The sequence below is a fragment of the Oncorhynchus mykiss genome, chromosome 31 (assembly GCF_013265735.2).
Source record: "Oncorhynchus mykiss isolate Arlee chromosome 31, USDA_OmykA_1.1, whole genome shotgun sequence".
Classification (NCBI taxonomy): domain Eukaryota; kingdom Metazoa; phylum Chordata; class Actinopteri; order Salmoniformes; family Salmonidae; genus Oncorhynchus; species Oncorhynchus mykiss.
The window spans coordinates 11,416,249-11,538,144 of record NC_050571.1 but is presented as its reverse complement, the minus strand read 5'-3'; the positions used below and the strand labels follow the sequence as shown (position 1 = coordinate 11,538,144).

At 45.0% G+C, this 121,896-nt stretch overlaps 3 protein-coding genes across 8 annotated transcripts; all 3 read left to right on the top strand.

Annotated features, from left to right (window-relative positions):
- Window positions 1-991: 991 nt before the first annotated feature.
- Window positions 992-26,313, top strand: LOC110504562 (SLAIN motif-containing protein-like). Of its 6 annotated transcripts, XM_036969685.1 has the most exons (10): window positions 992-1,237; window positions 1,844-2,245; window positions 2,282-2,562; window positions 10,938-11,077; window positions 18,534-18,659; window positions 19,775-19,915; window positions 23,049-23,378; window positions 23,764-23,901; window positions 24,420-24,687; window positions 24,883-26,313. In XM_036969685.1, exons 2-10 carry the CDS (start codon window positions 1,859-1,861, stop codon window positions 24,947-24,949), a joined length of 1,878 nt encoding a protein of 625 aa, XP_036825580.1. In that variant the 5' UTR covers window positions 992-1,237; window positions 1,844-1,858; the 3' UTR covers window positions 24,950-26,313. The 6 variants fall into 6 exon arrangements, with proteins under 6 accessions (XP_036825580.1, XP_036825577.1, XP_036825581.1 ...); XM_036969682.1 differs by having other exon boundaries at window positions 992-1,228; window positions 1,844-2,562; XM_036969686.1 differs by having other exon boundaries at window positions 1,844-2,562; window positions 23,767-23,868.
- A 361-nt stretch (window positions 26,314-26,674) lies between these two features.
- On the top strand, window positions 26,675-45,310 carry LOC110504561 (zinc finger protein 711). The gene is made up of 9 exons (XM_036969680.1): window positions 26,675-26,835; window positions 28,481-28,560; window positions 28,766-28,853; window positions 29,089-30,024; window positions 32,276-32,425; window positions 35,085-35,222; window positions 39,433-39,570; window positions 40,707-40,873; window positions 43,640-45,310. The coding sequence occupies exons 3-9, from the start codon at window positions 28,775-28,777 to the stop codon at window positions 44,780-44,782; spliced, it is 2,751 nt and encodes a 916-aa protein (XP_036825575.1). The 5' UTR covers window positions 26,675-26,835; window positions 28,481-28,560; window positions 28,766-28,774; the 3' UTR covers window positions 44,783-45,310.
- Window positions 45,311-55,121: 9,811 nt separating this feature from the next.
- LOC110504563 (BTB/POZ domain-containing protein KCTD12) lies at window positions 55,122-56,817 on the top strand. The gene has a single exon (XM_021583329.2). The coding sequence runs from the start codon at window positions 55,941-55,943 to the stop codon at window positions 56,790-56,792; it is 852 nt and encodes a 283-aa protein (XP_021439004.1). The 5' UTR covers window positions 55,122-55,940; the 3' UTR covers window positions 56,793-56,817.
- Window positions 56,818-121,896: the final 65,079 nt, after the last annotated feature.

The following is a 121,896-nucleotide window of genomic DNA, read 5'->3' as shown; positions in this document are numbered from 1 at the left end:
ATACCTATATTTTACTTAACAATTGCACTGTTGGTTAGGGCTTTTAAGCAAGCATCTCACTGTAAGGTCTACACCTGTTGTATTCGGCGCACATGACAAATAAACTTTGATTTGATTTGATATAGTGAAGAATATGGTGGTGTACACACACAGTAACATGTGCATACTTGTTAGTACACGTTCCCGAACCAGCAGAGTTACTATCAAACTGACACTCCTCACAGGTTCCACCCTCTCTCTCTGCCTTCACTTTGGGAACCCAACCCAGTATTCTTCCACTAGGTCAACATCAGATCTAGTCTCTGCCCTGAGCTTGTTTCTGGTCGTAGGCTACTACTTACTCATAGCTCTATTATCTACGGGTACAATTCAATAAGTGAAGCATGTTTATTGCCGTGAGAATCACCTTTGCAACAGAAGTAAGAGCTCTGCAGAACTTGAGCAATGATGGTACGTTTTGGTGTGTTATCTTGGCACAGATAAAGAGAGGTGTGGCGTCACAATACTACAGAGGAGTTATTTTCCTCCGTTTGTTTTCTTCCCCTTTCACAGCTCATGTAGTTCTGTTATGTTGAAGACAGGTTATTTTGATAATTATAGGTATTGTGGTAGATTACATAACTAGTACAACCAAACATTCCCAATGCATCTAATTTACTCTCATGTCGACTGACATTTTTGTGGCTATACCTCAAATGCTGTTGAAGAACAATGCTCAGCGTTTTGGGGAAATGTGTCGTTAAGTACAAATAGTCACGCAAACGTAGCAAACGTTGAAGCGAACTGAATGCACCCCAGGTGTGCCATTGTGGGTTACATGTTTTTTTTTGCTTTCTCCTTGTATTCGGCGACCTCTAGCGCATGAGAAGAGAACGGCAGGCAACACCTGGAGTATCCTGCAGGTGGCACCAAATATCGTGGTCATGTCAAGTACGGGGCGGGAGCAATGCCCTGATTGGGTCAACTCGAGTCCCTCAAAAGCTGGCAAAACATAGCTGCTAGTTAGCTAGCCAATTACAGGCGAACGGGGAAAATGGCTTAGCGTGGTCCCCCCACATCACATCGACAATCATATAGCTGTACTTTTTTTGTTTGTTGATACATACGATTTACGTTTTTAGTATACCTTGCAAACCTACTTGATTCATGCAAACTCTCGTTTTGTTGGATTTAGCAGGCTCATTCGAACATCTTTTGACACCAACACGGCTCAGCTCAACCGGTGCAGGTACAGCAGGTTTGTTATGTTCAGCTAACTAACCCAACGACTCTTTTGAAAATGCATCGATATAACATCAAATTATCTATTGGCTTGCATGATAAATTATATAAATGCATGTGTGTGTTTTAGAGTTATATAGTATTATAAGTGCATGTGTATTAAAGTTGTACTTTTGATAATTAGCGAATAACAAATAGCAAGAAGAAGCTGGACTTAATCTTTAAACTGTAAATGTTGGCGGCATTCAATGAAACTGAACGAGTGTGGGGGCTGTTTGTGTCTCTAGCCTGTAATTTGTCAGCCTTTGAGGCTTCGGCCGTTATTTTAGGACATTTCTTTATTCATCATGGCGGTATTATTGGTGCTAATCATGGGAGCTGGCTAGTTAATTGATCTAGGCAGAAAATACATTTAACCCCGGTCTATATGGCCTTGGCTTTATTGGCAAGCAAACGTTGCTATGATCAAATTGATTAGCTACCCCCCATTTTACGCAACGCGGTGACAAACCCCCCCACTGTTTTCAACCATGATCTGTACCTCGCTGAGCGTCTGTACCCAAGATCGTATGGTTTGTTGTTCCTTGAGCAAGCTGCTGATCGAAACATTCTCTTCCTCTAGCGGACCGGGAGAAACATGGTAGTTCCGCACAGCTCCAGTGCGGTGCAACCAGCAGACAATGACTGTGCCGAGGGTCTTGTGAAGCCCTCCCAGCCGAGCTACGAGGAGGAGCAGGAGCTAGCAGGGGTGGAGTTGGAGGAGGTACGTAAGCTCCAGGAACTCATTCGAAGACTTGAGGTCCAGAATCAAACACTCCGCAACAGGGGAGGCAGTAAGAATCTACATCTCAGAGGGACCACCACAAACAACAGTAACTTCAAAACCAGTACCAACATCAATGAGATAATCTCCTCCTGTGAAGGAGTGATCAACACCAACTCCTCTCTCAGGTTGGGGAGCAGTGGAAGCTGTGGAACGGAACTAGGCAGCAGCAGTAGTGACTTGGAGCTGTCCCCTCCTCAGGACAGCAGTAGTGACTTGGAGCTGTCCCCTCCTCAGGACAGTAGTAGCAGTGAGGATATGTCCCAGCTCCCTGTAGTTAACCGGGAAGAGGAGGATGGTGGACTGTGTGCAGGCTTTCTGACCCTGCCGTGCGGGAACGGACCAGGACCGGCGCAGACACAGGGGCTAAGCACAACCCCAGAGAGTCCCTCTTTGGACAGTTATGAGTCTGAGACCCTGGCGGAGAGCGACTCGGGGGTGGACCAGTTGGCTCTGGATGAAGTGGATGTTCTGGACCTATGGGAGGACCTTGCAGAGGTGGATGACGAGGACAGCTGGTAGGTACCATGGTGATAGGAGAGAGAATGGCTGCATGTGAAATTGCACCCAGTTTCCTGTTTAGCTAATGATTTACTTTTGACCGGGGCCTCATAGGTCTCTCATCCAGTAGTGCACTGTGTAGCAAACAGAGTGCCTTTCAGATGCAGCCTGAGTTCTCTGCACACTGTCTGGAAGGTCGCGTATGTTTTTATTCGCTATGCTTGGATCATAAAAGGTCTTGGTCCGCCTTCGGCGTGTCAGTGTTTTAGTCTCCTGTCCCTTCCTTTCTGCTATACCTGCAGATACTGCACCCTGTGCTCTGTCGTGAAACAACTGTTCAGATTAAACTTATTCCTAGTAGACATTCTGATCACTGCAGACGACCGAGGAACTCATGTAGACTAACATTCACTAGTCTGTACCCCACATGTTGGAGTGGTGACATCTGTTTTCCACGGTCTCCAGCTTGATGTCATACTGTGTTCACACTCAGGATGATGGAAGGCCCTATAGCCAGATGAGTCATTATGGTTCTGTTGAACCTTTCACTCCCAGAAGTAGAGAGACTATGACTGCAACTTTTTTTTATGTTTTTTTTTTATACAAAAATGTATATTTGACCTGGCATATGTCCCAAATGGCAGCCTGTTCCCTGTAGTGCACTACTTTTGACCAGAGCCCTATGGGGCCTAGTGCACTAGGTAGGGAATAGGACACTGTTTGGGACGTAGACCTAGGTTGGAGGTGGATCTCTGCAGTGGCAGTTGGCCTGGTTTCAGTGATATGTAACAACCAGAGGAAACCGTGCAGAAAATAGGCAGATTTTATGCAGCAGAGCTAGTTGGCCACAGCAGCCTTTCGATGGAAATATCTGAGTGCTGCTTCTGCTTTGGAAATGCTCGGCTTTGTGGGCTGTATAAAATGGGCTGTGACAGGCAGTCCCTCTGATCACTGAATCTGTGATTTGGAGAGGGAGAAAAGAGGGGGTAGTGTGGAGAGAGAGGATGGATAGTGACTGAGAGGGAGACAAATGGAAAGAGAGAGGGAGCACCTTGCTCTAGAGGGAGAGGGGCACAGAGGGAGAGAGGCCACTGTTACCACTGGGTTAGGGGCAGCCAGCCAACGTGATTTACTCAGTGCAGTGCTGATGTGAATACCCAGAGACGGAAGGAAGCTAGAGGCTTGAGCTCAGAGCCAGAACTAGCACAGCACAGCTTGGCCTCTCAATGGTCAAGGACACATGGGTCCTATTCAATAGGCACCAAATAAAATTGACTGAAACAGGGACTACCTGAACGTGTCCAATAAGAAAGGCTCGTGTTTTCTGTTTTTAAAGCATTTTGCTACTGTGGACCCTAATGCATACAGCCATAGGCACTAATGGATACAGCCATAGGCCCTAATAGATACAGCCATAGGCCCTAATACATGCAGCCATAGGCCCCAATGCATACAGCCATAGGCACTAATACATGCAGCCAGCCATAGGCCCTAATAGATACAGCCATAGGCCCTAATAGATACAGCCATAGGCCCTAATAGATACAGCCATAGGCCCTAATAGATACAGCCATAGGCACTCCAATGGCATGACTTATTGCTTCTTGGCAAAGTTCAAAAGGACACAGGCAGTTACTTATGTGCCTCTGTTAAACTGTGATGATCCAAGGCTGCAGTCAATACAGCATTTTCCACAGCCAGAGAAGTGGAAACTAGGGATGCGAGATATATCGGTGAACATATTGGAATCGGACGATATTAGCAAAAAATGGCAACATCGGTATTGGCCGATGTCTAGTTTAACGCCCCAGTGTGCAAAACTGATGTCAAAGCTGACATGCATAGCTATATAACATGATGTAATGACTCCATGTAAAATTTTGCGCTAAACGTGCAACACAGCATTCCTGACCTAGCCCACAAAGTCTGCTGTGTGGATCGAGAAGTCAACAAGTCGAGTAGTCATTTGAAAAAGTAAGAACATTTAAGCGAGACAACTCAAACGCGAAATCCATTAAAGCCAAGATAATGGAATTTATAGCCCTTGACAATCAACCGTTCTCTGTCGTGGGTGATGTTTGCTTTCGCCGACTGGTCAAGCACCGGTACAAATTACCAGGTGCGCTATTTTTCAGATGTTGCCCTACCGGAGTTACACAGTAATAGACCCTGCTATTAGCTTCACGACATACATACTATGGAATGTTGTTTGGATCTTTGCGTGTTAAAGAAAATACAGTAGCACTGTCAAAGCTGTACAAAAAAGTCTGCAAACACCAGCCTCAAACTCTGTTTACAATACCGCATCGGTAATAAAGTATAATTTGTTTGACTGCAACTTCTGAGGTAGCTAGCTTTAGCTTAGTACCTAGCTAGCACCAATACAACCAGCCTGAAAACAATGACCAGTAGAACCTGAAGTCATTTTCATTATTCTTTCAATGATTTAGGAATCCTTGTGGGTAAGTATTAGCTAGGTTGCCTATTGAAATTGAACTTCAGTTCATGAAAATAAATAGCTAGCCAACTACTTAACCCTGTTGACCAAAGCTAACGTTATAAGCAGCCAGCTAGCTTCATCTGGCTAGTGAGGCTCGACTGCACGGGGTTATGTGTTGTGATGCTAGCCACAATAAGGATCAGGCACAATAGTGGAATTTGCGGTTTGCCTTCAAAATAAAAGTATGTAATTGTAATGCAAATGAATACAAATAGTAGTATTATGCCATTATTTTATTTTGAAGGCTAACAGCAAAGGCCACTTGTGGCTAATCCTTATTGTGGCTACCTTCACATTGATCAGTCCGACCACAATTAACCAAATAATAACTCTCTTATAAATTAGGGTTATTTTTATATGACACCTAGCTATATAGTTAGCTAACGAACTATAGCTACTGAAACAGATGTTGTTATTTGTATCTTTTTTGACACACAAAGACCCAAACGGGGTTCCAAAGCAATCCTGGTTGAGAATGAAACGACTGAACGAAACGGCACAGCAAGTAAGTGGAAAAAAATAGGTTTTGATGATGTTTTACTGGTAATGGGGACATGCGTAAATGCCAACAAAATAAATAAAAGGTTACACACACAAAAGTTAAGTCAGTTAAGATCAAATTATTATTTACAATGACAGCCCTGACGACACTGGGCCAATTGTGCGCCGTACTATAGGACTCCCAATCACAACCGGATGTGGTACAGCCTGGATTCAAACCAGAGACTGTAGTGACGCCTCTTGCACTGAGATGCAGTACCTTAGACCGCTGCGTCCATGTGTGTGTGTGTGCGTGTGTGTTAACTATTTAACTGTACTAGGATGCTTAAAAAGCCACTAAAATTGTAAATATTGGATATTGGTATCGGCCAAAAATGTCATATCGGTGCATCACTAGTGGAAACAAGGCGTTAGTTGTCCTCTGTTTTATCCCACATGCAGAGCTCCTAGTTCAGTCGCTAGTCCGGGCTTCTACTGCTGGCAAAGTCCTGGAAGTCAGTACCATATTTTGCATCATTCAAATGAATGTCAGCCCTGTACTGTTGTTACTGTGTGTCTGTGTCTAGTCTGGGTTCTTCTGTTGTGGAGAAGCTTGGCTTGTTTATCAGAATTTAATTAACACGATTGGATTACCTCAATGTTTGTAATGGCAGACTGCTAATTCCCAAATAATCCATTTTAATTTAATTTTCCCTCTGTACACCACAAGGTTCATCTAGGCCTGTGGGTTGTGTGTGTTTGCCAAGTCCAGGGTGTTTTTTTAAACCCCATTATACGTTTGTTTATCCGTCCCATTTTGTACAGTATTGTCCGACGCAAACAACCGGGCACCATGGTGCATTCCTGGTAGCTACTTTAGCAGCTGATCTGTGGATTAACAATCCAAAGCAGCAAGGCCTTGTTCTCTCTACCACATCATTAGCCAGTCTGTATGAGGCCTTGTTCTCTCTACCACATCATTAACCAGTCTGTCTGCGTGAGGCCTTGTTCTCTCTACCACATCATTAACCAGTCTGTCTGCGTGAGGCCTTGTTCTCTCTACCACATCATTAACCAGTCTGTCTGCGTGAGGCCTTGTTCTCTCTACCACATCATTAACCAGTCTGTCTGCGTGAGGCCTTGTTCTCTCTACCACATCATTAACCAGTCTGTCTGCGTGAGGCCTTGTTCTCTCTACCACATCATTAACCAGTCTGCCTGTATGAGGCCTTGTTCTCTCTACCACATCATTAACCAGTCTGTCTGCGTGAGGCCTTGTTCTCTCTACCACATCATTAACCAGTCTGCATGAGGCCTTGTTCTCTCTACCACATCATTAACCAGTCTGCCTGTATGAGGCCCAGGAGGTTCTCACTACCACAACATTCAATAAATAATCCGCCCAGGCATGGACCCCCAAGCTGCTTTGGGCTGGAGTCTAGGGCTCAGGTTACATCCCAAATGTACTATATAGGGTGCCATTTGGGCGCTGCTGGGGTCCGGGTGGATGCTGCTGGGGTCCGGGTGGATGCTGCTGGGGTCCGGGTGGATGCTGCTGGGAGCCGGGTGGATGCTGCTGGGGGCTAAACTGCTTTGGGGAGGACTTAGGCAGCATGTGATCCATCATAGACCTTCTGCTACTTAAAACATTTACTGGGAGGTTTGGATAAATCTGAGTAATCTGAGGCTTGAAGTAACCCCGTTGTGCAAGGAACCTGCCAAGAAACGGCACACCAGCTAAGGAGCAAAAAAGTGTGTGCAGGTGATGGCACGAGAGCTGTGTTTTGCGTGCAGGTGATGGCGCGAGAGCTGTGTTTTGCGTGCAGGTGATGGCGCGAGAGCTGTGTTTTGCGTGCAGGTGATGGCGCGAGAGCTGTGCTTTGCGTGCAGGTGATGGCGCGCCTAACGGTATGTCTATGTAAAATCCCAAATGGTCCATTTACCAAATGATCTGCCCTTAGTGCCTCTACACTTCAACTGTAGCTCTGAGTATCAAATTATTTGACTGTTAAACAACTGGCCTAGCTAACTAGGCTACTCGTTAGCATCAGCCACTGCCGGTCAGCTATCCAATTGCTGGTAAATTGTTCCAGGATCAAGTTGTCTGACTACTCTAACAGCTGTCCTGTATGTGAGAGTGACATGGATAATTTCTTTCTGTGTTAGTGGTCCCAGTGGAATAGAGGGGTTGTGTTTGTCAAATGGGAAGATGAGCCGTGACACATACACCTGGCTGTGCTAACTGGTTTTTGAGTAATCAACTTGGGCTCAACGCATTCCGCATGTGACCCGGATCAAACGACCTAACGGACTTGGCAGTCCCTCAACTCAAACACTCACCGCTACTTAGCTAGACTTCACATGTACTCTAGAAACGGTCAAAGCAATGCAAGACTATCAGGCTGATCACTGATGTTAAATATAGACATCAGTTGAGATCATCACGTGAGGTGGTGGTTGTGTAGTAGACTAGGCATATTGTCTACAGTAGGCAAGACGTGGTGTCAGCAGACAACTCGGGCAGTAGAAGGTAATGCATAGTGATGGCTGGGAGAGGACAGTACAGTAGAAGGTAATGCATAGTGATTGCTAGGAGAGGACAGTACAGTAGAAGGTAATGCATAGTGATGGCTAGGAGAGGACAGTACAGTAGAAGGTAATGCATAGTGATTGCTAGGAGAGGACAGTACAGTATAAGGTAATGCATAGTGATGGCTGGGAGAGGACAGTACAGTAGAAGGTAATGCATAGTGATGGCTAGGAGAGGACAATACAGTAGAAGGTAATGCATAGTGATGGTCGGGAGAGGACAGTACAGTAGAAGGTAATGCATAGTGAGGACCGCACAGTAGAAGGTAATGCATAGTGATGGCTGGGAGAGGACAGTACAGTAGAGCCCTCATTAGGAGATGGGGCCATGCACAGGCTACTGTGGAGGGAAGGCATCAGGGATGGACTGAACACACAGCACTGCAACTACTGTGGACTATGGTTATTGCCTGGGAATATGGGATAGGCTAGAATGGGCAGAACTAAATGGGTCGGGATGGGCTGTGTGTGTGTGTGTGTGGTTACTGTCTAGGATTGAATAATTGGATGGGTTTTGGTCAAAAGACTGGCCTGACTGTACTTCAAGTGTACTGTGTCCATATCCCTCTGCTACACTGTGTCCATATCCTCCCGCTACACTGTGTCCATATCCTCCCGCTACACTGTGTCCTAATCCTCCCGCTACACTGTGTCCTAATCCTCCCGCTACACTGTGTCCTAATCCTCCCGCTACACTGTGTCCTAATCCTCCCGCTACACTGTGTCCTAATCCTCCCGCTACACTGTGTCCTAATCCTCCCGCTACACTGTGTCCTTATCCTCCCGCTACACTGTGTCCTAATCCTCCTGCTACACTGTGTCCTAATCCTCCCGCTACACTGTGTCCTAATCCTCCCGCTACACTGTGTCCTAATCCTCCCGCTACACTGTGTCCTAATCCTCCCGCTACACTGTGTCCTAATCCTCCCGCTACACTGTGTCCTAATCCTCCCGCTACACTGTGTCCTTATCCTCCCGCTACACTGTGTCCATAGAGGTTGACCGATTATGATTTTTCAACGCCGATACCGATTTATTGGAGGACCAAAAAAGCCGATAACGATTTTAATCGTCCGATTTAAAAATAAATGTAAAATGTATTTGTAACAATGACAATTACAACAATACTGAATTAACACTCATTTTAACTTAATATAATACATCAATAAAATCAATTTAGCCTCAAATAAATAATGAAACGTTAAATTTGGTTTAAATGATGCAAAAACAAAGTGTTGGAGAAAGTAAAAGTGCAATATGTGCCATGTAAGAAAGCTAACGTTTCAGTTCCTTGCTCAGAACATGAGAACATATGAAAGCTGGTGGTTCCTTTTAACATGAGTCTTCAATATTCCCAGGTAAGAAGTTTTAGGTTGTAGTTATTATAGGACTATTTCTCTCTATACCATTTGTATTTCATTAACATTTGACTATTGGATGTTCTTATAGACACTTTAGTATTGCCAGTGTAACAGTATAGCTTCAGTCCCTCTCCTCGCTCCTCCCTGGGCTCGAACCAGCAACACAACAACAGCCACCACATCGAAGCAGCGTTACCCATGCAGAGCAAGGGAAACAACCACCCCAAGGCTCAGAGCGAGTGAAGTTTGAAATGCTATTAGCGCGCGCTAACTAGCTAGCCATTTCACTTCGGTCACACCAGCCTCGTCTCGGGAGTTGATATGTTTGAAGTCATAAACAGCGCAATGCTTGACGCACAACGAAGAGCTGCTAGTAATATCATCAACCATGTGTAGTTAACTAGTGGTTATGATTGATTGTTTTAATGCTAGCTAGCAACTTACCTTGGCTTACTGCACTTGTGTAACAGGCAGTCTCCTTGTGGAGTGCAACGAGAGAGAGGCAGGTCGTTATTGCGTTGGACTAGTTAACTGTAAGGTTGCAAGATTGGATCCCCCGAGCTGACAAGGTGAAAATCTGTCTTTCTGCCCCTGAACGAGGCAGTTAACCCACCGTTCCTAGGCCGTCATTGAAAATAAGAATGTGTTCTTAACCGACTTGCCTCGTTAAATAAAGATTAAATAAAGATGTTAAAAAAAATACAATCGGCGCCTAAAAATACCGATTTCCGATTGTTATGAAACCTTGAAATCGGCCATTCCGATTAATCGGTCGACCTCTAGTCCTTATCCTCCCGCTACACTGTGTCCTTATCCGCCCGCTACACTGTGTCCTTATCCGCCCGCTACACTGTGTCCTGTGGCTTATGTTTGCAACCAAGACATGCTGCTGTATGTTGGAACAAGTTGAGTATTTTCTAGGAATAAACTCCCTGTAAACGGTAATGTTCCCTGCCTCTCTCATCCTTACCCGCACCTACAATCCCATACCTCTTTCACTCCACGGGGAGTTGAGTATAGCAAGGTGTTGTTCCCTCCTCCAAGAGACATGTAACAGCTAGCCTATTTCTAGTAGTAGATGATTAGTGTTATGAAGGATACGGAGTTTGTTCCTGTGTGTGTGGTTGTGTTCCACCATGGTTAAATGACAAAGGCATGCGTCTTGTAGACATTCCCACATACTAAAGGTTATTAAATGCTTACCTCACAGGCCAGCGAACCATTTAATACTGTGTTCTTATTTCACTGTTCTGCTGCTTGCTTGGCTGCAGGCAGGCTGGATAAACAGGCTTTGCAAAATGTAAATTGCCTCTCCCTCTCTCCATCCACCACCACCTCACTTTCTCATCCTCTTCCTTTCATCACTCCCTGCCTCTTTATCTAACACATTGCTCTCCTTCTCTCTGTTTTCCATCCCCATCTGCCTGCCTCATCTCTTCTCTCTCTGTCTCTGTCTCTGCAGGTTGTATGTCTCCCCTATGAAGCAGGTAGTTGCCGAGCCCAGACCTGAGTCTCCTCTGAAGTGGTGCCGGAAGGTTCTGGACCACCCCAGCCCAGAGACGGAGGTGGCCTGTCGCACCCTGCTCAACCGTCTCGACCAGAGTACGCACCTACCTCGTAACCTTTATAATTACCTTACGATGACTATATAACAACCCTAAAGTAACTATACTATAGTAACCTTACACTAACCATGTACAATAACCTTATAGTAATCCTATAATAACTATAATAATCCTATAATAATCATACATTTTGGTAGCCATAAACATAACTGTATAACCTTACAATAACATAACTATAGGAATCCTTCCGTACAGTAACCTTATAATAACCAACAGCCCGTCCTACACCCAATAACCTCACAACAAGCAATAAACTAATACAGAAAATTGAGTTTGTCACTGACCACCAGTGAATGCAGTCATAGCGCAGTATCTGGCAATAACCAGTATGACCTCCTATCCAATAACTGTTATGACTAGAACTACTGTTCCCTGAAGGAGGGAAACTAAGTACACCATACTATGGGGAGTCGCACTCTCACCACTTCAGTCGAAGGATTTACAATCACTCCTGACATGGTCAATGAAGTCTGCGCCTCGCTGGAAGCCCCGCGTTTCACAAGTGAGAAGCGTGAGGCTCGGATTCATTCCTTCAATTTCATACCGCTCTTCACCGAGACCAGGAACAGGCGGTGTAGGGCCAATGTTTCCTGTCCTTCAGGGAACAGTAGTTCGTCATAATGTTACGTTGCCTTTGTCAGTCAACCACATACTATGGGGAAGTTTAATCATGCCCCAAGTCGACCCCAATGGATACTAAGTTAAATGGCCCATCGATGCGGCAGCCTGGGTATTGCGTGCTACCGGTTGACTTTCCCCTGTCCCAGCAGTCAGCACCCTGTGGGCCTCACTGGGAGCTGTAACAAGCTAGAAAACCCCACAAAAAGTGTGTGGTGATGCCCAACTCGCCGTGGCAGAAATCTCCTATAGTCAACCTGTGAAAAGACGCCACCAGACCCCTGGTGGAGTGGGCACTAGGTAACCCTTGCTGGTATATGCCAGGGAGATGCAATCCAGTGGGAGAGACACTGCCGCGAGCTGGATTAGCCAAAACAGACAAAGCTGGGCACATGACCGGATATCCCGGGGCCATTCTATGTATGTCGGTAAAGCTTGCACCGAACACACGGCATGCAACCTCTGTTGCTCTTCAGAAGCAAAAGGAGGTGAAAAGGGTAATGGTTCAAAGTCTTGGCACCAGCGCTCAAACTCTTGCCACTTACACTCATAGAATGAATGGTAGCAATGACATTCAGAGGTAAACCCCTAGCCATCAGATTGGCCCACTCGGGCCATAGGAACCAAATCTCCGGCCTCTTGTACCAAACCGGTCCATGCGCCTGGGACGACTGGTCCCTGCGCAACTGGAGTTGCCACGGGTCCCCGCCTAAAAGGTGAATGATCTCTGCGAACCAAAGCTGCTTGGGCCAACTGGGATACACACAAATGTATGATTAGCCCTCCCAGCGCTTCCTCTCTAACGTGGGTGGAATCAGAACCACTGGTGGCAATGCGTAAAGGAGGATCCAAGGCCACTGGTGTGCCAGGGATAGTTAAGTGTGCCTGTAACTCAAGCCCCAGGAATGGAATGTGCTGCTATGGGGTTAGACGGCTCCTTTTCTGATTTACAATAACACGTAGACCTGAACATGGGACATCAGCCTGGATGTATGTAACCGCTTGTTACCCTGACTCCTCTGCTATCAGCCAATCATCCAGAGAGGCCCATACCCTCAGCCCCTGGCCCCTCATGGGTGCCAGAGCTGCCTCCACCACCTTTTGCAAAGACGAGGTGAGAGGGACAAGCCGAATGGGAGTGCCAACAACTCATAGGCTATTGCCTCGTAATGGATTCTCAGGAACTTTCTGTGACTAGGGTACATGGGCACATTAAAGTATGCATCCTTTAGGTTGATGGTGGCGAACCAGTTGCTGAGAAGCACGAATCGTAACAGCCGTTGCTTTGTGAGCATATTGAATTTGCAAACTCAGATGTTTGCTCAGGTCACGCATGTCTAGAATGGGGCGTAACCCCCTGTCCCTTTTCGGAACCAGGAAATACCAGCGAATGTGCATCTGTAAAAATTTGTGAGGTTTTTTGGTGACAAGCTAAGTTTCTTTAGCCTCCAGAGGTTGAAGAGGCGCTGTTGTGCCTTCACCACGCTGTCTGTGTGGGTGGACCATTTCAGTTTGTCTGATGTGTATGCCGAGGAACTTTCCACCTTCTCCATTACTGTCTCGTCGATGTGGATAGGGGGGTGCTCCATCTGCTGTTTCCTGAAGTCCACGATCATCTCCTTTGTTTGGTTAACGTTGAGTGAGGTTATTTTCCTGACACCACACTCCGAGGGCCCTCACCTCCTCCCTGTCGGCCATCTCGTCGTTGTTGGTATTCAAGCCTACCACTGTAGTGCCGTCTGCAAACTAATGATTGAGTTGGAGGCGTGCATGGCCATGCAGTCATGGGAGTACAGGAGAAGGCAGAGGACACACCCTTGTGGGGCCCCAGTGTTGGGGATCAGTGGGGTGGAGATGTTGTTTCCTACCCTCACCACTTGGGGGCGGCCCGTCAAAAGTCCAGGACCCATTTGCACAGGGTGGGGTCGAGACCCAGGGTCTCGAGCTTAATGACGAGTTTGGAGGGTACTATGGTGTTAAATGCTGAGCTGTAATCAATGAACATCATTCTTACGTTAGTGTTGCTCTTGTCCAGATGAGTTAGGGCAGTGTGCAGTGATTGCGTCGTCTGTGGACCTATTGGGGCGGTAAGCAAATTAGTGGGACTAGGGTGGAGGTGAACTGGTCCTTGACTAGTCTCTCAAAGCACTTCCGAAGTGAGTGCTACTGGGCGATAGTCGTTTAGCTCAGTTACCTTGGCTTTCTTGTGAACAGGAACAATGGTGGCCCACTTGAAGTGTGTGGGAACAGCAGATTGATCTTTTTTGTTCACCTTTATTTAACCATGTAGGCCAGTTGAACAACCTCTCAGTTACAACTGCGACCTGGCCAAGATGAAGCGAGGTAGTGCGACAAAAAACAACAGTGTTACACATGGGATAAACAAAAGTACAGTCAATAACATTATAGAAAATCTGTATACAGTGTGTGCAAATGGAGTAAGGAGGTAAGGAAATAAATAGGCCAATAGTAGCAAATCAAATCAAATTTATTTATATAGCCCTTCGTACATCAGCTGATATCTCAAAGTGCTGTACAGAAACCCAGCCTAAAACCCCAAACAGCAAGCAATGCAGGTGTAGAAGCACCTAGCATAGTAATACAGTGCCTTGCGAAAGTATTCGGCCCCCTTGAACTTTGCAACCTTTTGCCACATTTCAGGCTTCAAACATAGATATAAAACTATTTTTTTGTGAAGAATCAACAACAAGTGGGACACAATCATGAAGTGGAACGACATTTATTGGATATTTCAAACTTTTTTAACAAATCAAAAACTGAAAAATTGGGCGTGCAAAATTATTCAGCCCCTTTACTTTCAGTGCAGCAAACTCTCTCCAGAAGTTCAGTGAGGATCTCTGAATGATCCAATGTTGACCTAAATGACTAATGATGATAAATACAATCCACCTGTGTGTAATCAAGTCTCCGTATAAATGCACCTGCACTGTGATAGTCTCAGAGGTCCGTTAAAAGCGCAGAGAGCATCATGAAGAACAAGGAACACACCAGGCAGGTCCGATATACTGTTGTGAAGAAGTTTAAAGCCGGATTTGGATACAAAAAGATTTCCCAAGCTTTAAACATCCCAAGGAGCACTGTGCAAGCGATAATATTGAAATGGAAGGAGTATCACACCACTGCAAATCTACCAAGACCTGGCCGTCCCTCTAAACTTTCAGCTCATACAAGGAGAAGACTGATCAGAGATGCAGCCAAGAGGCCCATGATCACTCTGGATGAACTGCAGAGATCTACAGCTGAGGTGGGAGACTCTGTCCATAGGACAACAATCAGTCCTATATTGCACAAATCTGGCCTTTATGGAAGAGTGGCAAGAAGAAAGCCATTTCTTAAAGATATCCATAAAAAGTGTTGTTTAAAGTTTGTCACAAGACACCTGGGAGACACACCAAACATGTGGAAGAAGGAGCTCTGGTCAGATGAAACCAAAATTGAACTTTTTGGCAACAATGCAAAACGTTATGTTTGGCGTAAAAGCAACACAGCTCATCACCCTGACCACACCATCCCCACTGTCAAACATGGTGGTTGCAGCATCATGGTTTGGGCCTGGTTTTCTTCAGCAGGGACAGGGAAGATGGTTAAAATTGATGGGAAGATGGATGGAGCCAAATACAGGACCATTCTGGAAGAGAACCTGATGGAGTCTGCAAAAGACCTGAGACTGGGACGGAGATTTGTCTTCCAACAAGACAATGATCCAAAACATAAAGCAAAATCTACAATGGAATGGTTCAAAAATAAACATATCCAGGTGTTAGAATGGCCAAGTCAAAGTCCAGACCTGAATCCAATCGAGAATCTGTGGAAAGAACTGAAAACTGCTGTTCACAAATGCTCTCCATCCAACCTCACTGAGCTCGAGCTGTTTTGCAAGGAGGAATGGGAAAAAATTTCAGTCTCTCGATGTGCAAAACTGATAGAGACATACCCCAAGCGACTTACAGCTGTAATCGCAGCAAAAGGTGGCGCTACAAAGTATTAACTTAAGGGGGCTGAATAATTTTGCACGCCCAATTTTTTTCAGTTTTTGATTTGTTAAAAAAGTTTGAAATATCCAATAAATGTCGTTCCACTTCATGATTGTGTCCCACTTGTTGTTGATTCTTCACAAAAAAATACAGTTTTATATCTTTATGTTTGAAGCCTGAAATGTGGCAAAAGGTCGCAAAGTTCAAGGGGGCCGAATACTTTCGCAAGGCACTGTATGTCCGTAAACACACCAGTCAGCTGGTCTTTGCCGTCTGGGCCTGCAGCCTTGCGAGGGTTAACACCTTTAAATGTTTTACTCACGTTGGCCGTGGTGAAGGAGAGCCCACAGGCTTTGGTAACGGGCCATGTCATTGGCACTGTATTGTCCTCAAAGCGAGCAAAGAAGTTGTTTAATTTGTCTGGGCGCAAGACATCGGTGTCCGACGAGGCTGGTTTTATTTTTGTAATCCGTGATTGCCTGTAGACGCTGCCACATACGTCTTGTGTCTGAGCCGTTGAATTGCAACTCAACTTTGTCTCTATACTGCCGCTTAGCTAGCTAGTTCATCTTGCAGAGTGAATAGCTACACTGTTTGTATTCGGGCATGTTTCCGGTCGCCTTGCCATGATTAAAATCAGTGGTTCGCGCTTTCAGTTTTGCGCGAAGGCTGCCATCAATCCACGGTTTCTGGTTGGGGAAGGTTTTAATAGTCACCGTGGGTACAACATCACCGATGCACTTGCTAATAAACTTGCTTACCAGATCAGCATCCGACAAGCGACAGTGCTTGTTAAGGATCGTAGGATTTGCATTAGCCACCCCCTTTTAGCCAACGGTGCTAGGTAGTCAGCTAGCTTGCCATTCACTGGAGGCGTGTGCAGCAGTCCTGCCCCCTCCATCCCTTCAAGATCCTGAAGGGGCCACACCCATGCAGCATCATCATAGCTGAATGCGGGTTGGACCAGGTTGTGGCACAGTTTTATGAACGATATGTTGGATACTAGGTTTTCTTCCGTTACTCCCATAACTGTCCCGGAACTAAGTCCTTTTCGTTACCTGAGAAACTGCCAGCCGAACGTGGGCCTTGTATCTAACCAGCCACCTCACGATCTCCCCGTTGGAATGCTAGTTACAGTTGTTCCGACCACAGCCCCAAGTCTCTCTCCGCTTCCTACACCTCGGTCCCAGCCGAGGTACCGGTATCCAGGAAAGAGAAGTTGCCATCGGTAACTCCAAGTTTCCTCAAGAGTGCTACATATCTTTCCAGTGAGTGTGGATGCATTACTTGGCAATATGCACACAGAATGGTTTGAGCCTATGGCCCTGGTCAAAAGTAGTGCACTTAACAGGGTGCTATATGGGACAATGGCAAAGGTGTTGACCGAGCAATTGTCATGGTCAGTTTCAGTGGAACTTTGCTACAGTTTATCTATCCTCCCAAGCCTCTGTAGTCTTGTTTACTGCTTGTTTTGTGTGTAGGGCTCTAAAATGCGCTGAAGTATTTTGCTACGCGACTAGGAGTTTTATTTTGTACGGAAGGAAGTCTAGAGAGGACATTATTAATATGTCCTCAAATACATCCACTCCTAATGTAGACCGTGTCCTCAAATACATCCACCCCTAATGTAGACCGTGTCCTCAAATACATCCACTACTAATGTAGACCGTGTCCTCAAATACATCCACCCCTAATGTAGACAGTCTCTCGTAATCTTGACAAAACAATTTTATGATGCATTACCTTGCCCTGGGTCAGATAGTCTTATAGCACCAGAACACAGCTGTCTGTTAGGCCATGAAACTACCCACTTTAGAAGGGAAATGTTAACATGCACACCACCATGCTACTTTCATGTGTGACACAGGAGACTACGGCTCCAGAGTTTACTCCTACACTCACTGTATTACACCACCTACCCACTGGCAGCGGGAGAATCTAGAAAGTCATTCACTAGGCTATTATAACCTACCCCGTAGTTAGGAGTCATGTTATAGAAGTGTGATATTGGACAGTTTCACCCTGCTAAACTTGTTGTTGTGGCCCATTGGCTCAATGACTGACCGAGCCAATGGCAGACAGTGAATAGCAAACAATACTGCTTCCTGGATTAAATAAAACATAAGAACCAGTGCCTTAGGAATAATGACCTGCCATAGCCTCATTGCTACCTCTCATAGCCTATAAGGGTGATCCAAGATCAGTTACACCCCTCCCAGACTTGTGTTGTGGCCCATTTGGCACCTGCAATGAGTCTGAATGGAGGTAGTAGCCGACAGTGTTTCTGTGTGAAGTCAGTAAAAATATAGACACCAATGGGGCCGACTAGAATGACGGTAGTGTCAAACAGTGCATATCAGCAAACAATGACACTTGATGAAGTAAGAGAACATTATATAGAACCCATTGCCCTAGGAATGAATGTCCTGTCACAGCCTCCATTGTTAGCTCTTATGTAAGTATTGATTTAGGACAGTAAGTTCTAAAAGCTGTTGGGAAACTAATGCCTCTAGTCTCACAGCTCAAATTGAACCAGCCACGGCCATTTAGAAACTCAGAAAGTTGTACTTTCTCTCTGATCAGGAATGACTTGTTCACTTCAGACTCTGTATCTAAAGAACCGGTAAAGGAATCCTGAACACATACTCGCTCCCACCCCAAGGTTGTTTTTTTTTGCCTACAAGGCACGGATGTTGGCCAAAAAAAGTCTTAACACGCTCTAGTGAAGTAAACACTCTTTTGGCACGATACAGGCTGCCTTAAACTGTGCCTTGACTCTGTTTTATGTAACTGTGAGTCTCTTCCTGTGTGCCGTTTTAGCATCTCGCTGGAGGAACATCTACAGCAGCTCTGGTCAGATGGGGGAGGCTGGCTCCTCTGGCCTCCTCTCTCCTGGGTACCACAACAAATCCACTAACAAAACCCTACTGGCCAGTGGTGGCTCAGGTATGCCTGATTTTAACACACCACATGCTTTACATTCAGCTCCTCTCTGGGTTTTTTTGTGTTGGTGGAACTCAAGATAAAGTAGTATCAGATTTTTTTTTTGAAACTTTAATTCTCAAACTTTTCCTGTTGGGATAAACAATAGCCCATGTATAAATGCAGTAATCTGGACACCTGGACCACCTAGTGGGGTGGGCGTTTTTAAATACAACAGGTGATTCATGAGCTGAAAGGGAGACTGGAGTAAGATGTTTGTAAGGAGTTTTTAATATTTTAAATGTTTGTTTAATGTTACCTGCAACGTTTCTTCAAAGGATTGTTCTCCTTAACTCAACGACGCAAAGGGTCAAAGGTTGGATCTATTGTGTATATTGGCCTACTACTGCCAAGATGCTGAATGGTATCTTGTATTATGCATTGATCATTATTTTACCAATACAAATGGAATTTACAGGCTTTCTTTGCAGAGTGGCGTGGATATCAAATACGTTGGCCCTTAGCGATACTGGGAAAACTTCTCAATGTGTGGGTGGTGCTATATAAACCAACACAATGCTTATGTTGTTATTATGAACACAGACTGTATATAACACTCCTTTGAATGAAGTATGTGAATGCTTTGCTTGCTGGTGATCCCTCCTAATCCCACATCTGTTACATAACCAAACACCCTGGATGCGGTTGTTGCCTCTCTGTCAGTTTGAATGAAGGGTGTGTGTGTTCCAGTTAGGGGGGGGGGGGGGTCAGACGATGGCCCTGCTGATGCCTAGTAGACACCTCATGCTTCCAGCTATCCTCAGCACTGTGTCTAGACTAATCCAGTAGGACAGACCGGGAAGTCAGGACTTCTAAAATATCTCCTCTCATAATGCAGACCTGGTCCTCAGCCCTCAGTCTATGATTGGAGAGTAATACAGATAGACTACTGTATAGCTTGGTATGGATAATGTATAGTTGCATGTCCTTTCCTTGCATGGTTTTCAGGTTGTATTATAGTCCTTATTTTTTTTATCTCTCAAGGGGAAGTTGTGTGTGTCAAAACTGTGGTGGATTCTGAAGTGGTGTGTGTGTGTGTGTGTGTGATCTAAATCACGGTTGTGTTATTGTAATTTCAGGCTACGTGAGTGTGCACTCTGCTCTGAGTTCCCAGTCTTCTGTAGACAGTGAGCTGAGTACCTCAGACGACTCCATCACCATGGGTTACAAGCTACAGGACCTCACTGACGTCCAGATCATGGCCCGCCTACAGGAAGAGAGTGAGTGATGTTGTCTAGAATAATGACTGCCGTGATCATGCGTTTCAGGAAGAGGGAGTGGTGTTGTCTTGAATACTGTGTTACCAAAGTCTAAAGGGTTACATCATTACTATATTCTCAGCATACTGACAATAAGACTGAGAATATGCTGACTCTTTGTGGTAGTGCGTGCTTAGGGCAGGACTGTGTTTGTAATGTGTGGGTGGGTGTGTCCATGTCTTTCAGGGTTATTGTCCATGTAGACACTAGATATACACTTAAGTGATAGTGCCTGAGAAGCCAGTGTTACCCATGCCAATATATCCTCCAAACACTGGCTTTGAGGGCATTATCGCCTTTATACAACAAGTTACCAACACATTCAAATAATGATTGACATTTTCATTCAACTTTAAAAGTGATGAATTTATTCATACAATTTCATCCTCCTACAAGATATAGTCCTGACGCACAGCTAGGGTTGCTAGCTAGCTATCTAAGGCTAATTTACAGTCACATCAAACAGTGCAGCCAAAATAACAACAAAGTAGCTGCATTTGTTTGTTCTCCAGTGCCATTTATGTGGATACATCCATAACATGTTAGCTAATGATGCGCAAATTCACTTGGTATAGAAAAATGTGCTCTCTCGTCAGGACACTGTTGTACGAGAGCTAGTCAACAACACAGCTAACACAGTAACTTCAAACTGAAGCTGGACACTGTTGTTCAGAGGAGCTAGTCAACAACACAGCTAACACAGTAACTTCAAACTGAAGCTGGAAAGACGGCAAACTAGCTGCACTTCCTTTCGTTTGACCTGTTTTCTGTTGATAGTTCTTTGTATATAGTGTTCAGACCCACTGACTTTTTCCACATTTTGTTATGTTACAGCCTTATTCTAAATCCTAAACAATCTACACAATACCTCATAATGACAAATTTATTTACATACATTTTCAGACCCTTTGCTATGCCCTGCCTTTTCTAAAGTCTTCGAAAGCCAAGTTAACAAACAGATCACCGACCATTTCGAAACCCACCGTACCTTCTCCGCTGTGCAATCTGGTTTCTGAGCTGGTCACGGGTGCACCTCAGTCACGCTCAACGTCCTAAACGATATAACCACCATCGATAAAAGACAGTACTGTGCAGCCGTCTTCATCGACCTGGCCAAGGCTTTCGACTCTGTCAATCACCGTATTCTTATCGACAGACAACAGCCTTGGTTTCTCAAATGACTGCCTCGCCTGGTTCACCAACTACTTCTCAGAGTTCAGTGTGTCAAATTGGAGGGCCTGTTGTCCGGACATCTGGCAATCTCTATGGGGTTGCCACAGGGCTCAATTATCGGGCCGACTCTTCTCTGTATATATCAAGGATGTCGCTCTTGCTGCGGGTGATTCCCTGGTTGGCAACCAACTTTACGGTGCATTACCACAACCAACTGGAGTGTGGACCTCAGTTCATCTTTCAATCACCCACGTGGGTATATGCTCCTAAAAACCGCTCTTGCTGCGGGTCATTCTTTGATCCATTTCTACACAGATGACACCATTCTGTATACATCTGGCCCTTCTTTGGACACTTAACAAACCTCAATGAGCTTCAACACCATGCAACACTCCTTCCGTGGCCTCAAACTGCTTTTAAATACTAGTAAAACTAAGTGCATGCTCTTCAACCGATTGCTGCCCGCATCCTCCTGCCCGACTAGCATCACTACTCTGGACGGTTCTGACTTAGAATGTGTGGACAACTACAAATAATTCAGTGTCTGGTTAGACTGTAAACTTTCCTTCTAGACTCACATTAAGCATCTCCGATCCAAAATTAAATCTAGAATCGGCTTCATATTTCGCAACAAAGCTTCCTTCACTCATGCCGCCAAACATACCCTCGTAAAACTGACTATCCTTCGGCGATGTCATTTACAAAATAGCCCCCAACACTCTACTCAGCAAACTGGATGTAGTCTATCACAGTGCCATCCGTTTTGTCACCAAAGCCCCATATACATATCCAGAACACTTGAACATCTTGGCCATGTTCTGTTATAATCTCCACCCGGCAGAGCCAGAATAGGACTGGCCGCCCCACATAGCCTGGTTCCTCTCTAGGTTTCTTCCTAGGTTTTGGCCTTTCTAGGGAGTTTTTCCTAGCCACCATGCTTCTTTACCTGCATTGCTTGCTGTTTGGGGTTTTAGGCTGGGTTTCTGTACAGCACTTTGAGATATCAGCTGATGTACGAAGGGCTATATAAATACATTTGATTTGATATACTACCCACCACTGCGACCTGTATGCTCTCGTTGGCTGGCCCTCGCTACATATCCATTGCCAAACCCACTGGCTCCAGGTCATCTATATGCCTTTGCTAGGTAAAGCCTGCCTTATCTCAGCTCACTGGTCACCATAGCAACACCCACCCATAGCACGCGCTCCAGCAGGTATATTGCACTGGTCATCCCCAAAGCCTTTGGCCGCCTTTCCTTCCAGTTCTCTGCTGCCAATGACTGGAACGAATTGCAAAAATCACTGAAGCTGGAAACTCATATCTCCCTCTAACTTCAAGCATCAGCTGTCTGAGCAGCTTAGTAATCACTGTACCTGTACACAGCCAATCTGTAAATAACACACCTGACTACCTCATCCCCATATTATTATTTACCCTCTTGCTCTTTTGCACCCCGGTATCTCTACTTGCACATCATCTGCACATCCATCACACCAGTATTAATGTTAAATTGTAATTATTTTCGCCTCTATGGCCTATTTCTTGCCTACCTCCCTACTCTTCTACATTTGCACATAGAACTTTCTATTTTTCTGTTGTGTTTTGACTGTACGTTTGTTTGTAACTCTGTTTGTGTCGAACTGCTTTGCTTTATCTTGGCCAGGTCGCAGTTGTAAATGAGAACTTGTTCTCAACTGGCCTACCTAGTTAAATAAAGATTAAATAAAAAATACAATTCTTAAATGGAAGACGTTTGGAACCACAAACTCTTCCTAGAGCTGGCCACCCAACCGAACTGAGCAATCGGGGGAGAAGGGCCTTGGTCAGGGAGGTGATAAAATACAGTAGACCCTTGTTCTTTCATGTGTATGTCCTCACCTGTGGCAGCGTCCAGGGTCTAACTCTCTCCCCTCTCAGGTCTGAGACAGGACTATGCCTCCAGCTCTGCCTCAGTGTCTCGTCGTAGTTCCTCTGCCTCCCTCCAGTCTCTACGTCGGGGTGGGACCTACAGCGACCAGGAGTTTGATACCTACAGCCTGGAGGATGAGGAGGATGAGTGCTGCTCTCTGCCCCAGCGACGCCTCCGCTACTCCCCCTCTCCCCTGGGCTCGCCCCGCTGCCTCTCCCCCTCACCAGGCTCCCAGGGCCAGGCAGAGTACAGCAGGCTGGGGGCCCCCCGACAACGTGTTCCACGGCGATCGCTACAGGGGCCCGGGCCCGAGCTGCTAAAGTTCGCCAAGACCGAGGGTAGGAGATTGGAGAGGAGTGTTCCTGTATCGCACACAAACCCGAACACATAGCAGTACACAGTCAGAACTACAGGGAATTCAGTTAATGTACTCTCTATTGTTTGAAGACGTGACTTATAAATGGATTAGTGCTATAGAACAGTGTTTCCCAAACTCCGTCCTTGGTCCCCCCTAGGTTTTTGTCCTAGTCCTACACAGCTATTTCAAGTAACCAACTCATCATAAAGCTTTTTTTTTTAACTTGAATTAGCTGTGTAGTGCTAGGGCAAAACCCAAAATACGCACCATGGGAGGGCCCCAGGACCAACTTTGACAGATCCTGCTATAGAATGCAGTTTCAGTTTGGTCTTTCTCCAACTTTAGCCATTTGTGTGTGGTTCCAGAAGAGGTGAGGCACAGCATGCCTAACCTGGCCCCCCGCACCAGCCTGCGTTCCCTGGAGGCGGTCAGGAACAGTCGCAGCATGGAGGCTAACCTCCAGAGCTCTGGTAACCGTATATCCCACCTGCCCCCCTCCTCAGGTAACCCTTACCTACACCTGCCCCACTTCCCCCCCCCCCCCCTCCTCAGGTAACCCTTACCTATACCTGCCCCCCCCCCCCCCCCCCTCAGGTAACCCTTACCTACACCTACCCCACTCCCCCCTCCTCAGGTAACCATTGTCCGTCTACCCCACAGCAGATAAATCAGACCTGCTCACAACTTCACCTCAGTTCCACTAATATTATTCTGGGTACAGGCATCTAGTCTACAACTCCTCCCTCAGTACTGTCCCTCCCTCCCTCCCTGGTTATGCACCTCACTTCCACTAATAGTCCTCTGGGTCAAAGCATGTAGTCTACAACTTTTTGCTGCCACAATTCCTGATGTCATGTATACAGAGAATGTGCTCTTCTCTCATGTATTGTACTGTCATCAGAGCATTGGCATATGAACATGAAATAAGTGAAAGACCACATGTAAACTTTTTGAGTGTACTACTTTACAGTGTGTGGATAGTGCTCTCCTAAACCCATCTCGTCATGCCCATCACCCCCAGGTATGTCATCCAGTCAGATGCGAGGCAGTGGCCAGTCCCATCTGTCCATGCGGGTCCCTGTCAAAGCCATGGGCTCCATGCCGGGGGCCCGCCAGCCCTACAGGGGCCTGCCTGTAGTCCAGAGTGGACCCAATGGAGGGGTACGGAGGGTCCAGTCCACAGGGCCTGCCAATGGGGGAGCCTACCCAGCCGGGAGAGCCTCTACTGGGGGTGGAAGGCAAGCAGCAACCCCATCCTCAAGGAGTAGACTGGCCCATCCACATAGAAGGTGATTATTTAGAAATACACATTCAGTATTATGACTTGGGATGATTACTCAAAGTGAGTTGATACGAGTGTGAATTTCAATACAGTCATTCCGTTGGTTAAACGTGATTACTCCTTACCAGTGGAGGGCACAAACCGTTTGAATGGCTCTCTTACAAGTATCAAGACTTATGTCATTGTTGTCTTTGTTCGTTAGGTCTATGGGGATGACTAGAACGAATGGCCCAATCTCAAATGAGTCGTGGCGAGACGGCTGCTACTGAGGCAACAAGGAAACTTCCTCCACCTCACGTTTTTATATAAACACCAACTTAATTGCCTCTGAACGTACCCCTGTAGGCAACACCAACTTACTTGTCTCTGACCATACCGCTGGCCTATGAACATACCTCTGTAGGCGGGACCACTGTAGATGAACAGAGCTTCCCTGGCATGCAGAACACTCTCACCCCACAGATACACTGGAGACGGTACCTGGACAGAGCTTCCCTGGCATGGAGAACCCTATCACCCCACAGATACACTGGAGACAGGACCTAGACAGAGCTTCCCTGGCATGGAGAACCCTATCACCCCACAGATACACTGGAGACGGTACCTGGACAGAGCTTCCCTGGCATGGAGAACCCTATCACCCCACAGATACACTGGAGACGGTACCTAGACAGAGCTTCCCTGGCATGGAGAACCCTATCACCCCACAGATACACTGGAGACAGGACCTAGACAGAGCTTCCAGAGTACAGAAGATGTTGTTTTATAACATTCCAATTCCAGTCTATATTTTATGATAGTTGAGAGAAGACAAAGGGTTGTTAATTTGTTTACGTTCTGTAGATTTACAAATTATTGAAGACTTTGGATGGACTGTTTTTTTCTATTGTGTGTGTGTGAAGTTGAACTCTGATATTTAAGGTGATCACATCTGTTACTTGGGTGTTGCATGATGTTTTTGTTTAGTTTTCTTTTCTCGGAGGACAAAGAAATTAGTTTGTTATATAATAGCCTTATAAATAATACGTCTGTTCTTCTAAGGAACACCCTCATGTTGATGCGTGTGGGAAGTTTTTTTTAATGTTTGTGGGATTGGTTGTGATTCCTGTATAATTGTGTTTTGCCGATTTAATGCAACAGCTCTGGACCACACTGCCCTTCCATCAAGACCCCCCCCTTAAGAACATAAAATAAAAGTTATGGTTGGGATAAGTTTGTTGTGCCAAGGTGCATATCTGTTGCTGCAGCATCGTTTCTACAAATCCAACAAACTACTACTTGTAGATGAGATGCTGTAATACATTGATTTACCACAGTTGTTTTTACTGCATATCGGTTGGTGAATCTGAGTGTTGGGTTTTTTAATGCCGCTGTACTAATAAAACAAACTGTTGATGCACGAAGTAAAGGCCTTTATGCTCTTTCTAAGAGACAACCAGCTATGCACCCTCATGCGGAGTGCCTCTGAAAATCAGGAACTGTAATGAAAATGAAGAATAAAACCTACCCAGAACTTGAATATTTACTCTGCTGCTTGTGTAGATGCTCTTCCTCTGCACGCACTAGATATTGATGTGCTGTAGGCTGGAACATTCTGGTAAATAAAAAATTCTGTTCTGATTTTGAAACTCAATCTAAGAATAACCCTGCTGTTATGTTTTATTGAACCAGTCAATGTCTATTCCAAAACGTGTAGTGTCATTGTAGTAGGGGAGAACGTTTTAATAGGAACTGTGAGTGTGTATGCATGCACATGATTGATTGTAACTTCAATGCACTGCTGTCCTCTATCCAATGTTGAACCTTGCTTGATAATCACACAAGTATATTTTTATTTAATCAACTGCTGTAACAATCCTGATCAATAGGTAAATGGTACGTTGTCTATCAACTTGATAACATCGATTTGGACTCGAAGCTCTCCCTTGCGTGACGCAAATAGACAGGGATCAGCGCTAAACGAGGCCACGCATAGTCTGCCCTCCCTTGGTTGCAAGCGAGCAACGTGATTGGCCCAGGCCTCGGAAAGAGTGCCCGGGGATCCAAATGTACAGGCCGCGTTTAGCTTAGTGTCGAAAAAATATACCCAAACAATAACAGACAAAACCGAGAAAGAAGAAATAACGACGATATATTTGAAGGAGTCCATAATCAGGTAAAAGCATTCGAGACGATTGAAATTGCATATCGTATATGAGACTAGGGCCCATTCGGCTGTTGTGGGCCTTCAGCCCCTCGGAAAACAACATGGTTGATTATGCCGCATGCGATAGCTAAAATGCTAGGCTAGCCAGCTAATGTCCCTTCGCAATTCAAAATGCATCGACAAATGTTGTGAATGCACACGTCGCTTGTGTTTACATTGTGGTATCGCTTGCGTATCAAGTTGTTCATTTAGCACCAATCATTTTGTGGAGGTTTCTGGAGTTTTAAAACACGCTAACAAGCTATCTAACCAAAATGGCGGAACCGAAATTGGCTAACGTTGTTGTGGGCGCAACGTTTCAAGAATATACCGTAAAGAACAGCCATTAAGCACCACACACACAGTTCAACGATATATGACTGTTCTATATACATTTAATTTATTTGCAGTATTGCACAACGTTGCGTTTGTGAAATTTCCCCCCAGATGTCGGCATCCGCAGCAAAACGTCTGCACAGCGCCAAACAAGCTTGCTTAGCTAGCTAGGTAGCTTATCTAGTTATTAACTAGCTGACTAGCCCGTTACATATATCCCACCCAATGAATGTGGATTGACTAACATGTTTGCAAGTTTTACCACGGACATTTGGCAATCAGGTGGATGTGGTAACACTAGCTAGTTGGTTATCTTGATTTCTTTTAAATAGCGAGTTGCTCGCTAGTTTGTCCTGCTTCAGATGCATAATCCAGGTAACCATTAAATTGGGCAATGAACGGTGGGCGTGTGTGGGACGCGCAAATCATTACAGTTAAGCAGGAAAAACAAGATATCCGTTCTAGGTCCTTTTCGACATTTTAAAGCTGGAACGGTCTCGTAATAGAAATATATGGCTCTATATCTCATAATTCATTCATATTCATAAGCTAGGACTGACTCAAATGGCATCAACAAGTGTTAACTAATCAACACTTTCCACTGCAGCACCAGTTGAGAATGTGGTCATGTTTTTTCCAGACATGAATTATGGCAAGACAGACACCAGCAGCTAGAATACTGCAGTTTCAACATCGTTATCATCATAAAATAGCTTACACGGAGAATATCTTGTTAAAGACTGTTCTCTCTGCAACCGCACCGCAAGCGATACTGGAGCACCAAGTCTAGGTCCAAAAGGCTTCTTAAACAGCTCTTAACCCCCAAGCCATAAGCGAATCAAATGGCTACCCAGACTATTTGCATTGCCTCTATTATCTATGCATAGTCACCTTAACTCTACATATGTGTACATATTACCTGGACTAACCGGTGTATATAGCCTCCCTGCTGTTATTGTACTGCTGTTACATGTTACTTTTATTTTTTTACTGATCTATTTTTATTTTTTTACTTAACACTTATTTTTCTTAACTGCATTGTTGGTTAAGGGCTTGTATTCAGCATTTCACTGTAAGGTCTACACTTGTTGTATTCAGCATTTCACTGTAAGGTCTACACTTGTTGTATTCGGCACACGTGACAAATAACATTTGATTTGATCTACCGGGTAGGTGATGTCATCAGCCTTTCCCACATTTCCTCTCATGGTGCATGGATGAAAGATCAATGTTTTCAGTGGCATCTATCTCACAGCTTATGTTGTCCCTTCCTTTGCAGGGTTCTCTCCCCCGATGGAAGGAAGAAACACCAGCAACACACTGTTCTTATTTTAGAGAGCATTGGCATCAAATGTGAAGGTAATACACACTGACACTAATCAATATCCAGGGCCTGTGTCCACAAAGTGTCTCCCGAGTAGGAGTGCTGATCTAGGATCTGTCCATGTAATATTATTCATTATGATCTAAAGGCCAAACTGATCCTAGTTCCGCACTCTGAATATAGAACCTCTGAAATGACGTGTAGGCCTAACATGAATCATTTTATTTACACCGTTTTCAGATCAAAGAGATGGACCACGGTGGAGGGATCCTGGAGCTACACACACAGGAGTTAAAGATGCCCCACACCATGATCATGCAAGACTTTGGTAGGTCAATATGGCCTTTTGATAATGTATATGTTGTGTTCATTAGTCTTCACTTGAGAGCCCAATGCCTCGTGCAAAGTTAGATGCTGACCACACTACAGCAACGTCTTGTGTAGCTGTATCTTAGTCCTTTTTTGGGTGTTTTTCCACTAAGAGGAAAGCCTCAGTCCAAACCAGGGCTGCAGTGGAAACTTTCCTGTAATAATCTTCCCCCTCTTACGGTTTCCCTGTACAGTGGCAGGAATGAGGGGCCTGGCCCACATCGAAGGGGATCACATTGTGGTGTCCATGCCAGAGGGCATGCTCCTGTCTGACGTCATGACGGACGAAGGCATTCTGCTGGAGCACGGCCTGGAGGTGGAGGGCCTTGAGACGGAGGTGGAGGGCCTTGAGACGGAGGTGGAGGGCCTTGAGACGGAGGTGGAGGGCCTTGAGACGGAGGTGGAGGGCCTTGAGACGGAGGTGGAGGGCGTGGAGACGGAGGTGGAGGGCCTGGAGACGGAGGTGGAGGGCCTTGAGACGGAGGGGACGGAGGTGGAGGGCCTGGAGACGGAGGGGACGGAGGTGGAGGGCCTGGAGACGGAGGGGACGGAGGTGGAGGGCCTGGAGACGGAGGTGGAGGGCCTGGAGACGGAGGGGACGGAGGTGGAGGGCCTGGAGACGGAGGTGGAGGGCCTGGAGACGGAGGTGGAGGGCCTGGAGACGGAGGTGGAGGGCCTGGAGACGGAGGTGGAGGGCCTGGAGACAACGGAGGTGGAGGGCCTGGAGACGGAGTTGGTGGAGCTGGAGACACAGATGGTCGAGGGTCTCGAAGAAGACCTAGAGACGGAGGTGATTGAAGGCCCTGACATCGGCCACGAGCACTTGCTGGGTGCCGAAGTGGCTATGGACTCTCACCACCACCACCACCTTCACCATGTTCTAACCTCAGACCTCATTCAGGGCTCAGTCCACCATCACCACCACATGCCAGACCAGCTCTTTGTGGAGCACCAGGAGGAGGATGGGGTGGAGGGCTTGGACCAGGAGGTGCTGGTTGGGGAGGAGGTGGGGCAGGAGGAGACAGTGATCCAGGCCCATGAGGAGCTGGAGGTGGAGGCTGTCTCTCTGCAGACTGACGAGGATGAGGAGGATGTGAAGAGCACCTCGGAGGACTACCTCATGATCTCCTGTGAGTCAACTAACCAACTAGCCCTACAACCTACACTGAACAAAAATGTAAAAGCAACATGTAAAGAGTTGGTCCCATGTTTCATAAGCTGAAATTAAAGATCCCAGAAATGTTCCATAAGCACAAAAAGCTTATTTCTCTCAAGTGTTGTGCACATGTGTTTACGTCCCTATTAGTGAGCATTTCTGCTTTGCAAACATCCATCTACCTGACAGGTGTGGCATATCAAGAAGCTGGTTAAACAGCATAATCATTAGACCGGTGCACCTTGCGCTGGGGACAATAAAAGGCCACTCTAAAATGTGCAATTTTGTCACAAGGTTTGAGGGAGTGGGCAATTGGATTGCTGACTGCAGGAATGTCCACCAGAGCTGTTGCCAGGGAAATTACTGTTAATTTCTCTACCATAAGCCACCTCTAATGTCGTTTTAGAGAATTTGGCAGTATGTCCAACCGGCCTCACAATCGCAGATCATGTGTATGGTGTCGTGTAGACGAGTTGTTTGCTGCTGTTTACGGAGTGCCTTGTGGTTATCGTGTGGGCAGGCATAAGCTACAGACAACGAACACAATTGCATTTTATCGATGGCAATTTGAATGCACAGAGATACTACGACAAGCTCCTGACGCCCGTTGTTGTGCCAGTCATCCACCCGCAATCACCTCATGTTTCAGCATGATAATGCGTGGCCCCATGTCACAAGGATCTGTACTTAATTTTGGCAAGCTGATAATAAGCCAGCAGCATGCTACCCTGATAATAAGCCAGCAGCATGCCACCCTGATAATAAGCCAGCAGCATGCTACCCTGATAATAAGCCAGCAGCATGCCACCCTGATAATAAACCAGCAGCATGCCACCCTGATAATAAGCCAGCAGCATGCCACCCTGATAATAAGCCAGCAGCATGCCACCCTGATAATAAGCCAGCAGCATGCTACCCTGATAATAAGCCAGCAGCATGCCACCCTGCATACCACTACTGGCTTGCTTCTGAAACTAAGCAGGGTTGGTCCTGGTCAGTGCCTGGATGGGAGACCAGATGCTCCTGGATGATGCCCCAGGGCAGTGATTTGGGACACTGCCCTGTGTAGGGTGCCGTCTTTCGGATGGGACGTTAAACGGGTGTCCTGACTCTCTGAGGTCATTAAAAATCCCATGGCACTTATCGTAAGAGTAGGGGTGTTAACCCCGGTGTCCTGGCTAAATTCCCAATCTGGCCCTCAAACCATCATGGTCACCTAATAATCCCCAGTTAACAATTGGCTCATTCATCCCCCTCCTCTCCCCTGTAACTATTCCCCAGGTTGTTGCTGTAAATGAGAACGTGTTCTCAGTCAACTTACCTGGTAAAATAACGAATAAATAAAAAATAAAATCAATAATGTCCCAGTTCTTCCATGACCTTCATACTCACCAGACCTGTCACCCATTGGGCTCCAGAATGGCGCAGCGGTCTAAGGCACTGCATCTCAGTGCTAGAGACATCACTACAGATGCCTTGGTTCGAATCCAGGCTGTATCACAACCGGCTGTGTTTAAAGCCCCATAGGGCAGCGCACAATTGGTCTGGGTTTGGCCAGTGTAGGCCATCATTGTAAATAAGAATTGGTTCTTAAATGACTTGCCTAGTTATAAAAAATTTAAAAAACGTGTTTGGGATTCTCTGGATCGGCGTGTTCCAGTTCCCGCCAATATCCAGCAACTTCCCCCAGCCAATGGGACAACATTCCACAGGTTACAATCAACAGCCTGATCACTTCTATGTGAAGGAGATGTCGCGCTGCATGAAGCAAATGGTCACACTAGATAATGACTGGTTTTGTGATCCACGCCTCTACCTTCTTTTGATAAGTTGTCTGTGACAACGCAGTCATGTGAAATCCATAGATTAGGGCCTAATGAATTTATTTCAATTGACTGATTTCTGTATTACTGAGTTACAGGTTTTGTACAGTATGCATTTTTGAAATTGTTGCATATTGCGTTTTTATTTTTGTTCAGTGTATAAAAAGACTTGATTTCATTGAATGATTTGCTGTGATTAGTGCTCTACAGTGTGGGGTTGTTGTGTATTTTTAATCATTGTTGACAACTACTGCAAATTAATAGGCTAGAATACATCTGAAGGATTGTTTGGAGAGCATTTCGTGAGCTCTTCTGGACATTTTTGCCTCCCAAGTCCTTGTTGTTGTCCTACCCTGCTGTGCGGTAAAAGCTAACTGCGATGTGTTATTTGTGTCCATCCAGTGGATGACGTTGGTGAGAAACTGGACATAGGAGACACTCCTCTAGAGATCACTACTGAGATGATGCAGGACGATGGCTCCAACAAGGAGGGGTCAGAGGTCATCAAGGTCTACATTTTCAAAGCAGAGGCCGATGACGATGTGGAGATAGGTGAGTGGTACTGGTACTGTCACATTCAAAACAACTGGGAACTCGGAAATCTCAGACTACAGTGCGTTCAAGACAACTGGGAACTCGGAAATCTCAGACTACAGTGCGTTCAAGACAACTGGGAATGCTTTTTAAAAAAAACTCGGACTGGGAAAAATCGTTTTGAACGGTCGTCCCTACTCGGAACCTCTGGCATCTTTCTTGAGCTACGAATTTCCGACCTGAAGATCAACGACGCTATGATTTGACCTCGGTTATTTCAGAGTTCCCAGTTGTCTTGAAAGCACCATTCTTTCATCAAAGAGTCCCAACATTTCAAGAGGCTCATGTCAATTGAAACGCGAAGCAGCATTTGCATACTGTGAATGGCATCAAACTATTATCTTCTAACTTGTAGTATCAGCTACATACATGGATATGATACTTTAGACGGTAAGGCTTCCTCAGAGGAGTAGAGAGATGGTGTAAACTGTGTTTTACTAGCTAGGTTTCCATCCAATTGGCAACCAGATTTTCATGTGAAAATTCCAAAATCAGCATAAAGATAATATGTGCATTTTGCCACCAGCAACGGACTTGTTGCTGATTTGATATAAATCAGTGTGTGATGACGTAGTGCACACAATGTACTTTTCCGCTTACGTTTTCATGTGGTGAATAAAAATCTCAAGGTCGATGTGTTTCCATTTGTAACTCTATAGTTTTGTCACAAACTGTTACGTTAACTGTCAGGTGTGCCTACACTGGTCTTGGCACAACATCTCATGTATACGGTGAGGATAGACTAGTCTACATGTTGAGATTATTATGGATAAAAGCCTGAGTATGTTTATTTGTCAAACGGCAGTCGAGCATCATGTCACCAGAATTAGACCATCGATATTTATTGGAAAGGAACAACAAGATCACCGTGCTCTTTCACCACCCTGTGAAGTTTATTTCACTTTTCATCTGCAGTCTAATAAACCGTTTTCCTGAGTCATAGTGAGAGGACCACACACACCATGTCACGTGACTCATAAGTCTGGGGGAGGAGACAGACATGGCCGGGGAGGGGGGGGGGGGGGTGTCTGGGGGAGGAGACAGACATGGGAGGGGGTCTGGGGGAGGAGACAGACAAGGGCGGGGGGGGGGGGGGTGTCTGGGGGAGGAGACAGACATGGCCGGGGGGGGGGGGGGGGGGTCTGGGGGAGGAGACAGACATAGCCGGGGGGGGGTGTCTGGGGGAGGAGACAGACGAGGCCGGGGGGGGGGGGGGGGGGTCTGGGGGAGGAGACAGACATGGCCGGGGGGGGGGTGTCTGGGGGAGGAGACAGACATGGCTGGGGGGGGGGGGTCTGGGGGAGGAGACAGACAAGGTCGGGGGGGGGTCTGGGGGAGGAGACAGACAAGGGGGGGGGGTGGGGAGGAGACAGACATGGGAGGGGGTCTGGGGGAGGAGACAGACAAGGGCGGGGGGGGGGTCTGGGGGAGGAGACAGACATGGCCGGGGGGGGGGGTGTCTGGGGGAGGAGACAGACAAGGGCGGGGGGGGGGGGTCTGGGGGAGGAGACAGACATAGCCGGGGAGGGGGGGGGTCTGGGGGAGGAGACAGACAAGGCCGGGGGGGGGGTCTGGGGGAGGAGACAGACATGGGAGGGGGTCTGGGGGAGGAGACAGACAAGGGCGGGGGGGGGGGTGTCTGGGGGAGGAGACAGACAAGGGCGGGGGGGGGGCGGTCTGGGGGAGGAGACAGACATAGCCGGGGAGGGGGGGGGTCTGGGGGAGGAGACAGACAAGGCCGGGGGGGGGGGTCTGGGGGAGGAGACAGACATGGCCGGGGGGGGGGGGGGGGGGGGGGGTCTGGGGGAGGAGACAGACATGGCCGGGGGGGGGGGGTCTGGGGGAGGAGACAGACATGGCCGGGGGGGGGGGGGGGGGTCTGGGGGAGGAGACAGACATGGCCGGGGAGGGGGTCTGGGGGAGGAGACAGACATGGCCGGGGAGGGGGTCTGGGGGAGGAGACAGACATGGCCGGGGAGGGGGTCTGGGGGAGGAGACAGACGAGGCCGGGGGGGGGGGGGGGGTCTGGGGGAGGAGACAGACGAGGCCGGGGGGGGGGGGGGGTCTGGGGGAGGAGACAGACATGGCCGGGGAGGGGGTCTGGGGGAGGAGACAGACATGGCCGGGGGGGGGGGGGGGGTCTGGGGGAGGAGACAGACATAGCCGGGGAGGGGGGGGGGGGTCTGGGGGAGGAGACAGACATGGCCGGGGAGGGGGTCTGGGGGAGGAGACAGACATGGCCGGGGAGGGGGTCTGGGGGAGGAGACGGACATGGCTGTGAAGGACCAATCCCAGTCAGAGGAAGATATCAGTGAGTAAACACTCTTCTTTAAAGAAATAACTCACATGACTGCAGCTGTGAATGTTTTTCATTTCACCTGTCCAATCATGTGATGAAACGTGACTGGACGGGTCAACAACAACAAAAAGGTTCCAACAAATAGTTTTCACAGGTGCACTTCAAAAGGATTTGAACAGGGCTTCGGGAAAATGAAGAAAGTGTTTGTACATCTCATGTGTCTCTGTTTTCCAGACCGGGCTGACATGGCTGAGCAGGTGTAGATGAGGAGGAGGGTGAGGGTTGTTCCTGAATCTGTCTGTCTCTGTGTGTTTACAGATGTGTCAGACATGGCAGAGCAGGTGTACATGGAGGTGATTGTTGGAGAGGAAGAGACTTCAGCAGTCCAGGAGAACCAGCTAGATGACTCTCCAAACAGCAAGATGTTTGTCCCGGTCTCCTGGGCTGCTGCCTATGGTAAGGAATAAGGATTCACTACTGTCTTGTGATCAACTGATTTTATGTTCAGTAATAACAGCATTCCTTCAGCTGGATATAACACACACACACACAACTATGGGCTCTATTAAAACAAACCTATTGAAATGGTAAATCCAAGCGTTGGCAGTACCACTATCTGTTCGGGGGCGTGTCAGAAATATTTTTGCTATTTTCACAACCCCAAATGATCATCTCAGTGCTGACGGTGGCGCAAAGGACTGGGTTTTGATGAATAAACAAATTGTGGGTGTGTTAAGGCTTGGCCTCTCTCTGGCCAATCACAACGTGCTCCATGACTAAATATGTGGTTGCTTCAAGTTGTGTATTTACAGTTTTTTATGTATTGCCTTGAAATCAACTCCAATTCCAATGGCAGTCCATTTTTGTTAGTTAAACATCTGACAGTAACAAGATGCAGACATATCCATCTTTTCTAAGTATGTTTACTACACTGAACAAAAATATAAACACAACATGTAAAGTATTGGTCCCATGTTTCATATTCACATTTTCCATACACACAAAGTTTAGCTCTCAAATGTTTCTCCTTTGCCAAGATAATTCATCCACCTGACAGGTGTGGCAAATCATGACCGAATACAAACAGTGTAGCTATTTCCTCTGCAAGGCAATCAAACAAGCTAAGCGTCAGTATAGAGACAAAGTAGAATCGCAATTCAACGGCTCAGACACAAGAGGCATGTGGCAGGGTCTACAGTCAATCACGGATTGCAAAAAGAAAACCAGCCCCGTCACGGACCAGGATGTCCTGCTCCCAGGCAGACTAAATAACTTTTTTGCCCGCTTTGAGGACAATACAGTGCCACTGACACGGCCAGCAACCAAAACCTGCGGACTCTCCTTCACTGCAGCCGAGGTGAGTAAAACATTTAAACGTGTTAACCCTCGCAAGGCTGCAGGCCCAGACGGCATCCCCAGCCGCGTCCTCAGAGCATCCGCAGACCAGCTGGCCGGTGTGTTTACGGACATATTCAATCAATCCCTATCGCAGTCTGCTGTCCCCACATGCTTCAAGAGGTCCACCGTTGTTCCTGTTCCCAAGAAAGCTAAGGTAACTGAGCTAAACGACTACCACTCACTCACTACCACTCACTAAACGACTACCACTCACTTCTGTCATCATGAAGTGCTTTGAGAGACTAGTCAAGGACCATATCACCTCCACCCTACCTGACACCCTAGACTCACTCCAATTTGCTTACCGCCCAAATAGGTCCACAGACGATGCAATCTCAACCACACTGCACACTGCCCTAACCCATCTGGACATGAGGAATACCTATGTGAGAATGCTGTTCATCGACTACAGCTCAGCATTTAACACCATAGTACCCTCCAAACTCGTCATCAAGCTCGAGACCCTGGGTCTCGACCCCGCCCTGTGCAACTGGGTACTGGACTTCCTGACGGGCCGCCCCCAGGTGGTGAGGGTAGGTAACAACATCTCCACCCCGCTGATCCTCAACACTGGGGCCCCACAAGGGTGCGTTCTGAGCCCTCTCCTGTACTCCCTGTTCACCCACGACTGCGTGGCCACGCACGCCTCCAACTCAATCATCAAGTTTGCGGACGACAATACAGTGGTAGGCTTGATTACCAACAACGACGAGACGGCCTACAGGGAGGAGGTGAGGGCCCTCGGAGTGTGGTGTCAGGAAAATAACCTCACACTCAACGTCAACAAAACTAAGGAGATGATTGTGGACTTCAGGAAACAGCAGAGGGAACACCCCCCTATCCACATCGATGGGACAGTAGTGGAGAGGGTAGTAAGTTTTAAGTTCCTCGGCGTACACATCACAGACAAACTGAATTGGTCCACCCACACAGACAGCATCGTGAAGAAGGCGCAGCAGCGCCTCTTCAACCTTAGGAGGCTGAAGAAATTCGGCTTGTCACCAAAAGCACTCACAAACTTCTACAGATGCACAATCGAGAGCATCCTGGCGGGCTGTATCACCGCCTGGTACGGCAACTGCTCCGCCCACAACCGTAAGGCTCTCCAGAGGGTAGTGAGGTCTGCACAACGCATCACCGGGGGCAAACTACCTGCCCTCCAGGACACCTACACCACCCGATGTCACAGGAAGGCAATAAAGATCATCAAGGACAACAACCACCCGAGCCACTGCCTGTTCACCCCGCTATCATCCAGAAGGCGAGGTCAGTACAGGTGCATCAAAGCTGGGACCAAGAGACTGAAAAACAGCTTCTATCTCAAGGCCATCAGACTGTTAAACAGCCACCACTAACATTGAGTGGCTGCTGCCAACATACTGACTCAACTCTAGCCACTTTAATAATGGGAATTGACGTAAAATATATCACTAGCCACTAAACAATGCTACTTAATATAATGTTTACATACCCTACATTATTAATCTCATATGTATACGTATATACTGTACTCTATATCATCTACTGCATCTTTATGTAATACATGTATCACTAGCCACTTTAACTATGCCACTTTGTTTACATACTCATCTCATATGTATATACTGTACTCTATATCATCTACTGCATCTTTATGTAATATATGTATCACTAGCCACTTTAAACTATGCCACTTTATTTACATACCCTACATTACTCATCTCATATGTATATACTGTACTCGATACCATCTACTGCATCTTGCCTATGCCGCTCTGTACCATCACTCATTCATATATCTTTATGTACATATTCTTTATCCCTTTACACTTGTGTGTATAAGGTAGTAGTTTTGGAATTGTTAGTTAGATTACTCGTTGGTTATTACTGCATTGTCGGAACTAGAAGCACAAGCATTTCGCTACACTCGCATTAACATCTGCTAACCATGTGTATGTGACAAATACATTTGATTTGATTTTGATTTGAAATCAAGAAGCTGATTAAACAGCATGGTCATTACACAGGTGCACCTTGTGCTGGGAACAATAAAAAGCCACTCTAAAATGTGCAGTTTTGTTGTCACACAACACAATGCCAGAGGTGATTTGGAAAGGCACACACCTGTCTATATAAGGTCCCACAGTTGATAGTGCATGTCAGAGCAAAAACCAAGCCATGAGGTTGAATCAATCGTCCATAGAGCTCAGAGACAGGATTGTATTGGGGCACAGATCTGGGGAAGGGTATCAAAACATTTCTGCAGCATTGAAGGTCCCCAAGAACACAGTACACAGTGGCTTCCATTATTTTTAAATGGAAGAAGTTTGGAACCACCAAGACTCTTCCTAGAGCTGGCCACCTGGCCAAACTGAGCAATCGGGGGTGAAGGGCCTTGGTCAGAGAGGTGACCAATAACCTGATTGTTCCTCTGTAGAGATGGGAGAACCTTCCAAAAGGACAGTCATCTCTGCAGCACACCACCAATTGGGCCTTTATGGTAGAGTGGCCAGACAGAAGCCACTCCTCAGTAAAAGACTCATGACAGCACACTTGGAGTTTGCCAAAAAGGCACCTAAAGGACTCTCAAAACATGAGAAACAAGATTCACTGGTCTGATGATATCAAGATTGAACTCTTTGGCCTGAATGCCAAGCATCACTTCTGGAGGAAACCAGGCACCATCCCTACGGTGAAGCATAGTGGTGGCAGCATCATGGGAGACTAGTCAGGATCTAGGGAAAAAATAACAAAGCAAAGTACTGAGAGATCCTTTATGAAATCTGCTCCAGAGTGCTCAGCACCGCACACTGGAGGGAAGTTCACCAACAGGACAACGACCCTAAGCACACAGCCAAACGCAGGAGTGGCTTCAGGGCAAGTCTCTATGTCCTTGAGTGGCCCAGCCTGAGCCCAGACTTGAACCCCATCGAACATCTCTGGAGAGACCTGAAAATAGCTGTGCAGCGACGCTCCCCATCCAACCTGACAGAGCTTGAGAGGATCTGCAGAGAAGAATGGGAGAAACTCCCCAAATACAGGTGTGCCAAGCTTGTAGCGTCATACCCAAGAAGACTAATCACTGCCAAAGGTGCTTCAACAATGTACTGAGTAAATGGTCTGAATACTTATGTAAATGATATATTTTTTTATACATTTTCAAAAAAAAAAAAATTAAAATTGCTTTGTCATTATGGGGTATTGTGTGTAGATTTGGGGGGGGGGGGGGGAATCAAAGTCCCTGAATACTTTCTGAAGTAGGTTTCTCCCCCCTGCTGTTTATATATAGATAACAGTGTGGACACAGTGAAGAATGGAGGGACCAGGCCCTACATTCAGATCAGAGACGGTCAGGGTACCAACAGAGCCCTCAAACAGAAGATCAGGAAGAAGAAGAGGAAGGGAGAGACACGGCAGTGCCAGACCGGTACAGACAGACATTACATTATCATGGCAGTGCCAGACTGGTACAGACAGACATTACATTATCGTGGCAGTGCCAGACCGGTACAGACAGACATTACATTATCGTGGTAGTGCCAGACCGGTACAGACAGACATTATCATGGCAGTGCCAGACCGGTACAGACAGACATTACATTATCATGGCAGTGCCAGGCCAGTACAGACAGACTTTACATTATCATGGCAGTGCCAGACCGGTACAGACAGACATTACATTATCGTGGCAGTGCCAGACCGGCACAGACAGACATTACATTATCGTGGCAGTGCCAGACCGGTACAGACAGACATTACATTATCGTGGCAGTGCCAGACCGGTACAGACAGACATTACATTATCATGGCAGTGCCAGACCGGTACAGACAGACATTACATTATCATGGCAGTGCCAGACCGGTACAGACAGACTTTACATTATCGTGGCAGTGCCAGACCGGTACAGACAGACATTACATTATCATGGCAGTGCCAGACCGGTACAGACAGACATTACATTATCATGGCAGTGCCAGGCCGGTACAGATAGACATTACATTATCGTGGCAGTGCCAGACCGGTACAGACAGACATTACATTATCATGGCAGTGCCAGACCGGTACAGACAGACATTACATTATCATGGCAGTGCCAGACCGGTACAGACAGACATTACATTATCATGGCAGTGCCAGACCGGTACAGACAGACATTACATTATCATGGCAGTGCCAGACCGGTACAGACAGACATTACATTATCATGGCAGTGCCAGACCGGTACAGACAGACATTACATTATCATGGCAGTGCCAGACCGGTACAGACAGACATTACATTATCATGGCAGTGCCAGACCGGTACAGACAGACATTACATTATCATGGCAGTGCCAGGCCGGTACAGACAGACATTACATTATCATGGCAGTGCCAGACCGGTACAGACAGACATTACATTATCGTGGCAGTGCCAGACCGGTACAGACAGACATTACATTATCATGGCAGTGCCAGGCCGGTACAGATAGACATTACATTATCGTGTAGTGATCTTGTAGTGAGTTTTTTTTTTTAAATCTAGTCCTCAGTAATATACAGTATCTCCCTGTCTCATCCCAGCTGTGATCATCGGTCCAGACGGCATGCCCCTGACCGTCTACCCCTGTCACATCTGCGGTAAGAAGTTCAGGTCACAAGACTTCCTCAAGTGCCACATGAAGAACCATCCTGACCACCACCTTAAGAAGTACCAGTGTACCGACTGTGACTTCACCACCAACAAGAAGGTCTCTGTCGTCTCTCATATCTCTGATGTTCCCGTCGTTGGACCTTATCTGTTATTACTCCTCTTTTCTTCTCCCCTTCATTCTCTATTCTTTTATTTTATTTAAGCAGTAATGCCTGAGACCCCGGGAATTATCATATGACAACTTCTGACAAGGTCTGTTCTGAGGCCCAAGGTGAAGCCACTATAATTCCCGGGTATAATTCCCAGGTTCGAGGGCATTATTGCTTTTTTGAAACGGTTGCCAACATATTTATAAAAAATATGAATTATATTTTATAATTATAAAACTTTATTTTTTATGAGTACATTTGTTTTTGCGTTCTGAAGTTGCTACCAAGCAGGCTGGTCGTTTATTCTAATTATTCTATTCATTCGACTTTGCTATGCTAAACAAATCATTCGCATGTACAGTTGAAGTCGGAAGTTTACATACACCTTAGCCAAATACATTTAAACTCAGTTTTTCACAATTCCTGACATTTAATCCTCGTAAGAATCCCTGTTTTAGGTCAGTTAGGATCACCACTTTATTATAAGAATGTGAAATGTCAGAATAGTAGTAGACAGAATTATATTTTCAGCTTTTATCACATTTCCAGTGGGTCAGAAGTTTACATACACTCAATTAGTATTTGGTAGCATTGCCTTTAAATTGTTTAACTTGGGTCAAATGTTTTGGGTAGCCTTCCACAAGCTTCCCACAATAAGTTGGGTGAATTTTGGCCCATTCCTCCTGACAGAGCTGTTGTAACTGAGTCAGGTTTGTAGGCCTCCTTGCTCACACACGCTTTTTCAGTTTTGCCCACAAATTTTCTATGGGATTGAGGTTAGGGCTTTGTGATGGCCACTCCAATACCTTGACTCTGTTTTCCTTAAGCCATTTTGCCACAACTTTGGAAGTATGCTTGGGGTCATTGTCCATTTGGAAGACCCATTTGCGACCAAGCTTTAACTTCCTGTCTGATGTTGCTTCAATATATCCACATCATTTTCCTCCTCATGATGCCATCTATTTTGTGAAGTGCACCAGTCCCTCCTGCAGCCACAACATGATGCTGCCACCCCCGTGCTTCACTGTTGGGATGGTGTTCTTCAGCTTGCAAGCCTCCCTCTTTTTCTTCCAAACATAACAATGGTCATTATGGCCAAACAGTTCTATTTTTTGTTTCATCAGACCAGAGGACAAAAAGTACGATCTTTGTCCCCATGTGCAATTGCAAACCGTAGTCTGGCTTTTTATGGTGGTTTTGGAGCAGTGGTTTCTTCCTTGCTGAGTGGCCTTTCAGGTTATGTCGATATAGGACTTGTTTTACTGTGGATATATATACTTTTGTACCTGTTTCCTCCAGCATCTTCACAAGGTCCTTTGCTGCTGTTCTGGGATTGATTTGCACTTTTCGCACCAAAGTACGTTCATCTCTAGGAGACCGAACACGTCTCATTCCTGAGCGGTATGACAGCTGCGCGGTCCCATGGTGTTTATACTTGCGTACTACTGTTTGTACAGATGAACATGGTACCTTCAGGCGTTTGGTAATTGCTCCCAAGGATGAACCAGACTTCTGGAGGTCTACAATTTATTTTCTGAGGTCTTGGCTGATTTCTTTTGATTTTCCGATGATGTCAAGCAAATAGGCACTGAGTTTGAAGGTAAGCCTTGAAATACATCCACAGGTACACCTCCAATTGACTCAAATTATGTCAATTCGCTAATCAGAAGCCTCTAAAGCCATGACATCATTTTCTGGAATTTTCCAAGCTGTTTAAAGGCACAGTCAACTTAGTGTATGTAAACTTCTGACCCACTGGAATTATGATACAGTGGATTATAAATGAAATAATCTGTCTGTAAACAATTGTTGGAAAAATTACTTGTGTCATGCACAAAGTAGATGTCCTAACCGACTTGCCAAAAGTATAGTTTGCTAACAAGAAATTTGTGGAGTGGTTGAAAAACAAGTTTTAATGACCCCCAACCTAAGTGTATGTAAACTTCCGACTTCATCTGTAGCTAGCTAGCGGAGATTAAATGATGACGAGAGAAAATATTTTTTATAAATAATTATTTGAATAAATATCCAATAGGCCACACTGCAGGGGCGGCAGGGTTAGAGCGTTGGACTAGTAAGGTAAAGGTAAAAAGGTAAAAATCTGTCGTTCTGCCCCTGAACAGGCAGTTAACCCACTGTTGCTAGGCCGTCATTGAAAAGAAGAATTTGTTCTTAACTAGTTAAGAACAAATTAAATAAAGTTAAATAAAGGTAAACAAACAAACTGCACTGCTGAATGAATGGAATTCTGAGTGTTTACTGTTTCCATGGTGAATAATTAGTTTCACGTTCATTCTTGGGCTAGCTAGCCTATTGGCACAGGAGAGATCGCATTTGTAAAACGATAAATTTTTGCACAGGTCGTAGAGGCTTACAGGTAGGTTTATTCAACCTCCAGCTGTTGCAAACCAAATGGTAGCATTGAAAGAATTATGTGTAGATGCTTTTTTTCCCCTCGGGAGATAAAGTTTATGAATTGCCTGCCTGGGCTGAGGGACAGTGGAATAATGAGATGGATATTTCATGGTATGTTGCAGGAGTTGTTGTCCCACAACTCCCATATATCAACCAATCAGCCTCCAGGATGGAAACAACCTGTTTTATATTATTACGTTGTTGTGTTGTTTCCCTTCCTACTTTTCCCTGTTAATTGTGTTGCTCTTGTGACATGTCTGTGAAACGAGCTATAAATAAATTCTGTTTTGTTTTTCAAGGTCAACTTCCACAACCACCTGGAGTCCCACAAGCTACTGGTTCATCGCAGTGACAGAGACCGAACCTCTTCCCCAGAGTACCCGGACTACAACAGGACCACCCCAGAGTACCCAGAATACAACAGGACCACCCCAGAGTACCCAGAATACAATAGGACCTACACAGAATACACCCGGCGTTACCACGAAGACAGCCAGCTAGGATCTAACAAGCTGATCCTGAGGGACAAGGAGTCCAAACTGCACCACTGTAAGTACTGTGACTATGAGACTGCAGAGCAGGGGCTCCTCAACCGCCACCTATTGGCCGTTCACAGCAGGAACTTCGCCCACGTGTGCGTGGAGTGCACTAAAGGCTTCCGGCACCCGTCAGAGCTCAAGAAGCACATGCGGACCCACACAGGGGAGAAGCCGTACTGCTGCCCGCACTGTGACTTTCGCTGTGCAGACCAGTCCAACCTAAAGACTCACATCAAGAGCAAGCACGGTGCCGACCTGCCTTTTAAGTGTGGCCACTGCCCCCAGGCCTACGCTGACGAAGGGGAGCTGCAGCGGCACACAGAGATGGTGCAGGGCCACAAGACCCACCAGTGTCCCCACTGCGAACACAAGAGCACCAACTCCTCTGATCTAAAGCGACACGTCATATCTGTTCACACTAAAGACTTCCCTCACCAGTGTGACGTGTGTGAGAAGGGCTTCCACCGGCCCTCTGAGCTGAAGAAACACTCAGAGATGCACAAGGGCAACAAGGTGCACCAGTGCAGGCACTGTAACTTCACGACCTCTGAACCTTTCACCCTCAGCAGACACATCCTGTCCGTTCACACCAAGGACCTCCCCTTTAAGTGTAAACGCTGCCGGCGAGGGTTCCGCCAGTCCACGGAGCTGAAGAAACACATGAAGACCCACAGCGGGAGGAAGGTGTACCAGTGTCAGTACTGCGAGTACAACAGCCCGGACGCTTCAGGATTCAAACGCCACGTGATCTCGATCCACACCAAGGAATACCCCCACTGCTGTGACTACTGCTGTAAAGGCTTCCGAAGGCCCTCGGAGAAGAGCCAGCACATAGCCAGGCATCACAAAGATATGTTGATGGAGCGTTGTGAATACAGTGACGACACAACGTTACCCGGATAGAAACAGACTGCACACACTCGGTCTACGTAGACCTGATTCACACGACAAAGGGGGAACACGTTTAGGAAGTTGATAAGGATGGAATGGTACATTTAGATGGCTAGCGACGATAACATTCTGACTGACTGCTTCTCTTTTTCTACTGGTTGTATAGAGTAGGAATAGGTCTCACCAGACCCCCCCCATTCCCTCTCCCCCAGGTGTAATCAAACTAAGCATATTGTGGAAGTTGGGAGAAGATTAAAACCAGGGTACATGTAGTCTTTATGTATGTATTTATCTGCAGAGAGAGGATTCACCATATGATGAACATTTATTATTCAGGGTCTCAAATTAAGTCTATTTTTTATACATGTTGAAACTCTGAGGTGGGGAAGACGGACGGTTATTTGAGAACATTCAGGCCTCTCTCTCTCTCTGTGTTTCTCTCTCTCTGTGTTTCTCTCTCTCTCTCTGTGTTTCTCTCTCTCTCTCTGTGTTTCTCTCTGTGTTTCTCTCTCTCTGTGTTTCTCTCTCTCTCTCTCTGTGTTTCTCTCTCTCTCTCTGTGTTTCTCTCTCTCTCTCTGTGTTTCTCTCTCTCTGTGTTTCTCTCTCGCTCTCTCTCTCTGTGTTTCTCTCTCTGTGTTTCTCTCTCTGTGTCTCTCTCTCTGTGTTTCTCTCTCTGTGTTTCTCTCTCTGTGTCTCTCTCTCTCTGTGTTTCTCTCTCTCTCTGTGTTTCTCTCTCTGTTTCTCGCTCTCTGTGTTTCTCTCTCGCTCTCTCTCTCTGTGTTTCTCTCTCTCTCTCTCTGTGTTTCTCTCTCGCTCTCTCTCTCTGTGTTTCTCTCTCTCTGTGTTTCTCTCTCTCTCTCTGTCTCTCTCTCTCTCTGTGTTTCTCTCTCTGTGTTTCTCTCTCTCTCTGTGTTTCTCTCTCTCTGTGTTTCTCTCTCTCTCTCTCTCTCTCTCTGTTTCTCTCTCTCTCTCTCTCTCTGTGTTTCTCTCCCTCTCTGTGTTTCTCTCTCTGTTTCTCTCTCTCTGTTTCTGTTTCTCTCTCTGTTTCTCTCTCACCAGACTGTATCAAACTAGTACATACAGAAGAGCTGCATCGCTCTTCTCTCCACTCTACCGACTAGTATCTCCAAACCTGGGTTCAAATCGTTTATCAATTATTTCTTATACGTTTTAGCGTTTGCTTTATCCTGCCTACAAGGGGTTTGGACTTTTGCAAATCTGTTGGTTCCATTGTGCCAGGCAAGCCCAACTAAAGTACGTATTTGAAATAGTTTTTGAACCCAGGTCTAAGTCTCCTCCCAATAACCTGCTTTTTACCATAATCCTGTTGGTTTTAAAGGCAATCTGAATCACAATCATGTAGTTTATTATGAATCTGAATAACATGAGTGGCCCGTTTGGCTGGTCCACCTGTGACGTCAGAGTGGAATAATGTTTACACAAGCACCTTAACCTATGAGCTACGAAACCAACTCATTTTTTTTTTTAAAACAAACAACTTTTGTTCTGTTTCTTAACAGTGCCGACTATTATTAATTAAACTTGAATGTTTTAATGTCATGTTAGGTGGACAGATGGTTCCGTTCTGTGCGTTTGGTAAAAACTCCAGCAGTTGTCACTGCAGGTTTTTATTTTTTTGACCTTGTTGTGAATGCCACTGTAAGATTTGTATAGGATGTGTACGTGTCGTCACACAGAACACAGATGTGGTCAAACAAGCCGACCATCCGATGGTCATGTACGTATGTCATATGTTCATATGTTCTGTTTCTCCTCGTGCACTGAGCTCTGCTAAAAACAGAGATCTGAAAAGTAAAGTGATTTTAAGTCTCAGACGTACTCCGCTGTGTAAAGTACCATTCTCTAAGAGATTGTGTGTCTGTTTGAGTCGGTAGAAAGCACTTTATCATTTTGTTAATTTTTACATGTATGCAAAGGGTGTATAATTTATATTCCCTGAATAGAACAGACGATATGAGTGGTGGAGAGAGAGGTTGGGGTATATCAGGACCTTGTATAGTTGGGACGGTAGCGATCGGTATTCATATGAAATGTATTGTCAATAGAGAGACAGCTGAACTGTTTTGTATTGATAGCTCATAGGTAAATGGTTGGTCTTTCTGGTAAGAGTTCTGCTCACTGGTATCCAGCAACCCCACAGTGACTGGGCTACACTCACCTTGAATACAATGGTTGAGAGATTGGCATTGACTTCTTACAGTATGCACATAATACGCTGTCCCATGGAGTTTAATTGTGTTTCAAAATCTGTGCATTTTCTTGTACTTTCGTTGTCAAATTTTCTTGTTTGATTGTTCAGAAACTACTGTTGAGGAGGAACCGAAATAAACAGTTATCTTTTTAGTTTCTGCTGCCTTTTTTTGGGGGGGGGGGGGGGGGATAACTGAATCCCAAATGGAACCCTATTCCCTAAAGGCCTTTAATTCTCTGGTGAAATGACTAGGGAATAGGATTGATCTCAGCTCAGTAATCACCACAAGATGGTGGTCTTAACTCCATGGAAATTTAGAAACATGAATGACTAGTATGACAACACATTACCAGATGAGATAAAAATACCTAGTCATTAACCTGTCTAGAGTGGGTTATCATTTTGGAAATGGGGAAGGCCTTCTTTGCTGTGTGTCCAAAATGGCACCCTATTCCCTATAGAGGGTAGACACTACGGGTGATTAGTCCTGTAGTTGAACCCAGAGGGAGAGGCTGGACACTACGGGTGATTAGTCCTGTAGTTGAACCCAGAGGGAGAGGCTGGACACTACGGTTGATTAGTCCTGTAGTTGAACCCAGAGGGAGAGGCTGGACACTACGGGTGATTAGTCCTGTAGTTGAACCCAGAGGGAGAGGCTGGACACTACGGGTGATTAGTCCTGTAGTTGAACCCAGAGGGAGAGGCTGGACACTACGGGTGATTAGTCCTGTAGTTGAACCCAGAGGGAGAGGCTGGACACTATGGGTGATTAGTCCTGTAGTTGAACCCAGAGGGAGAGGCTGGACACTACGGGTGATTAGTCCTGTAGTTATACCCAGAGGGAGAGGCTGGACACTACGGGTGATTAGTCCTGTAGTTGAACCCAGAGAGAGAGGCTGGACACTACGGGTGATTAGTCCTGTAGTTGAACCCAGAGGGAGAGGCTGGACACTACGGGTGATTAGTCCTGTAGTTGAACCCAGAGGGAGAGGCTGGACACTACGGGTGATTAGTCCTGTAGTTGAACCCAGAGGGAGAAGCTGGACACTACGGGTGATTAGTCCTGTAGTTGAACCCAGAGGGAGAGGCTGGACACTACGGGTGATTAGTCCTGTAGGTGAACCCAGAGAGAGAGGCTGGACACTACGGGTGATTAGTCCTGTAGTTGAACCTAGAGGGAGAGGGTGGACACTACGGTTGATTAGTCCTGTAGTTGAACCCAGAGGGAGAGGCTGGACACTACGGGTGATTAGTCCTGTAGTTGAACCCAGAGAGAGAGGCTGGACACTATGGGTGATTAGTCCTGTAGTTGAACCCAGAGAGAGAGGCTGGACACTATGGGTGATTAGTCCTGTAGTTGAACCCAGAGAGAGAGGCTGGACACTATGGGTGATTAGTCCTGTAGTTGAACCCAGAGAGAGAGGCTGGACACTATGGGTGATTAGTCCTGTAGTTGAACCCAGAGAGAGAGGCTGGACACTATGGGTCATTAGTCCTGTAGTTGAACCCAGAGGGAGAGGCTGGACACTACGGGTGAACAAAAAAAATCTACATAAATCAACATCAACATAATGTAGACTCAGCAGTAGACTGAATCCACATACTGTAGACTCAGCAGTAGACTGAATCAACATACTGAATCAAAAATAGAGCTCTTCCCCTGCTTTTTGTAACCTCTCTCTGGAGACACTGCTGATGGACGATGCATCTCACAGGAGGGACATGGAATGAAACAGGTGGGTTCACATGGTTGCTATGGACACGGGGAGTGGAAGAGGAATGCATCATATTCCTATGGATGATGCACTGAATATGTCATCACTTACTAAATATCTGGAAAAACAGAACAGTGAGATCAATAAGAAAAGGCCTTAAATGACTCTTACTGCAGTAGTCAATAGAAATGACTCCTCTCTTACTGCAGTAGTCAATAGACATGACTCCCCTCTTACTGCAGTAGTCAATAGACAGGACTCCTCTCTTACTGCAGTAGTCAATAGACAGGACTCTCTTACTGCAGTAGTCAATAGACATGACTCCTCTCTTACTGCAGTAGTCAATAGACAGGACTCCTCTCTTACTGCAGTAGTCAATAGACAGGACTCCTATCTTACTGCAGTAGTCAATAGACATGACTCCTCTCTTACTGCAGTAGTCAATAGAAATGACTCCTCTCTTACTGCAGTAGTCAATAGACATGACTCCCCTCTTACTGCAGTAGTCAATATAAATGACTCCTCTCTTACTGCATTAGTCAATAGACATGACTCCTGTCTTACTGCAGTAGTCAATAGTCATGACTCCTCTCTTACTGCAGTAGTCAATAGACATGACTCCTCTTACTGCAGTAGTCAATAGACATGACTTCTCTCTCTCTTACTGCAGTACTCAATAGGCATGACTCCTCTCTCTCTTACTGCAGTAGTCAATAGACATGACTCCTCACTCTTACTGCATTAGTCAATAGACATGACTCCCCTCTTACTGCAGTAGTCAATAGACATGACTCCCCTCGTACTGCATTAGTCAATAGACATGACTCCTCTCTCTTACTGCAGTAGTCAATAGACATGACTCCTCTCTTACTGCAGTAGTCAATAGACATGACTCCCCTCTTACTGCATTAGTCAATAGACATGACTCCACTCTCTCTCTTACTGCAGTAGTCAATAGACATGACTCCTCGTTCTTACTGCATTAGTCAATAGACGTGACTCCTTTCTCTTTCTGCAGTAGTCAACCGTCACTTCTGGAGGAAACTTGGCACCATCCCTACGGTGAAGTATGTTGGTGGCATCATCATGCTGTGGAGATGTTTTTCAGCGGCAGGGACAGGGAGACTAGTCGGGATCGAGGAAAAGATGAACGGATCGAGAGATCCTTGATGAAAACCTGCTCCAGAGCGCTCAGGATTTCAGAATGTGGCGAAGGTTCACCTTCCAACAAGACAAGGACCCTAAGCACACAGCCAAGACAACACAGGAGTGGCTTGGGGACAAGTTTCTGAATGTCCTTGAGTGAACCCAATCAAACATCTCTGGAGAGACCTGAAAACTCCCCAAATACAGGTGTGCCAAGCTTTTCGAGTCAAACCCAAGAAAACTCAAGGCTGGAATTGTTGTTAAAGGTGCTTCAACAAAGTACTGAGTAAAGGGTCTGAATACTTCTGTAAATGTGATATTTAAGTTTAAGTTTTAATACATTTACCAAAATTTCAACAACAAAAAATGTGTGTGTAGATTGTTGAGGGGGAAGAAAACTATTTAATCATTTTTATAATAAGGCTGTAACATCACAAAATATGGATAAAGTCAAGGGGTCTGAATACTATAGGAGGGACTCCTATAGGAGCTGGAACACTGGTGTGTCAGGAGGAACTCCTATAGGAGCTGGAACACTGGTGTGGCAGGAGGGACTCCTATAGGAGCTGGAACACTGGTGTGGCAGGAGGGACTCCTATAGGAGCTGGAACACTGGTGTGTCAGGAGGGACTCCTATAGGAGCTGGAACACTGGTGTGTCAGGAGGGACTCCTATAGGAGCTGGAACACTGGTGTGTCAGGAGGGACTCCTGTAGGAGCTGGAACACTGGTGTGTCAGGAGGGACTCCTATAGGAGCTGGAACACTGGTGTGTCAGGAGGGACTCCTGTAGGAGCTGGAACACTGGTGTGTCAGGAGGGACTCCTATAGGAGCTGGAACACTGGTGTGGCAGGAGGGACTCCTATAGGAGCTGGAACACTGGTGTGTCAGGAGGGACTCCTGTAGGAGCTGGAACACTGGTGTGTCAGGAGGGACTCCTATAGGAGCAGGAACACTGGTGTGTCAGGAGGGACTCCTATAGGAGCTGGAACACTGGTGTGTCAGGAGGGACTCCTGTAGGAGCTGGAACACTGGTGTGTCAGGAGGGACTCCTATAGGAGCTGGAACACTGGTGTGGCAGGAGGGACTCCTATAGGAGCTGGAACACTGGTGTGTCAGGAGGGACTCCTGTAGGAGCTGGAACACTGGTGTGTCAGGAGGGACTCCTATAGGAGCTGGAACACTGGTGTGTCAGGAGGGACTCCTGTAGGAGCTGGAACACTGGTGTGTCAGGAGGGACTCCTATAGGAGCAGGAACACTGGTGTGTCAGGAGGGACTCCTATAGGAGCTGGAACACTGGTGTGTCAGGAGGGACTCCTGTAGGAGCTGGAACACTGGTGTGTCAGGAGGGACTCCTATAGGAGCTGGAACACTGGTGTGGCAGGAGGGACTCCTATAGGAGCTGGAACACTGGTGTGTCAGGAGGGACTCCTGTAGGAGCTGGAACACTGGTGTGTCAGGAGGGACTCCTATAGGAGCTGGAACACTGGTGTGTCAGGAGGGACTCCTATAGGAGCTGGAACACTGGTGTGTCAGGAGGGACTCCTGTAGGAGTGATTGGAATACTCCCTGTTCTACTAAGGTGCCGTAATCATCAACCAGACAACATTTTATTGACCAGCAGTTTATTCTAAAGTACAATTGCAAATCAAATATCTTATAAACAACAAGACACGTGGATATGGCTCAAATCTTGTTCTAACCGCTAGGCTAGCTGCCAGGTAGGCAGGTAACCTAGTGGTTGGAGAGGCGAGCGGCAGGTAGCCTAGTGGTTGGAGAGGTGAGGGCATGTAACCTAGTGGTTGGAGAGGTGAGGGCATGTAGCCTAGTGGTAGGAGAGGTGAGGGCATGTAGCCTAGTGGTAAGAGAGGTGAGGGCATGTAACCTAGTGGTTGGAGAGGTGAGGGCATGTAGCCTAGTGGTAAGAGAGGTGAGGGCATGTAGCCTAGTGGTAAGAGAGGTGAGGGCATGTAGCCTAGTGGTAAGAGAGGTGAGGGCATGTAACCTAGTGGTTGGAGAGGTGAGGGCATGTAGCCTAGTGGTAAGAGAGGAGAGGGCATGTAGCCTAGTGGTAAGAGAGGTGAGGGCATGTAGCCTAGTGGTAAGAGAGGTGAGGGCATGTAACCTAGTGGTTGGAGAGGTGAGGGCATGTAGCCTAGTGGTAAGAAAGGAGAGGGCATGTAGCCTAGTGGTAAGAGAGGAGAGGGCATGTAGCCTAGTGGTAAGAGAGGTGAGGGCATGTAGCCTAGTGGTAAGAGAGGTGAGGGCATGTAGCCTAGTGGTAAGAGAGAGGAGGGCATGTAGCCTAGTGGTAGGAGAGGTGAGGGCATGTAACCTAGTGGTTGGAGAGGTGAGGGCATGTAGCCTAGTGGTAAGAGAGGAGAGGGCATGTAGCCTAGTGGTAAGAGAGGTGAGGGCATGTAGCCTAGTGGTAAGAGAGGTGAGGGCACGTAACCTAGTGGTTGGAGAGGTGAGGTCATGTAGCCTAGTGGTAAGAAAGGAGAGGGCATGTAGCCTAGTGGTAAGAGAGGAGAGGGCATGTAGCCTAGTGGTAAGAGAGGTGAGGGCATGTAGCCTAGTGGTAAGAGAGGTGAGGGCATGTAGCCTAGTGGTAAGAGAGAGGAGGGCATGTAGCCTAGTGGTAGGAGAGGTGAGGGCATGTAGCCTAGTGGTAGGAGAGGTGAGGGCATGTAGCCTAGTGGTAAGAGAGGTGAGGGCATGTAGCCTAGTGGTAAGAGAGGTGAGGGCATGTAGCCTAGTGGTAAGAGGTGAGGGCATGTAACCTAGTGGTTGGAGAGGTGAGGGCATGTAGCCTAGTGGTAAGAGAGGTGAGGGCATGTAGCCTAGTGGTAAGAGAGGAGAGGGCATGTAGCCTAGTGGTAAGAGAGGTGAGGGCATGTAGCCTAGTGGTAGGAGAGGTGAGGGCATGTAACCTAGTGGTTGGAGAGGTGAGGTCATGTAGCCTAGTGGTAAGAAAGGAGAGGGCATGTAGCCTAGTGGTAAGAGAGGAGAGGGCATGTAGCCTAGTGGTAAGAGAGGTGAGGGCATGTAGCCTAGTGGTAGGAGAGGTGAGGGCATGTAACCTAGTGGTTGGAGAGGTGAGGTCATGTAGCCTAGTGGTAAGAAAGGAGAGGGCATGTAGCCTAGTGGTAAGAGAGGAGAGGGCATGTAGCCTAGTGGTAAGAGAGGTGAGGGCATGTAGCCTAGTGGTAAGAGAGGTGAGGGCATGTAGCCTAGTGGTAAGAGAGGTGAGGGCATGTAGCCTAGTGGTAGGAGAGGTGAGGGCATGTAGCCTAGTGGTAGGAGAGGTGAGGGCATGTAGCCTAGTGGTAAGAGAGGTGAGGGCATGTAGCCTAGTGGTAAGAGAGGTGAGGGCATGTAGCCTAGTGGTAGGAGAGGCGAGGGCATGTAGCCTAGTGGTAGGAAAGGCGAGGGCATGTAGCCTAATGGTTGGAGAGGCGAGCGCATGTAGCCTAGTGGTAGGAGAGGTGAGGGCATGCAGCCTAGTGGTAAGAGAGGTGAGGGCATGCAGCCTAGTGGTAGGAGAGGTGAGGGCATGTAGCCTAGTGGTAAGAGAGGTGAGGGCATGTAGCCTAGTAGTTGGAGAGGTGAGGGCATGTAGCCTATTTGTAAGAGAGGTGAGGGCATGTAGCCTAGTGGTAAGAGAGGTGAGGGCATGTAACCTAGTGGTTGGAGAGGTGAGGTCATGTAGCCTACTGGTAAGAAAGGAGAGGGCATGTAGCCTAGTGGTAAGAGAGGAGAGGGCATGTAGCCTAGTGGTAAGAGAGGTGAGGGCATGTAGCCTAGTGGTAAGAGAGGTGAGGGCATGTAGCCTAGTGGTAAGAGAGGTGAGGGCATGTAGCCTAGTGGTAGGAGAGGTGAGGGCATGTAGCCTAGTGGTAAGAGAGGTGAGGGCATGTAGCCTAGTGGTAAGAGAGGTGAGGGCATGTAGCCTAGTGGTAGGAGAGGCGAGGGCATGTAGCCTAGTGGTAGGAAAGGCGAGGGCATGTAGCCTAATGGTTGGAGAGGCGAGCGCATGTAGCCTAGTGGTAGGAGAGGTGAGGGCATGCAGCCTAGTGGTAAGAGAGGTGAGGGCATGTAGCCTAGTGGTAGGAGAGGTGAGGGCATGTAGCCTAGTGGTAGGAGAGGTGAGGGCATGTAGCCTAGTGGTAAGAGAGGTGAGGGCATGTAGCCTAGTGGTAGGAGAGGTGAGGGCATGTAGCCTAGTGGTAGGAGAGGTGAGGGCATGTAGCCTAGTGGTAGGAGAGGTGAGGGCATGTAGCCTAGTTGTAAGAGAGGTGAGGGCATGTAGCCTAGTGGTAGGAGAGGTGAGGGCATGTAGCCTAGTGGTAAGAGAGGTGAGGGCATGTAGCCTAGTAGTTGGAGAGGTGATGGCATGTAGCCTATTGGTAAGAGAGGTGAGGGCATGTAGCCTAGTGGTAAGAGAGGCGAGCCAGCAGCAGGAATGTTACCTGTTCTAATCCCGGGTCAGACAGGAAAATTCTGTCAGGAAGTGAGCAGGCTACCAAAGGGTTGCTGGTATCAAATCCTAGATACCATTGCTTGCTTTTGTGCCCTTGGACAAGGCAACCCCCCACTACAACAGCTCCCTGGGCACCCAGTCTGGCAGCCCCCGCACCTCTCCTCCAAAAAACGGTATATGTGTGTGTGTCTTTCAGAGGGGTTGGGTTAATAGCGGAAGTCAAATTTTGGTTGGACCTTGTGTGCAATTGACCAATAAAGTGATCTTAACTACAATGCAATTTAGATGTTTATTTATTTGGAATTCAAATTATATCTAACGTTTTTACGGAGTGCTCAATGTTTTGTATTTAGTCTTGGGTATTTGCCATTGTTGTAGTTGTAGTTATATCCGATAGGTGTCGCTGCTGTCCTGTTTTATTATAGGGATCTGAGATTTATTATAAGGATCGTTAATGACAATTCTAAGGACCCCTAGTTGGTCATTTACACCCCTGTTGACTATACTATTCACAGTTGATGTTCAAAAAGGACAAATTAATTTAAATTGACATTGCAAATCAAATTGACATCTCAATTGCTTTGCTCTATGGCTCATGACAGAAATGACATGACACCAAATGATGAATCATCTTCATAATTCCATTTGATGAATCATCTAAACAATCAAATATCTGCCTTTGTGTTTATAGCTGTAAGTGAAACTGTTAGTTTTGCATAATATAAACACTGACCCGGGCCGGGGCAAAGCTAGAGCGCGTCACCGGCAGGTAGGTGGGGTTTAACGGGGCTGATTATTTACGGTACTTTTTTGCAGCAGCAGAGCTCTCCGGGATGGCATAAGAGAGTGGCTATTACTACGGGAGGAGAAAACCTACCGAATGAAAGACAGATAGCGTCGTCCCCTCGGCGATGGCACGACTAGAGTTGTTTTTGTTCACGGCTCTAGCTCGCATTTCGTCTGGGAATTCTGCTTCCTTTATTGGCTATTCCTGATCCGTACTCCAACCGACACCTCCAATTATGGATTGTACTGAAGTTCCACCTTTTGTATTTTTGCGTCAAGACAATCGGGCGAAATAAGAGGAAACGATCAAGGACTGCTGTGACCTATTATCCATTCCGGACTGTTCTCCATATATAGACAAGATTCGTTGAGAAATGCAAGCGTGAACGAATTTTGGTAGGATATTTTGTTTTAATCCTCGGGTGCAATTTTCAGGATATTCCATTGGTTTACGCGTAAAGGACATGGACACAAGGTGTTTAGAATAGTAGTTAGAATAGATGCCTTCGTGTTGTCAAGTTTTGCTATTAACGGCCTGAGATGATATAACTGCAGTTTAGGTGATTGCTTTGCTCTTTTAGGAATAGTGCGCTGCTGTAGTTAAGCCCTTTTTTATCAGCTGATCACCTTTAGGGTTTCAGAAATACCCTTTTGTTCAGAAAACTCATTTTTTTTAATTCAAATGTATTTCATTTGAACGCAAGTAACCTATTCTGAGCTGCTGTGTACAGTTGTAGGCTATAACTTGGAAACAAATATCCCCACCTCACTAGCAAGGTGACAGTAGGAGTAGGGTTGCAGAGTTCTCTGTAACAAACGGCCATAGCCATGGCTCTGCCCGATAACACCCCCAGCATTCCTTTAGAGGAAGCAGTCATCTTCCCTGAGGTAGTAGAGCTGAACGTGGGCGGCCAGGTGTACATCACTCGCTACTCAACCCTCGTCAGCGTACCAGACTCTCTCCTGTGGGAGATGTTTAGCAGGAAATCCACCAAAGGGTTGGCGAGGGACACCAAGGGCCGTTTCTTCCTGGACCGAGATGGTTTCCTGTTCCGGTATATTCTGGACTACATGAGAGATCAGCAGCTGGTGCTCCCTGACCACTTCCCAGAACGGGGTCGCCTGCAGCGGGAGGCTGAGTTCTTCAACCTACCTGAGCTCATAAAGATCCTGGCGCCCAAACTCAGCAAGCAGAACTCGCTGGGCGACGAGGGGTGTCAGAGTGACCCGGAGGACTCCTCACCAGGCATCGACACCGGGCGCAACCTAGCCTCGCTGGGCACTGCCGCCTGCGCCAGTCTGGTCCCCAGCGGAGACGGTAAACGCTCGGGATTCATCACCATCGGTTATCGCGGCTCCTATACTTTGGGGCGCGACAGCCAGACCGACGCCAAGTTCAGACGTGTTGCTCGCATTATGGTCTGTGGCAAGACGTCGCTGGCTAAAGAGGTGTTTGGGGAGACGCTGAACGAGAGCCGGGACCCGGACCGACCCCCAGAGCGCTACACGTCACGCTACTACCTCAAATTCACCTTCCTGGAGCAGGCCTTTGACAAGCTGGCAGACGCTGGGTTTCACATGGTGGCCTGTAACTCCACGGGGACCTGCGCCTTCGCTCACGAGCAGACGGACGACAAGATCTGGACCAGCTACACTGAATACGTGTTCTACCGTGAGTGAGGTCATCATCAGCCCTGGTCCCCGGTCCCCCTAGTGGTCCCCAGCATCCAGCCTCTACCCTCGTCTCCCTGTATCCAGTCCTGGATCCCCTCGTCTCCCTGTATCCAGCCCTGGGCCCCCTCGTCTTCCTGTATCCAGTCCTGGATCCCCTCGTCTCCCTGTATCCAGTCCTGGATCCCCTCATCTCCCTGTATCCAGTCCTGGATCCCCTCGTCTCCCTGTATCCAGCCCTGGATCCCCTCGTCTCCCTGTATCCAGCCCTGGGCCCCCTCGTCTCCCTGTATCCAGCCCTGGGCCCCCTCGTCTCCCTGTATCCAGCCCTGGGCCCCCTTGCATCCCTGGATCCATCAATTATTCCCTTGCCTCCTGGACCCCAGCCTCCAGCCCCTACCCCCTGGCTCTTTGGCCCCCTTAGTGCTCCCTAGCCCCCAGCCCTGGATTCCTGCTTCAAGCACCCCTGGCCCCAATCTCCATGGGCCCTGGCCCCATGCGTCAAGCCCCCCTGCCTCCAACCAGCCGTCCCCTCTCTCCATATTTTTCTCTCACCCATCAGCTGTAATCCTTACCACCTCTGCGGTCCCCTCTCCTGATCCAGCTATAACCCAACCATTGCCCCAGCACCAAGCCTCAGAGACCTGACCACAGCCCCCCTAACCATCCTACAGAGACTGCTCCCCCCACCCTCCATGTACTGTCCTTCCTCTTGTATATAGTATCTGCCTTGGTGAAGCACAATGCTGTGTGTAAAAGAGCTTGTTTAGTCCAGTTCAGGTCCTGCCTGGTCTGTACCTTTAGCAGGCTGGAGGGGCCAATCGGAAAAGGGCCTAGATTGAAGTACTATTTTGTTCTGAATCTCTCCAGCAGACCCTCCTACTCCTCTGAACTAAAATGGCCAAATAATGTGACATCTAAGCAGCCTAGAGGAAGGAGAGAGAGAGAGAGAGCGAGAGAGTAACCAGCCGGGCCCCCAAAAGAAAGTCTTTCATTTCCTCCATCCCCTCTTCTTATTTTCCTTATATGTCTGAGACCAAACTGTTGGGAAAGGGGCCGTGCACGTGTTCTACCGTGAGTGAGGTCATCATCAGCCCTGGTCCCCGGTCCCCCTAGTGGTCCCCAGCATCCAGCCTCTACCCTCATTCAAATGGGGTGGCAGGTTGCCTAGTGGTTAGAGGCAGGTAGCCTAGTGGTTAGAGTGTAGAGGCGGAAGGTTGCCTAGTGGTTAGAGTGTAGAGGCGGCAGGTTGCCTAGTGGTTAGAGTGTAGAGGCGGCAGGTTGCCTAGTGGCGGCAGGTTGCCTAGTTAGAGTGTAGAGGCGGCAGGTTGCCTAGTGGTTAGAGGCAGGTTGCCTAGTGGTTAGAGTGTAGAGGCGGCAGGTTGCCTAGTGGTTAGAGGCAGGTTGCCTAGTGGTTAGAGGCAGGTTGCCTAGTGGTTAGAGGCAGGTTGCCTAGTGGTTAGAGGCAGGTAGCCTAGTGGTTAGAGGCAGGTAGCCTAGTGGTTAGAGGCAGGTAGCCTAGTGGTTAGAGGCAGGTAGCCTAGTGGTTAGAGGCAGGTAGCCTAGTGGTTAGAGGCAGGTAGCCTAGTGGTTAGAGGCAGGTTGCCTAGTGGTTAGAGGCAGGTTGCCTAGTGGTTAGAGGCAGGTTGCCTAGTGGTTAGAGGCAGGTTGCCTAGTGGTTAGAGGCAGGTTGCCTAGTGGTTAGAGGCAGGTAGCCTAGTGGTTAGAGGCAGGTAGCCTAGTGGTTAGAGGCAGGTAGCCTAGTGGTTAGAGGCAGGTTGCCTAGTGGTTAGAGCGTTGGACTAGTAACTGAAAGGTTGCAAGATCGAATCCCCGAGCTGACACGGTAAATATCTGTCATTCTGCCCCTGAACAAGCAGTTAACCCACTGTTCCTAGACCAGTTAACCCACTGTTCCTAGGCCGTCATTGAAAATAAGAACTTGTTCTTAACTGACTTGCCTAGTTGAATAAAGGTAAAATAAAAAAATTATTATCTTTTTCTTGTAAAGATAACGCCTCACCTTTTGTTAAGTCTCTGCTTGTGAAGACAACCAGCTTACATGATGCCACCTTGTCTCACAAAAAAGCACAGTGAACTCCTTATAAGGTAAAAGAAGATCTATATGGACCATCAATATCCTCTCGAGCTGTTCATGTATATATTCTTTAGGACAACCCAGGTATTTGCAATCTAGAGGGGATCCTTAAGGCTAGAAAAACAACGCTGGGTCTTGTCCGAGAGTCAAAGCTAACAAACAAGGGGAAAAAATGCGAGAAAAGATCAAGTTGTGTGTTTGACTGCAAGAAAGAGAAATAAGTGGTTTTAGTACAGAGTGGTTTTAGTACAGGGTGAGGGTTTGTCGGAAATGGCACCCTATCCTCTATGTAGTGCACTACTTTTGACCAAAGCCCTATGCAGGCCCTGGGGAATAGGGTGGTTGAAGTGTGTTATTTGATTGTTCGAAGGAGTGTTGAGAATTCTAATCGTCCATGGCCCATGCCTGGAAGACCAGAGGAGATGTGTTACATCACAATGTCCACAGAACCTCTCCTACCCATCCTCGTACTCTTCCTCCTCCTCTCATCTTGGTTTTTATACCGCCTCTCTTGTTATTGAATGCCCACAGCATTTTGGCTCTTAGCCCTCTTCTGGAACTGGTTTACATTAATGAAGGACAATCCCTTTTCTCATTGGAGTGTGTTTTTACTCTATCTATCTATCCCAAACTCTTCTATTCAGTTCAGTATTCCACTTTTAAGCTCTTTGATATTTGGTAGCTTTCATTGACTGTAATGTGTACACCCAGGAGAAGGAGACAGGTGTACGCCATTACCAGACAAAGGACGACATTCTCCCAAAACTCTAGCAGCTAAACAACCGTATAGGATAAGACATGGGTATTGTGCATATTTTTGAGGGAATGTTGTAGTACAGTTGATTCCTGATAAGTGCACCTCTTATAAGTGCAAAATCACTGGTTAGTGCACGTCGTCAGTACAGTCACACCAGTTGTATTTTAGGAATTGACTGTAGTAGGACTGAACAGTAATTGTACCCACAGCAACTATAACCACAGTAACAGAAGAAAGTGAGTGAATGGTTAAGAGGGGTTAAGTGGTATGGGGTAATTTTCAGGTATACCCTCAGGGCAAGTCTGCATATCAACAACAACCTCACAACTTCAACCAACAGTACCTCAGTAGGTCAAATAAAGCTTGAGAATCATCTCCAATACCAAGAAACACTAATTATCTGAAAAGGCTAAACATGTACCAGTAATAATCAATGGATCAACTAGTAATATGACTTGTAAACTATATGACTTGTAAAGTACAGAATATTCTCCCTGACAAAGAGAAACTCTTGTTAAAGAAACTGCCTTGACTGTTCGGTAGACGGAGTGATTTTAATGTGAGTGAAGATGTGAAGAAGACATTCTGAATACCTGACGGATGATCAATCTTTTATCGGATATCGCTAGAGTATGATAACACATTTTTAGAGTATGATGGCACATTCTTAAAGTATGATGGCACATTCTTAGAGTATGATGGCACATTCTTAGAGTGTGATGGCGTGTTCTTAGAGTGTGATGGCGCATTCTTGGAGTGTGATGGCGCATTCTAGGAGTGTGATGGCGCGTTCTAGGAGTGTGATGGCGCGTTCTTGGAGTGTGATGGCGCGTTCTTGGAGTGTGATGGCGCGTTCTTGGAGTGTGATGGCGCGTTCTTGGAGTGTGATGGCGCGTTCTTGGAGTGTGATGGCGCGTTCTTGGAGTGTGATGGCGCGTTCTTGGAGTGTGATGACGCGTTCTTAGAGTGTGATGACGCGTTCTTAGAGTGTGATGACGCGTTCTTAGAGTGTGATGGCGCGTTCTTGGAGTGTGATGGCGCGTTCTTGGAGTGTGATGGCGCGTTCTTGGAGTGTGATGGCGCGTTCTTGGAGTGTGATGGCGCGTTCTTGGAGTGTGATGGCGCGTTCTTGGAGTGTGATGACGCGTTCTTAGAGTGTGATGACGCGTTCTTAGAGTGTGATGACGCGTTCTTAGAGTGTGATGACGCGTTCTTAGAGTGTGATGGCGCGTTCTTAGAGTGTGATGGCGCGTTCTTAGAGTGTGATGGCGCGTTCTTAGAGTGTGATATCACAGTGTTGACAGGAGCATTGAGTCGTCAATGTCAGCTTCAGTGTCGATGTCACAAGTCAAACGTAGACCAAACAGCAATGGGGGGAAGCATGTTTGTCATACAGGGTGTACTGTATACCTACGGTTGCTGTACCTACTAAATGTTTGGGAACATAATTAGTGTGTGACTTTCTTTTCATAGCTTAATCTCCGTTAATCAGAACCTCTACAAAACAGTTTTTGGGTGTGTGTCAGCATATTCTTCTTGTTATACAGCAGACAAAAGGAAAATGTCGTCTGTCAATTCAAATGGGTTATTTATCTTGCATTGTACATCCTTTTATGACTTGTTTTAGTAACTAACTAGGGTAACATATTTCAGTAGTTGTGTACGCTCTCATTGATTATTATTATTATTATTATTATTATTATTATTATTGTTGTAACTGATAAGTGTTAAAAGACTATAAAATATTTCACAAGTAAATCCTTTCAAATGTTCATGTTTTTACCGAAGGGACCACAGGCCTATAAATGTAACTGTATACCGTAGTAACCTAGTATCAGTCAGACACCAGACATTACTAATTAGACCTGAATATACTGTAGTAACCTAGTATCAGTCAGACACCAGACATTACTAATTAGACCTGAATATACTGTAGTAACCTAGTATCAGTCAGACACCAGACATTACTAATTAGACCTGAATATACTGTAGTAACCTAGTATCAGTCAGACACCAGACATTACTAATTAGACCTGAATATACTGAAGTAACCTAGTATCAGTCAGACACCAGATACTACTAATTAGACCTGAATATACTGTAGTAACCTAGTATCAGTCAGACACCAGACATTACTAATTAGACCTGAATATACTGTAGTAACCTAGTATCAGTCAGACACCAGATACTACTAATTAGACCTGAATATACTGTAGTAACCTAGTATCAGTCAGACACCAGACATTACTAATTAGACCTGAATATACTGTAGTAACCTAGTATCAGTCAGACACCAGATATTAATTAACATAGTTGTTGTTGAGTGATAGCCAGGCCAGGTAGATTGCAAACAGGGATCACTGGTTTCCATCGAAACAGAGAAAACGAAGTCTCTGTATTTTTCTCCCATTGAATACAGTCAACAGTCTCTGTATTTTTCTCCCATTGAATACAGTCAACAGTCTCTGTATTTTTCTCCCATTGAATACAGTCAGTCTCTGTATTTTTCTCCCATTGCCCTCTCTGATGCTCAAACAGCAAGATGTCCAATTTCGTCGCCCACAAATGGTACAACTATCCATGTCCTGATGACGTCAGGAAATGCCTTCAAAACCAGCCAATAGGGGCAAAGTGAGCGCTATTAGCATCAAGTAGGCTTGGGTAATCCCTTGACTCTGGATCAGAAGGTTGGGTGTTTGATCCCAGTTGTGGACACTGGTTTTTATTTCTGGTTTCAACCCTATCCCAAACCCTTAACCATTTGGAATGAGTGCCTAAACTTAACCTTTAACTTTGAAAGTTGACGTTTGGAGAAATGGAACGATACAGAGCAGCAGGAGAACGTGGCTGAACATCTCATTTTGCCGAGACTGTGAGATCTTGTTGGATGGAGTTGTCTTGTGTGTGTGATGTGTGAAATAGATTTGAATTTTTTTTCTCACAATTAAGTATGAATCCACTCAACCCTTGTTATGTAAAGTGAGGTGAGTGAGTCTATTAAGTATGAATCAAGTCAATGAATCATAACCTTTATATAAAGTGAGTAAGTCATAAATATTTGAAATGGCTTCGATGTCGGAAGCTCTCAAAATATTCTCAGTCTGGCGCTCGCTCGCACGCACACACACACACGTTAAAATCTTTATGTGCTGCCTCTCTCTTCTAGATCTGTCTATTTTTGGATGACGGCGGTGGAATCCTCTATAGTGTTGTCACAGTGCCTGGAATGTTTTTCCGACCAATCCAAACTGAGTCTGGAGTTAAGGAGGCGGTGGTATGAGTGTGGGTTTGGTCTCGTCAGTGAGTGACTGCACATCCACATCGTAGTGTAAAACGCCACAGCAAGCCATTAGCTGCAAGGTGCAGAAGCACATTGAGGGACTTTCAGAAGGTAGTGTTCATGCTATGACCCCATAACCTCTCTGGTTAACGATGAGGCTCAGCGGTCATCAGTAATTACTTTGCTACTATTGGCCTATTTATTGCCTTACCTCCTTACTCCATTTGCACACACTGTATACAGATTTTCTATAATGTTATTGACTGTATGTTTGTTTATTCCATGTGTAACTCTGTTGTTGTTTTTGTCACACTGCTTTGCTTTATCTTGGCCAGGTCACAGTTGTAAATTAAAACTTGTTCTCAACTGGCCTACCTGGTTAAATAAAGGTGTTCTCACCTGGCCTACCTGGTTAAATAAAGGTGTTCTCACCTGGCCTACCTGGTTAAATAAAGGTGTTCTCACCTGGCCTACCTGGTTAAATAAAGGGGAAAAAAACTAAAAAAACACTGTTGATGTAATAGTGTCACTTAAATACGATGAAGCTATCCCGGATGGTGATCTAAAGCTGGTTTGAAAAGTCTAGCATGTTTGGTTGTGAGCCATATAGTGAGCAGGTGTGAACAGTCACCAGAATACCATGTCATGATCGTACAATAAAGACATTGTATCATGCATGGTTCTTATCTACCTTTTTTAATATGCTGTCCAGAATCTTGTACGGTAAGATAGTTACACTAAGCATGCATTCATAACACTGTGTCATCTACCTCCTCTTTCTGTTATTATATTTCTCACCTTCTCGGTCTTCACATGTCCTTCAGAACACAACATGTGAGAGGGGGAGTATTATAGAGTGTTCCGGAATCTACTGGAATGTAGCTATAGAGTGCTCCGGAGTGTTCTAGAGTGTTGCTATTAGAGCCCTCTAGCACCAGACAACATTAGTACTGGTGCTCTATGTGTGGACTGGAGAGTGGAGTAGAGAGAGCCAGGGAAACAGTAGGCCTTACACTGTAGCTTAGCCTTGAAAGTCCCTGAGCCAGAGAGAGATAAGGCCCTGTGCATCTTCAGGACAACATGCCTTCAGCAGTCAGCTTCAATCTCTGTGTTTGCAGAACAAATTACACCCTGTTCCCTATGTCGTCCCTATGTCGTTCCTATACATAGAGGGAATATATATACACACAGAGGGAATAGATACACACATAGAGGGAATATATATACACAGAGGGAATATATATACACACAGAGGGAATAGATACACACATAGAGGGAATATATATACACAGAGGGAATATATATACACACAGAGGGAATAGATACACACATAGAGGGAATATATATACACAGAGGGAATAGATATACACACAGAGGGAATAGATACACACATAGAGGGAATATATATACACAGAGGGAATAGATATACACACAGAGGGAATAGATATATACACAGAGACGGAATAGATACAGTGGGGCAAAAAATAATTTAGTCAGCCACCAATTGTGAAATTTCTCCCACTTAAAAAGATGAGAGAGGCCTGTAATTTTCATCATAGGTACACTTCAACTATGACAGACAAAATGAGAAAGAAATCCAGAAAATCACATTGTAGGATTTTTTATTAATTTATTTGCTATGGTGGAAAATAAGTATTTGGTCAATAACAAAAGTTTATCTCAATACTTTGTTATATACCCTTTGTTGGCAATGACAGAGGTCAAACGTTTTCTGTAAGTCTTCACAAGGTTTTCACACACTGTTGCTGGTATTTTGGCCCATTCCTCCATGCAGATCTCCTCTAGAGCAGTGGTGTTTTGGGGCTGTTGCTGGGCAACACAGACTTTCAACTCCCCCTAAAGATTTTCTATGGGGTTGAGATCTGGAGACTGGCTAGGCCACTCCAGGACCTTGAAATGCTTCTTACAAAGCCACTCCTTCGTTGCCCGGGCGGTGTGTCATTGTCATGCTGAAAGACCCAGCCACGTTTCATCTTCAATGCCCTTGCTGATGTAAGGAGGTTTTCACTCAAAATCTCACGATACATGACCCCATTCATTCTTTCCTTTACACGGATCAGTCGTCCTGGTCCCTTTGCTGAAAAACAGCCCCAAAGCATGATGTTTCCACCCCCATGCTTCACAGTAGGTATGGTGTTCTTTGGATACAACTCAGCATTCAGTTTATTTGAATAGAAAATACGTTTCTAGATACAGCAGTGCAATCTCATATTCTCGTCAATGTAGAGATGTTGGTATGAATTATACATCAATAGAGGGCTCACCCATGTAGACATTACGCTACTGCATCCAAATGGCACCCTATCTCCTATACAGATCACTACTTTAGACCTGAGCCCTATATAGTGCACTACTTTAGACCAGAACCGAATATAGTGCACCACTTTAGACCAGAGCCCTATATAGTGCACTACTTTAGACCAGATCCTTATATAGTGCACCACTTTAGACCAGAGCCCTATATAGTGAACCACTTTAGACCAGAGCCCTATATAGTGCACCACTTTAGACCAGAGCCCTATATAGTGCACCACTTTAGACCAGAGACCTATATAGTGCACCACTTTAGACCAGAGCCCTATATAGTGCACCACTTTAGACCAGAGCCCTATATAGTGCACCACTTTAGACCTGAACCCTATATAGTGCACCACTTTAGACCTGAGCCCTATATAGTACACCACTTTAGACCAGAGCCCTATATAGTGCACCGCTTTAGACCTGAGCCCTATATAGTGCACCACTTTAGACCTGAGCCCTATATAGTGCACCACTTTAGACCTGAGCCCTATATAGTGCACCACTTTAGACCAGAGCCCTATATAGTGCACTACTTTAGATCTGAGCCCTATATATTGCACCACTTTAGACCTGAGCCCTACATAGTGCTCTACTTTAGACCTGAGCCCTATATAGTGCACTACTTTAGACCAGAGCCCTATATAGTGCACCACTTTAGACCTGAGCCCTATGTAGTGCACCACTTTAGACCAGAGCCTATAAGGCTGCACCACTTTAGACCAGAGCCCTATATAGTGCACTACTTTAGACCAGAGCCCTATATAGTGCACTACTTTAGACCTGAGCCCTATATAGTGCACTACTTTAGACCTGAGCCCTATATAGTGCACTACTTTAGACCTGAGCCCTATATAGTGCACTACTTTAGACCTGAGCCCTATATAGTGCACTACTTTAGACCTGAGCCCTATATAGCGCACTGCAAGGCAACATGTTTATTCAACAAGGTGTGTGTATGTTCATCTGTCAGACCACATACGGCAGATATTTATTCATAAAGACAAATAGCTACACTCTCTCCTTCCAGGGTAATATTATAACTACTCTCTCCTTCCAGGGCAATATTATAACTACTCTCTCTCTACTTCCAGGGTAATATTATAGCTACTCTCTATCCCCTTCCAGGGTAATATTATAGCTACTCTCTCCTTCCAGGGTAATATTATAACTACTCTCTCCTTCCAGGGTAATATTATAACTACTCTCTCCTTCCAGGGTAAAATTATAACTACTCTCTCCTTCCAAGGTAATATTATAACTACTCTCTCCTTCCAGGGTAATATTATAACTACTCTCTCCTTCCAGGGTAAAATTATAACTACTCTCTCCTTCCAGGGTAAAATTATAACTACTCTCTCCTTCCAGGGTGATATTATAGCTACACTCTCCTTCCAGGGTAATATTATAACTACTCTCTCCTTCCAGGGTGATATTATAGCTACTCTCTATCCCCTTCCAGGGTAATATTATAACTACTCTCTATCCCCTTCCAGGGTAATATTATAACTACTCTCTATCCCCTTCCAGGGTAATATTATAACTACTCTCTCCTTCCAGGGTAAAATTATAACTACTCTCTCCTTCCAGGGTAAAATTATAACTACTCTCTCCTTCCAGGGTAATATTATAACTACTCTCTCCTTCCAGGGTAAAATTATAACTACTCTCTCTCTCCTTCCAGGGTTATATTATACCTACTCTCTCTCTCCTTTTAGGGTAATATTATACCTACTCTCTCTCTCCTTCCAGGGTTATATTATACCTACTCTCTCTCTCCTTCCAGGGTAATATTATAACTACTCTCTCCATCCAGGTTAATATTATACCTACTCTCTATCCCCTTTCAGGGTAATATTATAACTACTCTCTCTTTCCAGGGTAATATTATAACCACTCTCTCCTTCCAGTGTAATATTATAGCTACTCTCTATCCCCTTCCAGGGTAATATTATAATGACTCTCTCTCTCCTTCCAGGGTAATATTATAACCTCTCTCCTTCCAGGGTAATATAATACCTACTCTCTCTCTCCTTCCAGGGTAATATTATAACTACTCTCTCCTTCCAGGGTAATATTATACCTACTCTCTATCCCCTTCCAGGGTAATATTATAGCTACTCTCTCTCCTTACAGTGTAATATTATAACTACTCTCTCTCTCCTTCCAGGGTAATATTATAAAAAACTCTCTCCTTCCAGGGTAATATTATACCTACTCTCTATCCCCTTCCAGGGTAATATTATAACTACTCTCTCTCTCCTTCCAGGGTAATATTATAACTACTCTCTCCTTCCAGGGTAATATTATACCTACTCTCTATCCCCTTCCAGGGTAATATTATAGCTACTCTCTCTCCTTACAGTGTAATATAATACCTACTCTCTCTCTCCTTCCAGGGTAATATTATAACTACTCTCTCCTTCCAGGGTAATATTATACCTACTCTCTATCCCCTTCCAGGGTAATATTATACCTACTCTCTATCCCCTTCCAGGGTAATATTATAGCTACTCTCTCTCCTTACAGTGTAATATTATAACTACTCTCTATCTCCTTCCAGGGTAATATTATAACTACTCTCTATCCCCTTCCAGGGTAATACTATAGCTACTCTCTCCTTCCAGGGTAATATTATAACTACTCTCTATCCCCTTCCAGGGTAATATTATAACTACTCTCGCTCTCCTTCAAGGGTAATATTATAGCTACTCTCTGTCCCCTTCCAGGGTAATATTATAACTACTCTCTCTCCTTACAGTGTAATATTATAACTACTCTCTATCCCGTTCCAGGGTAATACTATAACTACTCTCTCTCCTGCCAGGGTAATATTATAGCTACTCTCTCTCTCATTCCAGGGTAATATTATAGCTACTCTCTCTCTCCTTCCAGGGTAATATTATAGCTACTCTCGCTCTCCTTCCAGGGTAATATTATAACTACTCTCTATCCCCTTCCAGGGTAATATAATACCTACTCACTCTCTCCTTCCAGGGTAATATTATAACTACTCTCTCCTTCCAGGGTAATATTATACCTACTCTCTATCCCCTTCCAGGGTAATATTATAGCTACTCTCTATCCCCTTCCAGGGTAATATTATAACTACTCTCTATCCCCTTCCAGGGTAATATTATAACTACTCTCTATCCCCTTCCAGGGTAATATTATAACTACTCTCTCCTTCCAGGGTAAAATTATAACTACTCTCTCCTTCCAGGGTAAAATTATAACTACTCTCTCCTTCCAGGGTAATATTATAACTACTCTCTCCTTCCAGGGTAAAATTATAACTACTCTCTCTCTCCTTCCAGGGTTATATTATACCTACTCTCTCTCTCCTTCCAGGGTAATATTATACCTACTCTCTCTCTCCTTCCAGGGTTATATTATACCTACTCTCTCTCTCCTTCCAGGGTAATATTATAACTACTCTCTCCATCCAGGTTAATATTATACCTACTCTCTATCCCCTTTCAGGGTAATATTATAACTACTCTCTCTTTCCAGGGTAATATTATAACCACTCTCTCCTTCCAGTGTAATATTATAGCTACTCTCTATCCCCTTCCAGGGTAATATTATAATGACTCTCTCTCTCCTTCCAGGGTAATATTATAACCTCTCTCCTTCCAGGGTAATATAATACCTACTCTCTCTCTCCTTCCAGGGTAATATTATAACTACTCTCTCCTTCCAGGGTAATATTATACCTACTCTCTATCCCCTTCCAGGGTAATATTATAGCTACTCTCTCTCCTTACAGTGTAATATTATAACTACTCTCTCTCTCCTTCCAGGGTAATATTATAAAAAACTCTCTCCTTCCAGGGTAATATTATACCTACTCTCTATCCCCTTCCAGGGTAATATTATAACTACTCTCTCTCTCCTTCCAGGGTAATATTATAACTACTCTCTCCTTCCAGGGTAATATTATACCTACTCTCTATCCCCTTCCAGGGTAATATTATAGCTACTCTCTCTCCTTACAGTGTAATATAATACCTACTCTCTCTCTCCTTCCAGGGTAATATTATAACTACTCTCTCCTTCCAGGGTAATATTATACCTACTCTCTATCCCCTTCCAGGGTAATATTATACCTACTCTCTATCCCATTCCAGGGTAATATTATAGCTACTCTCTCTCCTTACAGTGTAATATTATAACTACTCTCTATCTCCTTCCAGGGTAATATTATAACTACTCTCTATCCCCTTCCAGGGTAATACTATAGCTACTCTCTCCTTCCAGGGTAATATTATAACTACTCTCTATCCCCTTCCAGGGTAATATTATAACTACTCTCGCTCTCCTTCAAGGGTAATATTATAGCTACTCTCTGTCCCCTTCCAGGGTAATATTATAACTACTCTCTCTCCTTACAGTGTAATATTATAACTACTCTCTATCCCGTTCCAGGGTAATACTATAACTACTCTCTCTCCTGCCAGGGTAATATTATAGCTACTCTCTCTCTCATTCCAGGGTAATATTATAGCTACTCTCTCTCTCCTTCCAGGGTAATATTATAGCTACTCTCTCTCTCCTTCCAGGGTAATATTATAACTACTCTCTATCCCCTTCCAGGGTAATATTATACCTACTCTCTATCCCCTTCCAGGGTAATATTATACCTACTCTCTATCCCATTCCAGGGTAATATTATAGCTACTCTCTCTCCTTACAGTGTAATATTATAACTACTCTCTATCTCCTTCCAGGGTAATATTATAACTACTCTCTATCCCCTTCCAGGGTAATACTATAGCTACTCTCTCCTTCCAGGGTAATATTATAACTACTCTCTATCCCCTTCCAGGGTAATATTATAACTACTCTCGCTCTCCTTCAAGGGTAATATTATAGCTACTCTCTGTCCCCTTCCAGGGTAATATTATAACTACTCTCTCTCCTTACAGTGTAATATTATAACTACTCTCTATCCCGTTCCAGGGTAATACTATAACTACTCTCTCTCCTGCCAGGGTAATATTATAGCTACTCTCTCTCTCATTCCAGGGTAATATTATAGCTACTCTCTCTCTCCTTCCAGGGTAATATTATAGCTACTCTCTCTCTCCTTCCAGGGTAATATTATAACTACTCTCTATCCCCTTCCAGGGTAATATAATACCTACTCACTCTCTCCTTCCAGGGTAATATTATAACTACTCTCTCCTTCCAGGGTAATATTATACCTACTCTCTATCCCCTTCCAGGGTAATATTATAGCTACTCTCTATCCCCTTCCAGGGTAATATTATAGCTACTCTCTCTCTCCTTCCAGGGTAATATTAAAGCTACTCTCTATCCCCTTCCAGGGTAATATTATAACTACTCTCTCCTTCCAGGGTAATATTATAGCTACTCTCTCCTTCCAGGGTAATATTATAATTACTCTCTATCACCTTCCAGGGTAATATTATAGCTACTCTATCCCCTTCCAGGGTAATATTATAGCTACTCTCTATCCCCTTCCAGGGTAATATTATAGCTACTCTCTCTCTCTGTCCAGGGTAATATTATAGCTACTCTCTATCCTCCAATGGTAATATTATAGCTACTCTCTCTCTCTCCTTCCAGGGTAATATTATAACTACTCTCTATCCCCTTCCAGGGTAATATTATAACTACTCTCTATCCCCTTCCAGGGTAATATTATAACTACTCTCTCTCTCCTTCCAGGGTAATATTATAGCTACTCTCTTTCCCCTTCCATGGTAATATTATAGCTACTCTCTATCCCCTTCCAGGGTAATATTATAACTACTCTCTATCCCCTTCCAGGGTAATGTTATAGCTACTCTCTATCCCCTTCCAGGGTAATATTATAGCTACTCTCTATCCCCTTCCAGGGTAATATTATAGCTACTCTCTATCCCCTTCCAGGGTAATATTATAACTACTCTCTCCTTCCAGGGTAATATTATAACTACTCTCTATCTCCTTCCAGGGTAATATTATAGCTACTCTCTTCTTCCAGGGTAATATTATAGCTACTCTCTATCCCCTTCCAGGGTAATATTATAGCTACTCTCTATCCCCTTCCAGGGTAATATTATAACTACTCTCTCCTTCCAGGGTAATATTATAGCTACTCTCTATCCCCTTCCAGGGTAATATTATAACTACTGTCTATCCTTCCAGGGTAATATTATAACTACTCTCTATCCCCTTCCAGGGTAATATTAAATGGAGTTGTTGTGGTCCATTTGAAGTCTTCCAAGCCATAGACTGGAGAGGCATGGCTGTGTGTGATACTGATTCTTGATTATCATGTCAATGAGGTTGCTCAGTCAGTGTTTGGTTCTAGGCTAATATTACTGCCACAGAGTAGCCTCCTGCAGACCTGCTCGGCATACACATGCACAACACACACACACACACACACACACACACACACACACACACACACACACACACACACACACACACACACACACACACACACACACACACACACCTCAGTCAACACATGTACATTCGTAGTGGTCAGGAATAGCCTCAGTGGATAAAGACTGAGGACTGCATGTAAGGTTAACGAAGCGTCAAGATCTAAGGCTAATCTCACTAATTGGTCGCTTATTTTCTCTCTCTCTCGCTCTTCTCTCCTTTCCCTCTCTCTTTCGTGTCGTCTTTCATCTTTTAAGGCCAGGCCACTTAGAAATGCATTAGCAAACAAATAAACAATCTATTTGACTCCTCTCTCTCCCTCTCTCCCTCCCTCCCTCCCTCACACAGACTGACACTCCGCTGTTTCCTCACACAGACTGACATTACTGTTTCCACACAGACTGACATTACTGTTTCCACACAGACTGACAACACTGTTTCCACACAGACTGATACCACTGTTTCCGCACAGACTGACACTACTGTTTCAACACAGACTGACACCACTGTTTCCACACAGACTGACACCACTGTTTCCACACAGACTGACAACACTGTTTCCACACAGACTGACACGCTGCTGCTTCCTCATACAGACTGACACTCCGCTGTTTCCACACAGACTTACACCACTGTTTCCACACAGATTGACACCACTGTTTCCACACAGACTGACACTCTGCTGTTTCCTCACAGACTGACAACACTGTTTCCTCACACAGACTGACCTCACTGTTTCCACACAGACTGACACTGCTGTTTCCACACAGACTGACACTCCTCTGTTTCCTCACACAGACTGACACTCTGCTGTTTCCTCACACAGACTGACACTCTGCTGTTTCCTCACACAGACTGACACCACTGTTTCCACACAGACTGACAAGCTGCTGTTTCCTCACACAGACTGACACTCTGCTGTTTCCTCACACAGACTGACACTCTGCTGTTTCCTCACACAGACTGACACCACCGTTTCCACACAGACTGACACCACTGTTTCCACACAGACTGACACCACTGTTTCCACACAGACTGACACTCTGCTGTTTCCTCACACAGACTGACAAGCTGCTGTTTCCTCACACAGACTGACACTCTGCTGTTTCCTCACACAGACTGACACCACTGTTTCCACACAGACTGACAAGCTGCTGTTTCCTCACACAGACTGACACTCTGCTGTTTCCTCACACAGACTGACACTCTGCTGTTTCCTCACACAGACTGACACCACTGTTTCCACACAGACTGACACCACTGTTTCCACACAGACTGACACCACTGTTTCCACACAGACTGACACTCTGCTGTTTCCTCACACAGACTGACAAGCTGCTGTTTCCTCACACAGACTGACACTCTGCTGTTTCCTCACACAGACTGACACTCCTCTAGTGGCAGGGCGGAGGTTTCTGAGCTGTCACAGAACATGTTGGTCTTATAACACACTGGGGACACTGACATGCAAGGTCATGGGTTTTTAGAGAGAGAGAGAGAGAGGCTGCTCATTAAACATCACTGTCTGATAAAGCGGTGTGTCTTTGCGGTCCAGTAACACCAGATGTTAGAATGCTGAATGTCATTCTGGTGACAGCTTTCTCTCTCTCGGATTTCATCTTTCTATCTCCCCACTGTCTCTCCTTCCCTCCATCTCTCATTTTTTCTCTCTCCCCTCTCTTCCTCTCTCTCCTAGACACGGTAGTTATGGCCAGGAGTGCGACCCATCATGGATTTGTGCCAGTACAAAGCGTAGAGACATAATTAAAGAGCATCCATTAGTGCTGTGATTACAGTGGACCTAGCCCTCTGAAACCTGACAGATACATCACACAGACATGGATGGAGAGAGAGAAATGAAGAGGTACTGTGAGGACAGGATACTGTGAGGGCATGGTACTGTGAGGGCATGGTACTGTGAGGGCAGGGTACTGTGAGGGCAGGGTACTGTGAGGGCAGGGTACTGTGAGGGCAGGGTACTGTGAGGGCAGGATACTGTGAGGACATGATAATGTGAGGACAGGGTACTGTGAGGGCAGGATACTGTGAGGGCAGGATACTGTGAGGACATGATAATGTGAGGACAGGGTACTGTGAGGGCAGGATACTGTGAGGGCAGGATACTGTGAGGGCAGGGTACTGTGAGGACAGGATACTGTGAGGGCATGGTACTGTGAGGGCAGGATACTGTGAGGACAGGATACTGTGTACTAAATGTCTTCCATATTATACTATAATATATCATTAGGGTTCAAATCTAGGAGGAGAGTAGTGGGGTTGGATACTGTACTGTATTAGTAGAACAGTAGGCTTGGGCGAAAGTTAGCTGAGCTCCTGAGAGACATAGAATCCACTGTAGGTGTAGAACGGCCACATATGAAATCAAATTGTATTAGTCGCATGCGCCGAATACAACAGGTGTAGTAGACCTTACAGTGAAATGCTGAATACAACAGGTGTAGTAGACCTTACAGGAAAATGCTGAATACAACAGGTGTAGTAGACCTTACAGGGAAATGCTGAATACAACAGGTCTAGTAGACCTTACAGGGAAATGCTGAATACAACAGGTGTAGTAGACCTGACAGGGAAATGCTGAATACAACAGGTGTAGAGACCTTACAGTGAAATGCTTACTTACGAGCCCCTAACCAACAATGCAGTTTCAAAAAATGCAGATAAGAATAAGAAATAAAAGTAACAAGTAATTAAAGAGCAACAGTAAAATAACAACAGCAAGACTATATACAGGGAGAACTGGTACAGAGTCAATGTGGAGACTATATACAGGGGGTACTGGTACATATTCAATGTGGAGACAATATACAGGGGGTACCGGTACATTTTCAATGTGGAGACTATATACAGGGGGGTACCGGTACAGAGTCAATGTGGAGACTATATACAGGGGGTACCGGTACAGAGTCAATGTGGAGACTATATACAGGGGGTACCGGTACAGAGTCAATGTGGAGACTATATACAGGGGGTACCGGTACAGATTCAATGTGGAGGCTATAAACAGGGGGTTACGGTACAGAGTCAATGTGAGGAGGCTATATACAGGGTGTTACGGTACAGAGTCAATGTGGCGGTTATATACAGGGGGTTACGGTACAGATTCAATGTGGAGACTACATACAGGGTGTCATGTCACTGGGCAGCTTTCGGCTGTGCTTCCCCTTGTAGTCTGTAATGGTTTGCAAGCCCTGCCACATCCGACGAGCTTCAGAGCTGGTGTAGCACGATTCGATCTTAGTCCTGTATTGACGCTTTGCCTGTTTGACGGTTCGTCAGAGGGCATAGCGGGATTTCTTATAAGCTTCCGGGTTAGAGTCCCGGTCCTTGAAAGTGGCAGCTCTAGCCTTTAGCTTAGTGTGGATGCTGCCTGTAATCCATGGCTTCTGGTTGGGGTATGTGCGTACGGTCACTATGGAGACGACGCCATCGATGCACTTATTGATGAAGCCAATGACTGATGTCATGTACTCCTCAATTCCATTGGATGAATCCCAGAACATATTCTAGTCTGTGCTAGCAAAACAGTCCTGTAGCTTAGCATCTGTTTCATCTGACAACTTTTTTATTGATCTCGTCACTGGTGCTTCCTGCTTGAACTTTTGCTTGTAAGGATGATAGAATTATTGTCATATTCCCCAAATGTAGGGCGAGGGAGAGCTTCGTACGTGTCTCTTTGTGTGGAGTATTTTTCCTCTGGATGCTGATAGAAATTTGGTCAAACTGATTTAAGTTCCCCTGCATTTAAGTCCCCGGCTACTAGGAGCCGCCTCTGGGTGAGCGTTTTCTTGTTTGTTTATGGTGGAATACAGCTCATTCGATGCTATCTTAGTGCCAGCCTCTGACTGTGGTAGTATGTAAACAGCTACAAAGAATACAGATTGTTTACAAACAGCTACAAAGAAACCAGCTGTTTACAGAAATACATAGTCTGCCGCCCCTTGTCTTACCAGACGCCTCTGTTCTATCCTGCCGGTACATCATATAACCAGCCAGCTGTGTGTTGATGTTGTCGTCGTTCAGCTATGACTCCGTGAATCATAAGATGTTACAGTTTTTAATGTCCCATTGGTAGTTTAATCTTCAGTGTAACTCGTCGATTTTATTGTCCAAACATTGCATGTTTGCTAGCAGAATGAAGGATAGTGGGGGTTAATTCATTCGCTTGCAAATTCTCAGAAGGCAGACAGACTTTTGGCTCCTCTTTGGTCGCCTCCTCTTCACGCAGATCACGGGGATCAGGGCCTGCTCCCGAGGAAGCAGCGTATCCTCAGCATCGGGCTCGTCAGAGTCGTGAAAGGAAAAAGGATTCTGCTAGTCCGTGGTGAGTAATCGCAGTCCTGATGTCTAGAAGTTATTTTTGGTCATAAGAGACGGTAGAGGCAACATTATGTACAAAATAGGTAAAACAATAAATTACAAACAATGCAAATAAGCAAACAAAAAAACACAATCGGCTGTGGGCACGTAAAATGTCTGCCATCTTCTCCGGCGCCATTTTATACTGTAGATTCCAAGAACACAGGATGAGATGTTACTATCCTTTGTGCAAGCACTTCCAAGAGTTCATGAACAGTGAGCCTGGTGAAATTTGGGGAGCGCATCGTCAGTAGTATACCTTTGGTTCCTAGGGTGTTTCGGACTTTCACGCTATACACCCTCCCCAAAGGCGGCCAGCGACAGGGTGATCAATCCTACGCTTGCGTCCCATTCCCAATTAGTCATAGGAGTTGCCTTGTTGTTGATAGCCAACATCCCATGGGACTATGCATGGCAGGGGCGTCCTCCTCCCTGAGTCAAGCATTGTTGATCGCATACCTCCTGGCCCTCTCACTTCGGGGCCCAGCTGGGGTCTTTCCTCTTCATCCAGAGCCACTGACTGCTGCCTTCTGCCGCCTCCGATACAGCTTTGATTGCCGAACGCTGGCTCTGGTCCTTAATTCCCAGGTCTCTAAGCAGTCCGGTTGTAGATGTTGCCACAAAACCTCTGCAGCTCACCTCCACTGGTCGGACTTCTGTGTTCCAGCCATGATGCCATGCTTCGGCAGCTCGATCGGCATAAGCCTCATCGACTGAGTCCTCCCAGGGTACTGTGAGCTCAATGATGAAGACCTTCTTGAGTGAACGGGACCAGAGCACCATGTCAGGTCTTAGGGTGGTGGTTGCGATCTCTGGAGGAAACACAAGTTGCCGGCCAATGTCAGCTAGCATTTTCCAGTCGCGGGCCAAGCGCAGCTGGTCTCGCTCATACCATTGGTGAAGATTAACTGGTGTTGGAAGGACGTCATATGTTGCTCTGATGGAAAAGCTCAACCTCCTCGCTTCCATGGCCCACAGATTCTTCCAGCTGATCTTCCTCTTCTCCACACAGTCCCATCGAGTCCACTGTCCCTGTTTGGCAAGAGATACCTAGATGCATAGATGCCTCTATGCCCTCCTTTTCCACTTCTGAGGCCTTCTTCCACTGTTTCTTAAGCTGTCTCCTTTCTTGAACGAGGCGCTTGATTTCTTGTTGCCTCCTGGAAACTGGTGGAGTTGGAACCTTTCTCCCGCCTTTTGCCTCTTGCACTCCAAAGCTTTCTGCCCCGTACTCATAGATGATGTCCCCCATCCTCTCCAACTTCTTCTCCACTGTACCTCAAAGTTTCTCGAGGATCAAGGTAAGGTCAGTATTCACTGTTTCCCACAACTTCTTGTCACTGGCACCAGGCCACTTCACATACGATCTGTGCCCTGGTAGTCTCCTCTCGACTGCAGGTCTGGGAGGCTGGGTGAGTTCCACTCCTGTTGTTGGTTCCACCTCAGTTGTTACTTCGGTGCTTGAGTTTACGTCCTCCATGATAGTGGTACTGATGCACTGCAAACTATGGTTTGCGTCCAGTTGCTGTGCTTCATTCGACTGATTTGATCACTTTCGCAGAAAGTAATCAATGCAATCAAAGTAATCCTCTGTCTCTCTTTACACAAACACCCCTTCTTCCCCTGGTGGATCCTCAACCCATGGTGTGATGTAACGTTCCTCCAACCACAGACACATACCTGCATCTGTTTGTGGCCCGCTGTTGCAGCAGAACTTGTGACAGTTGCTGTGGTGTTCTCGTGCTGTGCTCTCATTACTCGTAGTCAATTCCGGTCCAGTCGTTACCATGTTGTCAGCCGATGAGTCATCTTCCACCCCCGCTCTCGCAGACTCTAGGGGTATGTTGACTTTCTGTAGCTAAAGCGGATGTTTCCAACATACTGCAAAGCATGGGAAACTACAGAAATGGGAAGCTACCCCATGACTGTCCCAGTGGGGTCTATTCCCTCCTGTCAGCCGTCTCTCCGTGCCGCCACAAGGACTTTCCCCTGTTGTCAGCTGATCTTTCTCAGCAGTCACTGGACAAGTCCAGATATTCAGATTCCAAGAACACAGATGTTGCTATCCTTTGTGCAAGCACTTCCAAGAGTTCATGAACAGTGAGCCTGGTGAAATTTGGGGAGCGCATCATCAGTAGTGTACCTTAGCAGTAGTAGTAGTACTAGTAGAGTTATAGTGCAGTATTAGAACAGTAGAGTTATAATGTAGTAGTATTAGAACAGTAGAGTTATACTGTAGTAGTATTAAAACAGTAGAGTTATACTGTAGTAGTAGAACAGTAGAGTTATACTGTAGTAGTATTAGAACAGTAGAGTTATATTATAGTATTAGAACAGTAGAGTTATACTGTAGTAGTATTAGAACAGTAGAGTTATACTGTAGTAGTATTATAACAGGTGTTGCTGCCTCTGTACCCCTGTCCTCTTATGTCCTCTTCTCTCCTGCCATGTCCTCTCCTGTCCTGCCCTGTCCCTCTTCTGTCCTGCCCTGTCCTCTCCTTCCCTGCCCTGTCCTCTCCTTCCCCGCCCGTCAAATCAAATAAAAATCAAATCAAACGTATTTATATAGCCCTTCGTACATCAGCTGATATCTCAAAGTGCTGTACAGAAACCCAGCCTAAAACCCCAAACAGCAAGCAATGCAGGTGTAGAAGCACGGTGGCTAAGAAAAACTCCTTAGAAAGGCCAAAACCTAGGAAGAAACCTAGAGAGGAACTAGGCTATGTGGGCTGGCCAGTCCTCTTCTGGCTGTGCCGGGTGGAGATCATAACAGAACATGGCCAAGATGTTAAAATGTTCATAAATGACCAGCATGGTCAACTAATAACAATCACTGTAGTTGTCGAGGGTGCAGCAAGTCAGTACCTCAGGAGTAAATGTCACTTGGCTTTTCATAGCCGATCATGAAGAGTATCTCTACCACTCCTGCTGTCTCTAGAGAGTTGAAAACAGCAGGTTTGGGACAGGTAGCACGTCCGGTGAACAGGTCAGGATTCCATAGCCCCAGGCAGAACAGTTGAAACTGGAGCAGCAGCACGGCCAGGTGGACTGGGGACAGCAAGGAGTCATCATGCCAGGTAGTCCTGAGGCATGGTCCTAGGGCTCAGGTCCTCCGAGAGAGAAAAAGAAAGAGAGAATTAGAGAGCGCATACTTAAATTCACACAGAACACCGGACAAGACAGGAGAAGTACTCCAGATATAACAAACTGACCCTAGCCCCCCGACACATAAACTACTGCAACATAAATACTGGAGGCTGAGACAGGAGGGGTCAGGAGACACTATGGCCCCATCCGATGATACCCCCAGACAGGAAGATCAAGTTAGTGACTCAACCCACTCAATTGACGCACCCCTCCTAGGGACGGTATGAAAGAGCCCCAGTAAGCCAGTGACTCAGCCCCTGTAATAGGGTTAGAGGCAGAGAATCCCAGTGGAAAGAGGGGAACCGGCCAGGCAGAGACAGCAAGGGCGGTTCGTTGCTCCAGAGCCTTTCCGTTCACCTTCCCACTCCTGGGCCAGACTACACTCAATCATATGACCCACTGAAGAGATGAGTCTTCAGTAAAGACTTATGTCGACACATAGTCTGCGTCTCTCACATGGGTATGCAGACCATTCCATAAATATGAAGCTCTATAGGAGAAAGCCCTGCCTCCAGCTGTTTATTTAGAAATTCTAGGGACAATTAGGAGGCCTGCGTCTTGTGACCGTAGCGTACGTGTAGGTATATACGGCAGGACCAAATCAGAAAGATTGGTAGGAGCAAGCCCATGTATTGCTTTGTAGGTTAGCAGTAAAACCTTGAAATCAGCCCTTGCCTTAACAGGAAGCCAGTGTAGGGAGGCTAGCACTGGAGTAATATGATAAAAAAAATTGTCAGGATTCTAACAGCCGTATTTAGCACTAACTGAAGTTTATTTAGTGCTTTATCCGGGTAGCTGGAAAGAGCATTGCAGTAGTCTAACCTGGAAGGAACAAAAGCATGGATACATTTTTCTGCATAATTTTTGGACAGAAAGTTTCAGATTTTTGCAATGTTATGTAGATGGAAAAAAGCTGTCCTTGAAACAGTCTTGATATGTTCGTCAAAAGAGAGATCAGGGTCCAGAGTAACGCCGAGGTCCTCCACAGAATTATTTGAGACGACTGTACAACCATCAAGATTAATTGTCAGATTCAACAGAAGATCTCTTTGTTTCTTGGGACCTAGAACAAGCATCTATGTTTTGTCCGAGTTTAAAAGTAGAAAGTTTGCAGCCATCCACTTCCTTATGTCTGAAACACAGGCTTCTAGCGAGGTCAATTTTGGGGCTTCACCATGCTTCATTGAAATGTACAGCTGTGTGTCATCCGCATAGCAGTGAAAGTTAACATTATGTTTTCGAATGACATCCCCAAGAGGTAAAATATATAGTGAAAACATTAGTGGTCCTAAAACGGAACCTTGAGGAACACCGAAATGTACAGTTGATTTGTCAGAGGACAAACCATTCACAGAAACAAACTGATATCTTTCCGACAGATAAGATCTAAACCAGGCCAGAACTTGTCCATGTAGACCAATTTGGGTTTCCAATCTCTCCAAAAGAATGTGGTAATCGATGGTATCAAAAGCAGCACAAAGGTCTAGGAGCATGAGGACAGATGCAGAGCCTCGGTCTGACGCCATTAAAAGGTCATTTACCACCTTCACAACTGCAGTCTCAGTGCTATGATGGGGTCTAAAACCAGACTGAAGCATTTCATACACATTGTTTGTCTTCAGGAAGGCAGTGAGTTGCTGCGCAACAGCTTTTTCTAAGATTTTAGAGAGGAATGGAAGATTTGATGTAGGCCGATAGTTTTTTATATTTTCTGGGTTAAGGTTTGGCTTTTTCAAGAGAGGCTTTATTACTGCCACTTTTAGTGAGTTTGGTACACATCCGGTGGATAGAGAGCCGTTTATTATGTTCAACATAGGACGGCCAAGCACAGGAAGCATCTCTTTCAGTAGTTTAGTTGGAATAGGGTCCAGTATGCAGCTTGAATGTTTAGAGGCCATGATTATTTTCATCATTGTGTCAAGAGATATAGTACTAAAACACTTGAGTGTCTCTCTTGATCCTAGGTCCTGGCAGAGTTGTGCAGACTCAGGACAACTGAGCTTTGCAGGAATACGCAGATTTAAAGTCCGTAATTTGATTTCTAATGATCATGATCTTTTCCTCAAAGAAGTTCATGAATTTATTACTGCTGAAGTGAAAGCCATCCTCACTTGGGGAATGCTGCTTTTTAGATAGCTTTGCGACAGTATCAAAAATACATTTCGGATTGTTCTTATTTTCCTCAATTAAGTTGGAAAAATAGTTTGATCGAGCAGCTCGATACTGCACAGTACTGTCTTTCCAAGCTAGTCAGAAGACTTCCAGTTTGGTGTGGCGCCATTTCCGTTCCAATTTTCTGGAAGCTTGCTTCAGAGCGCGGGTATTTTCTGTATACCAGGGAGCTAGTTTCTTATGACAAATGTTTTTAGTTTTTAGGGGTGCAACTGCATCTAGGGTATTGCGCAAGGTTAAATTGAGTCCCTCAGTTAGGTGGTTAACTGATTTTTGTCCTCTGACGTCCTTGGGTAGGCAGAGGGAGCCTGGAAGGGCATCAAGGAATCTTTGTGTTGTCTGAGAATTTATAGCACGAACTGAACTGAATTATGGGTAATTAGATCAAAAACACTGTGCTGTTGTGGAAGATATGTAGCAGGTACTAGCGTGTAGCGTGATCTCCCTTTTGAATGTGCAGGATGTGACCATTATGCACCAATGGACAGGACAACAACAAAAAACACTACTCGATCTAAAGAGCCACTAGTTACTATGAAATGTCTTTCTCCATGTCACAGCATTACCATGGATACAAAATACTCCCTGTGTTTTGGTGTAGTTCTTCATTCTCGGGGTCAATTCATCAGTACAGAATGACAGCAGATCAAACAGCCTCAAATTCACCAATATCTGAATATATTCATTTAATACATTCACCATACTCAGTATCTATAGATCTGTGGACTGTGTCGACTGTTAGCAAAGTAATGCATTTTTTTTTATATATATTACTGTTCTGTAGCTAAAGAAATGTCATGTACAGTTGGAGTAGAAGAGAAGAGATGGAGGATTAATATGAAATATGTGCTGGGTGCAGTAGAAATTAGTTGACATGAGGTGCTAAGCCCTGGCAATGGTGACACATTAGAGCTGCTAATGGCTCTGATGGTGGAAACACAGAGAGGTGTCACAATGAACAGATGGGTGAGAGAGTGGGAGAGAGAGGGAGAAAGAGATACAAACATAGAAATACACTGTATATACAGCAGTATGTGAACACCCCTTCAAATTAGTAGATTCAGCTATTTCAGCCACACCCACTGCTGACAGTTGCATAAAATTGAGCACATTGCCATGCAATCTCCATAGACAAACATTGGCAGCAGAATGGCCTTACTGAAGAGCTCAGTGACTCATGGCACCGGGCACGGCCTCCTTTCCAACAAGTCAGTTCGTCACATCTCTGCACTGCTAGAGCTGCCCCTGTCAACTGTAAATGTGGTTATTGTGAAGTGGAAACCTCTAGGAGCAACCACGGCTCAGCTGAGAAGTGGTAGGCCACATAAGCTCATAGAACGAGACAGCTGAAGCACATAGCGCGTAAAAATCGCCTGTCCTTAGTTGCAACACTATATACTGAGTTCCAAACTGCGTCTGGAAGCAATGTTAGCACAATGAAATGTTCATGAAATTGATTTCCATGGCTGAGCAGCTGCACACAAACCTAAGATCACCATGCGCAATGTGAAGCGTCGGCTGGAATGGTGTAAAGCTCGCCGAAATTGGACTCTGGAGCAGTGGAAATGCATTCTCTGGAGTGATGAATCACGCTTCACCATCTGGCAGTCCGACGGACAAATCTGGGTTTGGGGGATGCCAGGAGAATGCTACCTGCCGGAATGCACAGTTCCAACTGCAAAGTTTGGGGGAGGAGGAATTATCATCTTGGGCTGTTTTTCATGGTTCGGACTAGGCCCCTTAGTTTCAGTGAAGGGAAATCTTAACGCTACAGCATACAAGGACATTCTAGATGATTCTCTTCAACCAACTTTGTAGCAACAGTTTGGGGAAGGCCCTTTCCTGTATCAGCATGACAATGCCCCCGTGCACAAAGCCAGGTCCAAACATAAATGGTTTGTCCAGATCGGTATGGAAGAACTTGACTGGCCTGCACAGAGCCCTGACCTCAACCCCATCGACCACCTTTGGGATGAATTGGAACGCCGACTGTGAGTCAGGCCTAGTAATCGCCCAACATCAGTGCCCGACCTCACTAATGCTCTTGTGGCTGAATGGAAGCAGAAATGTTCCAACATCTAGTGGAAAGCCTTCCCAGAAGAGTGGAGGCTGTTATAGCAGCAATGTTCCAACATCTAGTGGAAAGCCTTCCCAGAAGAGTGGAGGCTGTTATAGCAGCAATGTTCCAACATCTAGTGGAAAGCCTTCCCAGAAGAGTGGAGGCTGTTATAGCAGCAATGTTCCAACATCTAGTGGAAAGCCTTCCCAGAAGAGTGGAGGCTGTTATAGCAGCAATGTTCCAACATCTAGTGGAAAGCCTTCCCAGAAGAGTGGAGGCTGTTATAGCAGCAATGTTCCAACATCTAGTGGAAAGCCTTCCCAGAAGAGTGGAGGCTGTTATAGCAGCAATGTTCCAACATCTAGTGGAAAGCCTTCCCAGAAGAGTGGAGGCTGTTATAGCAGCAAAGGGGTGGACCAACTCTATGTTAATGTCCATGATTTTGGAATGAGATGTTCGACGAGAAGGTGTCCACACACTTTTGGTCAAGTGTGTGTGTGTATTTCTAAACACTTCTGTATTAAATGTGGATGCTACCATGATTACAGATAGTCCTGAATGAATCGTGAATAATAATGAGTGAGAAAATTAGAAACAAATATAAAAAAAAAATGCTAACCTTCCATGTTATTGTAATGGTGAGAGGTTAACATGTCTTGGGTGAATGACATTTGTACATCTGTAACTTTCTCTCTCATCGTTATTCACGATTCATTCAGGACTATCTGTAATACTGCATGATTCCATGTGTGTTTATTTCATAGTGTTGATGTCTTCACTATTATTCTACAATGTAGAACATAGTACAAAATAAAGAAAAACCCTGGAATGAGTAGGTTTGTCCAAACTTCTGACTGGTACAGTATATTACAGTACAGTATAATACAGTATATTACAATACATTACATTACATTATACTGTACAGTATATTACAGTACATTACATTACAGTAGAGTATAATACAGTACAGTATTTCACAGTACAGTATTTCACAGTATATTACAATACATTACATTACATTATACTGTACAGTATATTACAGTACAGTATAATACAGTACGGTATATCACAGTATATTACAGTACATTACATTACAGTACAGTATAATACAGTACAGTATATCACAGTACAGTAGTTTTTATCTAACCTACATTGCTTATTCTTTCTCTCTCTAGCTCCGTAGCTCTCTATATATAGGCCTATCTCTTACACACATATGCATATGAAAACACACACACACACACACACACACACACACACACACACACACACACACACACACACACACACACACACACACACACACACACACACACACACACTCTCTCTCTCCCTTTGTCTGCTCTGAAGTTGTTACATAAGCAGGGTTACCCTGACAATCAGGCCTGCTGGGAGATCCAGGGCAGAGGCGCTGGGCCTGTGCATGTGTGTGTGTGTCATATGATGTGCAAGTCTTTAAAAACAATTGATCGGTCTATATGATGGTGAGTGGAAATGTTGTGCATCTCTGTGTGTATAGGAACTTTGTGTGTGCGTCAGTGTGTGTGTAACCTGTGTGTCTGTATGGTGGTACTGTAGGAATGCACCACCTCACACCACCTAACACACTACCTAACACTACCTAACACCACCTACACCTCACACTACCTCACACTACCTAACACTACCTACACCTCACACCACCTAACACTACCTACACCTCACACCACCTAACACACCACCTAACACTACCTACACCTCACACCACCTCACACCAACTAACACACTACCTAACACTACCTACACCTCACACCACCTACAGCTCAAACCACCTACACCTCATACCACCTCACACCACCTACACCTAACACCACCCACACCACCTACACCTCATACCACCTCGCACCACCTACACCTCACACCACCTCGAACCACCTACACCTCACACCACCTAACACCACCTCACACCACCTACACCGCATGCCACCTACACCTAACACCACCTACACCACCTACACCTCATACCACCTCGCACCACCTACACCTCATACCACCTCGCACCACCTACACCTCACATTACCTACACCTCACGCAACCTAACACCACCTCACACCACCTACACCGCATGCCACCTACACCTCACACCACCTACACCTCACACCACCTAACACCACCTACACCTCACACCACCTACACCTCACACTACCTAACACCACCTACACCTCACACCACCTAACACCACAGACACCTAACACCACCTACCTCACACCACCTACACCTAACACTGCCTACACCTAACACTACCTAACACCACCTACACCTAACACTGCCTACACCTAACACCACCTAACACTACTTAGCACTACCTAACACCACCTAACACCACCTAACACTACTTAGCACTACCTAACACCACCTAACACTACTTAGCACTACCTAACACCACCTAACACTACTTAGCACTACCTAACACCACCTACCTGATGTGCTTTTACTCCATATTAATTTCTGCTGATGTTCTCCTGCTGTGTTTCTCCTTGTCCTGTTTACCCACAATCCTCATTGTTCTCTCCTTCCAGCTCATCACTAGCTACCACAGCCACAAATAACTAAACTCTGCATATTTCTTCAAATGATCTTCTTAAAATATGACTTTAAACCTAACCCTAACCACACTGCTAACCTTGTGCCTAACCTTAACCACACTGCTAACCTTGTGCCTAACCTTAACCACACTGCTAACCTTGTGCCTAACCTTAACCACACTGCTAACCTTGTGCCTAACCTTAACCACACTGCTAACCTTGTGCCTAACCTTAACCACACTGCTAACCTTGTGCCTAACCTTAACCACACTGCTAACCTTGTGCCTAACCTTAACCACACTGCTAACCTTGTGCCTAACCTTAACCACACTGCTAACCTTGTGCCTAACCTTAACCACACTGCTAACCTTGTGCCTAACCTTAACCACACTGCTAACCTTGTGCCTAACCTTAACCACACTGCTAACCTTGTGCCTAACCTTAACCACACTGCTAACCTTGTGCCTAACCTTAACCACACTGCTAACCTTGTGCCTAACCTTAACCACACTGCTAACCTTGTGCCTAACCTTAACCACACTGCTAACCTTGTGCCTAACCCTAACCACACTGCTAACCTTGTGCCTAACCTTAACCACACTGCTAACCTTGTGCCTAACCCTAACCACACTGCTAACCTTGTGCCTAACCTTAACCACACTGCTAACCTTGTGCCTAACCTTAACCACACTGCTAACCTTGTGCCTAACCTTAACCACACTGCTAACCTTGTGCCTAACCTTAACCACACTGCTAACCTTGTGCCTAACCTTAACCACACTGCTAACCTTGTGCCTAACCTTAACCACACTGCTAACCTTGTGCCTAACCTTAACCACACTGCTAACCTTGTGCCTAACCTTAACCACACTGCTAACCTTGTGCCTAACCTTAACCACACTGCTAACCTTGTGCCTAACCTTAACCACACTGCTAACCTTGTGCCTAACCTTAACCACACTGCTAACCTTGTGCCTAACCTTAACCACACTGCTAACCTTGTGCCTAACCTTAACCACACTGCTAACCTTGTGCCTAACCTTAACCACACTGCTAACCTTGTGCCTAACCTTAACCACACTGCTAACCTTGTGCCTAACCTTAACCACACTGCTAACCTTGTGCCTAACCTTAACCACACTGCTAACCTTGTGCCTAACCCTAACCACACTGCTAACCTTGTGCCTAACCTTAACCACACTGCTAACCTTGTGCCTAACCTTAACCACACTGCTAACCTTGTGCCTAACCTTAACCACACTGCTAACCTTGTGCCTAACCTTAACCACACTGCTAACCTTGTGCCTAACCTTAACCACACTGCTAACCTTGTGCCTAACCTTAACCACACTGCTAACCTTGTGCCTAACCTTAACCACACTGCTAACCTTGTGTCTAACCTTAACCACACTGCTAACCTTGTGCCTAACCCTAACCACACTGCTAACCTTGTGCCTAACCCTAACCACACTGCTAACCTTGTGCCTAACCTTAACCACACTGCTAACCTTGTGCCTAACCTTAACCACACTACTAACATTGTGCCTAACCCTAACCTTAAATTAATATCTAAAAGCACATTTTTGTTTTCATTAACTTTTGTGAAAAAGCCAATGTTGACTTGTGGCTGTGGTAACTAGTAACATTCTTCCTTCCAGGGTGTATTTGTCTTGGTTCCCATGGCAACAGAATCTCATATCTAATCCGGTTTGAGAGGCTTTCTCTCCCTAGCAGGCAGCTGTGGTATAGTGCTGACACACTGATCAATCCCAACATTAAAGGCATGATGTATTGTTGTCTCTCTCTACCTTCTTGCCCTTTGTGCTGTTGTAACAATAATGTTTGTACCATGTTGTTGTCATGTTGTGTTGCTACCACGCTGTGTTGTCATGCGTTCCTGCCTTGCTATGTTTTTGTCTTAGGTCTCTCTTTATTTAGTGTTGTTTCTCTTGGTGTGATTCTCCACACTATACTTGATTGTTTTATCACATAAACTGAAAGTAGTCAAACTATTCGAATTTTAGCAACCAGGAAATGGCGGAGTTATTTCTGCATAGTGCACCTTTAAAGTTCTATTCTCTCGCTCTCTCCACCTTTCTCTTTCTCGCTCTCTCACTCTGCTACAGGTGGGCGATCAACCTTTCCCAAGACTGTGCCCTCCGACTTCCCAGACACCAGTCGTCACGCCGACCAGCCCGTCGACGACCCCTGCCCCCCCAGCACTGCCATCAGCCAACCAGAAACAAGCACCACTCTGGACCTGCGAAACGGCCTGCCTGTCAACCCTCCTCCTCCTGCTAATCTCTCACCTCTCCCTCCCCCTCCTCTAGCCTCAGTCCCAGCCCCGGTCAGCCCCGACCTTCTTCCCCCTTCTCCGCCCCTGCCTGACATGAGCCCCCAGCGGCCCACCACCCTCGCCCTGAAGACCCTGCCGCGCCCCAGTACCGCCAAGGAGAATGGGGGACTCCCAAAAGGCGTCAATGAGGAAGAGGAGGAGAGGAAGGTGATGGAGGAAGATCTAAAAAAGTGTATTGAGGAATTTAGGAAGATCAAAGTTCCTAAAGTCTTCCCTGACAAGAAGAGGCACTGGCAGAGCGACCTACTGAAAAAATACGACGCCTAGGGGCATTGACGTTTCCACGGCAACCTAACAGACCCAACACAATAAGATGGTGTTACTCTGTATATCGGATTACAGTAATAAGCAGTGTGTATCAACGATTGGCTTGAATAGGACTTGCATTAAATTGGCATTGGACTTTAGAAATCAGGCATGAAACTGTACTAGACCACATTGATTCCAGTGGTTTTATTATCACATAATGCTTTCTGGTTCATGGTTCCATATACTCACCTTTACTTGAAGCAAAAACTATGAGGACAATACAATTAAGTGTTAGCAACACAATGGAACGAAAACGTTTACAGGCTGGTGCTGCTGATGAAGATATCTACTTTACATGTCAACAGCAAATGGATCTTATGACTGATATTAGACTGGACAACTATAATATCATATACAGAGGACTCCTATGACTGATATTAGCATGGATCTATATACTGTATAATATCCAGAGGACCATGAACTAAAATGGGACTGATATTCTTGCCAATGAGAAAAATATCCTTATAGAGAATGTTACTGCAATGTCTTTAACCCACACAGAGGAAACAGAGTTTTCAGTTCTGTGATTCCACTTTCACCCTTGACGAGATCAATATATTAGTATGTCCTGGGAATAATAATCTATGTTGGCCCTGTTCTCTAGTAAGAATCAGGCTAATGGAGAATAATAGTGTTATTTTTGTTCTGAGGAGCTTCACCTCACTGATGCAAAATAAAAGAAAAGGAAATGTGATCCCTGGGTCTATTAATGTCAAGTGTTTCAACTGATTAATATTAACACAAGCTTCAAAGCCTAGTCCACCTAACCTACACACAAACCCACACACATACAGCCAGAAAAAAAGCTTCTCCAGATTGGTTTTGTGTTTATTATGATGCCGTTATCCAAGCCCAAGACAGAATAATAGTGAATGTGATTGAATTATAACTTGTGATTAGCTAAGATGGGAACAGTTGAATAACAACTTCATGACCAACGCAATCACATACTTATTATTCCCATCTGTGCTGTGGCATAAACATCATCACTCAGCCTGGCCTAATGAATCACTGCATGGTCTCTCTCTCTCTCTCTCTCTGAGCAATACTTTAATTACAGTAAATAGGTTATTTTAAAGGCTGTCCTGAGGAAAGCGTTTTAATTGTCACAGTGGTGTTCTGTGTGTGTTTTAATTGTCACAGTGGTGGTGTGTGTGTGTTTGTGTGTTTTAATTGTCACAGTGGTGGTCTGTTTGTGTGTTTGTGTTTTTTAATTGTACAAGCACAGCGGTACACTGCCAGACCTGGTCTCCTCTACCGTGATGATTATCTTTAACGCTCACCCAAGGTGTCACTGTGCTCTGTGTATCCCTACTCACGAACAGTCATGATGCTCTGTGTATCCCTACTCACGAACAGTCATGATGCTCTGTGTATCCCTACTCACGAATAGTCATGATGCTCTGTGTATCCATCCTCACGAACAGTCATGATGCTCTGTGTATCCCTACTCACGAACAGTCATGATGCTCTGTGTATCCATACTCACGAATAGTCATGATGCTCTGTGTATCCATCCTCACGAACAGTCATGATGCTCTGTGTATCCATCCTCACGAACAGTCATGATGCTCTGTGTATCCATACTCACGAACAGTCATGATGCTCTGTGTATCCATACTCACGAACAGTCATGATGCTCTGTGTATCCATACTCACGAACAGTCATGATGCTCTGTGTATCCCTACTCACGAACAGTCATGATGCTCTGTGTATCCATACTCACGAACAGTCATGATGCTCTGTGTATCCATACTCACGAACAGTCATGATGCTCTGTTGAACAGGAACACTCTCTCTCTCTCTCTCTCTCTCTCTCTCTCTCTCCGTCCTTACTACCCATCCTCTCTTTGACCTGGCTCTATACCTATAACAGTACAGCCTCTCTGTCTTTAATTGTCGTCTGTCTGTCGGTCTCAGGTCTCAGACAAACACACAGCCCTGCAGTGTCTTTCACAAGTTTTACAATCTCTGGGGAAACTGTGTCATTTTGTCTGAAGTTTCGGCTACCCAGACTTGGGTTGAAAAACACTCAAGACAGGCTAAAGCAAAGAGAGATTTCAAATAGTATTTGAACACAGATCTGACTGATACAGGTTCAGGTATTCTTAATCGTTGTAGAAATGATTGTTATAGAATTGGGTTTAGGGACAGATCCTAGATCAGTTCTTCTTTAGAAGTCACATACAGATGACATCTGTAGTCTGCCTTTGACATCAAGTCAGTCCTTCTTTAGAAGAATGCGAGACTAAGTTAATATTTGACTTAAGTGGAAGTTTGAATTCAGCCCAGTGTTTATTATCGGGAATCCTTAAGTCACGGTATCTATCAAGGAGCATTAGAGAGAATACAAACATCCTCTTTGCTCCAAGTGGAGGGATTAACTCCAGATTAAAACTTTGTCACGATCCTGAAGGAAATGTCTGAGTTTCAAATGGCACCATATTCCCTATATAGTGCATTACTTCTGACCAGGGCCCATCGAGAACAGGCCATAGCTCTCACCAGCGCGCCATAGCTCTGATCCCTGTTGCCTCTGCATTTTGTCAGGCAGTATGAATTCAAATCAAATCAAATCGTATTTGTCACATGTGCCTAATACAAACAGGTGTAGTAGACCTTACTGTGAAATGCTTACTTACTTTTTGGGCCTTCCTCTGACACCACTTAGTATATACACAGTGCATTCGGAAAGGATTCAGACCTCTTGACTTTTTCCACATTTTGTTACGTTACAGCCTTATTCTAAATCTACACACAATACCCCATAATGACAAACCAAAGACAGGCTTTTAGAAATTCTTGCAAATGTATTAAAAATAAAAACAGAAAAAGCTTCTTTACATAACGATTCAGACTATGAGACTTGAAATTTAGCTCAGGTGCATCCTGTTTCCATTGATCATCCTTGAGATGTTTCTACAACTGGATTGATTGGACATGATTTGGAAAGGCACACATCTGTCTATATAAAAAGGTGCCAGAGTTGACAGTGCATGTCAGAGCAAAAAACAAGCAATGAGGTTGAAGGAATTGTCCGTAGAGCTCAGAGACAGGATTGTGTCGAGGTAATGTTCTGGGGAAGGGTACCATGGGTCTCCCGGTTGTAGCCGGCTGCGACATAGCGCGGGATCAAAGCCGGATCTGTGGTGAAGCCTCAAGCACTGCAGTACCTTAGACCACTGGGCCACTCGTGAGGCGCCACCAAAACATGTCTGCAGCATTGAAGGTCCCCAAGAACACAGTGACCTCCATCATTTTTAAATGGAAGAAGTTTGGAACCACCAAGGCTCTTCCTAGAGCTGGCCGTCCAGCCAAACTGAGCAATCGGGGGAGAAGGGCCTTGGTCAGGGAGGTGACCAAGAACCCGATGGTCACTCTGACAGAGCTCCAATGCTCCTCTATGGAGATGGGAGAACCTTCCAGAAGGACAACCATGTCTGCAGCACTCCACCAATCAGGCCTTTACGGTGTAGTGGCCAGATGGAAGCCACTCCTCAGTAAAAGGTACATGACAGCCCGCTTGGAGTTTGTCAAAAGGCACCTAAAGGACTCCGACAATGAGAAACAAGATTCTCTGGTCTGATGAAACCAAGATTGAACTCTTTGGACTGAATGCCAAGTGTCACATCTGGAGAAAACCTGGAACCATCTCTACAGTGAAGCATGGTGGTGGCAGCATCATGTTGTGTGGATGTTTTTCAGCGGCAGGGACTGGGAGACTAGTCAGCTTAGAGCAAAAGACGGAGCAAAGTACAGAGAGGTCTCTGATGAAAACCTACTCTAAAGGGCTCAGGCCCTCAGACTGGGCAAAGGTTCACCTCACCACACGACCCTGTGTGAAGAAATGTGTGTGTTTTTTGCCAATTTTAACCGCACACTTGTTGTTTGTGTACATGGATTTTATAATGTTGTATGTTTTACCCCCAACACCACTTCCCATCAATTTGTATAGCAGACCCTCATGCCAAATTGAGTCAAAGTCTTTTTTGAAATCAACAAAGACTTTGCCTTTGTTTTGGTTTGTTTGGTTGTCAATTAGGGTGTGCAGGGTGAATACATGGTCTGTTGTACAGTAATTTGGTAATCCCTCCCTTCATTCCTCCATCCCTCCCTTCATTCCTCCATCCCTCCCTTCAATCGACCCAAAGCACACAGCCAAGACAACGCAGGAGTAGCTATGGGACATGTATCTGAATGTCCTTGAGTGGCCCAACCAGAGCCCAGACTTGAACCTGATCGAGCATCTCTGGAGAGACCTGAAAATACTGTGCAGTGACACTCCCCATCCAACCTGACAGAGCTTGAAAGGATCTGCAGAGAAGAATGGAAGAAACTCCCCAAATACAGGTGTGCCAAGCATGTAGAGTCATACCCAGGAAGACTCAAAGCTGTAATAGCTGCCAAAGGTATTTCAACAAAATACTGAGTAAAGGGTCTGAATACTTATGTAAATGTGATATTTCCGTTTTTGCTTTGTCATAGTATTGGAGGGATTAATGATCCTAAAAACCTGTTTTTGCTTTGTCATAGTATTGTGTGTGTTTTTTTTCTTCATTTTAGAGTAAGTCTGTAATGTAACACAATGTGGAAAAAGTCAAGGGGTCTGAATACTTTCTGAATGCACTGTAGGTCCTGGATAGCAGGAAGCTTGGCCCCTGTGGTGTAATGGGCTGTACGCACTACCCTCTGTAGTAACTTACGGTGTCGAGCAGTTACAATACCAGGCAGTGATGCAACCGGTCAGGATGTTCTCGATGGTGCATCTGTAGAACTGTTTGAGGATCTGGGGACACATGCCAAACCATCCAGAATCTCCTCCCAAGTCCATGGGCAGCAGCAGCGATCGCAGGACTCGTTACCACGCTGCTTGGTCCTTTTGTGGTGGGTGTATTGAGCGAGTCCCTGGTATATCCTGCTTTAGTTTTTGCTTGTAAGCAGGAATCAGGAGGATAGAATTATGGTCAGATTCACCAAATGGAGGGCGAGAGAGAGATTTGAATGTGTCTCTGTGTGTGGAGTAAATGTGGTCTAGAGTCTTTTTTCTTCTGGTTGCACATGTGACATGCTGGTAGAAATGAGGTAAAACTGATTTAAGTTAACCTGCATTAAAGTCCCCGGCCACTAGGAACGCCACTTCTGGATGAGCATTTTCTTGTTTGTTTATGGCCTTATACAGCTGGTTGAGTGTGGTCTTAGTGCCAGCATCGGTTTGTAGTGGTAAATAGAGGGCTACGAAAAATATAGATGAAAACTCTTGGTAGACAGTGTGGTCTACTGCTTATCATCAGGTACTTTACCTCAGATGAGCAATACCTCGAGACTTCCTTAATACAGCGCACCAGCTGTTATTGACAAATAGACACACACCACCACCCCTCATATTACCGAACGTGGCTGTTCTGTCCTGCCGATACACGGAAAACCCAGCCAACTGTATATTATCTATGTCGTTGTTCAGCCAGACTCGGTGAAACATAAGATATTACAGTTTTTAATGTCCCGTTGGTAGGATAATCTCGAACGGAGCTCATCCAGTTTATTCTCCAGTGATTGTACGTTGGCCAATAGAACGGATGGTTGGGGTGGGTTACCCACTCGCCGACAAATTCTCACAAGGCACCCTGGTCTCCGGCCCCCTGTACCTCCAGCTTTGACCAGCTCAAGGTAAGTAATCGCTGTTCTGATATCCAGAAGCTCTTTTTGGTCATAAGAGACGGTAGCAGCAACATTATGTACAAAATGAGTTACAAATCATGCGGAAAAAAAACACACAAAATAGCACAGTTGGTTAAGAGCCTGTAAAACGGCAGCCAGTTGTCCCTCCAAGACCTGGCTGACTGTTGTATTTGTAATCTATCCCCATTAGCTGCTGCCACAGCAAAATTAAGGCAGTTTGTACAATTACAACACATTCACAGATTTCACAGATATTTTTTATTCATTTTAAATCACACGATTTCTCAATTTGCAATATGTTTGCCAATCGGTTGTGCAACTAGACTTATTTGCCATTAATTTTGCCTCACCCGTCTCAACCATACAATTTCTCAATTCCTCATCAATCCAAGGGGATTTAACAGTTTTTACAGTCATTTTCTTAATGGGTGCATGCTTATTAGTAACTGGAATAAGCAATTTCATAAATGTGTCAAGTGTAGTGTCTGAAAATATTCATTTCTGTTGATATCACATACATTATCAAGCATTTCACACATTATCCAGATAGTGACTATGAGCACTTCGTGGTCTATAGCAGCATCCCACCAGAATGGGCTTGAGGTGAGGCAGATGAACCTGTAGCCATATTACTTCAACAGTTTTTAACATGGGATCCTCTCTAAGCTTTACAGGGATGTGGTTCTGAATATAAACAGCAACACCGCCTCCGTTGGCATTTCTGTCTTTTCAGTAGATGTTAGAACCATGTATTGCTACCACTGTATCATCAAATGTATCATCTCAGTGAGTCTCAGAGATAGAATATAAATGTCATCTATTACTAGGAAATTATTGATTTCATGAACCTTGTTTCTTAAGCGACGTGTGTTAACGTGGGTATTTAGAGCACTTTTCTTCTAGGATGCTTAATTGTTTTCATTGCTTAATTGGGACGCTTAGCAGAAGTAGATATGTTCATGTTATTTATGTTAGTGCAGGGTGAGCTGCACACAGTGGACTTCCTATTAGGGCATGCCGCCTCAGTGCTAACGGTATAAATCTGGTTTATATGCACATGATTACTGTATACAATAGCTGTAGGATCAGCAGAGGCATTCAGGGCAGTTAGAGGGACATACATTAGGCTACTTACATTATGTCTACCAATGCCCCTGGAGTAATGTACATTTGCTGAAGGATTATGACAACTCTGCATCACAATGGTAGGCATTAGCTGAACTGGACTTGGGTCATTGATAAGTCATTACGCAATCATCAAGTTTGTCATTAAGTCTCCACGCAGCCTTATAATGCTGTGAAAGGATCCCGGAACCCAAATGATTTGGGTGGATCCCACCCTCCTTATAAAACGTGTTTTGTTTCCAAAAGGTATCGAAATTGTCAACAAAAGATACACCCATTGAGTTGCCAGTTGTGAAGAGAATGAATCCTGCTAAAGCGTTCAATGCCACGATTCAGAGAAGGCACAGGGCCAGATATGATGGGTATTTTGTTAGTGTCTAGCAGAGTGTCAATCAGCTCTTTAATCCAGTTTCAACTATTCAGAGAGGCAGGATAACTTGAGCCCGTTGCTCCCAGCGCCTGGTGCTTCTAACAGATGGAGAAGCCCCGCTCGAACCAGAGCAGGGACAGAAGGTTGCCGACGTCGACTTCAAAATCATACCTGCTCTGCATACACAGGCACCCCCAGTGGCGAAGGTGCAGGAAAATCAGGCTCCAGACACAGGCACCCCCAGGGACGAAGGTGCAGGAAGATCAGGCTCCAGACACAGGCACCCCCAGGGACGAAGGTGCAGGAAGATCAGGCTCCAGACACAGGCACCCCCAGGGACGAAGGTGCAGGAAGATCAGGCTCCAGACACAGGCACCCCCAGGGACGAAGGTGCAGGAAGATCAGGCTCCAGACACAGGCACCCCCAAGGACGAAGGTGCAGGAAGATCAGGCTCCAGACACAAGCACCCCCAGGGACGAAGGTGCAGGAAGATCAGGCTCCAGACACAGGCACCCCCAGGGATGAAGGTGCAGGAAGATCAGGCTCCAGACACAGGCACCCCCAGGGATGAAGGTGCAGGAAGATCAGGCTCCAGACACAGGCACCCCCAGGGACGAAGGTGCAGGAAAATCAGGCTCCAGACACAGGCACCCCCAGGGACGAAGGTGCAGGAAGATCAGGCTCCAGGACGGCGAGACTATTCGTTCTTTGTATCCGACTGTTGACTGCTGACTGTTGTCCCTACGAGACCTGGCTGACTGTTGTCCCTACGAGACCTGGCTGACTGTTGTCCCTACGAGACCTGGCTGACTGTTGTCCCTACGAGACCTGGCTGACTGTTGTCCCTACGAGACCTGGCTGACTGTTGTCCCAACGAGACTTGGCTGACTGTTGTCCCAACGAGACTTGGCTGACTGTTGTCCCTACGAGACTTGGCTGACTGTTGTCCCTACGAGACTTGGCTGACTGTTATCCCTACGAGACCTTGCTGACAGCTAATCCCTCCAAGCCCTTGCTAACCTACCAACAGACAGCAGAGGATGCTCCATCTCCTACTGGCAGGCTGAATTGGAGAATGTGTGTGTGTGGATTCATGACACTGGTGATTTATTCTGTCTCCTGCCTCTCTCACTCAGGTCTCGTGATCCCAGAGGGAGGGTGAATCATTTCAACAAAGACAATACCTACCATTTGAGAGAGCGTGTGAATCTATCTTCCTACAGAGGAGAGGAGGAGGCGAGAGGGATGGGATAGAGGAGTGACAGTTGATTCATGTCCTCCGCAGCAGAAGTGTCAGGGGTTGATGTTGAAGGAAAACTCCACCCAAAAACTATCTTGTGGTATTTGTTTAATTAGTCCATTGTTGGAACAGTCCCACAATGATTAGCATGTCAGCAGCCAATCTTTCAAAATGCGTAATACAGGGACGATTTCTGTATTTTCAAAGTTTATCTGGAAAACTTGATTGCTGACAGGCAAAACAATTTGGGAATATGTCAACAATGGCCTAATGAAACACATACCAAAATATAGGTTTTGGGTGGAATTTTCCTTTAACAAAGATAACAGATATCAAACACCAGGCTTTTCAGAAATGGAACTCTATTCCCTATATAAATATTTTTGAACAGAGCTCCATGGGCCCTGGTTAAACTAGTGCACTACAGTATATGGGGAGTGGGGTGTTATTCGGGACACACCCCGGATGTATCAGGAAAGACTGGATAGTTGGTATTGTCAGTGATGGTACTTACTGTTTGTGCCCATATAAGCCTTGAGTTGACAGTGATCCCATGGTTACAATATTGCAGCAGGGTATAAACAATATTTACTACAACACATTGGTGCTTTTCAAATGAGGTCATGGTAACATTTTACCAGGGAGCAAAACATACAAATGAAAAATAAGAGTTTGTCACAAAGCTTGAAGTCCAACAAATGTGCATACATTGTTAAGGATAAAAAAATATCAGATAGGTATGTAAATATAATTCAACCAATATAATTTCAACCATCTAGGTTTCATCTGGATAGTATCTTTCACCTAGCTTTTCATTTGATAATAACGACCTCATCCAGGATCCGGTCTCGTCAAAAAATCTTTAAACAGGGTTATCCTGCTGAAACGGTGGCTAGCAGAACATTACCATAAGCAAGCAACTGGAACATTGAGTTAGACCAGTCTGACATATATTAGCATCTAATTTCTCTAGGAGGGACGTGAGTAATTATTTCACCTTTAGCACCCCACCCTGGCTTAGTGGCTGTGCAGTCTATCCCTAGACAATTACAAGGTCCCATATTGCACCCAATTCCCTATATAGTGCACTTCATTTAACAAGACCCCATGTTGGCTTTGGTTGAAGGGGAATTTCATCCTGGCTCTGCCACGGCATATAGCCATTACTATATTAACATCATTACATTCATAGCGAAAACTGATACGGCAGTACCCACAAAATGTAATAGTGGTGTTGTTAACTTCGAACGACTGACACACAGTAATCTCAGAACTTCTCAAGGCAAGATCATTTTGAAAACGTTTGTTTTCACTACTGCTTGTCATCATGCCCGTGTAGTGTAGTGTAGTGTAGTGTAGTGTCGTGTCGTGTCGTGCCGTGTAGTGTAGTGTAGTGTAGTGCTGTGTAGTGTAGTGTAGTGTAGTGTCGTGCCGTGCCGTGTAGTGTAGAGTAGTGGTGTGTAGTGTAGTGTAGTGTAGTGTAGTGTAGTGTAGTGTAGTGTCGTGTCGTGTGGTGTGGAGTCGTGTCGTGTAGTGTAGTGTAGTGTAGTGCTGTGTAGTGTAGTGTAGTGTAGTGTAGTGTAGTGCTGTGTGGTGTAGTGTAGTGCTGTGTAGTGTAGTGCTGTGTAGTGTAGTGTAGTGTAGTGTAGTGTGGTGTGGTGTGGAGTCGTGTCTTCTGGTGTGGTGTAGTGTAGTGTAGTGTAGTGTGGTGTAGTGTAGTGTAGTGTAGTGTAGTGTGGTGTGGTGTGGTGTAGTGTAGTGTAGTGTGGTGTGGTGTGGAGTCGTGTCGTCTGGTGTGGTGTAGTGTAGTGTAGTGTAGTGTCATGTGGTGTAGTGTAGTGTCATGCGGTGTAGTGTGGTGTAGTGTGGTGTAGTGTAGTGTAGTGTGGTGTGGTGTAGTGTAGTGTGGTGTGGTGTGGAGTCGTGTCATGTCGTCTGGTGTGGTGTCGTGCAGTGTTCCTGGCTGTCCTAATTACAAACACGTTTTCACTAATGTTTGTCATCATGCCCGTGTCGTGTAGTGTAGTGTGGTGTAGTGTGGTGTAGTGTGGTGTGGTGTGGTGTCGTGTAGTGTCATGTGGTGTGGTGTCGTATTCGTGTGGTGTGGTGTAGTGTAGTGTAGTGTAGTGTGTGGTGTGTTGTGGTGTAGTGTAGTGTCATGTGGTGTTGTGTAGTGTGGTGTAGTGTAGTGTAGTGTAGTGTAGTGTAGTGTGGTGTGGTGTGGTGTGGTGTGGTGTGGTGTGGTGTGGTGTGGTGTGGTGTGGTGTGGTGTGGTGTGGTGTAGTGTGGTGTGGTGTGGTGTAGTGTAGTGTGGTGTGGTGTGGTGTGGTGTCGTGTGGTGTAGTGTATTGTAGTGTAGTGTAGTGTGGTGTAGTGTAGTGTAGTGTGGTGTGGTGTCGTGTGGTGTAGTGTCGTGTGGTGTGGTGTGGTGTAGTGTGGTGTAGTGTAGTGTCGTGAGGTGTAGTGTCGTGTGGTGTAGTGTCGTGTCGTGTGGTGTCGTGTCGTGTGGTGTAGTGTGATGTGGTGTGGTGTGGTGTAGTGTGGTGTAGTGTGATGTGGTGTAGTGTAGTGTAGTGTAGTGAGGTGAGTGTCGTGTGGTGTGGTGTAGTGTAGTGTTGTGTGGTGTAGTGTCGTGTGGTGTAATGTCGTGTGGTGTGGTGTAGTGTGGTGTGGTGTAGTGTAGTGTCGTGTGGTGTAGTGTCGTGTGGTGTAGTGTCGTGTGGTGTCATGTGGTGTAGTGTCGTGTCGTGTGGTGTAGTGTGGTGTCGTGTGGTGTGGTGTAGTGTAGTGTCGTGTGGTGTAGTGTAGTGTCATGTGGTGTAGTGTGGTGTAGTGTAGTGTAGTGTGGTGTGGTGTAGTGTAGTGTAGTGTAGTGTGGTGTGGTGTGGTGTAGTGTAGTGTGGTGTGGTGTGGTGTCGTGTGGTGTAGTGTCATGTGGTGTAGTGTATTGTAGTGTAGTGTAGTGTGGTGTAGTGTAGTGTAGTGTAGTGTGGTGTGGTGTCGTGTGGTGTAGTGTCGTGTGGTGTGGTGTAGTGTAGTGTGGTGTTGTGTAGTGTAGTGTAGTGTCATGCGGTGTAGTGTGGTGTAGTGTAGTGTAGTGTGGTGTGGTGTAGTGTAGTGTAGTGTAGTGTAGTGTGGTGTGGTGTGGTGTAGTGTAGTGTAGTGTAGTGTGGTGTGGTGTGGTGTCGTGTGGTGTAGTGTCATGTGGTGTAGTGTATTGTAGTGTAGTGTAGTGTGGTGTAGTGTAGTGTAGTGTAGTGTGGTGTGGTGTCGTGTGGTGTAGTGTCGTGTGGTGTGGTGTAGTGTAGTGTGGTGTAGTGTCGTGTGGTGTAGTGTGGTGTGGTGTAGTGTGATGTGGTGTAGTGTAGTGTAGTGTGGTGTGGTGTCGTGTGGTGTAGTGTAGTGTATTGTAGTGTAGTGTAGTGTAGTGTAGTGTGGTGTGGTGTGGTGTGGTGTGGTGTGGTGTGGTGTGGTGTGGTGTAGTGTGGTGTGGTGTGGTGTGGTGTCGTGTGGTGTAGTGTATTGTAGTGTAGTGTAGTGTGGTGTAGTGTAGTGTAGTGTGGTGTGGTGTCGTGTGGTGTAGTGTAGTGTGGTGTAGTGTAGTGTCGTGTGGTGTAGTGTCGTGTGGTGTAGTGTGATGTGGTGTAGTGTGGTGTGGTGTAGTGTGGTGTAGTGTAGTGTAGTGTAGTGTGGTGTCGTGTGGTGTAGTGTAGTGTAGTGTAGTGTGGTGTCGTGTGGTGTAGTGTATTGTAGTGTAGTGTAGTGTAGTGTAGTGTGGTGTGGTGTGGTGTAGTGTAGTGTGGTGTGGTGTGGTGTAGTGTAGTGTGGTGTGGTGTGGTGTGGTGTCGTGTGGTGTAGTGTATTGTAGTGTAGTGTAGTGTGGTGTAGTGTAGTGTGGTGTAGTGTCATGTGGTGTGGTGTGGTGTAGTGTGGTGTAGTGTAGTGTCGTGTGGTGTAGTGTCGTGTGGTGTAGTGTCGTGTCGTGTGGTGTCGTGTCGTGTCGTGTGGTGTAGTGTGATGTGGTGTGGTGTGGTGTAGTGTGGTGTAGTGTGATGTGGTGTAGTGTAGTGTAGTGTAGTGTAGTGTTGTGTGGTGTAGTGTCGTGTGGTGTAATGTCGTGTAGTGTAGTGTCGTGTGGTGTGGTGTAGTGTGGTGTGGTGTAGTGTAGTGTCGTGTGGTGTAGTGTCGTGTGGTGTAGTGTCGTGTAGTGTAGTGTCGTGTCGTGTGGTGTAGTGTAGTGTCGTGTGGTGTGGTGTAGTGTAGTGTCGTGTGGTGTAGTGTCGTGTCGTGTGGTGTAGTGTAGTGTCGTGTGGTGTGGTGTAGTGTAGTGTCGTGTGGTGTAGTGTCGTGTGGTGTAGTGTCGTGTGGTGTAGTGTCGTGTGGTGTAGTGTCGTGTGGTGTAGTGTCGTGTGGTGTAGTGTCGTGTGGTGTAGTGTCGTGTGGTGTAGTGTAGTGTCGTGTGGTGTAGTGTCGTGTGGTGTAGTGTCGTGTGGTGTAGTGTCGTGTGGTGTAGTGTCGTGTGGTGTGGTGTAGTGTCATGTGGTGTAGTGTGGTGTAGTGTCGTGTGGTGTCGTGTATTGTATTGTAGAGTAGTGTCTTGTGGTGTGGTGTCGTATTCGTGTTGTGTGGTGTAGTGTAGTGTATTGTTGTGTAGAGTAGTGTTGTGTGGTGTCGTGTGGTCTGGTGTCGTGGTGTAGTGTAGTGTAGTGTGGTGTGGTGTGGTTTAGTGTCGTGTAGTGTATTGTATTGTAGTGTAGAGTAGTGTCTTGTGGTGTAGTGTAGTGTCGTGTCGTGTGGTGTCGTATTCGTGTTGTGTGGTGTAGTATGGTGTCGTGTCGTGTATTGTAGTGTAGAGTAGTGTCTTGTGGTGTGGTGTCGTATTCGTGTTGTGTGGTGTAGTGTGGTGTATTGTTGTGTAGAGTAGTGTCGTGTGGTGTCGTGTGGTCTGGTGTCGTGTCGTGGTGTAGTGTAGTGTAGTGTCGTGTGGTGTCGTGTGGTCTGGTGTCGTGTCGTGGTGTAGTGTAGTGTCGTGTGGTGTCGTGTCGTGTCGTGTATTGTATTGTAGAGTAGTGTCTTGTGGTGTGGTGTCGTATTTGTGTTGTGTGGTGTAGTGTAGTGTATTGTTGTGTAGAGTAGTGTTGTGTGGTGTCGTGTGGTCTGGTGTCGTGGTGTAGTGTAGTGTCGTGTAGTGTATTGTATTGTAGTGTAGAGTAGTGTCTTGTGGTGTAGTGTAGTGTCGTGTCGTGTGGTGTCGTATTCGTGTTGTGTGGTGTAGTGTGGTGTCGTGTCATGTATTGTAGTGTAGAGTAGTGTCTTGTGGTGTGGTGTCGTATTCGTGTTGTGTGGTGTAGTGTGGTGTATTGTTGTGTAGAGTAGTGTCGTGTGGTGTCGTGTGGTCTGGTGTCGTGTCGTGGTGTAGTGTAGTGTAGTGTCGTGTGGTCTGGTGTCGTGTCGTGGTGTAGTGTAGTGTAGTGTCGTGTGGTCTGGTGTCGTGTCGTGGTGTAGTGTAGTGTAGTGTAGTGTAGTGTAGAGTAGTGTCGTGTGGTGTGGTGTCGTGTCGTGGTGTAGTGTAGTGTAGTGTAGTGTAGTAGTGCAAAAGTATTTTATTACCTTTCACCATTCTAACTACCAGAGATTCTCCCGATCCTGCCAGTGGCTTGCGGCTATCAAGAATGCAGTGACCAAAGATTATCACAGGGATTGTCAGGCTGAACTGATGGGGAATCCATTTCGAAGACCGCTGAGAAGTGATGGGATACCATCGATTTTCTTTCCTTCAAAACAAAATGTTAGATTCTCAATTATAGGTAACCTAACGTTAGCTAGCTAACGTTACAGTCCTGTAAGGAACTCAGAAAGCCATCAGCTAAATCAAATATTAGCTATCTTTTGGTATTCACACTGTCAATCAATTTTGTTTATGCCATGGTAGTCACTGCTAGACCAATGGCGTAGAGTCATTCCACAGTGACCCGCTGTAAAATACCCCAAAGCGGGGTCATGTTGGGTACACAAGCTTGAGGGAGCGGACACACCTTGCGGTTATGGAGCACAACAAGATGGTGGGAAAGAAACCAGCCAGGGACACGGAAAGGTATAAAATCAAGACTACAACAGTAATGACACAACTACCTCATTCTTCTCTCTACAGATTCACAATACAAAGACATGTCTACCATATTCTGCTGCAAGGGGCTACTATTGAAAATAATGATCTGTCAAAGTCAATGGACTGGGGGAGGTTTACAGACAGCACTTTAAGATGAGGAATGGGTATTTGGTTTGTGCTTAGACAGTAATTGTATTGTTGTGTTTGAGATCGATCGAGGTGTCATTTCTCCTCAATCTCCCATACACAACAACTCATATTCTGTAAGAACTGCCCTCTTAAGACTTTTCACACCTTCTTTAGCTCCCCCAGCCCATTCACTTTGTTGACTGAGCTTTCCTCTCAAAAGCAGTTTAGCAATGTCGCCTCATTGTCCCTAAACAATACGCTATCCGGTCCCATTCGGTTGATGCCTTTACCACCAAAAGCGTGTTGCCTTTCTGTCCCTTCCACTAAAAGTATAAAATGCTGTTACGTACCCCAGTTCCTGTGTTGTAGATTGTGTATTTGCATGTATGTATTTCAGGAGATGGCTTCCTGAATTCTCCCCAAGCAGCTGATTGGTCAGCCCCGTTGATGATTGGAGCTGACCCCACCCCCCTCGTCAAGACGCAGCTGTCTCCAATTACCAATACCTTCTGAATCTATATAAAAGCCAGTGTTCTGTTCAGAAGGGAGATTCATTGCAACAAAAAAAAAGATCATAACTGAGAGATGATTGCTGAGAGAGGAGGCTGATGGCGATATACTGTGTTGGTTGTTCTCAGAGGGAGATGATTCGTGTGTCCTGTATTGGTTGAGTGAGAGAGCTGATTGGTTGTCTGTTGTGTGTCAGTGTTTTGATGATTGAGATTTACTCTCTTTGCTTTGGTTCCGTCCAGCCCCTTTTCCCCATATTACCGTGTGGCGGAATGAAGTCCTTGTACACGGTACCACTCTCTCTGCCTTTGTCATCCTTACTGGGATTACCCACAGTCCCATACCTCTTTCGCTTCACGGGGAGTTGTTGTAGCAGGGTGTTGCGTTCCCTCTTCACAGAGGCGTGCGTAACACATGCTAACACCACAACCATGTCTTTCCAGGAGGCGTGCAGTACCAGCAAATCTTCTGCAAGAGGACCAAACAGTTGGTGGTTAAGAAGCCCTACACCACTTTCAGCAGAGTCTTATCCAGCTGGCCGTTCACTGCAGACAGGACAAGCCCATCGCCATAAGCACAGAGTCTCAGCTTTCCCATGCCGAACTCAATTACCAGTGTACCAATGCAGGATAAATTACTATGGCTGAGTTTATACAGGCAGCCCAAAGCTGATTTTTTTTTTTTACCAATCAGATTAGTTCTGAAAAAGTTCTGACTAAGATCGATTAGTGGGAAAAATATCAGAATTGGGCTGCCTGTGTAAACAGCCAGTGTGGCTCAGCATAATAACATGTAGAACAGGGGTCTCCAACCCTGTTCCTGGAGAGATACCCTCCTGTAGGTTTTCACTCCAACCCTGTTCCTGGAGAGATACCCTCCTGTAGGTTCTCACTCCAACCCTGTTCCTGGAGAGAGACCCTCCTGTAGGTTTTCACTCCAACCCTGTTCCTGGAGAGATACCCTCCTGTAGGTTCTCACTCCAACCCTGTTCCTGGAGAGATACCCTCCTGTAGGTTCTCACTCCAACCCTGTTCCTGGAGAGATACCCTCCTGTAGGTTCTCACTCCAACCCTGTTCCTGGAGAGAGACCCTCCTGTAGGTTTTCACTCCAACCCTGTTCCTGGAGAGATACCCTCCTGTAGGTTCTCACTCCAACCCTGTTCCTGGAGAGAGACCCTCCTGTAGGTTTTCACTCCAACCCTGTTCCTGGAGAGATACCCTCCTGTAGGTTCCTACTCCAACCCTGTTCCTGGAGAGATACCCTCCTGTAGGTTCTCACTCCAACCCTGTTCCTGGAGAGATACCCTCCTGTAGGTTCTCACTCCAACCCTGTTCCTACAGGAGGGTATCTCTCCAGGAACAGGGTTGGAGAGCCCTGTTCCTACGGGAGGGTATCTCTCCAGGAACAGGGTTGGAGAGCCCTGTTCCTACAGGAGGGTATCTCTCCAGGAACAGGGTTGGAGAGCCCTGTTCCTACAGGAGGGTATCTCTCCAGGAACAGGGTTGGAGAGCCCTGTTCCTACAGGAGGGTATCTCTCCAGGAACAGGGTTGGAGAGCCCTGTTCCTACAGGAGGGTATCTCTCCAGGAACAGGGTTGGAGAGCCCTGTTCCTACAGGAGGGTATCTCTCCAGGAACAGGGTTGGAGAGCCCTGTTCCTACAGGAGGGTAGCTCTCCAGGAACAGGGTTGGAGAGCCCTGTTCCTACAGGAGGGTATCTCTCCAGGAACAGGGTTGGAGAGCCCTGTTCCTACAGGAGGGTATCTCTCCAGGAACAGGGTTGGAGAGCCCTGTTCCTACAGGAGGGTATCTCTCCAGGAACAGGGTTGGAGAGCCCTGTTCCTACAGGAGGGTATCTCTCCAGGAACAGGGTTGGAGAGCCCTGTTCCTACAGGAGGGTATCTCTCCAGGAACAGGGTTGGAGAGCCCTGTTCCTACAGGAGGGTATCTCTCCAGGAACAGGGTTGGAGAGCCCTGTTCCTACAGGAGGGTAGCTCTCCAGGAACAGGGTTGGAGAGCCCTGATTTCAAACCACCATAAAATAAGTATGAATATTTTCTATGAATCGTAGAAACATTTCTCCTTATGGATTCACGGAAGATATTTAAATACGCTGTTCAGAGCTCTGTAGCATCAAACAGATGCAAACAATTCAGATATTTGTCAAATTCTAAAATACAGGGGAGTGTGTACACTTTAATGCTAACTCAAGAGAACTGGTTATTCAACCAAAAGTGTTATATGGTAGAAGTAACATACACAAAAACTTGTATGAACAGTGTAGTACAGTTCAGTTTGTCTGAGTGTGTCTCAGGTGTAGAGACACACAAGTGCAGAGAACTGTAGCTACAGATTGTTAAAACAGGTCGTGATTTACCCAAAGATTTTTGCATCTTGTCTATTTCATGTCTTCTGTCATTGATCGGAACAGGTGGGTGTCCACACAAAGGTGCTGCATGTCATGATAATAGAGACAGGTGTCCACCCCAAAGTGCTGCATGTCATGATAATAGAGACAGGTGTCCACCCCAAAGTGCTGCATGTCATGATAATAGAGACAGGTGTCCACCCCAAAGTGCTGCATGTCATGATAATAGAGACAGGTGTCCACCCCAAAGTGCTGTATGTCATGATAACAGAGACAGGTGGGTGTCCACCCCAAAGTGCTGCATGTCATGATAATAGAGACAGGTGTCCAACCCAAAGTCCTGCATGTCATGATAATAGAGACAGGTGTACAACCTAAAGTCCTGCATGTCATGATAACAGAGACCTGTCTCGATCAATGAGTGAGAAGACTTGAAATAGACACGATGGCGGCGCACATATTGTTGGATTACATTATGGAACAAAACATTTTTTTATCTATTTCAATAACAACATTTTCTTGTAAAGCTGTGGGAGGAGTGTTGTCATGAACAAACGGCCATTCAGCCCCTCATGAGTCATCTGCTTGAAATCCAACATAATGTCTAATCCCTCTACAGGGATACAGTTCTGGTCCAATGACACACGCAGGCAAAGGAATGCTGTTTCTGTGTCTAGAATCCACTCCAGGAAGAAGCACAGGCACCACAAGGTATTTTTTTGGTAAAAAAACAAACAAATTATGCTCTATTGTACAGTTTAAACAACAGTTGAACCGTGCCAGCATTACATCAGCATTATGGTAGAATTGCTGAACATGTGCTCTGGCACAAAGATCACATTTACAACAATATCTAGCCTAATGGAAAGAAATATGGCATAACCCTCGATTTTTTGCACAGTTGCAAATGAGCCTGGGTAGTCAGACTGTACCTACGTCCTACAGCCATGTCTATCAGCATCCTTAGGCAAGTAAAAACAGTTGCCATTTTACAGTACATTGTTTTATTATTGTTTCTCCTCACTGTTTGCCAAAAGCGATCCTAGATCAACACTCCTACTCTGTTCTGCGTTATGAATACGGGCCCAGGTTGGACCAGGCTTTTTTCTTGAAGCCGTTTATGTTCAATCTTTCTGCCAAACTCATCGTTTCATAACAAGGACTGAGTGATCATCACACCAGTAGTCCGTAATGAGGCTGGTTCTTCCTCCTCGGTCTATTTAACCGTCCTGTTCTGACCTAAACCCAGTTTCACTAATCACACTCTCTCTGGTGCTACTTTGTGATGTTCCTCATTATTACCAGTACTCATCAAGGGCCTGTTGACTTCCAACTATGCGTGTGTGCACACACATGCTTCCTTGCATATTACTTGCGTGTGTGTGTGTGTGTCTGCATCTTTGTGAGTGTGTGTGTTAGTGTTTTGAGGGTGCGTGTGTGTGTGTGTGTGTCTGCATCTTTGTGAGTGTGTGTGTTAGTGTTTTGAGGGTGCGTGTGTGTGTGTGTGTGTGTCTGCATCTTTGTGAGTGTGTGTGTTAGTGTTTTGAGGGTGTGTGTGTGTGTGTGTCTGCATCTTTGTGAGTGTGTGTGTTAGTGTTTTGAGGGTGCGTGTGTGTTTGTGCTAGTGAGTGTTTGTGTTTACGTGCATGTGTTTACGTGCCTGTATCTGTGAAATGGAACCGGCACGCACACAGATACAAACACAGAGGATACTGCCTTAATCCACATTTGAAGAGAAACCAGAAACCAGGGCAGCCGGTGCTTTCTGCAAACACGCTCTAGATGCACGCCACACGGATGTTCCCTAAACAAATATATATAGTCATTTAGCTGTAACGCTGATTTGGCAGAGCAAGCTGTAGCCAGAGGACCTAGCTACAATCAACCGGGGAGAGAATCAGTGAACAGGAAGAGGAGAGAGAGGGATGTAGAGAGAGTGGGGGGGATGGGAAGAGAGACCGAGAGAGCGGAGGAGAGAGACGGGGGGAGAAAGAGGGCGAATGGAGGGAGAGGGAGGGAGAGGAAAGCAATAAAAATATGGAGAAAGAGAGAGAGAAGGAGGAGAGAGAAGGGGTAGTGAGTGAAAAGGATGTAGGGAGGTTAGCAGAGAATGTAGCTCTTTTCTCTGCTTTTCCATTCCCATTATTAAAACCTGCTCTCTGATCCTGCAGCTACGTTAATCTCCTAATTCTGCACCCCCTCCCCTCGTACATGCGCTTTCCTTCTCTCTCTCTCCCCCCCCTTCTGTCTCTAGTTTCCTCAATCTCTATCTCTCTTTCTCTCTCATGACTATTTAATCAGACAGTTCCATCATTGTAACTTCAGAATCCCTACTTTACCAGACTTACTCCCATGGCAAGCACACACACGCACATAGGGTCAATGTCACTTGCTTTAAAAGCATTTATGCAGTATGTGCAGTCACAAACTGTTGCCACAAAGTTGGAAGCACAGAATCATCTAGAATGTCATTGTATAATGTAGTGTTAAAATTTCTCTTCAGTGGAATTAAGGGGCCTAGCCCGAACCATGAAAAACAGCCCCAGACCATTATTCCTCCTCCACCAAACTTTACAGCTGGCACTATGCATTCGGGCAGGTAGCGTTCTCTTGGCATCAGCCAAACCCAGATTCGTCCGTCGGACTGCCAGACGGTGAAGCGTGATTCATCACTCCAGGGATCGTGTTTCTACTGCTCCAGAGTCCAATGGTGGTGAACTTTACACCATTCCAGCAGACGCTTGGCATTGCTCATGGTGTTCTTAGGCTTGTGTGTGGCTGCTCGGCCATGGAAACCCATTTCATGAAGCTTCCGACAAACAGTTATTTTGCTGATGTTGCTATCAGAGGCAGTTTGGAACTCGGTAGTGAGTGTTGTGACCGAGGACAGACCGGTCCAGTTCTGTGAGCTTGTGTGGCCTACCACTTCTCGGATGAGCTGTTGGTGCTCCTGGACGTTTCTACTTCACAATAACAGCACTTAGAGTTGACAGGGGCAGCTCTAGCAGTGCAGAAATTTGACGAACTGACTCGTTGGAAAGGTGGCATCTTATGACAGTGCCATGTTAAAGGTCACTGAGCTCTTCAGTAAGGTCATTCTACTGCCAATGTTTGTCTATGGAGATTGCATGGCTTTGTGCTCGATTTTATACAACTGTCAGCAATGGGTGTGGCTTAAATCCACTATCAAAAATGGGTGTGGCCAAATCCACTAATTTGAAGGGATTTCCACATACCTTTGTATGTACAGTAGATTCGGAAAGTATTCAGACCCCTTCCCTTTTTCCACATTTTGTTTCGTTACAGCCTTATTCTAAAATGTATTCAATAATTTTTTTTATCTCATCTATCTACACACGATACCCCTTAATTATAACTTCTTTTTTTTTTTACAGAAATACCTTATTTAAATAAGTATTCAGACCCTTTGCTATGAGACTTGAAATTGAGCTCAGGTGCATCCTGTTTCCATTGATTATCCTTGAGATGTTTCTACAACTTGATTGGACTCCACCTGTGGTAAATTCAATTGATTGGACATGATTTCGAAAGGCACACACATGTCCCATAAGGTCCCACAGTTGACAGGGCACGTCAGAGCGCCTTCTGGGGAAGGGTGGCAAAAAGTGTCTGCAGCATGGAAGGTCCTCAAGAACACAGTGGCAGAAGATTGGAACCACCAAGACTCTTCCTAGAGCTGGCCGCCTGGCCAAACTGAGCAATCGGGGGAAAAGGGCCTTGGTCAGGGAGGTGACCAAGAACCCGATGGTCACTCTGACAGAGCTCCAAAGTTCCTCTGTGGATATGGGAGAACCTTCCAGAAGAACAACCATCTCTGCAGCACTCCACCAATCAGGCCTTTACGGTAGAGTGGCCAGACGGAAGCCACTCCTCACCACATGACAGCCCACTTTGAGTTTGCTAAAAGGCACCTAAAGGACTCTGACCCTGAGAAACACACTTCTCTGGTCTGATGAAACCAAGATTGAACTATTTGGCCTGAATGCCAAGTGTCACGTCTGGAGGAATCCTGGCACCATCCCTACGGTGAAGCTTGGTGGTGGCAGCATCATGCAGTGGGGATGTTTTTCAGCGGCAGTTACTGGGAGACTAGTCAGGATTGAGGGAAAAGAGAGATCCTTGATGAAAACCTGCTCCAGAGTGCTCAGGACCTCAGACTGGGGCGAAGGTTCACCTTCCAACAGGACAACGACCCTAAGCACACAGCCAAGAAAACGCAGGAGTGACTTTGGGACAAGAATCTCTGAATGTCCTTGAGTGGCCCAGCCAGATCCCGGACTTGACCTGAAAATAGCTGTACAGCGACACTCCCCATCCAACCTGACAGAGCTTGAGAGGATCTGCAAAGAAGAATGGGAGAAACTCTCCAAATACAGTTGTGCCAAGCTTGTGGCTTCATACCCAAGAAGACTTGAGGCTGCAATTGCTGCCAAAGGTGCTTCAACAAAAAGTCAAGGCTCTGAATACTTATGTAAATGTATTATTTCAGTTTTGTATTTTTTTATCAATTTGCAAACATTTCTAAAAACCTGTTTTTGCTTTGTCATTATTGGGTATCGTGTGTAGATTTATCAATTTTATAATTAGGCTGTAACGGAACACAATGGGGAAAAAGTCAAGGGGTCTGAATACTTTCCGAATGCTCTGTAGACACTGTTGACTGTGTGTTTCAAATGGCAACCTAGTTCCCACATAGGACTCTGGTCAACAGTAGTGCACTATGACAATTCCATCTGTTCATTTCAACATTATGGTCCAGGGTATATCACAGTAAAGTATTGGCTTCCTCAAATTGTGAGGGATAGGGGAAAAAAATCAACAAAATCAAAAAGTCAACACCAATTATGTGTTCTGGTCAAAAGTAAATCAGCAAATCAATAATAAAAATAAAATGAATTCAAGAAGTAATTAAGGATCTGATGACCTTCTCTCTAAACACTTCCTGTTACAGTATACACATCCCCAGCAGAGATTAAACACTTCCTGTTACAGTATACACATAACCAGCAGAGATTAAACACTTCCTGTTACAGTATACACATCCCCAGCAGAGATTAAACACTTCCTGTTACAGTATACACATCACCAGCAGAGATTAAACACTTCCTGTTACAGTATACACATCACCAGGGGAGATTAAACACTTCCTGTTACAGTATACACATCACCAGGGGAGATTAAACACTTCCTGTTACAGTATACACATCCCCAGTAGAGATTAAACACTTCCGGTTACAGTATACACATCCCCAGCAGAGATTAAACACTTCCTGTTACAGTATACACATCACCAGGGGAGATTAAACACTTCCTGTTACAGTATACACATCCCCAGCAGATATTAAACACTTCCTGTTACAGTATACACATCACCAGGGGAGATTAAACACTTCCTGTTACAGTATACACATCCCCAGCAGAGATTAAACACTTCCGGTTACAGTATACACATCCCCAGCAGAGATTAAACACTTCCTGTTACAGTATACACATCACCAGGGGAGATTAAACACTTCCTGTTACAGTATACACATCCCCAGCAGATATTAAACACTTCCTGTTACAGTATACACATCACCAGGGGAGATTGAACACTTCCTGTTACAGTATACACATCCCCAGCAGAGATTAAACACTTCCTGTTACAGTATACACATCCCCAGCAGAGATTAAACACTTCCGGTTACAGTATACACATCCCCAGCAGAGATTAAACACTTCCTGTTACAGTATACACATCACCAGGGGAGATTAAACACTTCCTGTTACAGTATACACATCCCCAGCAGAGATTAAACACTTCCTGTTACAGTATACACATCACCAGGGGAGATTAAACACTTCCTGTTACAGTATACACATCACCAGGGGAGATTAAACACTTCCTGTTACAGTATACACATCCACAGCAGAGATTAAACACTTCCTGTTACAGTATACACATCCCCAGCAGAGATTAAACACTTCCGGTTACAGTATACACATCCCCAGCAGAGATTAAACACTTCCTGTTACAGTATACACATCACCAGGGGAGATCAAACATTTCCTGTTACAGTATACACATCCCCAGCAGAGATGAAACACTTCCTGTTACAGTATACACATCACCAGGGGAGATCAAACATTTCCTGTTACAGTATACACATCACCAGGGGAGATCAAACATTTCCTGTTACAGTATACACATCCCCAGTAGAGATTAAACACTTCCTGTTACAGTATACACATCACCAGGGGAGATCAAACATTTCCTGTTACAGTATACACATCACCAGGGGAGATTAAACACTTCCTGTTACAGTATACACATCACCAGGGGAGATTAAACACTTCCTGTTACAGTATACACATCCCCAGCAGAGATTAAACACTTCCTGTTACAGTATACACATCCCCAGCAGAGATTAAACACTTCCTGTTACAGTATACACATCACCAGGGGAGATTAAACACTTCCTGTTACAGTATACACATCACCAGGGGAGATTAAACACTTCCTGTTACAGTATACACATCACCAGGGGAGATTAAACACTTCATGTTACAGTATACACATCACCAGGGGAGATTAAACACTTCCTGTTACAGTATACACATCACCAGGGGAGATCAAACATTTCCTGTTACAGTATACACATCCCCAGCAGAGATTAAACACTTCCTGTTACAGTATACACATCACCAGGGGAGATCAAACATTTCCTGTTACAGTATACACATCACCAGGGGAGATCAAACATTTCCTGTTACAGCATACACATCCCCAGCAGAGATTAAACACTTCCTGTTACAGTATACACATCACCAGGGGAGATCAAACATTTCCTGTTACAGTATACACATCACCAGGGGAGATTAAACACTTCCTGTTACAGTATACACATCACCAGGGGAGATTAAACACTTCCTGTTACAGTATACACATCCCCAGCAGAGATTAAACACTTCCTGTTACAGTATACACATCCCCAGCAGAGATTAAACACTTCCTGTTACAGTATACACATCACCAGGGGAGATTAAACACTTCCTGTTACAGTATACACATCACCAGGGGAGATTAAACACTTCCTGTTACAGTATACACATCACCAGGGGAGATTAAACACTTCCTGTTACAGTATACACATCACCAGGGGAGATTAAACACTTCCTGTTACAGTATACACATCACCAGGGGAGATTAAACACTTCCTGTTACAGTATACACATCCCCAGCAGAGATTAAACACTTCCGGTTACAGTATACACATCCACAGCACAGATTAAACACTTCCTGTTACAGTATACACATCCCCAGCAGAGATTAAACACTTCCGGTTACAGTATACACATCCCCAGCAGAGATTAAACACTTCCTGTTACAGTATACACATCACCAGGGGAGATCAAACATTTCCTGTTACAGTATACACATCCCCAGCAGAGATTAAACACTTCCTGTTACAGTATACACATCACCAGGGGAGATCAAACATTTCCTGTTACAGTATACACATCACCAGGGGAGATTAAACACTTCCTGTTACAGTATACACATCACCAGGGGAGATTAAACACTTCCTGTTACAGTATACACATCACCAGGGGAGATCAAACATTTCCTGTTACAGTATACACATCACCAGGGGAGATCAAACGTTTCCTCCTTTAAAAATAATAACTTGGCTAAATATTCAGAAATAACTTTTTCTTTTTAAGAAAGATAAGCTTGAAACAAGTTTGAGGTTTTAATGTCACATGCACAAGTACAGTGAAACACCTTTCTTGCCAACTCAGAACCCAACGATATAATACACGAAAAAACACATCAGAGAAATAAGAAGAAATATGAAGAACACAATAAGTAAGTAAGTATAATATATACAGGGTCAGTTAATACCATACTATATACAGGGTCAGTTAATACCATACTATATACAGGGTCTGTTCAATACCATACTATATACAGGGTCTGTTAATACCATACTATATACAGGGTCAGTTCAATACCATACTATATACAGGGTCAGTTCAATACCATACTATATACAGGGTCAGGTAATACCATACTATATACAGGGTCTGTTCAATACCATACTATATACAGGGTCTGTTAATACCATACTATATACAGGGTCAGTTCAATACCATACTATATACAGGGTCAGTTAATACCATACTATATACAGGGTCAGTTCAATACCATAATATATACAGGGTCAGTTCAATACCATACTATATACAGGGTCAGTTAATACCATACTATATACAGGGTCAGTTCAATACCATAATATATACAGGGTCAGTTCAATACCATACTATATACAGAGTCAGTTCAATACCATACTATATACAGGGTCAGTTAATACCATACTATATACAGGGTCAGTTCAATACCATAATATATACAGGGTCAGTTCAATACCATAATATATACAGGGTCAGTTCAATACCATACTATATACAGGGTCAGTTCAGTACCATACTATATACAGGGTCAGTTAATACCATACTATATACAGGGTCAGTTCAGTACCATACTATATACAGGGTCTGTTCAATACCATACTATATACAGGGTCAGTTAATACCATACTATATACAGGGTCAGTTCAATACCATAATATATACAGGGTCAGTTCAATACCATAATATATACAGGGTCAGTTCAATACCATACTATATACAGGGTCAGTTCAGTACCATACTATATAAAGGGTCAGTTAATACCATACTATATACAGGGTCAGTTCAGTACCATACTATATACAGGGTCTGTTCAATACCATACTATATACAGGGTCAGTTAATACCATACTATATACAGGGTCAGTTCAATACCATACTATATACAGGGTCAGTTCAGTACCATACTATATACAGGGTCAGTTAATACCATACTATATACAGGGTCAGTTCAATACCATACTATATACAGGGTCAGTTCAATACCATACTATATACAGGGTCAGGTAATACCATAATATTTACAGGGTCTGTTCAATACCATACTATATACAGGGTCAGTTCAATACCATACTATATACAGGGTCTGTTAATACCATACTATATACAGGGTCAGTTAATACCATACTATATACAGGGTCAGTTCAATACCATAATATATACAGGGTCAGTTCAATACCATACTATATACAGGGTCAGTTCAATACCATAATATATACAGGGTCAGTTCAATACCATACTATATACAGGGTCAGTTAATACCATACTATATACAGGGTCAGTTCAATACCATAATATATACAGGGTCAGTTCAATACCATACTATATACAGGGTCAGTTAATACCATACTATATACAGGGTCAGTTCAATACCATAATATATACAGGGTCAGTTCAATACCATACTATATACAGAGTCAGTTCAATACCATACTATATACAGGGTCAGTTAATACCATACTATATACAGGGTCAGTTCAATACCATACTATATACAGGGTCAGTTCAGTACCATACTATATACAGGGTCAGTTAATACCATACTATATACAGGGTCAGTTCAGTACCATACTATATACAGGGTCTGTTCAATACCATACTATATACAGGGTCAGTTAATACCATACTATATACAGGGTCAGTTCAATACCATACTATATACAGGGTCAGTTCAGTACCATACTATATACAGGGTCAGTTAATACCATACTATATACAGGGTCAGTTCAATACCATACTATATACAGGGTCAGTTCAATACCATACTATATACAGGGTCAGGTAATACCATAATATATACAGGGTCTGTTCAATACCATACTATATACAGGGTCAGTTCAATACCATACTATATACAGGGTCAGGTAATACCATAATATATACAGGGTCAGTTCAATACCATACTATATACAGGGTCAGGTAATACCATAATATATACAGGGTCAGTTCAATACCATACTATATACAGGGTCAGTTCAATACCATACTATATACAGGGTCAGGTAATACCATACTATATACAGGGTCAGTTCAATACCATACTATATACAGGGTCAGGTAATACCATAATATATACAGGGTCAGTTCAATACCATACTATATACAGGGTCTGTTCAATACCATAATATATACAGGGTCAGTTCAATACCATACTATATACAGGGTCAGTTCAATACCATACTATATACAGGGTCAGGTAATACCATACTATATACAGGGTCAGTTTTAATAAAATACTATATACAGGGTCAGTTCAATACCATACTATATACAGGGTCTGTTCAATACCATAATATATACAGGGTCAGTTCAATACCATACTATATACAGGGTCTGTTCAATACCATACTATATACAGGGTCAGTTCAATACCATACTATATACAGGGTCAGTTCAACACCATACTATATACAGGGTCAGGTAATACCATACTATATACAGGGTCAGTTCAATACCATACTATATACAGGGTCTGTTCAATACCATAATATATACAGGGTCAGTTCAATACCATACTATATACAGGGTCAGTTCAATACCATACTATATACAGGGTCAGGTAATACCATACTATATACAGGGTCTGTTCAATACCATACTATATACAGGGTCAGGTAATACCATACTATATACAGGGTCAGTTCAATACCATACTATATACAGGGTCAGGTAATACCATACTATATACAGGGTCAGTTCAATACCATACTATATACAGGGTCTGTTCAATACCATAATATATACAGGGTCAGTTCAATACCATACTATATACAGGGTCAGTTCAATACCATACTATATACAGGGTCAGGTAATACCATACTATATACAGGGTCAGGTAATACCATACTATATACAGGGTCTGTTCAATACCATACTATATACAGGGTCAGTTCAATACCATACTATATACAGGGTCAGTTCAATACCATACTATATACAGGGTCAGTTCAATACCATACTATATACAGGGTCAGTTCAATACCATACTATATACAGGGTCAGTTCAATACCATACTATATACAGGGTCAGTTCAATACCATACTATATACAGGGTCAGTTCAATACCATACTATATACAGGGTCAGTTCAATACCATACTATATACAGGGTCAGTTCAATACCATACTATATACAGGGTCAGTTCAATACCATACTATATACAGGGTCAGGTAATACCATACTATATACAGGGTCTGTTCAATACTATTCTATATACAGGGTCTGTTCAATACCATAATATATACAGGGTCAGTTCAATACCATACTATATACAGGGTCAGTTCAATACCATACTATATACAGGGTCAGGTAATACCATACTATATACAGGGTCAGTTCAATACCATACTACATACAGGGTCAGTTCAATACCATACTATATACAGGGTCTGTTCAATACCATAATATATACAGGGTCAGTTCAATACCATACTATATACAGGGTCTGTTCAATACCATACTATATACAGGGTCAGTTCAATACCATACTATATACAGGGTCAGTTCAAAACCATACTATATACAGGGTCAGGTAATACCATACTATATACAGGGTCAGTTCAATACCATACTATATACAGGGTCTGTTCAATACCATAATATATACAGGGTCAGTTCAATACCATACTATATACAGGGTCAGTTCAATACCATACTATATACAGGGTCAGTTCAATACCATACTATATACAGGGTCAGGTAATACCATACTATATACAGGGTCTGTTCAATACCATACTATATACAGGGTCTGTTAATACCATACTATATACAGGGTCAGTTCAATACCATACTATATACAGGGTCAGTTAATACCATACTATATACAGGGTCAGTTCAATACCATAATATATACAGGGTCAGTTCAATACCATACTATATACAGGGTCAGTTAATACCATACTATATACAGGGTCAGTTCAATACCATAATATATACAGGGTCAGTTCAATACCATACTATATACAGAGTCAGTTCAATACCATACTATATACAGGGTCAGTTAATACCATACTATATACAGGGTCAGTTCAATACCATAATATATACAGGGTCAGTTCAATACCATAATATATACAGGGTCAGTTCAATACCATACTATATACAGGGTCAGTTCAGTACCATACTATATACAGGGTCAGTTAATACCATACTATATACAGGGTCAGTTCAGTACCATACTATATACAGGGTCTGTTCAATACCATACTATATACAGGGTCAGTTAATACCATACTATATACAGGGTCAGTTCAATACCATACTATATACAGGGTCAGTTCAGTACCATACTATATACAGGGTCAGTTAATACCATACTATATACAGGGTCAGTTCAATACCATACTATATACAGGGTCAGTTCAATACCATACTATATACGGGGTCAGGTAATACCATAATATATACAGGGTCTGTTCAATACCATACTATATACAGGGTCAGTTCAATGCCATACTATATACAGGGTCAGTTCAATACCATACTATATACAGGGTCTGTTAATACCATACTATATACAGGGTCAGTTAATACCATACTATATACAGGGTCAGTTCAATACCATAATATATACAGGGTCAGTTCAATACCATACTATATACAGGGTCAGTTCAATACCATAATATATACAGGGTCAGTTCAATACCATACTATATACAGGGTCAGTTAATACCATACTATATACAGGGTCAGTTCAATACCATAATATATACAGGGTCAGTTCAATACCATACTATATACAGGGTCAGTTAATACCATACTATATACAGGGTCAGTTCAATACCATAATATATACAGGGTCAGTTCAATACCATACTATATACAGAGTCAGTTCAATACCATACTATATACAGGGTCAGTTAATACCATACTATATACAGGGTCAGTTCAATACCATACTATATACAGGGTCAGTTCAGTACCATACTATATACAGGGTCAGTTAATACCATACTATATACAGGGTCAGTTCAGTACCATACTATATACAGGGTCTGTTCAATACCATACTATATACAGGGTCAGTTAATACCATACTATATACAGGGTCAGTTCAATACCATACTATATACAGGGTCAGTTCAGTACCATACTATATACAGGGTCAGTTAATACCATACTATATACAGGGTCAGTTCAATACCATACTATATACAGGGTCAGTTCAATACCATACTATATACAGGGTCAGGTAATACCATAATATATACAGGGTCTGTTCAATACCATACTATATACAGGGTCAGTTCAATACCATACTATATACAGGGTCAGGTAATACCATAATATATACAGGGTCAGTTCAATACCATACTATATACAGGGTCAGGTAATACCATAATATATACAGGGTCAGTTCAATACCATAATATATACAGGGTCAGTTCAATACCATACTATATACAGGGTCAGTTCAATACCATACTATATACAGGGTCAGGTAATACCATACTATATACAGGGTCAGTTCAATACCATAATATATACAGGGTCAGTTCAATACCATAATATATACAGGGTCAGTTCAATACCATACTATATACAGGGTCAGTTCAGTACCATACTATATACAGGGTCAGTTAATACCATACTATATACAGGGTCAGTTCAGTACCATACTATATACAGGGTCTGTTCAATACCATACTATATACAGGGTCAGTTAATACCATACTATATACAGGGTCAGTTCAATACCATACTATATACAGGGTCAGTTCAGTACCATACTATATACAGGGTCAGTTAATACCATACTATATACAGGGTCAGTTCAATACCATACTATATACAGGGTCAGTTCAATACCATACTATATACAGGGTCAGGTAATACCATAATATATACAGGGTCTGTTCAATACCATACTATATACAGGGTCAGTTCAATGCCATACTATATACAGGGTCAGTTCAATACCATACTATATACAGGGTCTGTTAATACCATACTATATACAGGGTCAGTTAATACCATACTATAGACAGGGTCAGTTCAATACCATAATATATACAGGGTCAGTTCAATACCATACTATATACAGGGTCAGTTCAATACCATAATATATACAGGGTCAGTTCAATACCATACTATATACAGGGTCAGTTAATACCATACTATATACAGGGTCAGTTCAATACCATAATATATACAGGGTCAGTTCAATACCATACTATATACAGGGTCAGTTAATACCATACTATATACAGGGTCAGTTCAATACCATAATATATACAGGGTCAGTTCAATACCATACTATATACAGAGTCAGTTCAATACCATACTATATACAGGGTCAGTTAATACCATACTATATACAGGGTCAGTTCAATACCATACTATATACAGGGTCAGTTCAGTACCATACTATATACAGGGTCAGTTAATACCATACTATATACAGGGTCAGTTCAGTACCATACTATATACAGGGTCTGTTCAATACCATACTATATACAGGGTCAGTTAATACCATACTATATACAGGGTCAGTTCAATACCATACTATATACAGGGTCAGTTCAGTACCATACTATATACAGGGTCAGTTAATACCATACTATATACAGGGTCAGTTCAATACCATACTATATACAGGGTCAGTTCAATACCATACTATATACAGGGTCAGGTAATACCATAATATATACAGGGTCTGTTCAATACCATACTATATACAGGGTCAGTTCAATACCATACTATATACAGGGTCAGGTAATACCATAATATATACAGGGTCAGTTCAATACCATACTATATACAGGGTCAGGTAATACCATAATATATACAGGGTCAGTTCAATACCATAATATATACAGGGTCAGTTCAATACCATACTATATACAGGGTCAGTTCAATACCATACTATATACAGGGTCAGGTAATACCATACTATACACAGGGTCAGTTCAGTACCATACTATATACAGGGTCAGGTAATACCATAATATATACAGGGTCAGTTCAATACCATACTATATACAGGGTCTGTTCAATACCATAATATATACAGGGTCAGTTCAATACCATACTATATACAGGGTCAGTTCAATACCATACTATATACAGGGTCAGGTAATACCATACTATATACAGGGTCAGTTTTAATAAAATACTATATACAGGGTCAGTTCAATACCATACTATATACAGGGTCTGTTCAATACCATAATATATACAGGGTCAGTTCAATACCATACTATATACAGGGTCTGTTCAATACCATACTATATACAGGGTCTGTTCAATACCATACTATATACAGGGTCAGTTCAATACCATACTATATACAGGGTCAGTTCAATACCATACTATATACAGGGTCAGGTAATACCATACTATATACAGGGTCAGTTCAATACCATACTATATACAGGGTCTGTTCAATACCATAATATATACAGGGTCAGTTCAATACCATACTATATACAGGGTCAGTTCAATACCATACTATATACAGGGTCAGGTAATACCATACTATATACAGGGTCTGTTCAATACCATACTATATACAGGGTCAGGTAATACCATACTATATACAGGGTCAGTTCAATACCATACTATATACAGGGTCAGGTAATACCATACTATATACAGGGTCAGTTCAATACCATACTATATACAGGGTCTGTTCAATACCATAATATATACAGGGTCAGTTCAATACCATACTATATACAGGGTCAGTTCAATACCATACTATATACAGGGTCAGGTAATACCATACTATATACAGGGTCAGGTAATACCATACTATATACAGGGTCT

Excerpts from the sequence above, each read along its gene's own strand:
- LOC110504562 (XM_036969682.1), top strand. The coding sequence starts at position 1,859 with ATGGTAGTTCCGCACAGCTCCAGTGCGGTGCAACCAGCAGACAATGAC. Across the intron at positions 18,660-19,774 it reads ACTGGCCAGTGGTGGCTCAG|GCTACGTGAGTGTGCACTCT; the intron begins GTATGCCTGATT and ends TTGTAATTTCAG. Across the intron at positions 19,916-23,048 it reads GGCCCGCCTACAGGAAGAGA|GTCTGAGACAGGACTATGCC; the intron begins GTGAGTGATGTT and ends CTCCCCTCTCAG.
- LOC110504561 (XM_036969680.1), top strand. The coding sequence starts at position 28,775 with ATGGACCACGGTGGAGGGATCCTGGAGCTACACACACAGGAGTTAAAG. Across the intron at positions 28,854-29,088 it reads CATGATCATGCAAGACTTTG|TGGCAGGAATGAGGGGCCTG; the intron begins GTAGGTCAATAT and ends TTCCCTGTACAG. Across the intron at positions 30,025-32,275 it reads GGACTACCTCATGATCTCCT|TGGATGACGTTGGTGAGAAA; the intron begins GTGAGTCAACTA and ends GTGTCCATCCAG.
- LOC110504563 (XM_021583329.2), top strand. The coding sequence starts at position 55,941 with ATGGCTCTGCCCGATAACACCCCCAGCATTCCTTTAGAGGAAGCAGTC.